Source organism: Glycine max, chromosome 15 (genome assembly GCF_000004515.6).
Source record: "Glycine max cultivar Williams 82 chromosome 15, Glycine_max_v4.0, whole genome shotgun sequence".
Taxonomy (NCBI): domain Eukaryota; kingdom Viridiplantae; phylum Streptophyta; class Magnoliopsida; order Fabales; family Fabaceae; genus Glycine; species Glycine max.
In genome coordinates, this window is record NC_038251.2 from 14,248,895 (window position 1) to 14,393,073 (window position 144,179).

General features: G+C 32.0%; 13 protein-coding genes across 22 annotated transcripts; 5 read left to right on the top strand and 8 right to left on the bottom strand.

The window, feature by feature from the left end:
* The first annotated feature begins 7,888 nt into the window (after positions 1–7,888).
* On the top strand, positions 7,889–9,232 carry LOC100781790 (aspartic proteinase CDR1). The gene has a single exon (XM_003547397.4). The coding sequence runs from the start codon at positions 7,889–7,891 to the stop codon at positions 9,230–9,232; it is 1,344 nt and encodes a 447-aa protein (XP_003547445.1).
* Positions 9,233–13,785: 4,553 nt separating this feature from the next.
* Positions 13,786–14,472, top strand: LOC100782871 (aspartic proteinase nepenthesin-1-like). Its single transcript, XM_041009570.1, has one exon. The coding sequence runs from the start codon at positions 13,786–13,788 to the stop codon at positions 14,470–14,472; it is 687 nt and encodes a 228-aa protein (XP_040865504.1).
* Positions 14,473–15,898: 1,426 nt separating this feature from the next.
* LOC100783405 (pentatricopeptide repeat-containing protein At5g57250, mitochondrial) lies at positions 15,899–22,749 on the bottom strand. 6 transcript variants are annotated; one of them, XM_041010069.1, is made up of 4 exons: positions 19,230–22,749; positions 18,172–18,485; positions 16,370–16,504; positions 15,899–16,131 (listed from the first exon to the last, which is right to left on the bottom strand). In XM_041010069.1, the coding sequence occupies exon 1, from the start codon at positions 22,520–22,522 to the stop codon at positions 19,328–19,330; it is 3,195 nt and encodes a 1,064-aa protein (XP_040866003.1). In that variant the 5' UTR covers positions 22,523–22,749; the 3' UTR covers positions 15,899–16,131; positions 16,370–16,504; positions 18,172–18,485; positions 19,230–19,327. The 6 variants fall into 6 exon arrangements, with proteins under 6 accessions (XP_040866003.1, XP_006597792.1, XP_006597791.1 ...); XM_006597729.4 differs by having other exon boundaries at positions 15,899–16,152; XM_006597728.4 differs by having other exon boundaries at positions 15,899–16,189.
* A 3,490-nt stretch (positions 22,750–26,239) lies between these two features.
* Positions 26,240–27,499, top strand: LOC100810460 (uncharacterized). Its single transcript, XM_003546376.5, has one exon. It carries the CDS (start codon positions 26,559–26,561, stop codon positions 27,093–27,095), a length of 537 nt encoding a protein of 178 aa, XP_003546424.1. The 5' UTR covers positions 26,240–26,558; the 3' UTR covers positions 27,096–27,499.
* Positions 27,375–31,081, bottom strand: LOC100783943 (oxysterol-binding protein-related protein 4C). The gene is made up of 6 exons (XM_014767450.2): positions 30,765–31,081; positions 29,759–30,004; positions 29,517–29,613; positions 28,739–29,030; positions 28,492–28,594; positions 27,375–27,986 (listed from the first exon to the last, which is right to left on the bottom strand). Exons 1-6 carry the CDS (start codon positions 31,029–31,031, stop codon positions 27,735–27,737), a joined length of 1,257 nt encoding a protein of 418 aa, XP_014622936.2. The 5' UTR covers positions 31,032–31,081; the 3' UTR covers positions 27,375–27,734.
* An 8,665-nt stretch (positions 31,082–39,746) lies between these two features.
* On the bottom strand, positions 39,747–46,660 carry LOC100810995 (oxysterol-binding protein-related protein 4C). Of its 2 annotated transcripts, none has more exons than XM_006597731.4 (7): positions 46,423–46,660; positions 44,091–44,249; positions 42,280–42,525; positions 41,868–41,964; positions 40,736–41,027; positions 40,279–40,381; positions 39,747–40,094 (listed from the first exon to the last, which is right to left on the bottom strand). In XM_006597731.4, the coding sequence occupies exons 1-7, from the start codon at positions 46,423–46,425 to the stop codon at positions 39,846–39,848; spliced, it is 1,149 nt and encodes a 382-aa protein (XP_006597794.1). In that variant the 5' UTR covers positions 46,426–46,660; the 3' UTR covers positions 39,747–39,845. The 2 variants fall into 2 exon arrangements, with proteins under 2 accessions (XP_006597794.1, XP_003546425.2); XM_003546377.5 differs by having other exon boundaries at positions 44,091–44,293.
* A 2,262-nt stretch (positions 46,661–48,922) lies between these two features.
* Positions 48,923–53,128, bottom strand: LOC100784470 (uncharacterized). Its single transcript, XM_006598324.2, has 3 exons — positions 52,255–53,128; positions 49,109–49,149; positions 48,923–48,937 (listed from the first exon to the last, which is right to left on the bottom strand). Exons 1-3 carry the CDS (start codon positions 53,126–53,128, stop codon positions 48,923–48,925), a joined length of 930 nt encoding a protein of 309 aa, XP_006598387.2.
* A 1,058-nt stretch (positions 53,129–54,186) lies between these two features.
* Positions 54,187–60,505, bottom strand: LOC100784999 (subtilisin-like protease SBT2.6). Of its 2 annotated transcripts, none has more exons than XM_006597732.4 (11): positions 60,149–60,505; positions 59,543–59,667; positions 58,846–58,990; positions 58,338–58,732; positions 58,040–58,135; positions 57,893–57,965; positions 57,263–57,548; positions 56,529–56,854; positions 56,059–56,326; positions 55,398–55,679; positions 54,187–54,804 (listed from the first exon to the last, which is right to left on the bottom strand). In XM_006597732.4, exons 1-11 carry the CDS (start codon positions 60,200–60,202, stop codon positions 54,395–54,397), a joined length of 2,460 nt encoding a protein of 819 aa, XP_006597795.1. In that variant the 5' UTR covers positions 60,203–60,505; the 3' UTR covers positions 54,187–54,394. The 2 variants fall into 2 exon arrangements, with proteins under 2 accessions (XP_006597795.1, XP_003547451.1); XM_003547403.5 differs by having other exon boundaries at positions 59,543–59,800; positions 60,149–60,504.
* Positions 60,506–77,478: 16,973 nt separating this feature from the next.
* On the top strand, positions 77,479–83,040 carry LOC100811536 (probable proteasome inhibitor). The gene is made up of 9 exons (XM_003546378.5): positions 77,479–77,735; positions 77,848–78,019; positions 78,392–78,532; positions 79,048–79,128; positions 80,850–80,927; positions 81,044–81,078; positions 81,174–81,237; positions 82,302–82,379; positions 82,676–83,040. The coding sequence occupies exons 1-9, from the start codon at positions 77,561–77,563 to the stop codon at positions 82,752–82,754; spliced, it is 903 nt and encodes a 300-aa protein (XP_003546426.1). The 5' UTR covers positions 77,479–77,560; the 3' UTR covers positions 82,755–83,040.
* Positions 83,041–85,688: 2,648 nt separating this feature from the next.
* Positions 85,689–89,613, bottom strand: LOC100812427 (DNA-directed RNA polymerase I subunit rpa49). The gene is made up of 5 exons (XM_003546380.5): positions 89,492–89,613; positions 88,905–89,322; positions 88,674–88,814; positions 87,050–87,364; positions 85,689–86,283 (listed from the first exon to the last, which is right to left on the bottom strand). The coding sequence occupies exons 2-5, from the start codon at positions 89,313–89,315 to the stop codon at positions 85,876–85,878; spliced, it is 1,275 nt and encodes a 424-aa protein (XP_003546428.1). The 5' UTR covers positions 89,316–89,322; positions 89,492–89,613; the 3' UTR covers positions 85,689–85,875.
* Positions 89,614–107,580: 17,967 nt separating this feature from the next.
* On the top strand, positions 107,581–113,160 carry LOC100812967 (uncharacterized). 2 transcript variants are annotated; one of them, XM_006597733.4, is made up of 6 exons: positions 107,581–107,973; positions 108,095–108,360; positions 108,917–109,020; positions 109,546–109,722; positions 110,710–112,742; positions 112,899–113,160. In XM_006597733.4, exons 2-6 carry the CDS (start codon positions 108,164–108,166, stop codon positions 112,998–113,000), a joined length of 2,613 nt encoding a protein of 870 aa, XP_006597796.1. In that variant the 5' UTR covers positions 107,581–107,973; positions 108,095–108,163; the 3' UTR covers positions 113,001–113,160. The 2 variants fall into 2 exon arrangements, with proteins under 2 accessions (XP_006597796.1, XP_003546429.1); XM_003546381.5 differs by having other exon boundaries at positions 107,582–107,973; positions 108,070–108,360.
* A 2,354-nt stretch (positions 113,161–115,514) lies between these two features.
* LOC102667681 (protein MAIN-LIKE 1-like) lies at positions 115,515–116,947 on the bottom strand. The gene is made up of 3 exons (XM_041009571.1): positions 116,564–116,947; positions 115,774–116,376; positions 115,515–115,691 (listed from the first exon to the last, which is right to left on the bottom strand). Exons 1-3 carry the CDS (start codon positions 116,945–116,947, stop codon positions 115,515–115,517), a joined length of 1,164 nt encoding a protein of 387 aa, XP_040865505.1.
* Positions 116,948–120,760: 3,813 nt separating this feature from the next.
* Positions 120,761–126,339, bottom strand: LOC100813503 (uncharacterized). Of its 2 annotated transcripts, none has more exons than NM_001255725.2 (5): positions 126,154–126,339; positions 125,434–125,654; positions 122,003–122,236; positions 121,556–121,704; positions 120,761–121,287 (listed from the first exon to the last, which is right to left on the bottom strand). In NM_001255725.2, exons 1-5 carry the CDS (start codon positions 126,259–126,261, stop codon positions 121,094–121,096), a joined length of 906 nt encoding a protein of 301 aa, NP_001242654.1. In that variant the 5' UTR covers positions 126,262–126,339; the 3' UTR covers positions 120,761–121,093. The 2 variants fall into 2 exon arrangements, with proteins under 2 accessions (NP_001242654.1, NP_001348535.1); NM_001361606.1 differs by having other exon boundaries at positions 122,003–122,239.
* Between the last annotated feature and the right edge of the window lie 17,840 nt (positions 126,340–144,179).

Below are 144,179 nucleotides of genomic sequence, written 5' to 3' on the forward strand. Positions count from 1 at the left end.
TATATATATATATATATATCCCACGTTCAATTTAATCAAAGTGAACTTATAATTAATTATTTAATCAATCATTTCATAATGTCAATTCATGACTTTGCTAACGTGTAGACATGCTAAAATATAACTAGCCATATTATCTCTGTAGTTTACACTCGTTTTACTTATAAGACATCTTTTCACAGTGCTTACAAATGGAACGGAAGATTACCCATTTACACGACAAATGAATTTTGTAAAATTAAGTTTTGTAAATAAAAAAATAAATTTTAAAAAATAAATTATCAATAAAATTTATAAATATTTTATATCAATAACTCGTGACATCTTACCTTAAAAGATATAAAACATATGTGATCTTAATTAATATTTACATGATATATATTGTTATTTAATAACATATGTAAACTTAAATATGTCTAATATTTAATAAACTATCTACTAAAATAAGTAAACATTTAATATTTAGCATGTTAAACACATCTAATATTTAATAAAATACTATTAACCAAAATAAGCAAACATTTATTATTAGCATGTTAGACACGACTAATATATTTGAAGTTAAACGCACTTTTGAATTAGTTTTGCTAAAGTGAATTACAAATGATAATTGCAAAATTAATAAAAATAAAATAAAATGCTTAGATTATTTGATTTAGTTGAGCAAAATTTGGTTTAGTCTAAGCCCATTAAACAGTAATTGGGCCATTACATGAACAATTATTCGATCACCCAAAAAAATGTAACTAATTAACCTTTTTATTTAGGCCATGATTTATTGGTTATTAATGATGATTGATGATTGTTTCATATATTATCAAACATTAGGAGTTAATTGGAGTGAAACTCTTTTCAGTTTACAGGAGGCTTTGATACGGAGAACATAGAAGCTTTTGAAGAACTAAGGAGCTGCATCCATGCTCCACCAGGTGAAGACAATAACCAGAAACATAGTTGATCAACAAAAGTTTTTATATATATATATATATATATATATATATATATATATATATATATTACCTTTTTTAGCTGTATATGTCATTCCTACTGGATCTCTATAGCATGGCATGGGTTTTTGTTGTTGCGGCACTTACATAGTCATTCATTGAACAGTCATAAGTAAGGTTTATGAATTGAATTGTTTTCAATTTAATATTGTTGATAACAAAACTTCTTACATATATATATATATATATTTATTTTTTCACACTTGTAAATGATGATGATACTTTTTGGTTGTCATCAATGTATGTCTTATTAAAAGTTACCAGAGACCAACAACAAAAAATCAATAAAAAAGGAAAAAAAATTGAATACATACTAAGACGGTTCTAGAATTAACAGGCATAGAAAGGCAACACATACTAAGACGGTTATAAAATAATCGTCGTAGAAATGTATTAGTGAAAAGACTTACTAAAACGGTTTCTGTAACAATCATCTTAGTACGTCCAATAAAATCATGCCTTTCTAAAACGATTATTCAATAACCGACTTAGATTTTAAGGACTTTCTAAGACGGTTGTTTTAATAACCGTCGTAAAATGTATAATATATAACGACGGTTGTTCGAACTGTCATTATTTTTTTTTTTGCTTTTTACAATGTTTGTTTTTACGACGGTTCAAAACCGTCATAAAATGTGTGATTTAACCGTCGTAAAAAATACTTTTTTTAGTAGTGATGTTATTTTTAACCTAAATTTTAAGAGCTTTTTTAAGGTTGTCTATAGATAAAGGAAGTAATTAACAAAGTTGATTATAAAAAAAAGTAAGGAGAAATTAGTTATTAAAGCTTAAGTGTAATTATAACTAATTTATCTAAAAAGACAAGTGTATTCTTAAACCAATGATCGCCCTAAAACCTAAAATAAATATTATTCCTTGGACTAGAGTCTTATACCATTGAGTCTACCTAATCAGTTACTTTTTCCAATTGTTTTTAATTATAAATTTCTTTACATTCAGATTTAGTTGCCTACTCCAACCCCTTTTTATTTTATTCTTGCTTTTAATTTTATTAAAATAAATCTTATTAGAGCCTATATAGATTCAACCTCTTTAAATTTTTTTCAAGAAAAAAATATGATTTAGAATTTTTTGATATGACGCCCATCAAGCCCAAATATGTTGTTGTTCTGGTCTAGGATTTCTCTAGGGTAGTTATCTAACTAGAGCATGAAAAGTGTCGTGTCACCTTCGGGGTTTTGGGGTGTTATTTATAGGCATCTCATGATTGGTCTATTGATAATATAATTCCTTAATTAGGAGATAAGTTAAGAGCTATGTTTACTATAACTAAGAGATAAGTTAAGAGCTATCTTTACTATAACTAACTTATACATAGCTTAGTTGAAAGTTTATAAGTTAAGTTATAAGTTAGGAGCTGAAAAGTTGAGAAATAATTTTAAATTTATAAACGAATTAATTTAATAGAAAGTGTTTGATAAGACTATTTGATAAATTAACTCATAAATATCAAATAATATATTTAACATTCCTAATATTATTTTAACATTATTTCTAATAACTTATTATCTTAAAAAGTAGGATAATAATTTTTTTTAATTTTGTATTATCAAAAAATGATAAAATTAAAATTTTCATTTATTTTGGAAAAGTAAAATTAAATTAAATAACTTTATTAGAATTATATTGTTTATAATCATTTTTTAACATTAAAATTATGCTCGAATAAAATTCAATATTCACAAAGGGGAATTTTCACTTTTACAAATTGAATCGATAAAATAAAAATTACGCAAGTAAATAAATTAGGTCATATAATTTTAGGGAAAACTTAAAATAATTCAGCAAATAGTTATAAAGTTGACATAATTCAAAGAATTTCTAGCCTTAAGGAACGGATGACAATTGACAAATTAACTGTTGTGTGTGTGTAAGAACGTAAAATTAAATATGAGGATTTATTTTTCCAGACAACGAAAACAAAGATAAGAGAGTTTTTCTATTGAATAAAAGGATAAAATAAAATTTCAAATAAAATAGTAAGAATAAAATTGAGAAGGAAAAAAAGAAGCTAGTAGCTAATAAACTAGGTTATTTTTCATAAGCTACTTCAAGTAGCTTATAAAAAAAGCTACTCCAAGTAGCTTATGAAAAAATAAGCTCATATACCAAACAAGTTTATTCTGGTCAAAGGAACTTATGAGCTAATCAAAGAAGCTTATAAGAGTCTTACCGAGCATAGCCAAAGATACACCTAGAGATAAATAAAGACATGTTTTTGTTTATCAACATGATATGATATGATATCGGCCAAATATAATGTCACTATGCTAGTTCCATAAGTCCAATAACTAATGTCACTAGGCTCGGTCGTTTATCGGCCAAGCTCATTCGAAGGTTCTAGACGGTTTGGTCAAGAACCAACCAAACAATAAAGTTGTCATCACCAATTTCTTGGTTCATTGAATTAGAATTTAGGAGTACAACAAGGTCGATAATTAAATACCAAAATAGTTCATTTTATAACGACCTTGGATGTCATTACATGAAACTCAAAAAAACCTTAATGCGAAAAGATTCATTTTAACTCCTTATAAAATTCTTGAATTAATTTAATTAACTAAAATACATATAAATTTTTCGTGAATATAAACATGTCAAATAAACCTCAACCAAAAAAGTCTTCAAGACATAAAACATGAAGATACGTGTGCCCCAAGGCATTGCATCATCAAAACATCACAAACAAATCCTCAACAAATCTCAAGGTCCTATTAAAGGAATAAATACAACATAAAACCAAAATCATATCTAAACCCTAGGTTGGTCTCACTAAGGCAAAGCATAAATAAATGTCTGAGAGTCGGCTTTCGTCCCTAAGTGCATGACCACGTCCACCTCAACCCTAAGTGATATGTTCCTCAGAAGCTACATCATAATCTGCTCCCATATCAAATGACACAATCATCACAATTCAACAGAAAATACAATGGTAAGCTCATTTTAAAAGAAAACATCATATAATTGAAAACAACATAAGATCACCATTTCACAATATACGTAGAAAATCCTTCGTACATTTCCAATATCAATGTAATTATACAACTCGTCAAGTAACACGTCATTCTTAAGTCACAAATATCAATGCACATGTATAACTATCATGTTATATCATGCTGACTATTTACTCCTGGAAGATTTCACCTTTGAGCAATTAACCTAAGTACATCTCTTGACATAGCCGTACTCTATGATCTGACCATTCGGAGAGACTCGAATTAATCCTATGAATAGTAGTTTTTATCGAAAATGGATGAGTGTAGGTAGTGGTTTACCTCGGTCAGGCTTGCCAAGACCTTAACCTATTTAGGGAATCACCCACTCATTTATTTTGTAGGCTCAATCGATGTTGGTCACCACAAAAGCCTCCAACACTAGATTAAGGCCCGCCAAGAACCCACAACTTACGTTCATACTCACATGCAATATCATTCATCAATGCATGTATGTTATGATCATTGAAATCAATATCATATGTCATCACAAATTCATTCATCAATCTCAACACCATAAGAGATTATAATATCATAGATTCACCATTTATATGTTCATGAACTCACATATAATTCAATAAGCATGACAAAACATTCCAATACCTTGAATTTTTGCAAACAGCTCACCAAAACTCATATGAATATGAATCTCATGATCTAACGTAAATTCAACTCTAATCTCAAAACAACATCATCTCAATCGCATCTCATATCATCATTAAGAAATCAACCAACACAACCCAAGGCGTTCATCAATCAACATAGTTATCTCATCATCAATATAATATTCTCAACCATAACATGATAAATTAGCAACAATAAAATCATAGACTAGACCATGAATCATGAATATGCAACACTCTACCATTATAACCACTTTATGTCTCATGTTTAAGGTTATCAAAACATCTCATAAGTTTTGGATTAATATCTCCTTCATTTTCTATTATGCACCTATGACTTCATAGCTTATAAACATGATAAATAAATATATACTAACTCAATCAAGTTGGTTATTGTCTCATTTGAAAGCTACGAGGATTATCTCCAACTTTTATGTTTTTCCAAATTAAAAGCCTAGTTTAGAAGCATAGTATGCCTAAAATTACAATCCATAAAAGACTTTTGCTTATTATCGACAACTTGACCATTGTTAACTAATTTAATCATTTCTAATGCTATTCACAACATATTTAAGTGAAACCAAAGCCATTAGTTAGCTAACATCCGGAGGTACAATGTTCATTGAGATTATTGTTCCAATTCTATAACCAGGTTTTGGTCATTGTAATAGATTACAATAGAGCTCAAGTAAACAAAACATGGGCTCGAATATCGATTACAAACCTATGTAATCAATTACAATCAACCTAGAATTCAAAATCAACCTTTTGAGCTAATTTCAATCAATTACTATCTCCTTAACTCTTACAACAGTTCTACATCATCCATATCATCCCAAACTCCAAAACCAACAGAAAACATATTAAAACCCTGCATGTGAACACTTTCATGGAGGTTTGAAGGGTGTTAAAGGGGAAAAACGAAAATGAACACAAAGAGAGGAAGAATAGGGTTTACCTCATCTAGGAACAACCAACAAACACTAAAAGGGGGGGGGGGGGGGGGAGGGAGGGGAGCTCCCTTTTGCATAGCACCAAAGTTTTAAGCTTCTCCAATGGTGGTTTTCTTGGAGTGGAAGTGAGTGAAATGAGAGGCTTTCTTTTGTGAGAAGTTTTTGAATATGAGGGTTTATGACAAATTTTTGATGACTCTCTAGTTTCTCTCTCTGCACCTTGACTTCTTCTACTAAGCACACCCACCTCTCTCATAAATAAAAAATTCATCCCTCTAGTCTGAAACACACCAAAACTCACTAATACACATAGAACATATGTTCAACATCACTAACTCATCAATTAATTAATTTATTCAAACACTTAACTTAAATTTAATTTCTCTTGTACTTTAATTAAATCATTTGAACAAACAATTACAAAAACACAACCTTACACATTTTCTCTTCTTAAATGCTTATGAGATATTTACCCAAAAAGTCATTTATTAACGATAAAAAAATGTTAGACATTATTATTGTTTCAACTCATAATTTTTATTTACATGATGACTAAGGTGAAAAAGTGTATCATGTGATTTATGATGGAGAAATAGATAATGACTAGTATTAGATTGATTGATTAAAACATTTATCCGTAAGAATTGATTACTTGTAAAGAATAAAGGGAAATGAGAAGGTAAATGGAGTGCTCAAAATATGAGGTATGTAAATATTATTGACTAAAATATATTTTTGTTCTCATAAAATTGAAAAATTAGAATTTTATTAGTAAAATATGATTCTTTTGTTAATTTTTACCAATCAATCTTGTTTTTGCACATTTCTCCGTGTCGTGAACCCCGTCTCCCTCGACAACAAATCCCTCTTCCCTCCATTCTTAATCCTTCCTCTTCCCATGCTATATGGTTGGTTTAGTTGAGGGGGAGATAAGAGTGCATGGTTTATATGGTGTACAAGGAATCAAATGGTGTTCGAACAGAAAAATCCTTACGTTCCCGGCTTCCAGCTACTATAGCTAGAACTAAATTAAAGCTCTTCTATGTATAAATAAAAAATAAAAAATTAAAGCTCTTCTAGTCTTCTTTGTTCAGTTAATGCAGCTTAATAGTCAGCAGCAGAATCCAACGTTTTTGCATGTGGGAAATTTATATTTGGCTTTTATGGCAATGTGGGAGAGTCAAATATATTGCATGCTGAACGAATGGCTTTTTTGCATGGGATCCTTTTGGGTTGGGAAGAAGGTTTTAAAAATATTGGGTGTTTCTTTGATAAAAAAAAGGTTGTCAAATTCATCATCACCATGCTAATGAGTTACAAATCATTTGTAACTTCATAGCCAAGGATTGATCTTTTATATTGTGTCATATCTACCGTGAAGCTAAATTTACTACGGATATATTAGCTAAGATGGGTGTCAATTATGAGTATCAGGTTTTAAATAATTGCGGTGAGTCAAAAAACCTTTACGTTGCCGATAATTGTGGTTGCGGACAGTAAAAAAACTTACATGGCGGCTGCAACTGCGGTTGCAGACCGCAATTTAAAACCATACTGTGAGGATATTTTGGTTTGGTGCTGATCAGTTCCTTGCTGCAATCAGATGTTATGAGAATTACCTTCCTGAGATTCTAATATTCTGCCTTTTGTTTTCTTCTCTCTTGAAAAATCTGAATTTATGATTTGCTTGTAGTGTCAGTTTTAGTTCCACCATAGATTTTTTTTTTCTTAACCGGTTGATCTCCACAGCAAAATGGCAAAAAAAAAAAATTAAACCTGTACAGGCACTAATTTTTACTAACCTCTCACCAATTCGAACATGGACAGACATGGATGATGAAAGAAATAGTTTAAAAGAAGTGTTTGTTTATAAGTAAAATTCATTACTCCTATCATACAAAAATAATCTCTCTGTTTATAAGAAAAGAGACGAAATTTTCATTAGTTTATTTGCTCAAAATAAAGATTATCAAACCATAATACAAGTTGTTCCTCGTTTCCTAGATTGATTCTTGGCAGAGATTGTAAAGATGGTCCTAGTAAATAAGATCATGCAATTTTTATGTGCTTGGTACCTTTTAAATGCCCTTTACTTTTTCATTCCCTGCCATCAATTCTCTTTTGTATATACAAATCACACCTTCCATCAGGCCAATCAATATATATCTTATAAAGCTTAATGATTTCCTTCTCACTATATATTACAATCATGAATGTCTTGGGAGCTATATATACCTACAACCTACCTAAACTAAAACAAAAAATTCAGCCACAAAGAAGATCAATACACAATGGCATTTGCACATGAACCATTGCATCTTCTTTTGCTATTATCCTTATCAAGATGTTGTTTCTCATCAACTAACACCATTTCATCTGGTAAGCCTCAGAGACTGGTTTCCAAACTCATTCACCCTGGCTCAGTTCACCATCCCCACTACAAGCCAAATGAAACGGCAAAAGACCGAATGGAACTTGATATTCAACACTCAGCTGCACGTTTAGCCAACATACAAGCAAGGATAGAAGGTTCTTTGGTCTCTAATAATGACTACAAAGCTAGAGTTTCTCCCTCCTTAACTGGTAGGACCATAATGGCCAATATCTCAATAGGCCAACCCCCCATCCCACAACTAGTAGTTATGGACACTGGCAGTGACATCTTGTGGGTCATGTGCACCCCTTGCACAAACTGTGACAACGATTTAGGTCTACTCTTTGACCCCTCAAAGTCTTCCACCTTTTCCCCACTATGCAAAACACCCTGTGACTTCGAGGGATGTAGATGTGACCCTATTCCATTTACTGTCACTTATGCAGACAACTCCACAGCTTCAGGAACATTTGGCCGCGACACGGTTGTCTTTGAGACAACTGATGAAGGTACCTCTCGGATATCGGATGTGCTATTCGGATGTGGCCACAACATTGGACACGATACGGATCCAGGGCACAATGGAATTCTAGGACTAAACAATGGACCCGACTCTTTGGTAACAAAACTTGGCCAAAAGTTCTCTTACTGCATTGGCAATCTTGCTGATCCATACTACAATTATCACCAATTGATATTAGGTGAAGGAGCAGATCTTGAAGGCTATTCCACACCTTTTGAAGTTTACAATGGATTTTATTATGTAACCATGGAAGGCATAAGTGTAGGGGAAAAGAGGCTTGACATAGCTCCCGAAACTTTTGAAATGAAAGAGAACAGAGCAGGTGGGGTCATCATTGACACAGGAAGCACTATCACCTTCCTAGTTGATAGTGTGCATAAATTACTATCCAAAGAAGTTAGAAATCTCCTTGGTTGGTCCTTTAGACAAGCTACAATTGAAAAATCCCCATGGATGCAGTGCTTTTATGGGAGTATAAGTAGAGATCTAGTTGGGTTTCCTGTGGTTACATTCCATTTTTCTGATGGAGCAGATTTGGCTTTGGATTCGGGAAGCTTTTTTAATCAACTCAATGATAACGTATTTTGCATGACTGTAGGTCCAGTCAGTAGCCTTAACATTAAAAGTAAGCCTTCCCTTATTGGGTTGTTAGCCCAGCAGAGTTACAACGTGGGATATGACCTAGTTAATCAATTTGTTTACTTCCAACGAATTGATTGTGAACTTCTTACTGGTTGATGATTGTGGATGCATTCACAAATCACAACTTTTGATCTCGAGATATTTGAGCAAGTCCTGTGACATAATTTGTACACTAACAAGATAAACAGCAAAGCGTTGCTCTCATAGCATATATTTGGCTATAATTATTTTAAATTTAACAAGAATATGTAATGCATTGTGTTCTTTATGAATAAATTTAGAAACAAAATTTAGGAATTGATAATAGTGTGGTATGCATTAAGTAAATGAGATTTGGAAAGAGAAGAAAGAAGTATCCACGTGAAAGAATGTGTTTGAATCAGTGTCAAAGACCCACGTTTTTATCCAAAAGTCACATCAATATTAGAAAATGACACAAATGTTTTTGGTTTGGGAAGGGCCTGTTAAATCCTGGAAGACTTGGGCTTCAAGTGGATAAATCCTTGAGAACAGTGTGTCTAACACATGTCTCAAATCATACCAAAGGCCATCGGTTCTTGCTTTCCAGCCTCGAAAAACATGAAAAGGTGAATGCATACATATAATGGCTCAGTGCTGAGTCCAACAGTTTCCTTGATAGCTACTTTATAGTTTAAAGTGCAGACAGGAGAGCATAGTTGAGCAATGACAGGCAGTAGTTATGTATTGGAGCCAAAAGGCAAACTAGCTGCTTATCATCCATATTATGTAACTTCCTTTTCATATATGATCCAGCATTTGAGATGATTCTGTTCCTACTTCTGTTTCTGTACCTTTGACCAATAACTTCAATGCTCCAGTTTGGATATCATAGTTCTCATCAGTCTCCAGATATAGCATGTACTTCTAAGACATGATTCAGTCCTGTGACTTGAAACCATGGCACAAATTATAGGAAACAAAATGGAAATGTCAAATGAATGAGCTATCATTGTCTCGAGCTGAAACAATTTTTTATGATAAGGTTAAAAATTTCAAATTATCATTATTTGTACAATATAATTTTGCAATACCATAAATTAATACCCCTATTTACTAATAAAATTAGACTCAGTACAAGCCCTAGCCTTTGGACAATAAGACTAATAACCCCAATCTAACAGTGGGGAGTGAGAACAGCAGAGCCACACCCAAATTAACCAAATAAATTTAGTGATGCAGAAGGCAATAAATCTGATAAGAAAATGGAAATTGTAAAGAACATGGATGCCATGCCAAAATTGTCTAACAAAGTAGTTGTTAATTTATATAATAAATAAAAGGTGACATCAATCTTTTAGGTAATATTTTAAGGCTCCGTTTTAATTTGACCAGTTTAATTTCATAAGTTTCATTACTAAAGGAATGATAAGCATTTTATACATGTATATACACCTTAGAAACTTAAATATAACGAAAAATTATGTACCTGCAGGTATCGCCGCTCATCCACATGCTCTCTTTACTTCAACACAAGGAGAGTAGTTTCTACAAAAAAAAATCTTCTTTTTTATCCCTCATGTTTAGTTCATAGACTCTGACAGCTCAGAAAGCAACTATGTTGCTGATTGATTTGCTTTCTCCAACTCCCCTTTGACACAAAGTGCAGCAATTCTAGAACAATAGAAGTCAAAGCCTTGCAGCTGGGACCTTGTCATATAACCACCATTATTTGTTGTAAGATTCCTAGCTTACATCTTTGTCATCACAAGGTCCAAATTTCAAACCACTTTTGCAAGAGGAATGTGGAACTCTTCTTGATCTTGAACCAAAACCTTTCATTCATAAATCTTCTGTTGTTTGTGGAATCCTTGATTATCAGTAGACAACCTTTGAACAGCAAAAATCATACATGCAATTCCAAAGAGAACTGAAACAGCTTCTTGAACCCTTCCTTGCTCACACAAAGTGGCAAGGAAATCACTTATTGATTCAGTATCAACCTCATTGTTGATAATGTTAATTAACTCTGCCGCATTCTTGTACTGGAGCATTTCTCTCAACAAACTCCCGGCTTCTTCCATCCTTCACTTGGTACATCGACCTCTTATCAAATATTTAATTAAAAAATTTGTGTTCAACTCTAAAGAGGTTCATGTGCCATATTCAAACTTCAGTTTCAGTTTCACCATAGTTTGTTTTCTTAACCGATTCATCTCAATACCAAAAGAAAAAGAAAATGAAACCTAACTTCTCACAAATTACAACATGGAAAGACATGGAAGACGAAAGAAATAGTTAGTAAAGGTGTTTACATGCAAAATTCATTACTCCTATCATAATGGAAAAAGATCTCCATTTCTTTCCCTTTCCATTTCTACTAATATTAGTGTGATGGTGACATCACGAGCAGTCGAGCACTAAGACAAGAAAGGAAATCTTCATTAGTCGATTTGCTCAAAATAAAGATTATCAAATCATAACACAAGTTGTTCCTCGTTTTCTAGATTGATTCTTGGCAGAGAATGTAAAGATTGTCCTAGTAAACAAGATTATGCAATTTTCATGTGCTTGGTGCCTTTTAAAGGCCCTTCAGTTTTTTATTCCCTATCATCAATTTTCTTTTGTATATATACAAATCATACCTTCCACCAGGTCAATCAATATGTGTTAAAGCATAAAGGTTTCTTTCTCACTATATATTTCAATCCTAAATGTCTTGGAAGAAATATATATCTACAACCTACCTAAACTCCAAACAGCAAACACGATAACAAAGAAGGCCAATACTCCATGGCATTTGCATATCAACCATTGGATCTTCTTTTGCTGTTATCCTTAACATGTTTCTCATCAACTAGCATTATTTCATCTGTTAAACCTCGGAGACTGGTCTCCAAACTCATTCACCCTGGCTCAGTTCGCCATTTCCACTACAAGCCAAATGAAACAGCCAAAGACTGAATGGAACTCGATATCCAACACTCGGCTGCACATTTCGCCTACAAACCAGCACGGATAGAAGTTTCTTTGGTCTCTAATAATGACTACACATCTAGTGTTTCTGTTGGGAATAAATTTGTATGCCCACGATCCAAGTCATCATGTAATCAATTCTAATTTTAATAATAAAGTATTATTTTATTTTCATTGTCATATTTCACTATTTGATTAAATGGTTCATTTGATAATGTCTTTGATTAAAATTAAAGACTTTTATTATAATAAAGATTATGATAATGAGAAACAAGTTTGTTCTAATTTTAATCTAAATCATTCTTGATCATAGGATTATTGTAAATAGGATGTCAATAATTCGGATAGATTAATATATATGTGATAGTATTTATTTGATAAATATTAATAGATCTCATTTATTAATTTTTGCATATATAGATGAGTTGCATGTTGATGTGATCATTGAACTAACTCAATTGAAATTTTCTAATGGTTAAAATTTATCATAAACTGTCAATAGAAAATTCTCAATAAGAGGTATAATAACTTTGTTTGACCTGAGATTATCATAGTAATTAACAGGTTATTTGTTGTATTTTGATTCCAGACACCTAATGTTTTAGAGCACTTGTTGAATGGATAATGGATATGATTAAATACTTGTAGAATTAATGATTAATCAAAAAGGAATCCATCAACTCCTGATAATGAGTTTGAGCTCTATGAATAAAATTATATCCTGGCCAGGAAAATTAAATGAAACAAGAAATGAGTTTCTTAAGTTATTATGAGTTAACTCAAAAGGGTTTGACAGTAATACCATACTCTAAGTTAACCCAAAGCTGTAAAGATGAAAGAAATTATTACAATACTCTTCTAATGGTTCTTAAAAGTAAAATGTTACTTCATGCTATCCGGACGTTAAGGAGTGTTGCTAGACGCCTACCTTGATTAGTACATTAATTTGATTAATATATTACTGGCTTAGTATTGAACCTACGAGGTCACACACAAACGAGTGTTCTAATCTCTGTTAAAGAAATTATTTTAATATTTAATGATTAATTAAATTAGAGAATTTAATATGATCAAATGATTAATTGATTTCAAAAAGGTGGAATAGTATTATATTTTTGCTAGCACTGAAAATATAAATAATATGAAAGATTTGGTAAAAGAAGAGAAACAAATATGTATGATTTTGTATTTGAAATTTGGATTGAAAAGGCGACTAGATACAAGTTTGACTTGGTCAATTATTATTTCAATTTGAATTGCTAAATGATTAGCAATAAAAGGTAACAAGAAATAATATAGCTTAAAAAATGATACTATCAATAATGATTTTGATTTGATCAGAAATTTGGTATTCTTAGCGTGTTATAAATAGAGTCTTAGGTTGCACGTTGAAACGATCCCCAATATCACTTTTCTATTCTTATTTTTCTACTTGTCAAAGTTATTGACGAATAGAGGTCAGTCTCGGTGTGGACACACGTAGAGTCTTCACACTATTGAAGAAGGATTTTTATGCTTCAAGAGCTCATCAACAAGTACACTTTTTAATATGTCATCTGTTTATAATATAATTTAAATATAAAATAGATTCTTTTATTCCACACAATATGTGTTTTTTGAACACTTTTTTTCTACAATTTCTCCCTCCTTAACCCGTAGAACCATACTGGTCAATCCTCTCAATAGGCCAACCCCCCATCCCACAACTAGTTATCATGGACACTAGCAGTGACATCTTGTGGATCATGTGCAACCATGTAGGTCTACTCTTTGACCCCTCAAAGTCTTCCACCTTTTCCCCACTGTGCAAAACACCCTGTGGCTTCAAGGGCTGTAAATGTGACCCTATTCCATTCAACATCTCTTATGTGGACAAGTCCTCCACTTCAGGAACATTTGGCAGCGACACGGTTGTCTTTGAGACAACAGATGAAGGTCACTCTCAGATATTTGATGTACTCGTTAGATGTGGCCACAACATTGGATTCAATACGGATCCCGGGTACAATGGAATACGAGGACTAAACAATGGACCTAACTCTTTGGCAACAAAAATTGGCCAAAAGTTTTCTTACTGCGTAGGCAACCTGGCTGACCCATATTACAATTACAACCAATTGATATTATGTGAAGGGGCAGATCTTGAAGGATATTCCACACCTTTTGAAGTGCATCATGGCTTTTATTATGTCACCCTGAAAGGCATAATTGTAGGGGAAAAAAGGCTTGACATAGCTCCAATAACTTTTGAGATCAAAGGGAACAACACTGGTGGAGTCATCCGTGACTCAGGGACCACTATCACCTACCTAGTTGACAGTGTGCATAAATTACTTTACAATGAAGTTAGAAATCTCCTTAGTTGGTCCTTTAGACAAGTTATATTTGAAAATACTCCATAGAAGCTGTGTCATTATGGGATTATAAGTAGAGATCTAGTTGGGTTTCCAGTGGTTACATTCCATTTTGCTGATGGAGCAGATTTGGCTTTGGACACGGGAAGCTTTTTTAATCAACTCAATAGCATACTCTGCATGACTGTAAGTCCAGCCAGCATCCTTAACACTACAATTAGTCCTTCAGTTATTGAATTGTTAGCCCAGCAGAGTTACAACGTAGGATATGACCTAGTTAACCAATTTTGTTTACTTCCAAAGAATTGATTGTGAACTACTTTAGCGGTTGATGATTATGGATGCAATCATAAATCACAAAATCTTGTTCTCCAAAATGCAATTTCCTTTTGTGCATTATTATTAGAGCAAGTGCGGAAGCATAATTTGCACACTAATAATAAGGAAAACAATAATGTATTTCTCTCTCATAGCATATATATGACTATAAGTATTTTAAATGTCTCTCATATTCAAAGTGACATTGTATCAAACATGTTCAAAACACTCACACACTGTAACACTTGTTTGACACTTGTCTAATAATTTTTATTAGGTGTCCAATTAAAAAATTATTTTTTATTGACTTGGATACTTAAGTCGACACTTTTGTACTCTTAAAAGGATGCTTCAATATGGTTAAACACATATATGATTAAAAAATTATTCTTTTTTTTTCTGAAGCTTAAAATATAATATAAAAAATAACAAAAATAATGTCTCTTCCAAGTCTTGTTATCATAAAAAAAATGATTTAGAAAAATAAATATACCATTAATTTAGATATTTTTTGTTGTTACTCATCTCATTTCGTTAACATCTCTCTTTGTATGTATATGTGGTATACCTATGTCCTATAATTTAAACATTAGTCGTGTTAGAGTGTCATATCCGATATCCATATCAAAGTCTCTCCGTGATTCATAGATCAAGAATATAAATGTATTGCATTCTTATGAATAAATTTAGACACAACATTAAGGGATTAACAATAGTTTGGTATGCATGAAGAGAATGAAATTCGGAAAGAGAAGAAGTGTGTCCCACGTTATAAGCGTGTTTGGATAAATGTCAAACACCAACGGTCAATCATGCTTTAACACCGGACAATCTCACCTTATGTGGTAAGCAACTTATGAAAAATTCAAGTTTGCTAAAGAAAACATTCAATCATAAAGTTATAGAAGAAAGAACCTATCTTTTGGTAGTTTCTGCTGTAACTTATACATATTGCTAATTGCATGGTTTAGTTCACTTTCTGATTATCAAAGTCTTCTATCCCGGTTACATTTTTAACACCATTATTACTGTCACCATCAACATTTAATCCACAACCACCAAATCATGGTCTCAACACATGAGAATTCTAAATAATACTGTAAAAAAGAACAAAGTGACTATGATATAAGCCGTTTAGGTGACTGGACCGAGAAGCAGAATTGAAGTATTTATCAATACATCAAACTTGTTCTTACATAAAATTTAATTTCAATCACCAACTAAAAACCTCTTTTCACCCCTTCCTTCCACTAATGTTTTATATTAATTTTTGGTGACACAAGGGCTGAGAGTAAATCATTTTTCCAGACAGGCATTTTTCAATGCCCAACTCCACTAGCTTTCTCCATAGTCCAACCATCTCTGTCACAAGTTCATGACACAGCCAATCTGCAATTTGCATGCAACTAGCTAGTAGAGAAATACTTCACTATGGTGAGTTCTCAACCTTGTGGGGAAAAAAAATCAAGATCTATGAAAGCCAGAGAGACTAAGGTAAAAATTTAATGCTTCAAAATCAACCATCCCTCTGCTTAAAAGAGGGAGGGGTAGAAAGAAGGAAATGCCAGAAGGAACAAAAAATCCAACTCAATCTACTTATTATAACTTGAATAAAAAAAATACTTACATTTAATCACCATAAACAGGGGAGCAACACTTTCGCCAATCAAAGTTTAAGCAGAAATCAGCATGCAATTCATCACCTTTCCTCTTGAAAGACTATGACAGCTCTTATATTCTGAGTATTGTGATAGCAGCCAACCTATATGTATACCATGGGCAGTAAATTAAAACAGCACAGATGCATAAATGTTACAAAATGTACGAAATAATGTTCAACACAATAGATGATTTACTACCAATCTTGTAACACCCTTACTCTACTCTAGGAAGTTACAAAAAGCCATTCTATTGCAAATGTGTTTGGCCTATATAGCGTTTAGTAAAAATATATGTTGCCACTTACTAGTATTAACTAATTTCCAGGGAAAAAATATAAAATCAGCCTTTGAGTCTAAATCATTTGTCAAAGGTTTGTAATCAGTAATCACAACAAGCACAGCCATTGTTCAAGTGTTGCTCCAAAATACTTTTTTTCTGAGAAAAATATAAGTTTGTTGCTCCATAAAAGTTTACGGGTCTGGCTAATAAAATTCATGTTTTAAAAAACATCAAGATAATACGTTAATGTGCTAACTTGCCAAATCAATTGAAGACAATCACAACGAAACCATATATAATCCAAGACCTACAAGTGTTCAAAATTCTCAGAATTGTGTTAAAACTCCCAAGCAAATCAAGTTTCTAAGGTAAACCGAGGCATGACTATTTATAATAATAATCTTGGCCAAATGTTTGGTTCCTCAAAGCCAAGAACCCTCCAGATTCAGGGTTCCTAAAACAATACATGAAATAACTAGAAATCACCAAGTATAGCAAGTATAACTAGAAATCACCAAGTATAGTCAAAAACAGAATCTTCAACTTAATGAAAAGTAGAATAAAACATAACAATTCAGTAGGCACTGGAAACAACATAGTGAGATTCGATGGAGAGAAATGACTATCCACTAAACCCTTAAACTTTAGTGTTGGTTTCAAAGATTTTCAGAAAATATTACAGTTCAAGGCAGCCAATTCCTTCATCAAAAGCAGACTAACCTTCTATCTATGAATTATTAAAAATTTATAAAGAACACATAGAGATGCAATTTTTTGAGTTTATGAAAAGAAAAAAGAAGTATGTATGCTGTGTACATAATGTGTCTTGTCTAATTTTCCCAGGCATTCAGGTTTCCTCACCTTAACTAATAAATTTTTATTTCTTTTTCATGTTTAATAAGCCTATTTTATGGGGATTTTATTGTATGGAAAAAAAGGTGTCTAATAAATAACAGTTGGACAGAAAATGCAATCATGACACTATCACAAAGGTCTTCTACTAAAAGAACTAGTTCACACAAATAGTTAAAGAAAATTATTTCATTCTCATTTAGAGCCTTAGAAAAATATTCTGTTTGTTTTTATTTTATGGCATAGAAGTATTATTTTAGCCGCACCACATATCAGCACTAGATGAAAACCACGATTAATAGAAAATAAAAACCAGAAAACAAATAGAGTATGAAATAAAATTCATCACCTATTGTAAGTGTATAAAGTTTATTTTTGGTACAGTAAGTATATATAGATTAAAAAACTGAAAATATATATATAAAATAAAAAAATTCAAAAAATAATTGTACAGTTTGCTGCAGGGGAAACCACACTAATATTTAAAAAGGAATAAATACAGAAAAATAAAGCTTCAATTGTATCTTCAAGATGTGCTTCACCAGAATTATTGCTGCAGCTAAAGTCCTTTATGGGCAACAATTATAATTTAAGCAACAAACCCAAATTAAAAAAGAGAGGTGTATGCACATTTACCATTTATATAATAGCAGATCATATAATGGCTCAGTATTGAGTCCAACAGGTTCCTTGATACTTTATAGGTGAAAGTGCAGACAGGAGAGCATACTTTAGCAAGTTATGTATTGAAGCAAAAAGGCAAACCAGCTGCTTATCAACCATATTATATAACTGCCTTTTCATACAGGATCCAGCATTTGAGATAATTCTGTTCCTAGTTCTGTTTCTGTACCTTTGACCAATAACTTGAATTCTCCACTAATGATATCATAGTTCCCAATCTCATCAGTCTTCTGATATAGCATTGACTTCAGAGCCATGATTCAGTCCTGTGACTCGAAACCACGGCACAACTTATCAGAAACAAAATGGGAATGTCAAATTTAAACAATACCCTTGAATGAGCTTTCACTGTCTCGTGCTTGAAACGAAATTTTATGATAAGGTTAAAAATCACAAATTATCATTATTTCTACAATATATTTTAGGCTAATTTTTTCCCCCATCATTTTAGACATTTGTCCTTATCAGATTGGTCATTAAAGCAACCAGACAGAGGGTTAGGAAATCATTGTTGCAATACCATAACAGAAACTAATAAACTAATACTCCTATTTACAAATAAATTTAGATCCAGTACTAGTACTGCTAGTACAAGCCCACCAAGCCTTTGGACAATAAGACTAATAACCCCAATATCTCCTAACAGCGGGGAGCGGGAACAGCAGAGCCACACCCAGATTAACCAAATAAAATTGAAAGGAAAAGAGTAAAAGCACACAAGCCAACAGATATTAGGACTTACACAATAAATTTTGTGGTGCAGAAGGCAATAGATTTGATAAAAAAAAATGGAAATTGAAATGGATCCCATGCCAAAATTGTCTGACAAAGAAGTCGTGAATTTATATAATATAAAGGGTGACATTAATCCTTCAGGTAATATATTAAAGCTCCATTTTAATTTGACCAGTTTCATTATATTAAGTTTGAGTACCATAGGAATGGTAAACCATTATACGTGTATATACACTTTAGAAGCATAATTATACATATATTGAACAATTATGTACCTGCAGGTGTCATCAGTCATCCATGTGCTCTATTTGCTGGCACTACTGAGAGATTAGTTCCTAAAATAAAAAGAATTCTTCATTTTTATCCCACATGTTCAGTTCATAGACTCTGTCAGGTCAGAAAGAAATTCTTTTACTGATTGATTTGCTTTCTGCAGTTCCCCTTTGGCACAAAGTGCAGCAATTCTAGAATAATAGAAGTCAAATCCATGCAGCTGGGATCTTGTCATATAACCACCATTATCTGTTGAAAGATTCCTTACATCTTTGTCATCACAGGATCCAAGATTCAAACCACTTTTGCAAGAGGAAGGTACAATGCTTGAAGATTTTGGTTCATCCTTCCATTCATAAATCTTCTGTTGTTTAAGGGATCCTTGATTATAAGTGGACAACCTTTGAACAGGAAAAAGTATACATACAATTTCATTGAGAACTGTAACAGCTTCTTGAACCCTTCCTTGCTCACACAAAGTGCCAAGGAAATCACTTATTGATTCAGTATCAACCTCCTTGTTGACTATGTTAATTAACTCTACCACATTCTTGGACTGGAGCATTTCTCTCAAGACACTCCTGGCTTCTTCCATCCTTCCCTTGGTACATAGACCTCTTATCAAATACAAGAACCCAAAAAAATCAGGTGACATATCCTTCCTCTTGAACTTATAATAAAATTCAAGAGCTCCATGCATGTCACCCTTTTGGCAATAACAATTAATTACAGCACTAATAGTCAGACTGTCAGGCTCGATATATTTTGTCTCCATATCATTTAGAAGCTCAAATGCCTTTTCTAGTTGACCAAACTTAGAAATTCCATCAAGTAATGAATTGTAAACTTGTACTTTTGGCTGAAAGCCCTTGAGGACCATTTTACTAAAAACATGCTCTGCATCTAGCAAAAATCCCTCCCTACATAGAGCATAAATAACTGTAGCATAAGTTATTTCAGAGGGTACCAAATTAAGTTTCTCTATTGAATCCAATAGCCGAAATGCTTCAATAAGACGTCCTTCATGGCACAATCCATTTATTATTGAATTATATATGACTATGTTCAAATTCATCCCCTTCTTTTCAACAAAGGCACAAAGATCCAATGCTTTATTGAGATATCCTCCCTTGCACAAGCCATCAATCACAATGGCATAATCAGCATACATGACTGGTAAATTATCTTGAGTCTCCGTGACAAGCCTATACGCATCTAAAGCTCTACCCTCCTTTATGAGAATCTTGAGAATAGAGGTAAGAAAAGTGACTGTTGAAGAATTATCCATTGTTTTTCCAAGAAATCGAATGGCACCATTGACATCTTTCAGACAGAGGTAGCATGCAAGTATCTTTTGTACCATTGGTTCAACTAGACCATAATCTTTCAGGAAGCTATTCAAAAGGGGATAAATTTGCTCCCTATTCCCATTATTAAGATGCCCTCTCAAAATAGAATAATAAGAATTGCATGTGACAGATAGGCCTTTCTTTTTCATCATCATCCACATATGATTTGCATCATCAAGTAATCCTCTTTGACATAATAAAAAGATGGAATCATTACATACTGAGCTATATATGTCTGGTCCCAAACCCTCCATTCTGTAAACTAAATCTAAAGCCTTTTTTGTATTGTTTTCTTCAAAAATTGTCTTCGTTAACATCCTAAATGTACCTATATCCAACTCAAGACCTTCATGATTGAGTTCAAGCAAAGCCTCAATGGCCATTTCTGTCATACCATTCTTGCAAAGGCCATTAATAATACTATTGTAGCAGGCAAGTGACGAGATCAAAGTCTTTCTAAATTCATCAAATACCTCAAGTGCCTCTTCAATTCTACCTACCTTGCAATACCCATCAATCATTGTGCAGTAAGTCACCGAATTCGGAATCAGATCCATTTCAGGCATTCCTTTGTAAAGTGCATAAACATCTTCAAAAGCCCCCATCATAAACAGGGCTCTGATCAGCACATTACACATCACAACATCCATAGAAATGCCAGATTCTTCCAGTCGCCTCTTCGTTTGCAAAATCCCCGGAATGTTCTCCTCTTCCATGTATCCATGTAGCAACGTGCTGTACGTAATCACATCTGCAGCAACATTTTTCAATAACTCATCCGCCTCAGACGTCCGCCCATGCTTGGACAAACCATTCATAACAGCATTGTATGCAACAACACTAGGACTAATCCCACTCCTCTCCATTTCATCAAACAGACAAAACACTTTATCGAAATCCCCTATCCTCCCAAACCCGTCAATCAAAATCACAAACACATATTCATCCAGATCAATTCCCAAATCTTTCATGCTCTCAAAAACACCAAATGCCTCCTCCACCTTGCCCTTCTTACAATAAGCAGACATGATTGCACTATATGTAACCTTATTAGGTCTATGTCCTTCTTTTATCATCTTCGCCAAGAAAGTAAACGACTTCTCCACATCACCAAGCTTGGAAAACCCATCCACAAGCACAGTATAGCTCACAAAATCATGGCCTATACCCTTCTCCACCATTTCCCTCATCCTCCCAAAAACCTCCCCCAAAACCCTCTCCTCAACATACCCACAAGCCCAAGCACTATACAAAACAACATCCAAACCCAACCCTTCCCTCTCCATCCACTGAACCAAACCACACACCTCCCCAACCCTCCCCATCTTACAAAGAGCCCCCACAAGAGCAGTGCAAGTCACCACATTTGGCCTCAACCCTCCACAATCCGTAACATTCTTGAAAAACCCCAACGCAAGTTCCGGTTTTCCAATCCTACAAAACCCGGAAATCACAGAACTACAAACAAAATCATCAAAAGGGTACCTAACTCCATCCCCAGCCATCAACTCCAGCACCTCAATGGCCCTACCCATCAACCCCTTTGAGCTCAATTTGTGAACTACCAAACAAAAAGTGGAAGAAGAAGGTAACACACCACGGTCTCTCACGCAGCGTTGCAGAACGGAGAGTGCTTTCTCGGGGTCGTGGAGGCCTTGGATGAGGGAGTCCCACATCGAGGAGTGGGTGATGTGGGTGTGGGAGTGCATGAATTGCTCTGCTTCTTCGAATTTGTGTGATTTGAGGAGTGACCATGTGAGGAGGGAGAGGGTTCTGCGGTTGGTAGGGGCGTTGTTGGATTTCAACTGAGAGAAGAAGTGGGTGATTAGGTTGAACTTGCGGTGGCGGAAGAGGAAGAGGAGGAAGCAATTAATGGGTTTTGGAGTGGGGGTGAAACCGCGCTTGAGTGAGGTTTGGAGGGACAAGGTTCTTGGGTAGAACAACATAGAAAGGGAAAAAAAAATGCTTGGATTTCTCACTAACGATGTTGTTACAAGACCAGATGGTTAATGACTTTATGTTAATGTTAGTTCTGTCACATTTTCTGTTGGTTTGAGTGATAGCACGGGAAGAAGGGGGAGTTGCTAGGTGCACCCAGCATTATTGCTGGGGCACCCAGCAACTTTAAAAAATTCCCAAAACGATGTTCAGTGTGTCGCATCACAGGTCATTCAAAGCAAAATTGTCTTCACCGTGTAAGCTCAAGCCAACAACGTTGAATGTATGTTATATTGTTTTTATTTGTAAAATTTTGATGTATTAATTCAAATTAAAATATTTTACTTCAATTAAATTTGTTTCTATATTTTTAATCTTCTTTTCATTGTTTGCTACATGCTTTTTTTCTTTTTATTATCATTTATATTTTTTCCACTTATTTTTAATAAGCTAAATGTTTTTATTAAATTAAAATTTGAAAATAAAATAAAATTAATTTTATCATTAACTTAGTTTTTTTCAAATTTAAAAAGTGTCTTTTAATTTTTTTTTCAATGTTACTCTCTTCTCAACAATTCAAAACATTCTATATGTATAAATATCATAAGTGATATCATTTCATAAGAAAAAATATTTGATGAACATTCATAATGTTATTATCAAACATCTACGGAGAGAGAAAAAATATAACTTTTTATATGATTTATGATATGATAACAAAACAAACATGTAAAAAAATATGTTAATAAGTAGGTAAAAAAATGTAACGATTGACCTTGGTTTATAATCGGTTATAGATTTTATTTTTAGCTTTGATTTAATTTATTTAAAAGTTTAACTTCATCTATTAATCAAGTTAAACACGTGTTTTATATTCAAATTTTTACACAAGTGTAGATAAATTATATTCTTTTAAATTATTATTATTATTATTATTATTATTATTATTATTATTATTATATATAAATTAGTAAACTAAAAAAATTTAAACAAAAAACACTCAATTTTTTAAAAAACATGTTGTAACAAAAAAATACAAAGAAATTAAAAAAAAACAAACACATGATTTTTTTTAAAAAAAACAAAGGTTAACAAAAAATTAGAAAACTATTTTTTAAAAAAAAAGGAAAACTGAAATAAATAACAATTTTAGAAAAAACAAAATAAAAAACTCAAATAAATTAATTAAAAAACACATTCTGACCTATGTTTAAAAAAAGGTCGATACGAAAAAAGATAATAGACGATAAGAAATCGATGTATGGGGAATTAATATTTTAATGTGAAAACAAAAAATTAAAAGAGAGGTAAAAAATAATTTGGGAGAACAAATTCATTACCTATGAGCATGTGGATGTAAATAATTGTTGGTTTGTATTATTTCATAAATTTTTCATTTCTATTATTATTTTGAGTTAAAAAATCTGATTTGGGTTGGATTTGTTAAAAAAGTTAAATAAATTTCATCCAACTTAGTAAATTTTGATCAAATTAAACAAAGAATCTAACCAAATCAGACTCAATCCAACTCATGAAAATCCTAAGCAAAATTGTAACAAATATCTTAATTGTCACCATTGATTTATGTGTGAGAAAAATTCAAAATATTTTGGAAAGAACAATGCTATTCATGATGAAGAAAAAATTGCACCAAAACCAACATTGACTAATCAATTTTTTTCTAAATAAATATTAGTTAAAAAAACATATTAATGAATTTTGAGAAAAATCACCTGTTCGTGCTTTGATACAAAAATCAATTTCATACTAAATAGTATTTTCCTTTTGTAAATGGGGGTGGGGGAGTTTGCGAAAAGAATCAGCGATCAAATTTGAGACCAGAGACAAAAATGAAATTAAACATAAATGTAAAATAAATCAAAAGATATATTTATATATTTATTTCTTTTGTAGACATAAATATATTTATTGGTTTTCAGTTAATTTAAAATTCTTATTATTTTAAAAATAAATCAATGTGTCATTAAAGTTAAAAATAAGTAATGTAATATTGATGGAGCATTTTTTATGAAAATAAATAATAATATTAAATAAATGGTAAATGATAATTTTATAATAATAAATTATAAGTTCAAACGTAACTTAAATACCATCTAAATAAAATTATAAACTAATGCAATAAATTCGTTTATTAAATACTTTTATTTTAATTAAACAATCTTATAAAGCAATCGACCAAATTTAAGTATATCGAACGCAAAAAGCAAAAGGACGACCGTACATCATGCCTCTATAAAAAAAAAAGTGAACTCAATTGTACCAATAAAAAAAGTGTAATTAACTACTGTATACAGACAGAAAAATATTTATATACTGTAATTCGATTACATATTATTTACAACATAGTTTTTTAATGTAATTGTTGCAAAAATATCACAAAAGGATGATCCTAAAATGATAATCTCGTAACTATTGACAACGAATCAAATTAAATAATCCTATTTTTTATTCTTAATATTTTGGATGTCAGTTCCATCCATAGAATAACTCATAAAGATTGAAAAAAAAATAGATCATTCACAGTGATGAAGGATTTCTCGGAATAGTTAAAAGATTAATAATATAATTTATAATTAGATAATGGTATAAAATTATTTTCAGTATTAATATTCATAGTCTTTTTTTCAAATAAAAGAAATCCAGATAATAGCATAATTACAAAATCTGTTGGCACTCACACTATTTATCATAGTCATAGCACATGCTGGCACTGTAGGCTGTGTAATAATAATAGTATAAAAAATAAAATCAGCACGCATAAGTTATCTGATGCTTAGCAATTTGCATACAAGGTGCAATTTCTTTTTCAGAGATGTTTGCGGGTACAATTGTGATAGGCAGTATAAAATAATGAACGCGTACATCTTACTCTAAGTACTTATGATAAATGCATTCAAAATAAGATTACCTACCACATACATCTATGCATGAACTTACCACAAAATAAAAGGTAACACGGCAACATCAAGCTAACCAGCATAAAACTAAAAGGGCCAGTGTCACTCCAAATAGAACTAATAAGTTATTTGGTTTGATTACTGAATTTTTTTTCTTTAAATAAGGTCGTAAAACTTATGAATTAAAAAAATATGATTGAAAGATGATTCCGTCAAAGATATCAATTAAATTCTTTAATGAAAATTAATTATTAATAAAATCCATGATATTTCGACCAATAAAATGACAATAAGAAGTATCACTGTGAGCAGAGATGTAGAAAGTTTGCGTTTCTTATACTTCGGTCAAGACCTTAAGTTCGAAGTCCACTTTGATTTATACTTCCATCACATTCAAAGGGGCCAACCATATACTTAATCTGAGCATTATGATTGGCAATATGCTTCTGACCCTAACCTCACGGCCAAGATATTTCCATTTCATCCAAAAATAAAATCAAAATTAAATGCTAATTATGCCATTATAGCCATGTAATTGTTGAGTTTACTTCTCCATGTATGATTATAAATAATAATTTGGCTCTAGTTTGAATGGTTCAACGGTTCAAGCTTGCATCATCTTAGCATAGAAAAAGGGCAGGTCCATTTGGTCAATTACCCATTTCATACGGTTGGGTTAGAAATTTTGGTGTTTGAAAATAATAGAATTGGTGCTTTCTGATTTTAGTAGAACTTGGTCATTACTCTACTGAAGAATTTCTCCCTTAAACTAAAATGTATAAATATGCCCTTATTGGCCACATGAGGCTTCAGCTTTGTGTTTCCAAGTAGAAGCACTTTTATTTAATAGCCACCCTTTTGTGTACTTGAAGTTGAATCCACAAGTAGATAAACTCAAGGAGCCAGTCAGAAAATTCACTGCTTAGGTAACCAAAACCATCCATTTCATTTCTATAACGCTGCTTATGCATAAAAAAAACTAGAAACTTATCCAACCACGCATCAATAATCAAACCCCAGTGGTCTATAGTATATAGTTAATTAACATAGTCACACATAAGTACAATACAACCTTAGTTGCAATACCCTTTCATTGTGCATCCTATTTACCAAGAAAGAAGCACACATGGGAGGTTGTTTTTCTTCTAAACCATCCTCCACAATCAACAACGTTCGTTTGGTTCATCTGAGTGGCTATGTGGAGGATTTTGAGAATCCAATTTCAGTGAGCCAAGTCACAGGCACCCCTTCAAAGCACTTTGTTTGTACCTCGGTTCAGCTTCTTTCGTCTTGCTCAAAACCATTGAATGGAGACACACAACTCCAACCTGGGAATGTGTACTTCATGCTACCTTATTCAATCCTTCAAACTGATGTTTCTCCTGTGGACTTGGCTTCCCTTGCAAAGAGGCTCACTGCAATAGCCAAAACTAGCAGGAGGCTTGATGGCAAAAAGTCTTCCCTCAAAGATGGTTCTTTTTCAAGCAATGTTTGGAGTTCACCTTCAAGGAGTCCTGGTAGGCTTGGTGTGGTGGAGCAAATTGGCATGCCGTATGGAGGGCGAAGCCCGTGTCGAGTGCGGCCGTGGAAGCCTATCTTGGACACAATCAGAGAGAAGTCTTTCAATCGAAGAAGTGAGTCAGATTTGCAAGAACATAATTGATGTTTGAAAGACCTAGGATTGAGGTAGCACTAGAAAGGAAGAAGGCATGTTAGGTGGTTTGATGTTTTACTAGGGAAAAAAAGTGAAATTTGAGACAATTGATCTTGAAAATTTCTTGTGTATAGTTCTTCTAGTTTGTATTTATAAATGTTCCTCAAGGCATGATCCAAATGATTAAGCACTTGGTATTTCAGTTTGCAGATGCCAGGAACAATCTTTGGTCCAAGCAATCTAATGGTTATTGCAAATGTGTGTCTTGTAATTAAAATTAATGAAGCAGTCAGATCAAGAGAAATTTTTGCTAGTAGATTGTAGATTAGGATATGCAACACAAACAATTTATAACATTTTAACAACTAATATGATAATTTGGTAGTCCAAGTGAAGGGAAAGCAAGGGATTAAATTCAATATTTTGTTTTGTCTGTTAGCCTAACTTGTATCATAGGCATAATTTCTTCATTCTAAGCACCAACCCAATAAGGGGTCTAATACCTGATAGACTTTCATTGTTCTTGTTTTCAGGAAGGTTGACCAAGCAAATCATGCCTTTGACAACAACTTCCACATGCTTAATTTTATAAAATAGTACTAATAATGTAGTAGTGGAACTAGTGGCAAATATAAACTATATACCAAATTACAAGGTGACAATAGGAGATGCTGGGACCCACTTTTGAATAGGTGAACAGTCCCAGACCCCTTCTTTGCTTTGAGACAGAATAAAATGTTTAGGAACCCAAGTTTCTCCTTTTGATTCTCTCTCTCTCAAGAGCTCCCTCTGCCTTTCCTCCACAGCTTTCTTTGCTTCTCTTGCTTTTTCCCAGTTTTTGCTTAGGATGGCTTGGCTCAACTCACTCCAAATAAGAGCTGATTCAGTTGGCCACACACTCTGATGAAATACACACAAGAAAATCCTAGATTAAACTTAGGAACACAAGAAAACTGATCCATAAATTACCTAAAAGTATGATTTGTCATTGAGCTAACATATGCATGAAACATCATGATTGCCATCATACTACTTTTCCTTTTCTTAAACATTTATACTTTGATTGGAACTGGAGCAAACAAAATCTGTGTGAAGGAAGGCAAAATTTGATTTGATTGATTAAAAGTAATAATTTTTTTCTGCTATAATGTGCTTGGATTTTGGTAGAACTAAAAGTGTGCCTATGAATGAAGAGCTAAATATTAGCAAAGATTTTACTTTCATTCATATCAAACACACACACAATTAGTACAAGAGTGGTGTGGTATATTACTCAAGACACTGAATGGTTTCTTCATAAAGGAAAATAAGAGCCCCTTCTGACACTCTCAACTTCTTGGAGGACAAAATAGGAGTAGATGTATTCATTAATTTTAATAATCTAACCATGAATATCATTTGTTACCTCTGCATCCTTCACAGTAGGAGCTTGAAGCCCATAAATGACTTCTTTTGCATCATATATGGCTCTTACTTCTCCACTGTTTGTTTCCTTGAGTGTTACAGTACTGCAGCATGTTATGAGATTAGGAACACATAGCATCATCAGAATATTACAAAGGACCAATTAATTACTGCTTCTCAAGTAAAATAAGATAAGGAAAAGTTTTTCACTTTTCAGGTAGGCAGTCAAAACTATTAGAGTGAGATACCTATCCCAATGACCATTAACTTCATGCAGAATCTTCAATGAAGATGAATCAATGATCTTCCCCTTTATCAATCTTCTACTCCCCCCAAATCCAAAGAAAGATTGACCAATGTAGCATAATTCAGCCACAAGGCCTGTTTCTATGCACTTGATATTGACATTGCCAACCCAATCAATTCCAGGCACTGGAAGAATTTTAATCAAGAGGTGAGGCGAATTCATTTCATATGTCTCTCCATGATTGATGAGCTTTAGCTGCCGTTTGCCATGCACCTGAGCTTCCACTGAAGTACCTGCATATTTGATTGTTTATACATGTGAGTATGTGACAGAACATTAGAATATACATGTTCCAACTCAATTAGGACTATAATAAGAGAAAAAATAGAAGAGCAGACACTACCCATATATTTGCATACAAATTTATCAAAAGGAGTAACGATAATTAACTTTAGAGCAAATTACATTAACACCCCTGAGGTTTTTTTGAATTCTCACAATATTCCTCTTTGCTTAATGTTCACAGCTACCTCCCTTATAGGGGGTGTTATTATAATACATAAGGAAGTGTTAATATAATGTTTCCAAACATTAAGTGGGATTGGTGTAATGTATAAGGGATGTCAGTGTAATGTTTTCAAACATTAAATGGGTAAGTGTAAAAATAGAAAAAAAAGAGTGATATTGTGTGTATCTCAAAAAAAGCTCGCAAGGTAAGAATGTAATTTGCTCTTAACTTTATTTAATTCCACAACAGATATCATGTCAAAGAATTTTACCATTGAACTTTGGAACAGGATACTGGCACCATATAATTTCTATGTTTTCTTTCTCATCAGTTGCATGGAGGGCAGATACGGGAGGGTGGTGTGACACCTGCAAACAAACAAATAAAGCTATCCATGATATGTCATATGATGGCACGTGAGAGGCTCAAAGATTATGACATCATAATGAAAATAATCAAATCTAATCATTTTGTGACCACATTGAGCATGTAACAGAATGTAAAAGCATGTGCCTGCTCTAATAAGACATTAAGGTTTCCTTTGGAAACATGATGGGTCTCTCCAAGAGTGGGGTTGTAGGGAGCAACTCCAAAAATTGCTGGTCGTGTGGTGGATATGCTCCATGCTACAACAAATATGAGTCTTTCGAGTGGATTCTGCCCCGTGTTGCACCTGCTTAACAAATCTGAAGTTTTGGAATATATAGATTCACCATAGCACTGAAGTTGTGACTTTGGGAAGTTGAATTGAGGAGGCAGCTGCATGTAGGAAGGAACAAAAGCATATTATTTATTTTTGGCTTAAACATACTTCTGGTACCTCAAAGTTGGAGTCTATCACTTTCTCAAATTAAAATTTGCTTTTTTTATTTCTCAAATTTGCAAAGTGCTTCTTGTTAGTCACTCTTGGCTAATTTTTGATGATTTGAATGCATACTTTGTGGAAAGGAACTAAAAAAGCAGTTTGCAAAATTGAGGATTAAAAAAAATGCAATCTTTAATTTGGGGACTATAAATGATAGATACTCAAATTTGAAGAAATAAAACTATATTTATTATTTTTTTTTGTACTAGAAAAAGAATATAGATCTATTTGAAAATATTTGATTTAAAATATTTTTTTTCTCATAAAATTAAAATAATTTATTTTTTGGTTCTTAGAAAAATTCACATATCTAAACCTAAGTGCATAAATTTTTTAAGCTATATGCATAACCGATATTAAAATGTTAAAAAAATCCTATTGTTAAAAAATGATTTTTTTTTCTTGTTTTCATAAATACTTCTAGAAAAAAAATAAACTTATTGTTAGCTCAGATTAACGTATCCATAAGTTAAAAACTAGTTTTGAAAAACCTAATAAAAAATCATTTTTAAAAATTATCAATAGCCTCTTAAAGAAGAAATATTAAATTAAACTTTTTATATGTTATGATATCAAAAAAATTAAAAATATTTATTTAAGCCAATATTTTATAAAAAAAATTCTTCTGTAAAATGGTTGTGAAATGAAACTTACCTGAAAGCGAGTGAGATCAGATCCTGGCCGCACATTCCTAAGTAGACTTAATATGCGCTGCAAAATATTTGGCGCACTATAAACCTCAGAATCTGATTCGTTCCCATTTCCTAAAGAGAATGGCTTCGTCAGCACAATACTAGTATTTGTCACATTCTCCTGCACCTCAAAACCCAAAACTGTGCTGTTACCTTTAATAAATTGGATTTGATAATAATAATAATAACTCAGTGGATTTAACAAGAGATTAGGTGCCACTAAATTCATGCAATCACTATATAAATCCCAACCCTACGTCAGATCATTTATCAGAACAACCCTCATGGTAAAAAAAAAAAAAAATCTTATAAATGTCACTTACTAGTTACTAGTACCCAAAAAAAAATATTAGAAATTTATTTCATAAATCAGTGAAAGTAGAGTAAATAATGTCATTTGTAGATAGAAAAAAAAGGTCAATATCCTATTATAATTATAATTTGACATATACGTGATATGGTGCAGTAAAAAAATATACATAGTATTTTTTTTTTGGTGCTGATATATATGATGTTGATTTTTTTTCATCAATAATTAATATTTGTTATTCTATCATATAAAGTTACTTAGTTTAGATAAATTTATCCTTAATGATATAATTAAATATTAAAATCATTTTTATTGATATAATCTTTATCTGACAGAAAATAAAATATTAATATAAATATTATGAACTAGGCTAACAATCTAACATACTATATTAGTAATATTTATTATTTAACATACTTGTAATATTGATATACATGAATTTTTTGCTAACAGAAAGCTTTATTAATATATATGTTATGCTATATATACTATATTTTATTTGTAAAAAAAAAATAGTTTATTTTTTATGAAATAAAAATTATATTACTTAAAACTGATCTAACGCATATGAGGATTTATTTTTAATCATACACCTAGAAAAAGAAAAGAAAAAACCTCAATGGCATAACAAGGACTTTAATATGCATAAAAAAAAAATAAAAAAAACAAGTACTCTAATTTATCGCGTTTCTGGTTACACTTGCCCCACGGTTTTTACCCGATTCATTTTATGCAACACGATTTTTACAAAGAACAAGAAATAGACGAACACAAAAGACAGTAAGACACGACACGTCGACACCATTTTTCAATGTTCTATATATGCGAGTTATTATTCTTAAAGGCGAAGAATAAATGGTACTAGTAATAAATAAATTGTCCTTAATTTCCCAGTAGTCAGCAGTTTTAATGATATGGGTATTGGGTAAAGTATTAGGTATTGAAATTACACTCTTTTTTTTTCTAATATGATTTCAGATCTTTTCTTTTTCTTTTTAGTGCAATTTCAAATCCTTTTCTATTATTGAACAACAGTAACACCACCTAATTATGTTGAAGAGAAGAATATACATTTGGATCGAAACAAAGATTTTTCATAATCAATTATTCCATCAAAAAATGATTATTTAATTATAAGACTCACCAATTATTATATGAAAAATTATCTTGGTGTATTTTGATTCTTATTTAATGATTCTTCCTTAATCTAAAAGTAAAACTCATAAAAAGTAACGATTTTAAATAAATTTCAGTCAATTATATAAAAAAAAGAGAGATAAAAAAGTGTTAGAAGAATTGTTGCTAACATTCTTCTTACTATATTTAATTAAAAAATGTACTTTTTTCTTCTGCATAATCATAAATGTATCATATTATATTTTTTTAAGATGTGTCGAATATAAAATTTACATGGTTACACATGAAACTAAACCTACTAAAGGCTGGCTTATTTCCAAAAGAAACCCTGAGGATTACTTCACATGGATTTCTCTCTCTACTGAGTGAACACCAGGAAAATTTCCGATGAGGTCGGTGGATAATAATCATTAAATATCAATTAAGCGTACAACTATTGTCATATTCTTCACTCAGCGTTAAATATACGAAAAGAGGAAAAGGAATTAACTAAAGTATGATATTCATATGCATATGTACATGTATACATAACATATAAATGCATTTTTTTAGGATCATGCATTATAATCAATATCAATATATATATATATATATATATATATATATATATATATATATATATATATATATATATATATATTAATGTTCATGGTAATAATGAAACAGTTCACTAATTACTATAAACCAAACATATATACACGTGCTCTGCGCTGAAACAAAAAAGATTGCTGCATAACACAGAAAGAGAATCAGAGAAGTTACGTACCATATATTATCCAAAAACTAATCAGGATGATGAGAAGATGAATGGATATGTAGGTCTTGCTTTGATCGGATTGTGAAAATAAATATATATGAGGAATTGAATAGAATTTGCCCCGTTTGCTGCGTATATGACACAGGATTTTGGACAGCAGATCACAGTTGATGCTGGCTTTTGATCATCATTCTTCAGATGCTACCCCTTCTTTCCTTTGTTTGTATTTATGCAAGGGAAAAGGGATCCAGGCTTCTTTTGAAATCAGTACTGTTGAATGTACTTATAATATATATATAGCAACACGTTTCTTCTTTTTTTTTTCACTTTTTTTTTGGTTTTTTTTTCTCACTTTATATTTTTTAAAAATCGTGCAAAGCAGAAATAACGATATTTTCTTATACGTATATTTTTGGATTCTAATAATATTGTGTATTTGATTATATAAATAAAATAAAGAAGACATGTATAATTCTCTTAAAAAACAGGTATTACGTGTATATATAAGAACAATTAATATGGAGAAAACTTAGCACAATAAGGATTGAAGATGAAAATATACATGGCAGTTAATCAAGAAAGAAGATAAAAAAAACTCAAAGGTTAAGGAAAGTTATTTAATAGAGGACAATGAAATTTATAGGATACGGATGATACTTAGTAACATATATGAAAAACAATATAAAATAGGTAAAATTGTAAATTTGATCTCCCATTTTATTTTTAATTTTGGATTTTGTTTTTCGATAAAATTATTCAAGAATTTTATCTTCATATTTAATCAAATCACGTAATATTTCCCAATCTACAATTCGACGTTGACTGTTAAAAAGTAAGTAATGTTGACTGTCACATGTCACGTTCTTATTGAATGATAATTGTCACGTGTTATGTTCTGATTGGTCAATGAAAACAACAATGTATTTTATCTTCCATGAAGTTGACATCTAATCAGAACATGACAGGTGACAATCATTATTTAATAAGAATGTGACACGTGACAGTCAACATTCCTATGTAACAGTCAACGTCCAATCGTGGACTGGAGGACCAACATTGCATGATTTGATTAAATACGAGGACAAAATTCGTGAATAATTTTACCAGGAGACAAAATCCGAAATTAGAAATGAAGTGGATGACCAAAAATGTAATTTTTCCTATAAAATAAACAGTAAGTTACGGGAAAAAAATTTAGTTTTCTCCATTATATATTTGGCAAAAAGGACAACACAGATAAAATAAGTAAAATTAATTATAAATTCCTTTTAATATGATTTAGTTGTGATAATGTAACATCTCATTTTTTCGTAAATAAATTAAAAAGGTTTTTTTTAGTTTAAAATAATAGTTTTAGAAAATGGTGAGGTTTTTATAGTTAAACAAATAAGAAAAAATAACTGTATTAAAATAATGGTTTGAAGCAAAATAAAAAAGATATTTTATTTATTTATTTGATAGGAAATAAAATAAATAATAGGTTGTAAGTACCTAGTTATAGCTATAAATAGAGACATGTTAAGTCAGATAGACTCTAGGCCTCCTCCTTCTCTAAATCTCGTTGTCTTCTTTCCCCTCCCAAACTCCTCTCTTTTTCCTTTTCCTCATACACTCAAATCTATCTTCGTAAAATAACAATTTCATGCTCGTTAACCATTGAATCGTTGTGATATTTCAGCATCAGATTCATAACTCATTTTTGAGCATTCTCATGGTTGGAAATTGCAAAAAAATGTTGAAGCTAAGAGAAATGTCCTTCACATTGTAGTTTTTTCTTTTCCCGTAGAGACTCAAAATCTGTCTAGTAAAATTATGATCTGGACTAGTTAATTATTGGATCGTCGTGAAATTTAGACATCTGTTTCACAATTCAATCCCGCACATCTTCACCGTTGGGATTTGAGAAATATTATTCATGGAGGGAGAAAAGTGAATCGCCCGAAGACTACAAAATGAAGGTTTTAATCTCTTATCCTTCTCTCTAACTCTTTGAAATCATACTAGAACAAATCAGAGGAAAAACTTGAGGAATCTCACAAAATCATTAAAGATACCATTATCCCTGTCAGAATACACACGTGAACCTGCTTAGAGGTAAAAGATGAGTTTATCACAATTGGGGGTTAGAATGAACATGTGTAGGAATCCTTAGAGGATTAAATTGGATTTATTTTGAGTTATTTATTGAATTATATTTTTTTCTTTATGATTATAAATACAATATTGTTGTGTTTGATTAACCAATTGATGTCCTGATGCGGATTGGTTGACAAATTGAGTGCTCTTGGTGTTTTCATGTTTTTTTCTTATGATTTTGATATGATTATGTGAAATTGTTTGAGGGGTTTTACTTTCCATGTATTTTTGTATAAATTATTTGTATTTTGGATAAGATTTACTAGGTGAACATGATAAATTGTAATGTTGAGATCATGAAGTTGTGATTAAAATTGTGTATAAATGATAAATTGAATATGTGATGAATTGTGAGATAACATGTTGTTTTGAAATTATAATGTTGTTATTGAGATTGAGTATAAGTGTAAAGTTGAACATGTGTTAATTTGTGAGATACACATAAACATGTGATGCTAGATTGTGACATTTTGAGATGTTAAAATTGTGGATATGAAATTTGATTGTGAATAAGTGAGTGGTTAACACTTGATGTGACAATACTTGTGTTGTGAGTTGTGAATTATACAATAACCTGACCAGTGTTTACCTTGAGAAAAGTATTTATGCGCGGTGTTAAAGGGAAGATGTAGGATTTCTATTTAGGAATCAATATTAAATTGTAACGTAATGTGTTAAACGTATTTGAAAATGAGTGTGAGGTCGTGGGTGTTGTATAATTTATGAGTAGTATCTATAAATTGAATATGTGATGAATTGTGAAATAACATGTTGCTTTGAGATTATAACATTGTTATTGAGATTGAGTATAAGTGCAAAGTTGAATGTGTTAATACGTTAGATACACGTAAACATGTGTTGGTGGATTGTAACATTATGAGATGTTAAATTGTGGACATGAAATTTGGTTGTGAATAAGTATGTGGTTAAGATTTAATGTGACAATACATGTGTTGTGAGTTGTGAATTATACAATAACCCGACCAGTGTTTACCTTGAGAAAAGTGTTTATGCACAGTGTTAAAGAGAAAGTGTAGAATTTCTAGTAAGGAACCAGTGTTAAATTGTAGCACAATATGTTAAACGTGTTTAAAACACGAGTGTGAGGTGATAGATATTGTATAATTCATAAGCAGTGTTTGCGTGCAAAAATTGTTTTAGGGGTTGGACCTGAATCAGGAAGGTGAGACCCTAACGGATTCTTCGGAGTCTAGGTCTTGGGGGTAAAGACACTCGGTTTGAGTGTTCCTTTAAGCCTATTTTAATCCCATATGGTTGGAGCATTCTCGCAAAATAAAGTGATCCTGACTGATCACCTTATGGTTTTACTTAGTGAGAGTGACCTGACGTGTGGTGTGTCTTGTTATATACTCCTAAGCGTCCCAAGGTAGTTTTTCACTGACATAGTACCACATTGCATATAGGCTTGAGTGTTAGTATAATTATTGCATAACTCTTGCTAATTGTTTATTATGAAATTGATGAGTGTTATTTCGTCTTGACCCGAGTGTATAATTCATGCGTAATGTGATTGGTGTTTGAGAAATGAATTTTAAATGATAAAATGGTGAAGTAACATGTATTGTATTAAGTTGAGTTATGTTATAATTAATTACTTTCATAATTTATTTTGATTACGCCTTTGTTTATTTGTTTTATTTTTTTAAAATGTGATAACTCACTCCCTATGTGTTATTTGTGTTTGGATCCTGTGATGATCTCGAACTTTGTGTTCGTGGAAGCAGATGACACGGTGGATGAATTTAAAGAACCTCGTGCTAGAGGACGTTGGGACACAATGCTCTGATAGGATGTGACATTGAGGATGAGTTTTTATTTTAATCGCATGATGTTACTTTATTTTATTTTACATCACTAATTTAACAAAATTTCTTTTGTAAACTTTGATGGCCTTATTATGAGCCGGATATGTTTTTAATAATTTCTATTTGGTAATAATGAAGTAAATTTTACGTGAATTTTTTTATTAGTATTTTTATATGTTTTATTTATTTATATGTATGTCGGCTAGGAGGTGTCACATATAATAATGATGATAGCAACAATAATGACAATTGTGATAGTGGTGATGACTATGACAATGGTGGTGACATTGACGATGAAAACTATAAAGGTGAAAGTGATTGTGGTGGTAGCTTTGGTGATGGAGGCACCAAGTTGTGGTAGTGACTGTAATAACAAACAGTGACAACCAACAATGATGGATATTGCAATGACAATGGTGGTACACAATAATGATGACATGACCAATGACAATGATTATGATAACAGTGTGATAATAATGGTGGTGGGAATGAAAATAACAGTGGTAATGGTGGTAGTGGCTATTGACAATGATGATCATGTGAGAGGAGAGACAAGAGATAAAAAAAATATAATTGTTAAATGAAAAATAAAATTGAATATTTTTCTTTGGGTATTTCGTACGGGAGACAAAAAATTATCACATAATTTGCTAAGTAACTAAATATTAAGTTTGTGCCTTTCCATCATCACTTGAGTTGTGTTGCCCCCAAAAGATCATTATTATTCAAGACTCCACATATTACAACTCATTATTTTTTTGCATATTGATAACAATTTTTTGTTTGTTTTAAGTTTTGGTAACTGGTCTCACACGCACAAGTCGATCTTAACAACAATAGTCTCACAGTTTAAAAGACGAACAAAGTTATTAAGTATATTAATAATTAGAAGTAATCAAATTTTATAACAATAATAATGTGTTTAATATAAAATGGTGTATATATATTAATTCTTGACACAGACCTTAATACAAACTATATTATTATTTTAAAATATATTTAATTTTTTCACGACATTTGACATTTTTTCATTGTGATGGATTGAGTTTATGGTATGAATCATCGCAATTTATGACTTATTCAATTAAATGACATCTAAAATTAGTTTTCAATTTAAAAGTAGACAAAAAAAATATCTACAAATATATTATTTTAAAGTATTAGTGATTTTTAGTGGAAAAAAAAAATATGAACTGAGTAGATATACCATATCACAAATGAAGATGGGTGAGTAATCCTTAACAAGGATCCTGAGGACAGGAGTGAGGATGGGGACCTAGAACAACATGCTCGACATACTCATCCCTACCCCCACCGAGTTGTCATGTCTATACCCAACAGTCTATACCCAACAGCTACTACATATACATCTTTTAGTGTCAAGTAATTACAAATTAAGATAAGGTTATAATATTTTTTTGTCTTTGGGTTATTTTGATTTTTGGTTTTAATTTTATTGAATGAAGGTGTGGACGGGGATATTCATTCTCACCTTGTACTATTGACATGCCTATTGATAATTATTTATATTTTTTTTGTTTTAAATAATTAAAGACTTGGGTAAAATTAAAATATGTTCTAGTATTTTAATTATTTTTTAGTTTTAATTTTGTTTTTATATTAAGAAAAATACTTTGATGATTAACATGTATTTATTATATCAATTTATCATATAATATTATATCATTATATACAACACAATTTATCTTTTTTTTTGTTGCTAATATACTAACTTCAAACTCTATCTATGTGTACTCTTGTTATCTTATTGTTCTTATTGACAAAAAAATAAAATATAATTTAAACTTTTGTAAACAATATACTCACCACAAAATATTCATTCCATTAAACATTGATTCTTTTAACTATAATTACATTGTTTACTTTCTATAAAATGTGTGAAAGAACCTAGTCACCCATGCAAGGCACTACTGGTATCGAGCTAGTTCCTATATACATTCAGCTTGGTTGGAACTTCTTAATACACATATGAAGTGGGAAGGTGGGGCCTGTTTGCATGTTAGTATTATAGTGAGTTTTTCTTTTTGGATTTGCATTAGAAAGTCCAAAATCACATTGACATACCAATTAAGTGTCTATTTGAGAGTGGATATGTTAGGCATGTCTTCCCTTAAAATCCCATCAAATGGACTCATTTACGTGAAACTAGAAATGGACTCATTTACGTCAAACTAGAATTTATTGATTCTGTAAAACGTGAAGAGAGACTATATACATGTGTTAGATAATCATAACCAAATACGCACTAACTTGATTTTAAATGTTTAGTATTACGTTAAAAAATTGATTCTAAATTTAGAATTAATTATGAATTGAAATAACTTTAGGTATTATTTATTGGATAGAAAAATTATACTTAATTTAACTGTTAACTTATTTTAGAATAAAACATCTAAACATAAATCATATTATTTAAGATCAATTTTAATGAAAAACAATTTCACATAAAGAATTTATTTAAAATCAATTTTGAAACACTACTCTAAACATGACTTAGAGTCTAATGTTATTAATTAATTAATTAAAATCACTTTGAATATAATTTTTAAATTTATTAATACCAAAATATATTTCTTTATAATATGTCAATCCATAATTTAATATAGTATAAAAAAAATTTATATTATTAAGTTTATTCCTGCTAAATTAAAAAATATATATTCTTAAATAAGAAGAGTGCACCTGAAAAAATATTAATAATAGTTGAAAATCAATTATTAAAATTGTAACTAATTTTAATTTTTATTATATACTTAATTCTTGACTTCTTGTCAAAATTTCAACCATTAAATTTCTTTATGAACATTCTCTTTTAAAATGTACTCTTCCTTGCTTTACACTACTGGACAATGACAATTATAGGGCTATGATGGGGGCAGCTGGTACACTCTTATGAATAGGTGAGCATTGCCACCCTTCTTTGTTGTTAGACACTACAAAATGCTTAGAAATCCATGTTTCTCCTTTTGATTCTCTTTCTCTCACAAGCTCCCTTTGTCTTTCCTCAACTTTTAGCTTTGCTTCTCTTGCTTTCTCCCAGTCTTTGCTCATAATAGCTTGGTTCAATTCACCCCAAACATGAGCTGATTCTGTTTGCCACACACTCTGATAATTAAACAAGAGAATCTCATGTCACATTCCGGAAAACATGACAACACAATTACTTGAACAAAAAATTTAATTGTTTAATGTGTACATATCTAAATGAGTTTTGTAAATTTATCCATCTAAATTCTAAATAATGCACATTGAGTATAGAATAGGGGGTAGAGAATAGAAATTTTAGTACCTCCGTGTCCTTGAATATAGGAGTTACGAGACCTGACATCACTTCCTTTGCATCATATATCACTCTTACTTTCCCATTATTTGTATCCTTCACTTTTACGGTCCTGCATAACAAAATGGATAAGAACGTCAACTATACTTAAAAAAGGTACTATTCTTGAAAATAACTTAGGCACGTAACTAGAGAATATCTTAATCAATTGTGCACCTCTAATATTATGCATTTCATATATTTTTCCTTTAATGGTCATATATCGACAGGATTAGTTTCGTTCAATCATAAATTACTATTGAATATTGGTATAACTTTTAAATTAGATATCATAAAATTAACAAATTTATCATACGTGTAATTGAATAAAGGTGTAAAACTGTTTTACGTTGTTATTGCATAACCTATTTTCTCAATTTTTTTAAATAACATGTGAAAGTACAGATGCTTAGAAGGAAGATAATACCTATCCCAATGACCATCAACTTCATATAGAACTTTCAATGATGAAGAGTCAAGGATCTTCCCTTTGATCACTCTATGATTCCCCCTAATTCCTAGAAAAAAACTTGATCTGTAGGATAATTCAGCTACTAGACCTGTCTCTGGGCACCGTATATTAACTGTGCCAGCCCAATCAGCCCCAGGAACTGGAAGAATTCTAAGTAAAAGGTGAGGACAATTCATTTCATATGTTTCACCATGATTTAGGAGCTTCAACTGGCGTATACCATGCACTTTAGCTTCAACTGATGTGCCTGTTGCAGACACAGACATATAAATCCACTTAAGTTTTTAAATGAAGGAGCTACATTTAGAACATGAAAGTTGAAACTAACATACTTACAGCTAATTTGGATAATTTTTTGAACAATTACTCATGGGAAAAGAAAATAATATGGATTTGAAAGGTAAAATAACCTAAATTTCTTCCATATGTTAAAATTAACTTATGCATCTCAAATTATTAAAAGGGTAAATGAGAGAGCTCCTAAAAATATCGAAGTGCACGAGTTAAAATTAACTTAGTGCTTATTGAGAAGTTTATTGAATGAGGACCTTATTCTAGATCATTTCTGAAGAGTGTAAAACGTCCAACACAAGCAGTCAAAACTGTGATCAAAACTTCATTATAAGCAATGTAATGCACTTTTCAGGATTCAAAAACAGAAAGAACTTTAAAGGGCTAGATAAAGTCTGACATTACGAGTTCCTAATAATTTTGTCAAAATGAAAGATCTTTTTATTTTTGGGGACATAAATTATCAAATGCAGCACATGATTGAAATGATTGATAATAAGTGTGTCTAAATAGAGCTGCTGCATAGATTTCCTTTTGTTGACACCTGATTGGTAACCAGGCAAATGCATTATATGAAAAATATGTTCTCTGTATTGATTCTTTGTTGACATTAGGTCACTGCTTTAATCAATTAATTAATCACATATATTTGCAGCGGTCACACAAAATTCAAAACTTTTTGATCTTTGGCATCTGAAAGTTTATTATTGAGATTGATAGTAGTCTATAAGTCATTTAGGTGTTGATGTTTTGAATTAATTATGATCTTAGAAAAAAGGTCAACATAGTGAGATACCATTAAACTTTGGATCAGGTCGCTGGCACCATAACATTTCAATGTTTTCCTTTTCATCTGTTGCATGGAGAGCTGTTACTGGAGGGTGATGTGAAATCTGCAGACAAGTAAACCAAGAAATCTCTAATTATCTTGGAAATGGATATCGAGAAAAATGCCAAAAATTATGTTTGAAGTTTAATCCAATTAATAAAGAGTGACTCAAAAGACCACCAATTGAATTTGTACAAATTCTTTTAGAAACATTTTTACAACAAACAAAAGTGTTGCAGAAATTGTTTTATGAATATAACATTATAAAATATCAGAATAAGATCATGTTTTATACTTTTGTGACCAAACTAAATATTTAGCCATAAGGTTAGGCACTTGGGCAAAAACGTGTAAAAATGTAGAAATGAGAAGCAAGTACCTGCTCCAATAACACATTAAGATTTCCCTTTGAAACATGATGTGTCTCACCAAGAATAGGATTATAAGGAGCAACACCAAAAGTCAGAGGGCGAGTGGTAGATATGCACCATGCTACCACAGATATGAACCTATCAAGTGGACTCTGACCATTGTTGCACATACTTAGCAAGTCTGAAGCTGTGCAATACACTGATTCACCATAGCACTGAAGTTGTGACTTTGGTAAGTTGAACAGAGGTGGCAGCTGCAAGTAAAGTAAAAGATTTTCGTCATTTTCTGTAATATGTTGACTCAAATAATAGTACTATCTGATGTAACACCAATTGATAAGCTAATGAAATACACCCTAACACTCCTTAATTACACACCCTACTATCAAATATAATAATATACCCTAATTCATAGTGCCAGCAGTTATATTCTATAAATAACTATCATCAAGACAGGTTCTAATTCTGATACAGAACAACTAATGCAGGGCAAGCCATTTTCTGTCACATATACCCTAATACATACTGCTGCTAACTTCTACACTGCCAATTATAATTTTACTTATATCTATCAATACATACATGACTACTTATGATAATTAATATTATGATTTGCATATTTTCTTTTCTTTAACTGCGTATTTTACTCTAACCAAGCATTACAAATTAATAATTTGAGGAGTATTAGGAACACACTCTATTCTCAAATTAATAATTTGAGTAGGATTATGAATACACTTTCTAACATACTCTTCTTAAATATGCAAATTCATGAGATAGAAACATTAAATATGATGTGGGGGAGCCCACAAAATTTTGTTGTTTCCAATAAATTTTGAACAATAAAGGAGATTATCTTTGAAGAAGTATGTTAGTGAGTGTATTCTTAATATTTCTCTCTAAAAATTTTACAATGAGTAATGCAAACGACATTCTTCTCTCTATGATTGTCTAAAATTTATTGAAAAACACTAATTTTGATGGGATACATTTCTAAATCAAGAGAGGGAGTCATCAAATGAGTAATAAGTCCAATCAAAATTAGTAATTTCAATAAATTTCAATAAATCATAAAAAAAGTGTTAGATAGAAGTATTGTTAGTATTTCTCTTTTTACTTCCTCTATCGAATTATAATTTTCATCCTATATTGTTTTATACAGGCAAAAAAATAATAATTAATAAATGAAAGAGAGTAGTAGTTTTACATAATAAACCTTATATCATAATTAATTCATTTATAAATTTTATTGTCCATCATTAATATTATAAGAAATATAAGTAAAAAAATATAATTAATATGACATTGAAAAGCTAAAATGATAATTATTTTGAAATAATTTTTTTCTCTTACACGACAATTATAATAGGACGGAGAAAGTATCATAAATATGACATTTTAAGTCAAATTTTTTTATTATGGAAATATTTTTCTTTTGTAAATAAAACGAACCATACTCACCAAAAAATTAACTCTATTGACAAATTAATTTGGATAGCATTTGATTAAAGAATAAAAAAAGAGTTTATTTATTTTAACAAAAATTACAAAAGAAGCCAAGCATAGACATTACATGTTTTTTATATACAAGATTTTCTAACAATTTTAAAATACCATACGTCATGATCACTATTGACCTATTGTGTAGTTGGGACATTATTAATTTGGTCCCGGAGGAGTGGCTCTGGCTCTCCTAAGCCAAAAATGTAGATAACAATATAATTGATGTGGGAATCCATAGCTAGAATTAGAATACCCCAAGTTTAAGCAAAAAGAAAAAGAAAAAGATAAACGTGAAAGGACTAAGAAGTGAAGGTACCTGGAAGCGTGTGAGATCAGACCCTGGGCGTACATTCTCGAATAAACTCAGTATTCGTTGCAAAAGATTAGGGGCTTTATAAGACGCGTCTGAATCAGAATCCCTTTGTATTGTTAATGGCCTTGTGAGCACAACTTTTGTTTCTTTCTTCTCTTCCATCTGCATCATTACGTTTCACATTCTTATTTTCTAAACCGCGTATCCTAAAATCCGAAAAGAGTTGCACGAATATTGGTGTAAAGATGGTAATTAAATGGTAATAATAACCATAGATTAGTACAATATTTGCAATAATTGCAATTCTTTTGGTATATTTTAACAAATTACTATAATTATTGTTATCATTATTATGATACATATCATAGAAACAATCATTGTAGTTTATGGGACTTTAATTTTCTTTCTTTTTTTTTCATTCAAAGTAAAGAGTCGGACCCTAATTTCAGGATATTTAAAATAAATACACTCACACTACTAGCTTAACCATCTGATCATAAAATTGATGTGATCATATAAATCATAACCCAAACACTAAGGTTAAGAGGTAAAGGCCATCAAAATATAAGCTGAAGTTTAGTCATATGATGCTAAGAAAATTCACTAGTTATCCATCAATGGACTTAATTAAATATATATATATATATATATATATATATATATATATATATAACTTAATAAAGTAAAAAAAAATGTATATTTATGTTTCCCAAATTTGTATTCCTCGTTAGTAGTATTCGTATTGGAGACACAAAGATAAAGAAATAGAGTAATGATTAAACAGTATATAAGTAGTATATACGAAAAGTAACACACGTGTAGACGACATTTCTTATAAATAAACTATGATTCTTGAATAATCTTAGTTTAGTTTTCTTTGTTGTAAAGTAAAAGCAACGACGACTTCAATGCACTCTTGGCCTGCAAATTGCAAATACAGTCCAACATCCAAGTGTACAAAATTTGACCATATAAACCTAAGCCGGAGAAGACCACCCGACACCAAGTAATAGCCAAATTAAGGTCTAACCGTGTCACATATACAACCAAAGCCATGGGCAAATTCTTCTCTTGTAGAAATCAAAATTCGATTTTTTTTCTATCATCGAAAACCAGAAAATTTATAATAGCCCACTTATCATATTCAATTAACTAAATTAAATTCTTTGGTAATTTGGATTTTGTTTAGTAAGATCTAATCAATGTTCTATAAATATAACGAACTCACATTTTTTTAGTAAAGGGGTTTTCATAAAAGCTCACAATGTGGGTTCAGTTTACAAAAGAGAAGAACAATAATTACGTAACTTATTGCATAGATAATGATTGATATATTTGCATAAAAATAATACTATTCAGCCAAGGATACTTGATACGACGTCGTTTTCCTAGTAGATGAGGGAGTTCAGAAAGCCAATCAAAACACATACAACTATAGGGTTGCCAACTCGAAATTGACATATTCCGAGGCGTTGTGCCCGTGAACTAAGGAACAATAAATTAAATACTAACATTAACTTCTTTTTTTTTCCTTTTTCGCATTCACATGCATGCCTTGAAGAGAGAATCAATATATATTATAGTAAAATATTCCGTCCACACAACGAACTGTTATATTATTTATATAATGATAAAGATGGATTAATTAATTAGCTTCCAAGTTCAGAAACTGGGAATGTGTGATTGGATATATATATATATATATATATATATATATATATATATATATATATATATATATATATATATATATATATAAGTGTATGCATGCGTCGGAAAACCACTCATTTGGCCGTTAGAAGACTAAAATTAAACCACCTTCTTATTAGGTGCCCAAAACCAGTCATCTATTCGGGAGAAAAGAAAAAACGTATGCATATAAGAGAACGCATGAAACAAAAGAATTTGTTTTTGTACAGAACACAGATATTCTCCGTATGAAACAATGATATTTGAGTCAAATAAAATTATCATAAACTATTAAACTTTTTAATTAAACTGGAACAATCTTAATAGTTGATTCACAGTTTCAATGATTTGAAACAGATTAAGGAACTAATTCATACAAGAATGTGTGTGTGTATATATATATATATATATATATATATATATAATCTAAGATAAACCTATGAAATAGAAAGAAATCAATATATAAGATGGGTTGAATTGTTAAGAAAAAAAGAAAAAAAAATCGTGAGTTGGATCTCTTCTATAAAAATCTCTTCTATTTACAAACTTAACATTTTAATACTAACCATTACCTATAAAAAAAAAATGAAACAGAGAGAAACATGTGCGTATATAAGAAAACAAAGCAAGAGATTAGAGCACATACCATCTCTATGTTGAAGAAGAAACAGCAGATTGAGAGAGAGAGAGAGAGAGAGAGAGAAATGTTGAAGGATGCGAGAAGTGAGATCAGTTTTTTGAAGAAGATGGAAAGTGCAGATTGAGAGAGAAATGGGATGTTAAAGAGAGGGAGTGTGTCCGGTGCTTTGGTTTTTGTGCTAAAAATAAGGAAATGGAAATGAAAAGGCGTTGAGGCTTATAGAGAGAGCCAATATAAGGCATGCAATGGGTGGGGGAGGTATATATATGTGTGTGTGGTTATCTTTCCCTATTTTTATATTAAATGTTTGCAATATTACCTATTCACACTTTCGCAGATGTTGATGTATATATTATTTGTCTTTACTTTTAATTCTTGAGCTTTTTAATAATTATGTATCTTTCAATGAATTTGTTTAATATATCCTCATAATTATTAATTGATCATTAAATATAATGTAAAGTATTGTTTACATTCATAAACCATTAAATACTTTAATTTGTTTATTTGATATATTTTGTCTTAAGTAATTAATTAATATTTGGAGAATTTGCTAATAGGATTTATCATCGTTTTTCTTAACAAAAACATAACCAAAGATAATTTTGAAAACACAAACGGTATGATGATTTGCGTCACGCTTCTTTTTTCATTGTCTTTTTCGTTTTTATATAGACTGTGAGTTGTGATTATGCATTTTCTATAGTCTATAAACTAAGTACTATCATATAAGATAAAAATTCTTAATTACAAGGCAAATGATTGATCCATCATACACGAAGGATAAAATAACAAAAAGTATAAGATGCATTTTGTGAGAAAAAAATATTCTGAAGTTTTTTTTTTTTCTGGATATTTATAACATCGTAAGTCAAAGGAATTTTACGCGCTATGATATTATCATCGCATGAACCTTCTAAGTTCTAACATATGACTTAATATTAAGGGGAAAGAAACACTTGGACCTAAACTCGTGATTATTGAATAACTGAAGTATCTTATGATTACTTTTTTTAATATAAAAAGTTAATAAAGAAAAGAGCAAAAAGAAAGTGTTGCTTGCGCACTTTTAATTGGCCTTCTCTTTTATAGTAATTATTAGTAAGACTAAATAAAGAGATGTGGATGCTTTGATGTTCCAACAAAGCGTCTAATTAGTGTTCCGTCCATTCATATAGCTCCAAAAAAATATATAATATTTATTTTAATTTACACGTTGAGAATGTCAATATTAAATATTAAAGGTATCACATAAATATTCTAACGCGTCAATGAAGAAGTCAAAACATTTTTGTACATATTAGATGATAAAAATGTTATTTCATTTGAAAAAATGTTGAACATTTTAGTAAAATTTTAGTTTATTATATATTTTTCGATTAAAAAAGTATTGATTTCTTAATATTATTTTATACAGACTTTCTTATTTTTATTATTATCATCTTTTGATATCTCCCTTAAATGAAATAAGAGAGAATATTACAGAAATTAGAGGCAATATACTTTAGTATGTTAATTTTCCAAAATTGATCATATTTAGTAACTTACTCCATACTCGTTAGTTATTATATAAAACTTACATGTTGCTACGAGTGAAGTACAATGGTTTAAATTTTTTAAGTAAGGTCTCAAATTTATATTTTTTAAATAAAAAAATGTAGTTAGAATAAGAAATTTTACTAAAAATAATTAGTCAAATTTTTCAACAAAAATTAATCATTGAGTTGATAATCCACACCAAAGTACGTTGACAAAAAAAAAATGTTTAACTGGCAAAAGCTTTATAGATACTAATGAATATTTCTCTTAGCCTACTTATTAAAAGTTTAAAAATAGAAATATTTAAATGAAAATTATTTTTTCTTAGTATATTAACTATTATAATTGCTTAATTAAACTATTATAATAATGTTTTATTTAAAAAGTGTGTTTAGAATACTTATTAGCATGATTAATTGACAAACATAATTTGTGTGCAAACAACCTGTCATCAACCAATCTTTCCCAGTTTATTGTATTCGTATTTGTCAGTGAGTACAAAAAAAAAACCATTATTCTTTGTTGGTATATATCATTAATCAATTTTATTATTAAAGAATTTTCTATTCAAAAGAAATAGAATGTAAAAAAAAGTTTAGTGATTTATACGCTTTACTAGCTCATTTTTTAATGGAAAAAACAAAACATATTTTTGATATTTATTTTTTAATGAATGGCCCAGTTTCTGTTCATATGCGATACTTTGAAAAATGTCCATCAGAATCGTAGTTTAGGACCACCCACCACCCATTTGTCCAACATCACTATTTCCCTCTGTCTTAGGACCAAGGGCTTTTTAACCACTGAATACGAGAAAATGTGCGTGAGATTGATTGGCTGGGTACTGATTCAAGAGTGCTGGCAACTACTTTACTATACCTGCTCATACGATCATGGATACGGGTGATCAAGACTTCTGTTTTCGTGTTTATTTTATTTTTATATGTTGGATTTGTATTAAAATATATCACAGTATTTTTAACTGGAAAACCATGCACATAATTATATCTAATACAAATAGACTGATAGTTATAGATCTAAATATTAATCTTATCACAAAAATGAGTGCAGATATAACAAAAATAAATACACTTTCTATGATTAGGTGCATGTGCATGCACCATGCACGTTGGCTTATCTTCATTCAACTCACCTTTTTCTTCTGCAAGTTAGACTTGGTTGTTTCATGTTTCCCTGATATGTATGTGAAGCAAAGACAATTTTACAGGGAAAGCAGCAAAGATTAGAAATTTTAAATATCGTCGAAATAAAGATTGTTTTGTATTATCAAGTAACATAAACATATTATACGAAATAATTGCTTAATATAATATGATTAATTCTTTTATAAGCAATCAATATGATTAAATATTAACAAATATACAACGTGTATGAAAATGAACACTTCAATAAAGAAAATGTATTCATAAATCTAGAAACCAAGTTATTGTCACGATAAAAATTATAATTTATATATATGTGTGTGTATGCGTGAATTAAATGATAAACGAGTAAAAGTATAACTATTTTACAAAAAATAAAGTATACTAAGATTTCAAAACCCAGTAGTTGTGAGCTTTATTTAAAAGTTGAGTTGAAGCACACAAACACAACATCAAAATTGACAGAATTCATGAAAAGCCAAAATGAAATGATAAATTAAGTATTGCACAAATTTTAACAAATAATGGTGGAGAAAAATATTGTTATTTAATTTTTTTTCTTCTTTCCTTTAAGTGTGTAAGAACACTGTTTTCTTCTAAGTGCATGGAATGCTTAAGAACTCAAATTCGTAGGAGAAAAAATGTTTGCCCATGAAAAGCTTAAGGACAGCGTATCTAATTTTATATAAGAAGCCTGTAATTGATTGTGTACGAACGATAGCCTGGGGTTAAATAAATTGTCGGCGGTCCAAGTCTTCAATGATTCAATGCATAAAGCAAAACATCACTTGTCTTTTTCTCGATGTTATTGTTAGTTAGTTGTTATTAGTTTACAAAAATAACTAACTTGTACCAAAAACTCTACAATCACTACATGTGCATGCTACTAATTCAACAAAATGTCACGTCATTAATTTTTCTTTTTGATTTATAATTTTTTCAAATATATATGCACTTTGGATATGAAAATATATAATCCTCCTTCGGGGTATTAAGGTTGTGCTAATTTCCGAACCCCTCCATGAATGGTTTTTGTTTTTCACTTGCATTTTTTGCATTTCTAGTTAATGTGGATTACATATAATTTTGGTCCCTCATTTTTTTAAGTAAATAAAATTTCTCTACTTTTAAATTGAGCAAATCAATAGTATGATTTATCAGCAAGAAACACTGTACTTAGATCTATAGTATGACTTAACCAAATCTTAAGCCTATGATCTTGATGAACCTTGAGGGAATTATCTTTTGTTTCCCAAGTGGCTAATTCTGTGGTAGGACTGAGTTGAGGATTACATGCCTCAAAGTGTTGAAATCAATTCAATGCCTTTAAGAACTAGAGTCATTGAATTGAATTCAAATTCATTTTAGAAATTTTTGTCCAGAAATGTTGATTATAAGAGCAACGTATATAACTCCATACAAGAAGGACATGATTCCATATCAAGGATGGCATGGGCACAAGATTGTGTGGGTGCAAAACATCATTGTCTAGCCTCCACTTGTTACTAGTTAAGTTAACGGCATGCAGATGATACTGATAGCCTATCCCTTAGGATATAGGGTCTGATAAAGATTAAAATTTGTGGGTGGGTTCATGCCCAAAAGCATGAAAGAGTGAGCTAGTGTGAAGTTATTAAGTGATTTGTTTGTCTAAAAATACCTGATTTTTTGAATTCATATTCCTCCTTACTTTATACTCTTTTAACTTATTTTTAACCCACTAATGTGGTGTTTGTTCTCTAACTTGGAATTATAAGATGATGTGGAGAAAAACTTTGAGGTGCACTATGTGATGTGGATAGTTGATGTTTAATGTCTTTTTTTTTTATCAAAAAATGTTAATTTGTTAGTTTTGTTAGAAATGTCAGTTGAGAGGATTTAAATTCACGATCTCTCTCCCCTCTCTTCTCCCTTCACCATTTCCCAACCATTAGGTTAACTTTATATCTCCTAATGTTTAATGCCTTATCTTTTGGGCAACAAAGCAGAGGATACTGTTCACAGTGGTGGTGGTGGTCTTTATGGCGTAGAGTTTATGAATGGGGGTGGCTAAACAATAACTTTGATGATGATTGTTGGTTTTGTGGAGGAAATTATAAAAAACAGAGGAGAAAAGAGAGACAATATGTATGTGGAGGAAATAGAATTATTTTATTCTAATTCAAATTGTTCTCAGTAGCGATACAATAAATAGCAAGAGATAAACTAATTAAATAACAAGATATTAGCAAAACAAAATATTAAAACTAACTTGCTCCTTAAAGATAGGAACCACTTATTGACTAGACTAATCCATTAAAACTGACTTACTCCTAAAATATAGAAAACCAACTTATTTACTAAATCCTATTTTAAAAATTAAAAAATAAAATATTATGCAGTTACAAAAGTATATCTTCAACACTCCTCCTTACTTTTGGAACTGCAAACTCCAATTCTTTGAGTTCAAGTTTGTTGATAGGTAGTGACTTTATAAACATGTCAGCCAGTTGATCTTTAGACTTACAATAAATTAAGTTCACTTCTCCACTTTGTTGCATCTTTATCAAATAATAAACCTTGATGTTGAAATGTTTAGTCTTCCCATGACACACGGGATTGTTTGCAATAACAATGACTACTTGATTGTCAACAAAAATTCCAGTTTTGTTCTTTTGAGAAAATAGAATGTTTGGCCTTGTTGTAGTGAGATACATTAGACATCCAATCAAGCTCCCATAATATCCTTCATCAATGTTATCAACACCTTCTTCCTTGCTGAACTTCTCCTTTTGATTCATTGGTGTGCTAACAGATTTGCAGTCCTCCATTTGAAACTTCTTCAAATTTTCTTTTGCATATTTCCTTTTTTTCGTGTTTAGCATTCTTTCAAGATGGCAATGACCAAGTCTCTTGTGCCAAAGTTTCGTGGGTGTGACTTGAGTGAAATAGGTTGTATGCTCCTCCTCTGCTGGATCAAATGAAAAGCTTTTACCTTTCATTTTAACCCTTAGAACTTCCCGGCCAAAATTGTCATAGATAAAGCAATGTTGATGTTCAAAGGACACTTTAAATCCCTTTTTAATCAATTGACCTACACTTAGCAAGTTTTGTTCAATGTTAGGTACGTAAAGAACATCTGATATTAATTTGATACTTGAACACGTTGAAATTGCAACAGTTCCTTTTCCTTTTACTGGAATATAGCCACCATTCCTAATTCTGACCTTTGAGACATTAGTTGGCTTCAAATCCTTGAATAGAATCTTATCATATGTCATGTGGTTCGTACAACCACTATCAATCAACCAACATTTAGAACTACTCCTCATCGAATAGCATGTTGCAGCAAAAATATAATCTCCCTCCTGCTCAACAACTTGGGCATCAACTTCTTGTTGCTGAAATTTGCTTTTACAAATTATAGATTCGTGTCCAAGCTGATTGCACTTGCTGCACTTTGTGTCTGGCCGTTTCCAACATTTGTATGGTGGGTGACCCAATTTTCCGCAATGCTGACAAGGTGGATAATTTTTCTTTTTATCCTTGTCTTTGTTTTGGTTGTTTGCACTATTTTCGCTGCTTGCTGGCTGATTCTTCTTGAAAAAATTCTTTTTGCTTTCATCAAATCCATGATGTTTGGCGGGCAAAACATCTTCAACAACACGATCTTGCCTCATTAACCTTCGCTGCTCTTGAGCTTGCAGGGCATGTAGCACTTCTGCCAATGTGATTTTCGACAGATCCTTTGTGTTCTCCAATGAAGCTATAGATGCTTCATACCTCTCTGGCACCGTTACCAAAATTTTCTCTACAATTCTCGAATCAGCAAAATCACTTCCCAACAACTTTATCTTATTGGCAATACCCAACAATTTGTTTGAGTATTCTTTGATTGTCTCTGACTCTTCCATCCTTTGAAGTTCAAATTCCCTCCTTAAATTCAGCACTTGCATGCTTCGTATTCTATCATCTCCAGTGTATTCCTCTTTTAGATAATCCCAAATTGCTTTGGGTGATTTAAGAGTCATGATTCTGATGAATATCATTTTTGAAACACCAGTGAACAAACATGACCTCGCCTTTGTCTTCTTCATCTTTCTTTCCTTGTGATTTTTAATTTGGGTCATGGTGGGATTTTCAGGCAGCGGATATATTTCATAATCCTCTTCCACACCATCCCACAAATCCAAAGACTCCATGTAGGATTGCATTTTCACTTCCCAAAGATCATAATTCTCTCCATCAAAGATTGGGAGAGTTATGTGGGAAAAACTTGTTTCACCTTCCATGCTACAAGTCCCGTAAGAATAAGGCTCTAATACCAATTGTTGGTTTTGTGGAGGAAATTATAAAGAACAGAGGAGAGAAGAGAGACAATACATATGTGGAGGAAATAGAATTATTTTATTCTAATTCAAATTGTTCTCAGTAGCAATACAATAAATAACAAAAGATAAACTAATTAAATAATAAGATATTAGCAAAACAGATTATTAAAACCAACTTACTCCTTAAAGATAGGAACCACTTATTGACTAGGCTAATCCATTAAAACTGACTTACTCCTAAAATATAGGAAACCAACTTATTTACTAAATCCTATTTTAAAAATTAAAAAATAAAATATTATACAGTTACAAAAGTATATCTTCAACAATGATTAACAGAGGCTATGGCAAGTTGAAGTGAGAATGTGAGATGGATCTAAAACAGATTGAAGTTTGTTGGTTCATTAAGAGGTTTGATGAAAACGGGTTGTTCAAATAGATTTAGATGTTTATGGTTTGTGATGTATTAAGAAATCGTGGAATTTTAAATGCTTCGAATAACTTTTAGTTCAATCACTTGTTTTGAAGCTTACTGAATTATAGCTTGCTTAGAGTTGCGGTCTCTAGGTTGAAGAAAATAGGGATCAAGTTTTTGGTTGGTATGTTGATAATGAACCACTCTCAAGTTAAATATTGTCTCTTTACAACTTATATGATGTGTCAAACTCTAAATATTATCTTGTATTGCAACCGGCTATAAGCAATTGACTGTGGGAGATGGGGTCAGATACATGCAAAAACTTATAGAAGAAGAAGCATTTCAATAAATAACAAGATGTTATTAGCAAAACTTTATATGTGGAATAAAATAAACCAGGAGTCTCCTCCTTACACCTGCTTACCTTTACATCTATTCAACACCATATATTATATTTTCATGAATAAATCTAACGCCGTACCTTCCTTATTTCCACAAATTACAAAGAATATTACAGGCATAACTTTTCTTTGCAGACCAAACTAAAGCTATCTTGAGTATCCATTGGCCAGAACAGGGATCCTCACCTTGTGCCCTCTGCTTCCCTTCATTAGCACCTCTCCAAAACTATAGGTTCCTGTCACTGAGCGAACAGTGAGTGTCACAGTAAACCTACGCGATGCACTGGCTTTGATGGTCATTGCTGGAGGGTTCACGTCAATGGCAACTGCTGGTTGCATCCTGGCTGTGATCACGTAGGTTTCTTCCTCATCAGCAACATTTGTCACAGTGCGTGTGACAATTTGACTTCTTACTAGATGGGAAATTGTAATGGAGGGAGTGTTTAGATTTGATGGGTGGCCCATGGTGTTGTTACATGGGGAGTTTGTGTAGTTCTTTATCTCATGAACATCAATGCCAGGTGTTGTGCACAAGAACCCTAGATAATCCTCGTATCCTGCAAAATGATTAGCAAATTAACTAAGCAGATTCTTTTTTGTTGGTTTTTCTTGTTTTGATGCTAGAATTGATTACAGGAAGACATTGCTTTTAGTACACTAAAAACACATGCATAATACAGGAAAGAGAACTTCCACACCTTTTGAAAGGCATATTTAAGAACTTATTTTAACAAGGGATGATTTCAAGAGAACTCTTGATACAAATAAAGGAACAACAATAACTTAGAGTAACTGTTTTAACCCTACGTAAGTGACTTTTCTTTTATGGTACCGTTTAATTACATCTCCTAATGCAGTCACAGCGATAATGGAAACCTCAAAAAGCTTGACTTTGTGGCCACAATGGTGGTTATGGGTCTTTTTTAAAACTTTGATCATGAATAATTTGGTCACATTCCAATTTTCTATTTTGTTTTAAAAAATTTTGTTGCGACTTGGACCCAATGCCAATTTCTTGTCACAGAAATTCCTGAATTTTACTTACCTTGATTCTCAGATACAACAAAATTCAAAATTTAATGGTCAACTCAGAACACAAACGTGCCAAGACAAACAAAATAGTTACATTAGAGAGAGGAGGTAAACAAACCTGCATCAAAGATGAGGCCAGGGTCCAAGGCAGCTCTGGGATTAACGTGTCCACTCCCATAATCAAAAGGAGTGGCTTTGACCAGCTTCATAGCTTCTGTTTCAGAATATAGCTGTGCTAGAATAGGATTTCCTGCTCTGTCTAGAGTGGTCGATGTTGTCATCAAGGCTGATTTAATGGCAGCAGGGCTCCAATGTGGATGTTTCTGCTTTATCAGAGCAGCAATTCCAGCTATATGTGGTGCAGCCATACTAGTCCCAGATATCATTGCAAACCCCTCTCCTGCTCAAGCAAAAACTGCTTAAATAAATCAAATTCTATAGTATTTTGATGATGATATCTTTTATCAAGTGTTTTTCTTCTATAAGTTCCGTGCTTATTCATGCAATAATTCTTCCAATAATACTAAGGAGCCCTGCCATGTGTAGGGTCCAACAGTCCTTCAAAGAAGTAGCTTCTATTAACAAAATTGAAGGGTTTTTTTTTTTCTTTTTTTGGATATTGTTAACTGAACCTAATACCTCTACTCTACCCAGAAACCTTCATTCCTTATTTACCTAAGCTAAGCACAGTAGTGAGGTAATTGTTTAGTACTTTAGTAGTAGGCAGAAATTTTCAAACATCAACAATTAAGAGGCAAATTAGTCAAACCATTACTTACCAACATAATTTGGCTCATCGGTTCCATTTAGAGACCAAGCAGCCCAAATCAATGAACCAGGAGCTAATATATCTGGTTTGAGAAGATCTGCCTCTTGGAAGCTAAAGTCCTTTATATTTGGTCCTCTAGCCGAAAACATTGCTACTTGTGGTGCAGATTTATGGAGAATAGGCATCAAACCGTCCTCAATTTTACCTGTACCTTCGAAAGTCTTCACCCTTCCAGTCCAGTCTCTTGGTGTGGAGATATTATAATAATCTATCAGTTCCTGCAAAAAAAGAATTTGCATGTTCCAAATAGTTATAAATAGAACATACTTTGTGATCATAAAAAAGTATTGATGAAACCATACAAAAAGGAGATTAAAACAGCAGCTGAATTAGGCTGTGTAGTAAATCATCGGCTACAAGAAAACAGATGGAAACAGTTAGCATTCATCATCGTTATCTACCTAGATGTGATTCAAGTACCTTTGATTTGCTGGCATCTGTGATAAGAATCCCAGGAATGCCAACAGGGACTGGATCAAATTTTGTTCCAGGAGAAACATTTTCAACACAAAGAACAAACCCAACTGCTCCAAGGGCCTTTGCTGTTTCTGAGACTTGCTTTATTGATGCAGAACCAATAACAAAATTGTAAGAATAGCCACAGAGAAGAATATTTCCCTTTATTAAGTTCTTATTTAAAAGTTCTGGTCTCTGGCAATCAGTGGGGCTGTACTTCGTAACTGAAGAATCTAGAAGCACATCAGTTGCAGCAACCAATGTGTATGTTTGGTTTAAACGTGTAGAAGCTGCAAAAACCCATTAGCAACAGACAAAGTATATAAGAAAACTAGAACATATCAAATGAATTGGGGACAACCATAAATATGCTTTGGCACATAAGCATAAAATTTGCAGAACACTAAAGAGACTTTATTTGTCTAGAAACAACTCATGAATTTGCTTTCCCACCTTCACGGCATTTATAGCTGAACCCATAAGAACAATGCTGAATTAATCATTTAATTAAAGCAGTAAAATGAAGACTAATTCTACCTGAACAACGTGTTTTTTTTTTTAAACTTTTTTTCTTTACCTTCACCAGCTACAAATAAGATAGATTTCCACCATAATCATCAGCATTTTATCTCCATGTCCCAGTGCATGATTAAGAACAACATATCCTAATAAACATAGTTGGAAGTTGGAAAACTCACGTGACAATCCAAGTCCGGCTAAGATTTTTCCATTTCCGAGGATCAGATGGTTTTTATATCTACGATCATCAATTGCTGCTGCTACAGTTGCTATCCATGGACTATATGAAACTAATGACTTAGGAAAAGGACCACCATTTCCCGCAGCCTGTGCAACAAACACACCAGCTTTCACTGCTCCAAGAAGTGTAGCATCAAAAGGATTCAAAAATGTAGTTTTGGTGTTTGATGGAGGACTATTTGGTCCAACTGAAAGGCTGAGTATATCCACCCCATCATGCACAGCCTGTTCGTTTTCAAATATAAATAATTAAGGCATCTTGAGATAAAATACTAACACTTAGAAAAATATAAGACTGTATAACTGATTGTTTATGTTGAACTAGAATGTTTAGTTATTAAGTTAGAGTTTTATTGCTCAAAAATAAAAAGACTGCTGAGTGCTGAAGAAGCATATCTTATATGCAATTCAGTGTATTGTCTCAAGATCAGTGACTTGGTATCAGAGAGATTTTCATCCAGAGTCAATGAGCCAAAAATAAATTTCGGACATCAATGTGTTGAAGGACAATGAAACATTGTGAGAAAAACACCAACATAAAGTCATAAACATACAGTAAAGTTGCATACCTGATCAATTGCAGCAACTACATCTGCAATAAATCCTCCAAAGAGTCTATAGAGTGCTTTGTACACTGCAATCCTGAAGACAAAAAACATCAAGTAGTTCCCGGTTTTAATCAAAAGTTGAACAATTAGGGGGGCATCATTCCTCACCTGGCACGGGGAGCCATTCCACTTGCTTTCCCAAATTCATGTCCATGCATCCTCACAGGAATTCCATTTCTTCCAGCTGCAATAGAGGCTGTATGACTGCCAGATGAAGATGCAAGAACAACGGGGAATTGTTAAAAGAACAATCGTTATCAAATTGGTACTACCCATTTCCTATGTTTATAAGACATAGAAATAGTTTTGTTTTATTTTTTGAGCACAGGCCCCCTTATAAAGAGAGCATCTGAAGAACTCCTACTTCCAAGTGAAGAAGTTAATAAAGAAGGAAAGAGGGCCTAACCTCCCATGCCCATCTCCATCAAGAGGTGAATCAAAATCAATTGAAGGGTTGAATGCCCCAGCAGCTATTGCAGCTTGAGCAAAATGTTGTGCTCCAATAATTTTCCCATTACAGAAACTTCTTTTAGTGTCAGGATCAACTTCACATTTTCCTCTATACCTCGAAACTGGACCATACGGTTCAGTATTATGAGTAGTAAAACTTGGATGGTGAGGGTAGATCCCAGAGTCCACAAATCCAATCACAATGTCTTCTCCAGCCCTCTCATAGCCACCTCCTGTTGGCCACACCCCAGTTGGAAGCCCCAAAAATTGTGGGGTGTGTGTTGTGAGCCTCTTCACTTTCCAGTCCCTCTCAACAGATTTCACCCCAGGAGCATGTCTAAGAGTTTCTGCCTACTAATATAAGAGGACAAAACATGCTTACATGAAGTTCAAAAACAACAAAACATACTATTATTAAACGAAATCACAGTAAAAACTAAAAAGATAACAATACGAGACATCACCTGTTCTGGGGAAAGATGAACTGCAAACCCATTTATAAGGTGTCTATAGCTATAGAGCTTGTTGTATGTCCCACGCTCAAACAGCATCCCCAGAAGCATGTCATGTCTCTTTTCAAGGTGCCGAGCATAAGAAACCACCACCTCACTGAAACATGATTAAAATAGCACAAAAATTGAACCAAAAAAATCACCATACAGTCCTCGATTCACAACGCACTTGCCATTAATTTATGTAAAGCGAAAAACTTTGTAAAAAACAGAGTCATGCGGTGAATAAAACAGGCACACACAAAAAAAAAAAGCCGAATTCACAATTCACCACCCTATAGGAATATCACCACTTTATTATATTTAGAAAGAGTTATATCATCCTTTAATTAAACAAAATTTTACAACACTTTGTTTTTTAATTTCTCAGCATTACATCATCATTTTATTTTACACCTCCCTCTCTTCTCTTCCCATATCTCTTTATTGTATAAAATTTTGTACATAAAAATTGTATAAATACAGTTTATTTATTTGACCAATAGTTGACAAATTTCTCACCTCAACATACTTCATTAAAAATTCAATTTAAAAACACAGGCAAATAACAAATTCAACAACTTGATTCCCATATCCAGTAAGAATAACACAACACAGAACAATTTAAAAAAGTTTAGAAGAATATTATCAAACAAAACACTATATATACCTTGTGGAATCAAGCTTCTCATCATCATCATCATCAGATTCCACCGCGGTGGCTTCAAAGCCATCGATTCCTCCCTTGTAGCTTATGATAGGCTCTCCCTCAACGGTGACTATGTAAACCTCGGCCTTCCCAAATTTTACAAGGCCAAACAGAAGAACTACTATAAATACACACCCAAACTCCAAAAACCACCACAACCTCATTTCTCACCAATAAATTATTATTATTATTATTATTATACTGTTACACGCTCGAGATCTGCTTCATCAACACACCAAATCCAATGCCAGTGAATTAGACAAGTAAAATCAACATAACATTAATTAACAAAAACAAGATCAGAGAATAAGGACAAAAACTTAGATGCAGCAGTTCCTTTTATACTTTTTTGGCACTATCATCCGATCAGAATTGGAGTTTCATCTCGGTAATCAGCGTAATAATAAACGTCACAGCACTATAGCAAATTCACGTATTATTATTGAAATGAAACTTCAATTCTGATGGGAGAATAGTACGGAAAGTACTAAGTACTTAAGGAACTGCATCTAAGTTTTGTATTGAAAATAAACAGAATAATAATGTAATAGAGTGTTATTAGAGTACCTCGGGAGAGAAGCGGAAATTGGTGAGGAGAATGAAAACAGAGGAAAGTGGCATTGAGGATGAGAGTGTGTGAGTTACTCTCCGATCCGAAGAAGAATAAAGGAGTGAAGGGAAAAAGGTGGAAGCGAAGAAAGAAAGAAAGAATCGTGTGAGTGAAGCAAAGGAGAGTGTCTAAGGAGGAGGAGGAGTAAATGTTGGGGAATTGGAGGGGAGATGTACATAAAGGAACTCCGCTCCATCTAAGGGACACGCTGCTCTTCTCTCCGAGTGATGAGCAATCACATAAAAAATTTATATTATATTTTAACTCAAAACATTAAGGAATAAGAAGAGTGTTTAAGAAGGAAGAGGAATAAATGTTGGGAAATCGGAGGGGAGATATACATAAGGAAACTCGACTCCATTTGTGAGACACATTTCATCTGTGAGTCATGAGCAATAGAATTTGACATCATACTTTAACCAAAAACATCAAGAGTCAAGTGGTACGGGTCTTCTCTTCACTTTTAACCAAAAACATCAAGAGTCAAGTGGTATGGGTCTTCTCTTCACTTATAAATGATGTTTTTAATTTTACCTTACATTTATTCTAACACTAAGGAGTCATGGGAGAATGAGATCCAACGGTCACCGTTGGTTGATATGCATAGTGAGTGGAATGAATGAGGTTGTTGTCTGATGAAGGAGCAGTAAGTAACTCCTCCATATATGGTGGTGTTGTTATTTTTGTTATTAAATAGAGAGGAGGATGATTAGGTGGTATATTTATGTTTTTAATCAAGTTTTTTCTTTATCGTAGAATTCATACAAAGTATATTAATTGTGGGAAGACGTGACTAATCCATAAAGAACAATAAATATACATTCAATATTTTTATCCGACATATTTCATACCCGAGTCTAAATTTAAACTTTTAATCATTTCATTTCACTGAGGAATACAGGCCTTGTCACCTGTGTGTCAACTAGTATTTATTTTTATTTTTTTAACAGTAATCTAATTTATGTTATTGGATAAATAAAATTTTAATTTTTATGTTGGTTGGTTTTACGGTCAAATGAAATCCTTCTCCATTTTCTGAAGTAGTCCCGGCGCAAATCTAATGGAATTGTTGATTATTTTTTTACCTAGGGTTTGTCAGAGAAATTCACAGACTTGTTGTAGACTCATAATTAATTAATCGATTATATTTGTATTTCTTTTATAAATTTATATTCTTCTTTCTTTATTTTTTATTACACCGTCGGTTTTACTTTTTTAAAATTTTATCCTCTTGTTTGTTTGTAAAAAAGGTTATATAGGGTGTATGATGGGTAAAATTAATTAATGAGTTAGCTGAAAACTTGTGAATTAGTTAAAAAAATTAAATTAAAAATTAGAAGTTGAGAAACTAAAAATTTATAAACTAGTTTATTGAATTGAAAATGTTTAACAAATTAAATAATAAATATAAAAAAAATTCTAAAATTAAAAAATAAAATAAATTAATAAGGATAAAAATAGAAGAAAAAAGTAGCTTATAAGTTAAATATAGTTAAAATAGTTTCTAAACATAAGTTAAAATTATTAAAATAAAGTTGTATAGACTTAAATTTTGTCCAATATCAACACTAACGATTAGTAATTTAAATTTATTTAAATTTTAGAAATTAAAAACAAATTAATAAAATATAACTTATAATTTTTAGAAAAATAACTTCAGTTTAGTTTTTTTATATCTTTATCATTAAATTCTTAAATGAAATAAAGACATGTGATTTTTTTCGAACATCAAATTGACTTTATTCAGGAATAAGTTCTAGAAATTTTAACATATAAATTTTATGTTAATCCTATTAAATAAAGAGTAAATGTATTTTTTTAATAAAAATTAAGTTGAAAAGAATGTGTCGTAAAATGTCTTAACCTATTAATTGTTGAGAACGATAACAAAGGTAAGGAGGCAACTTTTGATTATTCTATTGCAACTTGACCTAATTGAGAAATTATCCGTGATTAATTACTAGTATAATGATATAAAGCACCCTGGCATATGGAAACCTATTGGGTATTGCCACTATATATAAAGTAGTACATAAGCAATTTCCCATCTTGGGATTTTGTTGCCCTTTTAAGCTTTGACACTACTTTTTATCTTTTGAGGTATCATTTTGATTAGATAGTTAATATGGTGATATTTATAGATTAAGCAAACATTTATTTGTGCTTTCAAGACATCGAATTCCGTATTTAATATAGTGATATCTATAGATTAAGCTAAAATTTATTTGTTTTCTATAGATTTTGGCCTTGTTAGCGTAAGTTTTTGTGAATATTCATTTATTACTCTATTTAAAAATAATTATGATCATTTTAAACGTCTTTAGTTTATTTAAATTATTTATCATTTTCTCTTTCATAAATTTATCCATTATTTTAAAAAACTGGGAAATTATTAATCATTTTTATATTTATTCTTATTAATATTAATAAAATAAAAATGATATATTTAAATAATTTTATTTTTATTAGCATATATATTTTTTAATATTTTTGATTCATTATACATATTTCAAATGACAACTGCTTTGAATGGGGACTAGTTTTCATAGTCAAAGACACAATGTTGGCTAGGACAGTTTTTTTATTTTTCCAAGTGAACAAATAAGTTCCTTTTCGTAATGTTAGATGGCCAAAATTGATGATTGCTTGTTTGAAAGAAAAAGAAAAATACACATATATCCACGAAGTGATAATATTAAAAGTAAAAAAGTAACTATTACTTGTTTTTGTTTTGTAAATTAAAACTAATCGTTATTGATTGATGAGATATATTTACTGTACCAAGTTATAAAAAAGATGTGTTTATAAGATAACTTATAAAGTGTATATCTCACATATTATTTCAACCAGCTTTTAATTTTGTACCAAAAAAAATTCAGTGTACAAAAAAAAAAATCTTTTCATACGAGGATTTTGTGCCTTCCAAAAAAAAAAATACGAGGATTTTGTAAACACAGACTACTCCATTTGAGTCCTCGAGTTTGAAGATCTTTTTCCCACAAAAACGAAGATATGGGTACAAATTATCTACAAGTAGACTTTGAGACAAGGATGAGCATCATATTTCCTGATGATATGTAGGATTCTCATATATTAAAAACAATATACCTATCCATAATTTTGTGTGTATATAGGATCTATCATATATCATATGAGAATATATATATGTGAGAGAGAATGAATTAATCTTAATATTTAAATTAAAACAAAAGATATACATTAGAAATGTAAGAATTTATTAAAACCTCCCATGAGCATCAAATTTTTTTAAAAAATATCTATTAAAAATTAAATCTCTAAAAGAATACAATTATCACTTCTTAAAATATCTTAATTATTACATTATTTATTTGAAATTATCATTAAATCATAATCATTATTGTCATCATGATCACTATCACCACCACTCCATGATCATTGTTATTATTGTTGTCATGGTCACTACAATCATCATCACCATGACTCATTACCAATATCGTCATAAATACAACCTTCTAGTATCAAATATAAGCAAGATATTAAAATATAATTTTATCCTCATATTTTCCTAAATTTGTAATTTTAGTCCCTCCATGTTTTAATTGAAACATTTCATCTATCACTTTTTTAAAATTTGTGATTTTAGTCTTTCATTTTTTAATTAAGACATTTCGTCTCACACTTTTAAAAAATTCAAAATTTTAAACTTGTATCAAATTTTGATTAGATGCAAATAAATACTTCGTTTCAAAAGTAGTGTCTTATTTGCCAATAGACAATAGCATTGAACCAGCGTCTAATGAACAAGACGATAACAGATAGACGCTAAGATCTAATAAACATTTAAGATCAAGTTAAGCTTTGTGTTTTTTATTCTATTTGCAAAGAATGTTTGAACATCTTTCCTAGGATCTGCCGAAGTAAAGAAAGCAACAAAAAAATTAAGATTAAACTCTCTCTTAACCTAAAATGACATGTCAATTGTTGCCAACTGTTGTGCAGACATGCTCTAAACGTAAAGTTGATTTGACCATTCTAGCCACCTATAGAACCGTGGCTCAAGAAAGATAAGAAGAATGGTGTATCAACATGGAATGGATGTTCATTTAATGCTCCAAAGGACACCTTCTTCAAATGCACTTGAAGACCATTTAGAGATAACGATTACTTACTAAAGAAGTCTATACATACTAGAATATTTGAAGAGCTCAAGATACAAACCTGCGAATGTATGAATACATGATTTTGATGATGTCAAAGAATAATCAAACAAGGTTGCTTTCAAGATTACTTCAACAAACATTCAAAGGTTAAGCATTGCTTCAAGAATAATACAAGGTTGCTTCAACAAACAAGCATTGCTTCAAGATTAATTCAAGATCAAGCTTTTGTCTCAAAACAAAGTGTTTCCAAGATATCAAGGCTCTGGTAATCGATTACTAGAAGACAATTTTGAAAAATCAGCTTTTAGAAGGGTTTTGAAATTTGAATTTAAAAGTTGTAATTGATTACCATTGATGTGTAATCGATTACCAGCAACAGAACTCTTTGAAATTCAATTTGAAAAGTCATGACCCTTCAAAATATAATTGTGTAATCGATTATCAGAAACCTGTAATTGATTATCAGTGAAGAATTTCATAAAAAGCTTTTTTAAAAGACACATCTCTTCAAACCATTTTGAAAAGGCACGAAGGGCCTATACATATGTGTGTCTGACTTCAAAAAGCAAGAGAGAGATATTCTAAGAGAACTTCATTGCCAAATGTTCTCTTAACAACTCTTGGGCAAACACTTGCAAATCTATTAAGAGTTCATCCAGGAACTTCAAATTGTATTATCATCTCTAAAAGAGAGAAATTCCTCTAAGAACTTCAAAATTGTATTATCACTCTAAAGGAGAGAAATCTTTCTGTTTATCTCAGAAAGTCAGTTGTAATCAAGAGACTGGTTGTCTCTTGAATTCTAAGTTTCCTTAACACAAGGGAAAGGGATCCCTCAGGTGTTCAGAAGTTGTAAAAAGGATTTTTACAAAGTTAGTGAAAATCTCAAGTGAGTTGCTTGAGGACTGGACGTAGGCATGGGAAGTGGTCGAACCAGTATAAATCGAGTTTGCATTTCTCTCGTCCCTTATCTCATTTATGTTATTGCAATCAATTTTTTGTTGCATGTTTAAAGAACATTATTAAATTGATTGTTGCTTCTTCTTCTGCATTTTGAGCCTGCTATTTAGAAAGGGATTAAAAGTTTGTTAGTGGAAAATTTTGAAACTTAATTCACCCCCCTCTTAAGTTATTGAGACCACTTGTTCAACAAAACCTGGACTGCATATTCTTTCCTCTCTTCAAGCTCTCATTCCTGTATATTTCTATAAGTTGTATAACTCTCAAAATACCTTGTATATTCTGATAGTAGAAAGATCTGTGCTTAAGTTGTATATTTGTGTATAAGACATTATCAAATCAGTGTGCACCTAACATGATTTGTTTAGAGCCAAAAGCGGCTTGATAAAAAAACAATACTTAGGTTGGATAAAGCTTAGGGATAAGCTTTGTGTAAAAGCCAAAAGTGACAATAAAAAATACTTGTGTCTTTGTTAAAAGATAGTGAAAACTTGATCGGTTGCCAAGAACTGTGTTTTTATCTCCAATTCTCTCTTGTATATAACTGATTAAGGATTAGAATTTGATTTTGTTTTAAAACTTGTTTTAGAATATGTTAATGATCGTTTATCCTTCTTCGTTTGTGAAAACCTATTCTTTTTGCTCAAAACTTACAAACGATAGCTTTTTGTTTCAAAAGGTTTGTGAAAAAATTTTAAATCACAATTTTTGAAAAAAATTTCATTAGACTTACAAATTAGTTTTGCTAACATTTTTCAAAAGTAATCATTCACCTTTCCTTTCTTGAAAACACATTAACTCATTTTATTTCTACAAATATCTTGCCTTGTTTTCAACATAATTTCATCCATTCAAGATTTTGAAACATTCTCTTTTGTTACTAAACTTTTCTTGAACATTTTTGTCTCATCACCGAGATTACTTCTATCTTGGTCCAAAACCTTTTGATTCACCTACGATTACTTAATGACTTTTATATCTTCTTAGACATCCTGTACCAAATGGAGGTTAGGATTACCTTGTGATTTCCAAGTATCTCCTCTATTATTTTTTTGTTTATTCCCTTTGAAATGAACATCAAGAATCAATATTCTATGTTGTATAGTTAGACTCTTTCTTGAAATCACATTACAATCCTTATAAACTCTTTTGTCAATACTTCTTACAAAAAAGAAAGAAAAAAAAACTAATTTGTGACCTTAGACTTCCACTATTATAAGTGATTGGATGTTTTTTATTCTTTGTAAGACTAGTGTTCATAATCTTAAAATCATAAGCCATGGAGAAATCAAGAATAATCCATCCTTCCTCGTTTAGTTTTCTAAACCAAAATCAACATGACTACTTGTAAATTGTCTTGCCATACTATCAAAATGTTCATTTACATCCTTGCCTATGGATTTTTTCCCCTCTTTTAGAATGTCTAAAACCAACCTTTTCAAATTTTGAACCAAAATCATCATAACCACATGTAAATTGTTCTTTTTTTCTTTTAAAAGATTAATTTAGGAATAACTTTTTTCTAAAAAAATATGACAATGTTTTAAATTTCTTAAGATTATTTCAATGTCTAAAATTAAGGAAAAACAAACTAATGTAACACATCCAAAAAAAAACTAATGTAAGGAGACATGTTATGTTAGGGCATCTAGCATCGAGAAGGAGGTCAACTGATTTATAATGGACCATTTTTTTTCCATTATAGATTAATATAATCTCCACAATAACAAGATCGACCCTCTACACCAAATTATTTTTTTCTTCTTTTTGTCTCAACCATGTGGTGCTCCTCAATGTCTTCTTCGATAACTAATTCGACGACCTCCCTCCCATCATCATCGTTCAATTGGTTCCACCAAACAAGATCTCTAACCATTGGCATTCACGGATGACTAGAACACGAAGAAACCTTTCTCAAAGTCGTAGGAAGCTTCATCGATCTTCTTCATACCCTCGCCTTTGTCATCATCCATTATTATGGACATTGCTCCTCTGATCCGATGGCGGAAAGGTGAGTTGATCGATACCAACCACTCCTAAACCTTGGCCTTCACACACACCCCTTCCTCGTTGCACTCACCTCTGTCGAAAGCAATGTGCTTGCTTACTGCAATGTGAAATCTTTGTCTGTTCAACTTCAGGCTCTATCAGAAGAGGAATACACCAAGGTACACAGCTTCAAAAGTGCCAAACAAATGTAGGACACACTAGTTGTAACGTATGAAGGAACGTAATAGGTAAAGAGGAACAAACATAGTTTCCTCACTCGTAAGTATGAACTATTCTCTATGGAAGAAGGCGAAGACATACAAAGTATGTTCGGACATTTTCAAACCATTCTTAATGAACTAAGATCTCTAGGAAGAACTTAAGATAACTATGATCATATTGACAAAAATTTGAGAAGTAACAACACTAAGGGCTTTAAAGAATCTTGAATCCATGTCCCTTGAAGAACTTGTTGGTACCCTCAAGGTTCATGAACAAGAACTTCAGCAAAACGAAGGACCCAAGAGAGAGAAGTCTTTGGCTCTCAACAGCCAAAAGAATAAAAAGGTCTTATCGTCTAAAGAACACATCTCGAGAAACTCGTTCAAAGCCCTTAAATTTGATAATTCCTCTAATGAAGAATCTGAGGAAAACTCTGACAAAGATGAACTCCCCTTCATCTCATGGAAGATTCGCAAGATGTGGAAAAACAAAGGTGGCTCCAAATGGAAAAATTCCTGAAAAAGGGTGCTCAAGGAAAAGATAGAAAAAGACAAAAAGCTCTATAATATGCTATGACTGCAAGAATCCCCGACACTTCAAATTTGAGTGTACAGAACTAAAAAAGGCTCAAGACAAGAAGAAACACTACAAGACCAAAGAGAAGAAAGGTCGTATAAGCATCAGGAAGATCTGGATGACACGTCATCGGATGAAGAAGAAGAAAAAACCAATCTATGCCTAATGGTAGATACAACCTCTGAAGAATTTGAATCAGATAAAGAAGATGAGGTAACTCTCGATGATCCTGAATCTCTCAAATAGGCTTACCATGAACTACTTTCAAACTCATCCAATCTTTCAAAAGCTTGCGCAAATATTTCAAAAAAAACTATCCAAAGATCATTTGAAACTTGAGAAAATCCTTCAAGATTAAGTAAATGTTTCACTAGATGAGTCCACTCAAACATGTGGAGCTTGTGCAACTCTTAAGAAAAAAGAGTCCAAGCTATATCATGAGAATGAGACAATTGCCAAAGAAAAATCTATCTTCTTATGAACTTTCAGGAGTTGGAAAACAAATTGAAAGATCTTCAAAAGGATCTAAAGGAATTGAATGAACTTCATGATTAAAAAAAATATATATGATCTATGGAGAGAATGTGGACAAGCACACAAAGATTATGAAGACCTCAAAACGAGTACACATAATCTTTGGGTGGAATATGAAGAACACAAAAGATATGTGAAATTCTTGAATGATAAGCTTTTAAGGAATCAAGAAATTAAGGGTCAACCTCAAGATGTTGTCAAACATCATGAGGAAATTAGAACCTTAAAAACTACATAAGCCAATTTTGTTTGTGGGACAAATAATGTTAACAAACTATTAGGATACTACAAAAATCCCTCAAATAAGTTTGGAAATGGATATGACAGTGAGAATTATGTTCATGATGAAGACACCATTATTTGTTATTTTTATGGTAAGATTGGACACACGACATTCAAGTGTAGAGATCAACCTAAAATGCATGAAACCAATACATTTATGGCTAAGTCAAAAGGACCCAAAAAGATTTAGGTAGCTAAGAAAAAGATTATTTGTGTTGCAGATGTCCTTGATAGCAGAAAGCAAACGTCTATCATGGTACCTGGACAATGATTGCTCACGACACATGATAGGAAATCATGGTGTATGTTCTAATGTCCAACTCCCTATCATGGTGAAACAATCACTTTCAGAGGAAATAAAAAAGAAATAATAACAAGAGTGGGTAAGATAGATATTCATCCTTACCCATCTATTGATAATATTTTGTTTGTTGAAGGACTCAATTATAATTTGTTGAGCATAAGTCGATTATGTGACAGTGGATATAGTGCACCCTTTAACAAGGATGAGTGTGTTGTAAAATGTAAAGATGAGTCCTCATTATTCTCTACTAAGAGAAAAGAAAACCTCTACAAGATCAATTTGGAAGAACTTTTATCTTAAAAGGTATTATGCTTATTGTCAGTTAAAGAAAATCATTGGTTATGGAATAAAAAACTTGGTCGTGCAAGTTGGAAGTTAATCTCTAAATTGCAGGAAAAAAACAAACTTGTAAAAGGTCTACCAAGTATGTCATATAAATACGATTTACTTTGTGAGGGGGAAACATATTAAAAACTCCTTTTCTAGTAAAAACATTGTTCCCACTTCAAGACCCTTGTAGTTATTACAACTTCATTTGTTTGGTCTAACTAGAACTATGTCCACTAGTGGAAAAAGGTATGGACTTTTCATAATAGATGACTACTCTAAATGGACATGGGTCATGTTCCTAGACCACAAGGATCCGTCTTTTTATATCTTCTTTAAATTTTGAAAACATGTTCAAAATGAAAAGGAGTATGCCTTACTTCAATCAAAAGTGATCATATAGGAGAATTTGAAAACAATAAGTTTCAACTGTTCTGTGAAGAAAATGGTATTCTGTACAATTTTTCCACACCTAGAACACTTCAACAAAATAGGTTAGTTGAAAGAAAGAACAAATCTATACAATAGATAACCAGGACCATGCTTAGTCATAATTCAACCCCTAAGCACTTCTGGGCTGAAGCAGTGAATACTGCATGTTATCTTCAAAACAAAATTTATATAAAACCTACTCTTAAAAAGACTCATTATGAATTATGGAAGGGACAAAAACCCAACATATCATACTTTCATCCATTTGGATGTAGATGTTTCATTCTCAACACAAAGGATAACCTGAGAAATTTTGACTCGAGAAGGGATAATGGAGCATTTCTTGGATACTCTTAAACATCTAAAACATTTAGAGTTTATAACTCAAGAACCTTAGTAGTTGAAAAAGCTATTTATGTCAAGTTTAACAAAAATAAGCTTGATAAAGATTTATCAGAGCTAGATGAGTCTTTTGTAGACCTTAGACTGAACGACAACATAAAAGAAAAAGGTACATCTAGTCAAGGTTTAGACACTAAAGTGTCCAAAACATGAACCTCCAAAAGAGGCAAAGGAACCCATTGGATGAATCATGAGATGAAATCATCCAGAAATTCAAATCATTGGTGATCCAAAAGATCGTGTTCATACAAGATCATTACTTAGCTCACAAGGACATACCACATTGATTTCAAAAGTAGAACATAAACATATTGATGATTCAATGCAAGATGATAACTGGGTAAAACCTACGCAAGAGGAACTTGATCAATTCCAAAAGAATGATGTTTGGAAGTTAGTAGAACTACCAAAAGGAAATAAAGTTGTTGTAGCAAAATGGATCTTTCGTAACAAACAGGACAAAAATTGTAAAGTTGTCAGAAACAAGGCAAGGTTAGTTGCCAAAAGGTACTCACAACAAAAAGGCATAGATTACAAAGAAACCTATGAACATGTGGCTCATTTAGAGGCAATACAAATTTTACTTTCATTTGGAGCACGTAGTAATATAAAGTTATGTCAAATGGATGTGAAAAGTGCATTCCTCAACGGATTAATCCAAGAGGAAGTTTATGTTGAACAATATCTAGGATTTGAGAGTGACACTCTTCCTTATCATGTTTTAAAACTTAACAAAGCACTATATGGACTCAAGCAAGCTCCTATAGCTTGGTATGAAAAACTAAGTTAATTTCTTCTAAAAAATGACTTTGAACAATGAAAAGTGGACATAACTCTCTTCTGTAAAAATTATGAATCGCAGTTTATATTAGTACAAGTATATGTGGATGACATCATTTTCAGTGCTACTAATGAAATATTTTGTAAAGATTTTTTTAAGCTAATGGAAACAGAATTTGAAATGAGCGTGATGGGAGAGTTGAAATTCTTTCTCAGACTACAAATAATGCAAACACCTAATGGTATCTACATCCGCCAAACCAAGTATGTGAAAGATCTGTTAAAGAAATTCAACATGAATGATGCAAAAGAAATGAAGACAACCATGCATCCTACAACATACCTTGGACTAGACGAAGAATCAATAAAAGTGAACGAGACTCAATGCAGAGAAATGATTGAGTCACTGTTTTATCTCCCAGCTTCCAAACCTGATATCATGTTCAGTGTTTGTCTATGTTCAAGATTTCAACAAGAACAAAGGGAAGTCCATTTAATTTTAGTTAAACACATTTTTAGATATCTAATTGAAACCCCTAATCTTGGTATACTATTAAAAAGAAGAGAAAATTTCAAACTCAGAAGTTTGTGTGATGCTGACTATGCTAGTGACAAAGTTGAAAAGAAAAACACAAGAGAAAGTTGTCACTTTATTGGTGGTAACTTAGTTGCATGGATATGCAAGAAGCAAGGATTAACTACATTTTTCACTGCTAAAGCTAAATATATGTCAGTATCAAGTTATTGTGCTCAATTTCTTTGGATAAAGAACCAGCTTGAAGACTACAACATCTATGAGAGTAAAATTCCCATCTATTGCGATAATAAAGTTGTTATTAGTCTTTCTAAAAATCCAATAATATGTTACAACATTCTTATATAGAAACATTTTCACAAAATCCTTAAATGAGGAAAGGTTGATTTTGCTAAGAAATCACCTTGGAGTGGTGTTCATTAATGAATTAATTCATTTCTATATGTCGTCCATTGTTACATCAGAGGACCAATCGTCCAATGAGTATAAGCACACACCCACAACATTCAACATATGGATGTTCACTCATGCATTTATATTTATTATGTAAAACACAATGTTTCTATATAAGAATGTTGTACTGTTTTATGCTGAGTCAGCTCTTGGATGGTGGGCTTAATGATTGTTTTTCAAAGCCCATAATAAATCCTTAAAACAATGACACTTTTGGTATCACTCTCACTCTAGCTGTAAAAACACTTCATCTTCCTCACTGAGACAAAAACCCTATCTCTAAACATACTTCAGCTATTTGCAATGGCTACTTCTAACTCATTTGGTGTCGAGATCATTCAAATCATAGTGATAACCATCATACATACTGACAATGAGCCCTCAATTTATATTGAGCATTTTTTCGATATTCAAAAACTTGAGAGGATTGGTCTCAAAATCAACGAGACACTTCTCTTTTGTGGAGCGAGACACTTCTTCAACGAGCCTCAAACCATCTATCCAAAACTTATCAAAACATATTGGAGGAATGTTGAGTTTTCAAATCGCAAGGTTATTGTGTCCAAGGTTTTGGGAACCAAGGTGGTGCTTTCAAGTGACTCGATTGTCAAGGCCACTGGGTGCCTTCATGAAGGAAGGACCCATTAAGAAGGATAGGAGAAAAACTATAACTCATGTTGCAAGGGCTCTGTACAAGGAGAATATTGACAAAGTCGGTGACCAATAAACTATAGTCTATATTCTGATGCGTGAGAGGGCCAAGATTTAGGCCAACATGCTTAATAAAAGTGTTCTCCACAAAACAAGATCAAAGACATCTCTATCAGATCTTCACAAGTTTGTGCTCTTTCACTTGATGGAGAATATTCCATTTCACATGCTTAACACTATCTACATCAACATTATGAGGAATTTGAAAGGCTTAGGTAGTCGAGACAACATCTGCTACGCTGCCTTAATCAACAAGATGCTCTGGGATCAAGGCGTTTCACATCTTTGACAAGATGGACAATGACTCTAAGCACATCATTATTGCCAATGGTTGAGTTGTTTCTAAACAACAAAAATTCAGCAAAACTAACTTGAAAGCTACGAAAGTTGCTTTAGAACAGAACCTCAAGCAAGCTCCTCAGGTGGACCTGGACGCAATAAACAAGAGGAAGCAGAAGAGGCTTGTTAAGGCTATCACTAATGAAGATAAAGGTTTCAGCAACTTTGGCATTGCCAAGAAGATTCAAAAAATTATAACTGAATAATAAAAAAAGAAAAAAGGCAAGGAAACAATCACAAATGGAAGAAGAGGAGGAGGAACTAATTGTAAGGGAGCACAAGACAAAGAAAAGACATGAATAGTCCAGTGCGTCCTTACTTGAGTGTCCAACCGAAGAAAAGATAATACCACAAAGGTTGAAAAGACCTAAGTGAAACTGATGAAGAGGATGAGGGATTTGTGCAGATAGCTCTTCAAAAGCAAAAGATTGCCACCCAAGTTGTCCCTACCCAAAAAGAGCAAAAAATAGTCCAACCAACTCCTGAAGTTAAAGAATTTTTCATTCCATCCACCATCCTAAGATGAATCAAGGCACGGGCTACAAAAGCTAATCCCAAGTTTGGTGAGAAGGAATGGACAATCTCCTTCACTGGCAACAAGGAGAATCCAACTTCATCTTCTTCAGATAATGAGTCAACTGATGAAACTCTTGTCTCCCCTCTCTGAAAGCGTCCAACTCCCACACCAAAACAACATCCACCTTCATCCCTCATTCACCTCCCTAATAAACAGTAGGAATCATTGACAAATGCTAAGAGGTTTCCTCTAGTATGTATTGAAAGTAATCAATTATCTGCATCTTCCTTCTCTAAGATCATCATGTTGAACCCACTCCTAGGAAAATCATCACAATACAAGCACCAACATAGACGAGACATGACTATGTGAACACACTATTTGAGGCCTTCACGACTCTTCCATCATATGTCATAGTTCATCTACAACCTCCCCAATGGACATGTCTAGTGTAATCACAAGTTATAAAGATGCAACCACACTGACTTGCTCCTGGAACTCAACAAAGAGTCTATCCATCAACTGAGGTTACACCTGTAGTCACTTAGAGAAACCTTCAGAAATGCAAAAATAAGAAGAACACCCAGAATAATATCCCTAGGGATTAGTTTGAAAAACATATGAGGGACCCTTCACAAGAAGTGAAACCACCTAAGAGCGAGTTTCAGAAGAAGGTTAATTTGTGGATGCCTTTTACAAAGCTCTTAACTATACATCTAGCAGATCTTGACCTGTCTCCATAAGATTACTACTTTCTTGGCAACCTTTATGCACAAATGTATATGAGAGATCAAGCCACTGCCTACCCTCCAGGTTTGCACATCTCAAAGGCCACCAATATCAAGATAATTATTGATAAGGTGTGTCCTCGTTAAGAAGTGCTTTAAGCTATATTACATTGAAGAAATTCCCTTAAGGTAGATGAAGGTTGAAGTTGTCAACTATCCAAGGAACTGGAGTTCCTTGTTTAGTGGAAAGAAGTTCATTTGTGCTCCAAATGAATATGATGTAAGAACCTTCTGGAATCAGATCATGTGGGCTGATACTTTGAAGGTCTCCACCTCTAGTTATGATGGAAGCGATAAAGTTGTTCACCATGACATTATTCAAGTGTTACATTCAGTCAGGAAGTATCACTTTGATGATGCCTGTGTCTGTTTCACCAAGGATGCTAACAGTTACTCATTCATTTAGCGCCTTTTATGTTTTCCTACTATTCAATGTGAAGGAACTTATAATCTCTTTAAAATGAGTGAAAAAATATGGTAGATCATGTGATTCAAATCCATGATGCTCTAAAAGAGAAGAAGGCTCGAGAAGAAGAAACCTTGGTTGTTGCTGCCATGAAGGAAAATGTTGCCTCCACCTAAGTTGAAACTTCTACTAAAGTTGTGGATGATACCATTGTATGTGGGATCATTACTGATCTTACTAACACCGGTATCATGGATGAAACTCCAAAGGCGTACAATGCAGCTATAGCTGATAAGGTTGTCCATCAAGACAAGGAACCTACGTCCAAGCAGTCCACAACCTTAAATGAAGCTACATCAAGAGAGAAGGGTGAACTTGATATTGTCATTATCTACTTCACCACCTCAGGACTTGCTCCTTTCAACTATGCACACCACATTATTGTAACTAGAGATCAAGTGCAAGACATGATTAGTCAAGCCATGGAATCATTTGCAGAACGACAAAGGCAAGAAAACAAGTAATTCAAGCTCTCCATGCAAAATGTGATCACTACCCCATTTTCCAACCTTGGCATTGTTCTTCTTTAGAACCTTCAATAGGCTAAAATATTTATGCTAAGAGTTGTTGTTGCACTTGCACCCATGCCTATACCTATATCCCCAACACTTAAACCAACACCACCATCCATTGAACCAATACCATTGTCCATTGAACCAACACCTTCACCTCCACCATCTTTACCTCCACCGCCACCACTAGTTCAAGACTGACTATGATGTCCATCATTATTTCTCTCTACAAACTCATTGTCTTTTTATTTATGACAAAAGGGGGAGAAGAAGGAATTTTGATTGTAAGCATTGATAAATAAATACAAAAAGTGGTTTTGGAGTATTTTGTTTTGTTTTCCGTTGCCATACAAATATATGCTAGCATGTTTTAGCACTATGTTTTAAATGCATTACACATCTCATAATCATATTACACTTTTATCTCTATGTTTTTATGTTAGTCAAAATGTATATTGTTTGTCATCATTAAAAAGGAAGAAATTGTTAGGTCTAGACAACCATTCACACCCACCTTAGATTTTGATTATTAACAAAGAGTATAAATTGTTGATATATTAATGAGTTTATGACAAATAAACATGACCAACTTTACTAAAGTTAATGTGATCTACATATCTCGTACATACTTAAAGAGGAATATGTTTTGTTAATTATTAATCAGCGTCTAATGCGCTACAAGACCAAGAGAGTCCACTCCTTTATATTAACCATTGTTACACACTAAGTATGTTTAACACTCGTGTCCAATTGGTATAAGTCTCATACATACTTTGCATCCAACAAAGTTAAAAAAAGTTATATCAATCAAAAAGGGAAGTACACATATTCTCTCTTATGAAATACCAGTTTGTCTCTCTTCATTTGAATGGTTAACATTTGAATTTAAGAAAGTGACAGAAGAGAAGAGAATAGAATATCTACACAGAATATTCCTCAAGGGTCGCTTTCGTTGAGTACAAGGAACACATGTGGCTTCTATACTTTTGTTCTTTTCATCTCGAATCAGAGTATGTTACGTAACCTTATCTCCTAGTGTGAGACAATGGTTATTTCAAGGACTTAACACTAATCCCGTAACAAATCATTCACTAAAGTCTATAAAAGGAAGAATCTACAGGAAAAAAACGACGAAATTATAACAAGAAAATGAGAATAACTCTGAAGCAAAACTCTGTAGAAATCAGTGAATGATTCATTTAAGCTTTCATTGTTTATCCTTTCTAAGCAAAGTTATCTTGAACTTGATATTTATTGTTTATCCACTCATTGAGTGTTATTAAATACTTGTATTTATTCAAAATACTATTAAACAATACTTAGGTTTTCTTAAATTTAGGGAGAGTCTAAAATAGTGTCAAAAGTGACTAGAAGAATACTTGTATAACCAGAAGTAACGGGACATAATATTTGTTTTGTAATCAAGTTTTCATTAGTGTAACCCTTTATTGTTGTAAAAGAAAGTTGGACGAAGTTTTATTTGAGTGAACCAGTATAAATGTTTGTACGTCTTTTCTTAACTATTTTACTAAACATTCTCTTAGTGTTTTTTGTCATTATTTTTATACCAAGTGTTTGCTTGAAAAACTGTTTTAAAACTTTTTATTTACATAGCTACTATACGATTAAACTTGACTTTATCAAAACTCCTTTTTTTTTAGTAGATGACTCTATATATATATATATAATATTTGTTTGAATTAATGATAAACGTTTTAAAAGTTATTATCTTTTATTAATATATTATTCAACTTTTCTTCTAATGTGATTATTGTTATTTCAGTTTTGATAGAAGGAGGTTGCATGTCTGATTTATTTGTTGACGATGGTGATAGTGTTGCGAAGGATGTAAATCTTAGTAAACAATAATTCCGTTGTTTAGTATAGTGATTATGAAATTTGCATAAGAAAATGACAATAAATAATTGAATGCATTCTAAAAAAATAATTTACAATTTTAAAATTTAAAGTCAACCATGTATTAACGTTTTACTAACGGAAAGAAGTGGTATTTAACCTATATAAAATTGCTAGACTGCAATTTTACTGATACTAAGTGTCTTCATGACCGAGAATTATCCAAAATCCTAACCCGACGATGGCGAGTCAAAAGTTGGTGCTGGCATTGATCAGGGCCGCGAGGCCAACCTTCCGAAACCAAAACGACAAAATCGCCTTTGCCGTTCACTCCTCCTTCCTCGCCTCTGGTTATGTCCTTACAGCTACGGGTCCCCAGGCCCTCTCCGACGATGCGTTTTCTGACCCATCCAATGGTAATAAGAAAACCCTTCCTCCCCTCTCTACTTTTTTTTTTTCTTTCAATTAATCAATTTTTTAATTGCTGATTTTTTCGATGTTTGTTGGTGCACTGCGTTTTGTGTGCAGACGAGGTGTCCGTTGATCACTGGAACGAGCTGAACGACGAGTACGCGTTCGTTTACGCGAATCCAGAAAAGGGTTCGGAGAAAGTGCTTGTCAAGTGCCTCGTGATGAACGACAAATTGCTCGTTCATGCTTTGACTCAAGGGTCGTCGGAGCCTTTGAGCCTTGAGATTGAGTAATTGATTCTTTTCCCTTTTTTTTTGTTTTGGTTGAAAATTTAATTGTTTCCATCTGGTTGAGAAGTTAGGGTTTTTGAGTGGGTTTTCTTTATCGTGCTTGAATTGTACTTATTTGGACATTGGGAATATTGGTTTTTTTTTTAAGTTGAAATTTTTACTCTTTTTTTTTTTTATTTCAAGTTTTGGATTTTGGAAACTAGTTTTCTTTGTTGGGTTGAATTGTGTTTTATTTATTTATTTGGGGTTTGGATGCTTTTTTTAGTAAGTGATATGCACAAAATTTTAGAGTCTTGCAGATTGGGTTTTTCGTTGTGTTGAATTGTGTGCTCACTTTGAAATGGGGTTTGAATGTGGTGTTTGATATGCAGTGTTGGGGATTATGCTGAAGAGGATGGAGGCAGCAATTATTCTCAGCAGTTCAAGAATTTGGATAAGCTTGTGAAGAGAATAGATGGGGATATTTTGTCCAAATTAGATGGTTCTGCTAAAGCCAGCTCATCAAGTAGAAGGTGAATTTGGGTTTTGGGAACTTTGTGTTTGTGCCCTTTTTTTAATGTTAATCGGGAATGCAAATCTTATATAACTCTTTGACAGTGAATGCTTCAAGTTTTATGAATTGGGCCAGGAGTTTAAGCTTTTACATTGATAATGGATAAAAATGATCAGCTTAAAGTTTTTGACACCACCATGCTATTATATCAAAATGCATGATTAATGATGGTAGTGTATAACTCATAGTGGATGAAAATTAAATCTCACGCGATTCTGTTTTGTAGACAACTAGTCCTTATATGAGTATTGATAGATGAACTAGTTTTAGTGTGATTAAAGATTTTGGAGGATTTGTGTGCAGCTTCCTGTTTTTCATATTGTAAGAATTTCATGTGAGAAAATGTTTCCCTTCCATTTGTTTTAATTTTGGGTTGTTATATCGGACAACTGTGGCATTGCCCTTATATGAAGGTTTTATGCTATAATGTTTTATGAACTGGGGATCCTCTTTGAAAACTTGTCTTCTATACAGCTCGGAAACAAGTGACAGAACTAGACAAGAGATACCTGACCCTGTTGCTGGATTTGGTGAACCTGCTGATCCTCCAACTCAGTAAGGGTTTCATATTGCTATGTTGCTTTCACCATTTCATTGATTTTTGACACTGTTCAATGGATTGATTATCTATTCTGTGATTTTACACACTCTTACTGTTGGCTACTTTAAGCATTAATGTTCACAAGTCTAAATATCACAGTGTCATGTAGTTGATGGTCCATGCTTAAAAATTATGAAAGCAGTCTGTGTTATGTGCTTATTGCAAGGTTGTAGGAGGGTTGGTGTTGGTGGAAGAGACAGTTTACGTATGTGACTTTATGTGTGTCTTCAATTATGATGTTCTATCAAGTTGAAGGATACCCTGATATGTTCCTGATGGTCTTGTGGTTCGTATCTGACTCTGAGAAAGGAGATTGTATTACAGAACAAAATTAGATCAATAGGCTTAAATGAAATAGCCATGTTCCCACCCAAAGAAGAATTCCCTTTAGCTCCAACATAAGCTAAAATAGGAACTACACATGATTCCCGCCGCCACCAAAAAGCAACAACTAAGGATGTTTGGATCTCTATTTAGACAAATTCATTGATTTGTTTTTTTCTCTCCTCTAATTAACTACCCCCTTATTTCTTCATACAAGCCATTCCCGCCCAAGTCATTAAAGACCTACAAGAATAAACTTGTAGTTGAATCCAGGTTCCTATCAATAGCAACATACTGAGAACTTGTGAGTTTACATGATTTTGTCCAAACCTAGCCGAGTTCACCCGAGTCTAATCAGGATTGAGTTTTCTTACGCATTGGTATGTTTTGGGTACCTGACTCAAACTCTGACAATTATGAGTTATTTCATGAATGTGATAACTGTGGTTAGGTTGGGAAACCAAGATCATGTGCATGCAAGCAGTGGGTGGCAACTGTAGTTTATTGGCCACTGCACATGGGCTGAGATTTGAAATGGACCTTTTTAATGGTCTGAGATCTTGGGATTGATTCATCTTGGTCTGTAAAAACAGATTCTACAGCAATCATACTAGCATCTATGGTGTCTAATTGTTGAGATGTTATTGTAGTTTGCATAAACTATGAACATTGTCCCCAAAACATTCCATAAATGCCCCAATTTAATAGGATTCTTCTAGTCCTATATAGAAGAGTAGATTGCATTACTGAACTAAAAATTAGATCAATAGACTGAATTGAAAGAGCAATGCTCCCAGGCCTGTAGAAAAAATTTCCTTTAGCCCCAAGCTATGACCCAAAATAGGAAATTACACATGACCCTCTCTCCACCACACACAGTTGAATTTCTATGTCTAGACATGCTTAGATGCTTATTGTGCTAAATATTCTCTTAAAAAACTTATTGACTATGATATCATAATCTTTTGTGTTCAATGATGAATTTCTTCATTGTGAATTGAGTAATGAACATACATTTTTTGGCATAATCTTTTGTGTTCAATGATGAATTTCTTCATTGTGAATTGAGTAATGAACATACATTTTGTGGCTAATGTGATCTATGGAAAATGGTGAATTCCATTATTTTTTCCCACCTCATAGAAGGGAATACTTTACTGTTGCTTAATCTCTGAGCTTACTTTTTTGCTGTTTTTCCTTCTAACTGCTATACTTATTAGCTTTAATGGAACCATCAGTTGCCTGTATGTCATGATGTCTTTATGATCATTCTTTTTAATTTTCCCTGCATATAAGTTCTACTTCTTTTGTACTAATTGTTTTCTTAATATTTTGTTTTGCTTTTGTACAGAATTATTTTCCCTTCAGTTCCCATTGGCTCTGGTAGTGATCTTGTTCCAGGGCCTGCTGCTGGAGTGTTTCCTTCAAGGTATTCTTACCTGCATTACTTTTTTAATCTCTTAACAGAATTGTTAATCCCCCCCCCCCCCCCTTTTTCTCTAATTCTTATATGTTTTATTCTTTGAAACTTTCCCTTGATTTCAGGGGTGGTCATGGCATTGGTGGAAGCATGCTCGTAGGTAAGTTTAAAATATTCCAATCTAGTTATATGAAATTGTGTATTATTTTTGCATAACCAGAATTGTTGATGCTTAAGTTCAACACTTGGAAGCAGGGCCTAATGACCCCCGTTGGTTTGGTGGTATTGGTGGAGATCCTGCTTTTCCTGGAGGATTGCCGTAAGTTGTTTACATCTCCTTTTTATTATTTCCGAGTGATCAGTGTAGTTAAAGGCAGTGCAACCTACAAAGCATGCCTTAGGTGCTAAGGCGGGGGAAGGGAAGGTTCCAAGTTCTTGCTCTGAGGCAATGTATCTTCAATGAGGTGTACATCACATCACTTGTACCTTGACTATTAGTTTTCTGTGAGAGAGCCTGACTAAAATGTGCTTAATAGATCCCAGCCCATGAAAAGCGTCAGCTTTCATGTATGATACAACTAATGAAGTTATGCAATAAATGTGAGAAACGTCACCAACTGCCTAACCAAATTCAACCACCATCAAAGCAAACAGTTACCTCTTTTTTTCCCATTCAACTATTTACATTTGGCACTTTCTATGACCATTTAAAACTTTTATTTATTGATTTTATTAGTATATTTTTGCCACCAACAAGCTTCTGCTGTTTAAGTTTCTCCCCTGATATCCAAGCACCTTTTCTTGCTTTGCTCTTCAATTTGTTTTCTATTTTCAGTTTCATGCACCATGTAGGTGAATTGGTCTGTTTTATTTTCTGTGGAGTTGTTTTCTGTTTACTTGGTGGATGTTTTTTCATTTATGTCACAACCTGCATTGATTTAAAAATGCCATGTCACCCAAAACATTTTAAAGAGCCTTATTTTTTATTCTATCTTTTATATTATTTGGTTTCATGTCACAACTGGCATGTGCTTCAAACATCTTTTTTATTTAAAAGTTAATTTGACTAAATTTTATAATTTAGACCAAAAAAAATTAAGTTTATAAAAATTCCATAGTACTTTTACTTTCACTGTACTAGTGGAAAAAATGAGTAGTGTTGAAAAGAATGGAGACAAAAATGTGGATGGGGTAGGATGAATTTTTTCTTCTGTTTCTTTATTATTAGAGTGTATTTCAGTGGGGTTTGGTGCCTCTCGCCTCGGGTTTAAGTGCCCCTAGTGCCTAAAGAAGTTAAGAGTGCCATTTGCCTTTTACTACCCTGTATCTTATACCTGTGGCTAATTTTTAAGCTTATCTGTGTGTTTAAATCTATGTAAATAGGGGTGTTCCTCCCGGTGCACGATTTGATCCCTATGGACCTCCTGGTGTTCCTGGTTTTGAACCCAACAAATTTGCAAGGTATGGTTCAAGGACATCATGTGTTCCATACAAGTATATTGCACTAATGACGTCATTTACATGTTTAACCCTTGTACATCTTTTATGTATTGTTCTCTCGGAAACACTACTTTAAACTGTTGGCTGTGGCTTTAGGGCAAATGTTTAGCTGGTAAAAAATTTATGGTTTAAAGCCTGATTTGAGGTTTTCTTCTGAATGCTTGAAACGGATTCCATTTTTCATGTCTAAGTATCAAGATATTTCTAAGTAGGTAACAAGAAATATATATACTCCTTTTCTAACTCTAGTTTTGCAGGAATCCTAGGAGGCCAGGATACGACGCTCATCCAGATTTGCAACATTTCCGAAGAGATGCTGATTCAGACTACATATAGGATCTGTTTGGATACAAGCACTTTGAGAGCTTTCTTACTGAAAATATAGTTTTTTCCCGTAACTTATAGCTTGTATCCAAACAACCTCATAGTATAGTTGTCGTAATATGTGGACAAGTTGTGTCAAGTCAATTTACTAAAAACAACTTGAGCAAATACTAGTTCTATTGACAAGTTCTGCATGCGTATTTTCTTTCAGGGCTATTAGTTTTATGCGAGGACAGGGAAATATGTCAAAATTTAATTACATATTTATAGTTTAAATAAGATCTAAGTCCTTATAGTATATATTCATAAGATTTAATTACATATTTATTTAATTACATGCTGATCCCTATCACGAAGTGTTTAGTATCAATATTTTTTCATATTTAAATATCTGTCTTGAATATGAATTTCAGTCTCTTATGATGCCTATAGTTATTGATTGCAAATCTTAGGTAAATTATACTTCCTTAAATAATGCTTTATTTTTTAATTGATGTCTAATTAGTAATAGAAAAGAGTAGCAACCTTCAAAATAAAATTGTTTCGTATAAAAAAAAAGAATCAGATATTTCTCGCAGGTATTAGTGTGGACCATGTCACAAAAAAATTGTTGATATCTAATCTAACGTGCTTTAATTTATATAGCATCAACCTCAACGTTCAACCATATTTAACCGAAAGTACTAATCAGTTAATCCATTTGTAACCAAAAATCATATTTTTCTTTTTCTATGGGAACAAATTTAATGGATGATCATCAGATTGATCTTCAATACTGTGTCGGTGACAATTATTCCTGTAATGTCCAAAAAGAATCTTTCTCATTTCAACATTAGTCTTTACAAAACCTGTCTAGTAAAGAAAACCATTTTGGATAATTAAAATTCTAAATACTATTGTTAATAAATATAAATGCAAAACTGCAATGCGCAATCACTTTTGTTGATTGATACGTTTGTTGACATTTCCCTCACTTTCTAGTCTCTGCCCATGTGTGATAGGGCAACTTATCCTTGATGAAGTTGTTGAATGTGACATGCACTAATTCATTTGTTATGAATGAGGACAATGGTATTGTCATATGTGAAAAAGGCACTAGAGCTTTTTCGTGTCAGTACATGGTAGATAATACCACTATCTAATCCTGCCCTATATACTCTTTTGCTACCATTTTCTTGAATATTTGAGACATGGTTTCGGTCACCATTAAATGAGCTATAGAATTAGCTGAATTCTTCTGAGCTGACGGTGTTATTTATCAATCAAATAATGTACTCCCTAATACAAATATGACCTTTCTTCATTTTGAATTTCATTATTCTATCGAAAGAATTAGAGAAAAGTAAAAACAAAACATTAACGAATTTATTGCTTATTAGGTTCCATCATTTGGCGTCATTCTCCACTACTAAATGTGTCGAGTACCGAACAAAATCACAATCAAATGTGTCGCACCAAAAATATCCATATCAAAATTAACAACCCCGATTATAACATGGAGCCTAACAACTTCTATACTATTACTATATGAAGCGTGAAATTTGAGTTGCAAAAAGTTGTAAAATATTTTGTTCTACACAAACGATAATTATGTGAAGCCAATTACTTTCCTGTTAAGCAAATGAGAAAGATAGTACACGCCTAAAATTTAAAAAAGGGAAAATGTTATGTCAAATAAGTTTTTAATCTCCGTAAATATTTTGAAATTTGATTTTCATATCTATAAGATTTTTGTATTAGGTTGGAGTCATACCTATTTTTTAAAAAAAATTAATGATTTTAATTCTCATCATTGAGTGTTAAATTGACTAATGATTTTATTCTAACAGGGATATCTTAATCATTAGGGAAAAAGAAGCTGAATGTTGGGGCAAAAGAAAAGGAAAGACTGAAAGAGGAAGAAGATGAAGGAGAAGAGGAAATGCCACAAGTCCATGTAGAAGAGGAAGAAGATGAAGTAGAAGGATCACCTTTATAATCAACCTAACTACCCAAATTGAAAGTGGAATAATCACACTTGGTCTATGATTCATGGTCTTACAGGTTTAGAAGGTTTCGGTTTCAAACCCAAATTAAAAGCCAATATAGGCGTGAGAATAGGTGTATACACTCACTCTTGTTGCGTCAATAAACTGAAATTCCAAATTTATCCTACCATAAAATTCATTGTGAGCACAGTACAGAAGAGTGCTAAGAACATATTAGAGTGTCTTCTTAGCATTTCTCTTCTGTAAGATCAAAGAAATGATAGTAGCCAGCTAGATGGAATATCGTGGCGGTGCTTTCTCAGTAAAAGACACTTGTGTGACCAGGAACGGTGTTTCTCCCATGCCCAGTATTAAGAGGTGTAGAGGAAACTAAGATATCCATTATTGGCTAGTACTTTGATAATACTAATATTAGTTAAAATTAAAATTCATATGCTGCCACACAAGATTTCATCGAGTGCTTCCTAAGTGCTGAAAACTAAAAACTAAAGACTGAAAATGAATCTGCATTTTATACCAAGTGCTGCCACACAAGAAGATTATGGTTTTCAATGTTTAGGAAACAGAATTGAGCATCTAAACTCACAAATTTGTAAACTCTGGGAATCTAAGGTAAGAGGAGTTGGTTATTGGCATACAGTTTTACAATTTATACAAAAGGAAAAAGGAAGATACACAATTTTCTAACCATGCTCTTTGAGATTGTATTGTGGGAAGCACGAATTCAGGTTTAGCTTGTTGGATGGTTACCGTCTAATTGTTGAGGCTATAACATCTTTGAGACTTCATTTTTGCTAGTAAAAAAAGCATGTTTCTGATATTCGTAGCTGCATTAAGGATCCAAACAGCTTTTTGTGTGTTATATAAATCTACACTCTTTTTTCACCAAAGAGTCTTCTAAACAGTTCGTTCAACAGCAATAAGGAAATCTTCTATCAAAATAAATTGAGTGTGCTAATTTCAAAATCGCTTCTTAAAATACTAAAACAGCAAACAATGTTCAAATGTATGCAGATAGAAAATAATAACAAACAACCTATAGGAAGTGTTGGATAGTAATTTTTGATATCACTGCACCAACGAGACTGGAAGACAAGATTTAGAACAGTCGATGACCCCAAAGAAGGACTCACATAGTGATCTATCTACCTTTTCCGCTTCCTCTGCCTCAACTCAGGAAATTTAAGAGGGACAGGAAGTGTGGCATAAAATATGTTTTTCTGGCGGGAAATTTTGCAACCCAAATGCTCATAGAGTTGTCTCACGGGCAGTATGTTCATGCTCAGATCCTTTGCAATATCTGTGTAGTCAGTTCGGAACTCATCAGAGAAAAGCGTAAGCACCAACACATAACAAATGAGAAGACTAATCTTTTCAGGGGGCAGCCTTTTTGATTCAGAAACAGCAAACATATTTGAAAACTTATGACGCAGAATGTTGGGGATTTTATGGCCCTTTGCCGACAAAACATCAAAGGAATGCTGATCTTTGAACTTTATAAGATGATTGATGTATGAGAATATGCAGGAAAGCTGCTTCTTTTCTGACTCATCCTGTAAACATAAACAATAGATCATGGATATATTAGTTGGATAAAACAAAAATAAGAACTTGTAAAGTATTTAAAAAAAATAAAAAAGGATTTAGTCCTGAAATAACAAACTTCTCAACAAGCATTTATAAAAGAAGAAAATAAAGAGGTAAATTAAATCAAACTCCCCTCATAAGTTAAAATCAACTTATGTACCTTTACTATTTTAGAAGCTTTCTTATCTTTACTTCTCCAAAAGTTGAAGTGCATAACTTGATTTTAATTTATGGAAGAAGTTTGATTCATTTTACCTCCCTATTTCTTCGCCTTAAGTCCAAACTAGTCTTAGTATAAATACATTCAGGTCCCCTATCTACCACATTAAAATTGGGGTAATCATATTAGAGAAAAAGATTGCAACAGCTAACTAACTCTAAAGAAGCTATTACAAGTTTACAACTAACTAACTTTGAACAACAGCTACAAAGGGTTTCAACAGAAGCAAGGAGCTTCTTTAACTGAACCACGACTAGCTTACTCCGCTACACTTAACTAATTGCTTACAAAATCCCCTAGAGAGAATTCTAGAATGTTGATGAAAATAAATTCTTCAATTATTGATAGAGCAAAAGTTTAAGCATTTCTTATTCTTCCATGATATAGGCAACCGTAGAGTATAACTAGTACAGCAGGAAAAAAAAATCCAACTCAGACAATTCCAAATGACCAATAACTAAGGACTCCGAAGTTCTTGCTTTTAAGGAAAAAGGCTATATTTGTATCAATACCTTAATTTTCCTCAATCTTTCTATCCTGTTGCGAACAAAAGTTGGATAAGCACTGAAGTCTGCTTCTTCTCCCCGTTGCAAATTATTATAAATGTCTTCAAGATAATCCCATTCTCCCTTAAGGATGATTTTGTCCAATATATATGCCTCCTGAGGTGTAGTTGCAGAAGCATCATACGGTGGTATATTGCGAGAAACATGAGATTCTGTACTTTCAAGAGCCTTTTTGTTTACTGTAACACTTTTCATTTTCACATCCAGATTCCTTTGAGAATCAGGATCTTCATCTTGTCTGAGAGCTAGCTTCTTTTTAGCCTGCAAAATGATACAGATTCCAAGATTAGTTTAAAACCATTGTAATAAAGTGAGCTGAACTTATTGAGTGATACCTAATGGAAGACACATGCTTTTTGCGGATGATATAGTTATGATTGAGGAATCAAGAGAATAGGTTAACTCTAAACTTGAGCTTTGGAGATATAACCATAACTAAATAAATTTTATTATAAGGCGAGGCATAACTCAAAGGATTAATTAAAATTATGTACAATAATGAAAAAAATATAAAATAGGTATATTAGCACCTCTATTCAAGCATTCTTGTGAGGCTAAATATAGGAACTAGCAAGTATAGAAATGCATCTTAAATTATTTAACAAAAAAGTGGCCTGGGTAGGAACTATAAAATAACAAAAGAAAAAACTAATGAATTGGGATTTGCATAGAACTAGATTGCTAAGAACTAGCCTCTTAGCAAAACCTGAAGGAAAAGCACAAACATATGCCATGATAAGCAGCACACTGCATGCTCCACAAACAGCTGCAGAATACCATCACAGGTAGGAGGGCATCAAGACTATTATTTACCCAACTAAAGAAAGGAACTCAGGATAAAGGCTTTAATCTTAAATCCCTCGCTAAAGCACAACTCATACATTCACCAGCTAAATTACAAGGAAGAGGATAGGGTAAAATTGTGAACAACTTGGAGGCTCATCAATGCTCAATACCATTCTTGGGGTAGGAACTACAAAAGATAATCCATGATTTTAAATTTCTGTTCAGTTCCTTCGACCTGAAAAACTTGGCTGTCATGTTCTACAAAATTCTTGTTTTTCTCAGTTTCATATCAACATGATTCCTGTATTTTTCAACCCTAATATTTCCTTTAGCATAAACTAGCACGTGTTCAGTTTTGGTGTTTTTTCCTACCACAATCAGCACCTATGTCAGTATAGTGATAATTATCATCTAAATACACTGCATGTCTTAGTCTTGTTAAAAAGCTAAGAGATTGTATAATTTTGAGTTGAAATTTAATAATTTATGCTTATCTAGTCTGATACCAGTTTATTTTAAAATAGGTTGGATTCTGCTAAGTAAAGTGGAATAAACTGCTAAAATGTTTATACGAAGAGTAACAAAGAATGGACTAGAATTCTAGAAATTGTTCCACGAGATGAACTGTACTAATGGTTCTTCTAACTTCACTCCTAAAAAAATGGAAGTTTTATACCAGTCATTACATTTACTAATCTGTAATTTCTGTACACATCCACACATTAATATCAGTAGTTGTTGTTAGCACAACTAGCAAAAGGGTTAAATATGAGTCAGAAAATACCTTCTCTATATCCTTCTTTGTTCCCCATATAGAAGTAGTCTCCGCAAACTTCTGCTGCTGAGTCATCTCTTCCAACGTTGAATTTGCAGGCTCATTTTCAAAAGCTCCCACGCCTTTAACCTTCGGCTCCAATCTGAATATCTGATCAGCACCCACTAATTAGCACAATACACGCTTACTTATTCAAACAGCAAGGCAAATGAAATATTTCTTCCTCTTTACAGTTTTTACCTTATTACCAGCAATGGGCACAACCTTCAGGGTCCCGGCTTCCTTGTCAAGAACCCCAAGTGCGTACTTGGCACGGTGTCTGGCCGCAGCCTCGCCAGCATAACTGGTTCCAACAAATTCCACTGAAGACCGGGGAGGGCGAACCACAAGCTCCAGCCTCTTGGGCATGCTCCTGTGCCGGTAAACTTGAAAATTGGAGGGACCGCCGCCATGATTCTTGACCGGATCAAATCCGGAAGGGAAATAACCAACAACAGGAGGTGTTTTATTGGGGTGCTCACGGACAACCTCGACCTCAACCTCAATCTGTTCAGATTGAGGTTGGACAACCTCAACCTCTTTCTTCTTGTTCTTCTTTTTCTTCTCCTTCTTGGGATGCTTGGGTTTTGTTTCTTCAGTGTCCGAATCCATTATTATACTGTATCACATTGAAGAGTTTGAGAAAATTAATAGGCACAGTGTAATCATTTACGAGTTCTGAGATGAAAAATCGTATCAATTGTTATGCAAAAACATGAATTAAAAAACACAAAATAATTGAAGGAAAAAAGGCACAAGTATACAAAACAGAGAGAAAATAACGCAACCTCAACGATGAGATGAGCTCACGCCGTGACAGTGATAACACCGATGTGATGAGAGAACCCTAAACCCCAACTGAACCCTAGGGGCTGAACTGTGTTTTTTAAGTCGCAGTGTATGCAGACGGTACGAAAGTTAAATTTAAATAGGTCCTGCACGTGGGAAGCAAAAGTGTTTGTCAACCGTTAAATCAGATGTATTTAAAATCAATGGTTTATATTCTTTGAATAAATATCTATTTTGGTCATCAAAGTATGAGATAATGATAAATTAGATTTTGAGAACTGAAAAATTTAAATTTAGTCATTGAAATATTTTTTACATATTCGAAGATTAACTTTGAATTTTCATATTTAAGAAATTAATTTGTCATGTCTCACATTTTTTGAGATAAAAATGAATATTTATTATATTCTTTTTCTTATATTTTATCTCCGATTTTTTGAATATGTCTCTAGTCATTTATTTGAAGTTTAAAATGAAATTTTTTTATTAATACCCTTGATAAAATTCTCTAATTTATTATGAATCAAAAACATATTTAAGTCTTAAATATTACATATTTAATTTAATTTAGAGTAAATTACAGTGACACCCCATGTGATTTGATCTAATTACATATACACCACGTCTATGGCACCCCTTTTGTGACAATGTTAAGTGAATGTTAACTTTCAATGTTCAATTACCAAAATCTCCTTAACAAGAATATGACATATGCACCACCTGTGCTTTTATACCTATTACATGTATACCCCATGTCTTTTATACATATTACACACACTCATATGTTTCATAAACATTAACCATGACACCCTTGGGACATTTCATTTATGCATTATGATTTTTTTTCAAATTTAAATCTTTAAACCAAATGCCTCACAAATTTTCAAAATCATGGCATCAAATACTAAACAAAAGATCATCAAAACAATTTTCTTTTAAGAAAACATGAACAAAATTGTTGAACATCATCATAACGAAAAAAATTTACAATAACACCATAGCATAACAAATGTAACCAAAAAGATTCATCACACCTAAAATAGTGTGTAGTTGTAGAATAAGCTCCTAGAAAAGGAATTTTGTTGTACCTTGTCCACCAACAAACACCTCTAACTTTCATTGACTTCACCAATAGGGGTTTCAGTTAAATGAGGACATAGTTAACATAGAAGAAGGGGGCATTTTTCAGGATATATTTTTTAAAAAAAATCACGTGTCAATCTCATGGCATACATTTCAACTAGAGGTAACACCGTTTGACAAAGAAGGTGTGCAACTATAATGAGAACGAAAAAGTTAGGGGTGGTTTTTCGTAGGGTGAAAAAAAGAAAAGGGTGCATGTATAATTTGAGTAAAACTTAGAGGATGTCAACTGTAATTGCTCTTTAATTTAATATACTTTAGTGGCAATTATATTTTATTATATGTGTGTGTGTGTGTGCATGCATGTATGTGTGCAACTATAACAAGAATGAAATTACAGATAGTTTTATGTAGGGTGAAAAAAAAAGATGATGCATATGTAATTTGAGTAAAACTTAGGGGGTATCAACTGTAATTGCTCTTTAATTTAATATACCTTAATGACAACTATATTTTGTTGTGTGTGTACATATATTAAATAATATATTAAATACACATTTATTTTATAACAATTATATTTATTTAGATTTTGTTATAATAAATTCATAACATTTCAGACTTTGTTCTTTTTTCCTCATATTCTCCTCTTTTCTTGTCTTTTTTTGCTGCCATGGAATATAAGCAAAAGACCATCACCACTAGGCTTGTGAAATCTGAGCCCTTTCCTAAAGTTATTCACATTTCATATGTGGATCCAAATGCCACAGACTCATCTAATGAAGAAGTCAAAGACACGCTTCTTCAACACCCCAGAGTCAAGAAAATGGTTCATGAGATAAGATTTGTGTATGTTGAAAACAAAAAAAGGACAAGATAATGACACTAGTGGTTGCTCTATAGTCGAAGACAATGAAAGTTCAAAATAAGAAGATAAAAAGACACAAGTCTCATTGGACGACAACGACCTTAGGGTAGATGGGCCACAATGATTACAATTGATCACTCTATGACTTACCCTATTGGTGACCGAGTCTCAAGAATACAATCAAGTAGAGGAAGACATGGCCTTATCGTCTACATTTTTAAGTGATTTGTCTTTCAACACGGTTAATAGTCACCAAATAAGTAGAAATTTATTATATCATAATTTCATATGATATCATAATTATTTTTATTCACTTTTTTTTTTTACATTTGGTATTAAAGTCAACATTATATGACTTAGGATCTAATTTTTATGATCATTTTCTTCTCCTTTTGATTTTTTTTGTTCTAATTTTTTATCTAGTTATTATATACGGTTTTTAAAGTAAATATTTTTTTAAAAAAAAGTAGGACACCAAACCATAGGACTTTTGTAGAGGAAGATTGTATAAATTTTTAGAAACCAACTTTGTATATTTTCATGAAGTACAAAAGGAGAATTCTAGAAAATATACTATATGTGAAGTATGTATGAATTGCAAATTTTTTTTAGATCAAAATCCAACATTTTTATTAAATAAAAATTAAGGCTTTTGTGTGGATGAATTAGAAATCTTGTCTAGATTAAAACTCATTCCTTCATCACAACAAAATTACACAAAATCAACACTAAAATGCATGGCCTACATATGATCTAATTCTAATTGTGGGTTGACTTGGGTATTTCAAATTGTGGGTTGACTTGGGTGGAGATAGGATATGAAGTATCCAACTATGCACAAAACCCTTTGTTGGTCCTAAGAGAGTGACGGGTCTTGAGGAGTCTATAGAAGAATGTTTTTTATACCCTTTATTACATTGTGTTTCCTTTCTTTGTGTTTATTTTTAGTATACTTTGTGTAATTTTTGTACTATATTTTTTTATTGAAAATATATTATATTGCTTGTTTAATCATTTTTTGAGTGAAATAAAATTGAAAATCATTTTAAAGAAATTATTTATGATTTTTTTTTGTGTATTTCACTCTCCCTAGGTAATGTCATGTGATTGTGTTTTTAATGTGATTTTAACATGCCATTTTATTGTCGAAGCACTAACGTTTTTATTGGAAATAAAAGAAATGAACAAAATGAAAATTTTAAAATTTAATGTACCAAGTGAAAAAAAACATTAAAACATAATGGACCAAAAGTGATATTTAACCAAAAATAAAATACAGAAGGTTAAACTTACCTTAGCTATTAAGCCACAGGTTGAAGAAGTAAATGTTAAAGAAAAACTTTGTATTTTCATAAGGGTAAGAAGTAGATATCAACTTTTATGAAAAGGTAAAAATAATTTTATTGCAAAATATACAATAGTAAGGAAAGATATCATAAATATAAGAAACAATAAGTATTTTTTTTGTTACATTAGATAAAAGGGGGAAAAAAGAAAAATAGAAATTACATCCTTAGACAAACAACACCCCTTGCATCAACTTGCAAATGAGAGATCAAACATGGAGGATGGGCATACGCAATCTCCATCTGATTGGCTGGAGGAAGAAGATTTTATCTTTGCCAAGACATTCGCGCATTGGTTCCCCTCCTAGAGAGTATGATGCAAGGAACAAGACCAATCTCTACCCATCATTTGTTTAATAATCAAAAGTTCATTGTTGTATTTGTGATGACACAAAAACTATTTCGAAACTAACTAAATTAGTGGGAGCGAGTTTGAGTAACAAACAATTGTATAACTGATATCCCAACAAAAAACAAGTCTACATAATAGTGTTATAGTCCCAACATAAAGAATATCATTACCCCCAAACATGATCATAAAAAACCATGATAAAGGTGCCATTGTGAATTTTACAAAGGTCACTAAAGCCTACGTGATGCTAAAAATAATGGTCACAAGGACAAGTATACCTTATGTAATTTCAATGTGAGTTGTTCACCAGCTATTATTTTCAAGCTTGAACTTAACTCATTTAAATAATTGAGTTTAATGTTAAGATTGAGTTTGTTTATTTAATTAAACAAATAATCTTGTTCAAGCATTTAACAAGTCATGTTCAAGTAATTAAAATAAATTATAGATAGGCAACTTTGCAATCACCTCCACCTTGGCGGGATTTACCTCAATTCTAGCTTTAGACAACTTGTGTCTCAGCACAATGCAACTGAGAAATGTTTTTTAAGTCCTTCTTCCTAGAAGTACCAAACAAGAAATATTAAATTCACAATTTGTGATATCTTTCAATAGCCAAATTTTGATTATGGTGGTCAAAAGCTGCCACAAATTGTGGATTCAATATTTCCTATTTGACACACACTAATAACATATATGAAGGGAGACAACAAAAATATTTTATGAACTTGAAAGACTGAAAAAAAAACTTTTAATTTGAAAGATTACAATAAGAAGATTCTTATATTGGACTAAAAATATATTTAAGTCTTTTTAATTTTAAGCTTGTGTTTTCTTGAGGATAAACTGTTAATTCTACAATTTTTTTAAAAAAATAAAAAATAAAAATAACGGTGACATCTCACATCAATTGTGGAACTATATTTGTAATTTTGTATATGTCATATACGAATTTTCATTATTGTGAGATTCTTTTTGGGTACACTTGTTTTTTCTTGAAAATAAATAGTTATTTCTACAAATATTTTTTAAAAATAAATTATAGATAAAAAAAGAAATTATTTTTTATACTAAAACTCACAATGATATCTCCCATCAATTGTGAGATTATATTTGTAATTTCATATATGCTACAGCTAATTTTTTTTATTTTGATTTAAATATATTTTTGTCTTTAATAGATTTTGTTTTTACTCTCTTATGTTTTTTTAAATTTTTATCCCTAATTAATAAATGTTTTATTTTGTTATTGGTTCAAAAATCATTATATAAATCACTTTATTTCATTTTTCAAAATACTATTTAAATAAATTATAGACCAAAAATAGAATAAAAAAATTATTAGGAACCAAATTTTTTTTAATAAGTTATTAGAAATCAAAGATAAAATTTAAAATGTTATCTAGGATAAAAAATATATTTAATCTTTTATTTTTGTGAAATTTTGTTGGATGATTTAAGATATTTTTCAACTAAATATACTAAAATCTATTTAAGCATTGATTTCTCTAAATAAATATTTTCCATATGCCAATTATATTATATCATGGAGATATTATTATTTTTTACATGAATGTAATTTTACTATAAAAATATCCACCAAATTAATGGAAAAATAAAATAAACTGGAGAAAAAGTAATTAATAAAAGTTTACGAGAGTTTCAAGAAAAAAAAAGTTAACTTCTCTTTTATAATATATATGACAAAAGAGAAGTTCACTTTCTTTCTACAACTCTCGCAAACTTCTTAGTTATTTTCTTCGTCTACAAGCTATTCACCGCAATTACTTTACTCATTAAATTGATTTCAAAGATAATGCACTTTTGGCATGGCTTCGTGCTTTAGATAATATTTTGTGAAAATCTTTGTTATATAGGATGGTGATTGATTGATTTGAACCATTGATATCATTAACTGCTTCACTTTTAGTTTTTACAATAGACAAGTTGAAGCTCTGGCTTGCAACCAAACCAACATCCCTCAGAAAATATTAATACCACTGTCTCCAAAACTAGGATACTTCTCCATTCAGAGATGTGCACTAGTGACCCACCACTCACTTTGGTGATGGATTTAGCTTGTGAAAATGACATAATTATTAGTGGTGCTGCATTTTACTAATAGATACGTACAAAAAAAATAGTAATTTCTTCCTTTTTTTTTTAATTTGTACGTTTATATAATAATTTATAGTCAATATTTATATGCCATAAATTACGAAGTCTAAGTATTCTCATTTTCATTTCTCTTCATGCAAATATTTTTTTTTTGCAAAATAAAATGATAATTTGATCACATAATCAACTCCCTATCTTTCTCTTCGTCCCATGTTCATGTTAAATGGAAGGTTAAGAGTTAAAATTGGTAAGAACATTTGCTTTCCAGGTTTTTGCAAGAGTAAAATGGTTTAATTTTGTAGATTCTTTTGAGAGAAAAAAAGCACAGAGTCTACATCAATATTTTTTGGAAATTGGATAGTAATCGAACCAATAAAAATATTGATTCACAGCTTATTGATTTAATTATGGTTAAATTAAATTTTAATTAAAAAATTTATTTTTTAGTATTATATAATATTTTCAGTAATAAAATTATATAAAATTCTAAATGAAAATAAATAAATAAATTATATATTTTATAAGATATAAAAATAATAATTGATAAATAATTTATATCCATATTCACTACTAAATAAAAAGTTTTTTATGACGCGTGAATAAGGATTCTACCAAAGCCGTCGTTAACAAATAATCGTTTACATTTTTATAAATAAGTGTACGCCCTAACGACGGTTTTGGGTAAAACCGTCTTAAAATCATTCATCTTCATTTTCATCAAAATTGTCGTAGTAGACTGGACAAGTTTAAAGTGAGATGGAGGTGGAGCCCGTGAGCCATTGTCACTGAAGAAGCTAAGCTTCAAGTCTGTGAAGCGCTCTCTCGATCTCTTCTCTCCCATTCACGGACACCTCACTCCTCCTGATGCTGAAAGGTTTCACTTCTTTTCCCTTTTCCTCACTCTCTTTGTAATCTCTCTCACACACCAACCAACACTGATTGATGCTTCTGATTTTCTCTCACTAGCCACAAGGTTAGTTATTGAATCTCAAATTCCTAATCTATATAATGCTTGTGAGTTTTGTTTAGTTTTGAATTAGTAGCACACTTGTTGCCGTTGGATTTTTCTCCTATTTGGCATCCTCGACGATTTCCGCGATGGGGTTTCCAAATACCCTAATTTTTTCAATAGTGGTTGAAAACAACGAGAGGAGGGTGCTGGAGATGGTTAACTGGGATCCACTTTTGACAGTGAGTGCCTTAGAGAAAGAGTTCGTTGTTGACGAGGATTCCGCGAAGAGGAAATTTAGGTTTTCGGTGAAGTATGAGAAGGATTTGGATTTGGAATTGGATGATAGTAGGAAGCTTAATTTGCTCAACACGCTTCCTTTGGTGTTTTTGTATTCAAATGTTGCGGAAGTAGCTACGAGCATCTTACTTGGGCAGAACCGAGATGTGTTAGGGTTTGTTCTTGAAGGATGTGTATGATGGAAATGAGGTTTTGATTGAGAAGGACCCACAATTATTATTTGATGAGAAGCTTTATAAGTATGCTTAGGTGGACCAAATGGAACCCAGGTTCTGAGGAGGTTTATTTGAGAATTTCAAGGTTTCATCACACATTACTTTCTCACTTTCATTGAATTTCTGTATATATTTTGTTGTAAACTGCACTGCATGTGTAAGTTAATAATTCATAGTAACTTAGCCTGCTTACTTCGTTTCATTGTTTGATTTATGTCACCTTCACAATATCATTGCATATCAATGATGGTTCTTTGATTCACTTTTGTTCACCAAATCGCATGTTACACTTTCTCATAGCCAAGGGGAGCCAATGTGATATAGTCATTGCTACTAAGAATGGTGAATATGAGAACAAATATTTTTGTGAATAACTAATCTCTATAAAGAAATATAACTAGTCATTTATTAATAAAGTTTTTTTCTTTCAACCACATTTTTCATCACAAAATTTGAACTCAAGACTTTAATTACTTAAAGAAGTCAAGTCTAATATCATTTTTATCCGATGATTTTATTATTAAGAAGTACTTTAATAATTCACACCCAGTAATTTTATTATTAAGAAGTAGCTTAATAATTCACACCCAATATCATATTAAATATTTGATTCAATCATACTACAAAAATTAACTTCCGTTTCGTATATTTATCTTGTTTGCTTGTGAATAAATAATCGTAGGTGGTATAAATGTCATTATCATATGGTGGGTGATGACAATATTAAAACAATCTTAGGATTAAAAATACTTGTGCATTATGGAAGAAGGCATATACAGATGGAGAACTGAATCATTTACACATAATATATGCATGTAGCACCTATCATTTGGAAAACAGCAAATGAAACCATAACATATTGCTTTTGGATGTACAAGGAAGCACCGACTTTTTAAATGCAGCAGGCAAATTTAACATTATCTAAGCACAACCCAACAACTCCAATCCTTTACTTCCCTTTAAATTTCAATAATTAACTTGTCCATTAGCATGCTTATATATATAGTGATCTTTGGCACTGGAATTACTAAACACTTTGCTTTGTTTTTTGGTGGAAAAACACTAGAATTATGTCAAAATGATAACGAAGCTTTCCGACAAAAAATATGATCAGTGACGATGAAAGAGTGGTTTGGCAACAAATGAACTCATCTCAATTATGTTTCTTAATACGATTTTAATAATTTAAATTATAAAGATTAATTCTTTATTCTTTACGAGCTTAGAGAACCACATATTTATTTGCGCTGACTGCTGATTGTTGTAACTAGGATAAGAACAGAGTCTGAGATCTTGTCTCTCACCAATCAAGACTCAAAATCAAACGAATGTTGCTTATAATAAATAAAAAAGTAAACGAATGTTGCAAATACTAAAGTAAAAAAAAATCCATAAATTGAAAACTTCATTAAATTTTTATTATATATATGCATACATTTAATTACAATCTTATCTATTAATTTTTAGTTTAAATATATTTTTATCCCTTAAATTTGGCTCACTCTTAGTTTTGATTTCACAAATTTAAATTTATTTATTTTCATTTATTTCAATAATTACTATGTTTATTTCCTCCCTATGGACATAGTTAATTGTCTGGCTTGTGTGATAGACAATCTAATTTTTAACCGTTGCCGTGGCTTTTGACCGCTAGAACTTAGTTTTGTAATTTAAATTATACCTTAATTTCTAAGGTCATTTTGTTTAACTTTATTTTTTTTTAAAAAAAGTGTTTTTATAATACATTAATTAAGCATATTTCTATTGTTCTGATGTGTTTGTTTAAATTATTTTTAATAAGCATTTGTCTGTTTTCTTTTATAAGCAAAATCTATCTACTAAACTTTTTAAAAAGAACTTATTTTTAAAGTTTAAATAAACTCACTATTAGTCAAAAAACAAAGCACCAAAAAAAATTAAATAAATAATCAAATACTAAATATATGCGGACATCAAAATGCTCCAAATCAATGCCTCGCATATCACTCCTTTCAAGAATTTCTTCCACAATTTAACCACAGGTACACTCCTTTATGAATTTCATCGATTTGATAACTCCCACTCTCGGCTTTGCTTTCGACATCACTATCTTCTTCTCATGCTAAAAATTCACAAGTGAAGATTCTTCTTCTCCGACATCAACAAGTGGATCATCTTCGCAAGTTCGACTTCATTTAATCACTTTGTGCTATTGGGTGCCCTTCGATATCGTTCAAGTGGAGTGACATGAGTGAGAGGCTAGTGAGGGAGGAGAGACGCTACTACATGATTTTGTGGTGGAGTGGTGAGAAAATAAGACTAGAGGGAACAAAACACAACATTTTGTCACTCTTGAAGGTGTCACAATTGTGTTTGCATCCTTATTGTTGTTCATGTTTAGGTTATTATTACACGAGATTGATGTGAGTACTAAGAGCATCCCAAGCATCGTCATCATCTTTGTTGGGAAAAAGGATTCCTGGTGGTAAGCAACTTAAAGAGTATTGGTGACCATGGTGGGGCCATAGTAGGAGATGAGGTTGGTGATGTATAAAATATATAATGTTGGCACAAAGACAAGTGTATCTTAACGCAATAATAACAGTAGACTCCAAAGTTTGGATATCAAATTCAAAGTATCAATTGTATTTCTAATTAGTCAAATTTATTAAATTAACCGTTGGGGTGATTAAAAAAAGAATTTAAATATTTTTATGGTTTTGATTTGTAGAAGAAAACAAACAAATAAATACAAAGAGTGATTTTGAGTGATGATAAGAATGACTAGGAGTTATGACTCACTAATACCAATTTTTTTTCAATCTCAATCCTAATGAAATTTTTTTCTCAATTAATTACTAATTCCCAAAATCAACAAGTCTATGATCAAGATTAGAAGATGTTCTTTAATTGCCTTAAATCAATACCTCAATGATCATGGATCATCAATTTAAGTCAAAGGATAAAATCAAGTCTAGGGATGATTAATTAAAGATTAACTAATCTATCGGAGATAACCTAAACACTTTGATCATGCAATTTGGTGCAAAACATTCTCTACCTAGATTTACTATTTATATGCAGATGATCACTATTATGCAATCGATTGAGTATTTAAAATGACCAGTTCCAAATAAACATTAAAATAAAGAAGATAATTAATTATAATAAAACAACGAGGAATTCCATTAAGAACAAAAGATGAGTATATTTGGACAGTTACATCATAACCCCCATACTAGGTGGACTAACCACTCATGATTAGAGAAAAAATAGCAATCCTATAAAAGTAAACATAAACATACCAATAGGCAGGAACAATGATCACAATTCGTCCTAGCGGTGTTGTCCACGTTCTTCAGCTCTCAAGAGCCCTCAAGATTCTATCAAATTCGTAAAAGATGAGAACAAAACTCAAGAATAAAATCCTTTCTAAAAAGAGAGGTTTTATTCCTTATTTATAATATTTTGTAAAGGTTTTCCTTCTATCTTTCTTTAATTAAATAATACTATCAATTAGGATTCAAATGTGGTAGGTGATCCTTGCAATCTTTAAGTGACAGGTGACGCAGGTAAACCACGGACATACAAAATTCTATAGTTGTATAAAATTATTGCACATGTACAAAATTATCGTGATCATACAAAATTACCATGATCGTGATCTTCTTATTAGCTCCAAAAATTTATGATATTTAGTTCTTTTTCACATAAAACCTCTTAAGCAACGGTCTTTCACAAACTTACACTCAATAGTGAGTTTTGTCAAATAAAATTTATCAAAATACATGAATATAACATGAAAACTCATATCCAAATATAGTCAAAATCAGGTTTATTTGTTGGCCTGAGTGTTCTTTCATGGAGGACTCAAGGTCAAGGTAGAGGTCCTAGCAATTGCAAGGGTGGAAGAAGGGCAATGGGGTTGGGAACGAGGGTGGCAACATCTTCTACGTTGCTAAAGATGAGGTAGGTTAAACGTGATGAGAATGTGGAGGAGTGAGGGACCATGGACATAACATTAGTTTTAATTTTCTTTGCTTATATGTTGGTAAAAACTTGTTTGCTTAGCCTATATATATAGTAATTGTTGGATAAATTGATTCATTACCTCAATTTTGAGAACAACAATAACCTATTAATCGACTTTACTACTTGTTTGATCAATGCACTTGCTAAAAAGAAGTAAATTATTTCAATATTTTAAAGCACCACTAAGGTTCAACATCATCCCATCCTTCTCCATTGTAGCTTTGGGTTCAGAGTGAAACTTGCATATTGAACAATCTAAGGCTCTAGAATCTTTTTGGTTCATTCCAATTTTGAAGGTGAATTAACCTAAGATATTCTATGTTCCTTTCCAATAAACAAAGATGTATCTAATTAAATTAAACCTTATTTATGTGATAATTATGTTCAATAAAATTCATAGACTTTTTGTTGATTCATTTGATCCTTGAAGAATTAAACATAGTTTAATTCATGATTTAAAGGACAAGTTATTTTCTTATGTGTGCAACATTTAGGTTCACCTTTTAGTCTTTTCCTAAAATGCAGGTTAAGCAAAGAGGTAATCAAGCCTTTCACATAAATAAGCTCAATAAGAAAAGAATCAAAAGACAAGGAAACAAACTTTACATATAGAAATAAAAATCACATATCCATTAAAAACAACAAAGGCTACACCCAATCCAAGAAACAATGCTTAATCCCAGTCATGGAGAAAACCCAAGAAAACACAAGAACAAACCCATAATCAACATAGGGAGAAAAAAGTTGAAAAGAATATCCTTCCAATCTCAGCCTTTCTGTCGTTGCACCTCATGAGATTTTCACCTTGTATAAAAATCCCTAAAAGATGTGTTCAAAACCTAGGGGATAAAAGTGCTTAAGCCCATTATAATTTGGAAAGTAAAAATGCATAAAATTGAGCCTATAGCACCCTCAATGTCATGGTGCTCCAACGGCCAAGCCATGAATAAACATGTTGTATATATATATATATAAACTATATTTATATCATATCCAATAAATATATATATATATATATATATATATATATATATAATTAAACATGTTGTAGTAAAAGTATTATTACAGTTATTACTAAAATATATAATAAATATATTGTTTTACATTTTTTACGATGTAATAATTATTATGAGTATATTTAAATTATTAATAAGTATAATTATACCATTCTATATATTTAATAATAAGTATAATATTTAATATTATAAATTTATATGTAATTTTAATTCTGCTTTAAGTTATATATAAGTTTCATATATATTATAAATAGTGAAGTTGACCTAGTGGTTTCATGAAGAGTGGTAGAGTGTAGGGGGATTTGAATCCCTCCTCTACCGATTTGAAAATTTCTCTATTATTTTTAGAAAATTCAATTGTCTCAATTAAAATTTAAAAGGCTAAATTTATATATATCATTCAATATATACCTAGAAAATCAAAAGGTGTGTTTTTGTAATTTTTAAGATTTTTTTATAAAGAACAATTAATTGTTTCCTAGCTAAAAACTCAATGTAAAACACTGCATGAACTTAATTGATGGAGGAGCTGAAGGAGGTGGGGTGTTTTTTTTTTTTTTTTTCATTCCTGGCCTCGTATGAACTACCCTAGTGGGGTAGTAGCATTATAATTGCAAGCTTTTCAAATCCAACCACATTTGAAGAGACATATGGCTCGTGTACTTTCATAATTATGGTCCACCTTTTTAACTTCTTTTTTTTGTGTTATATCTTATAGCTGATTATTAAAATGTTAGCCGGAATGAATACATACAAAAAGAGAAATAAATGAAGCATGGTTTTGCATTAGATGATGAGAAGCACATAGAGGACCACCGTGTCCTTATCTACATGGTGGGGGAACTCTGATGGGGCACCACCATTTCCAGATCTCCCTTCTGCGAAAGAGTCCTTAATTTTTCTCTTCTTTTTCATGTATAATATTTTTTTTCCAATTTTATTAGATTTTCTTTTTGAATTTATGAAAAAGTAGAATTTGCTCTCCACATGCATACTAATATATATAGCCAATGCATGACGTATAAAATTACAAAAATTATAGCAAGCCACCCATCCTGTAGTGTTTGATCATGACATGCATATAATTATCATTATTTTCGATCATATTTAGTCTAACTTATTTGGAAAACAGTTTTTTTATATTATTTTTTAGAAAAAAGTATTTTCAAGTTTTAATTATTTTCAATCAAAAACTTAATGGAAACATCTTTCTACTGTAGATAAAATTTAAATTTAGTACTCAATTAGTATAAAATCTTTACAATATTAATCAATTAAAATTCTCTTTAAAAATGCCTTTTAAATCAATTATTAAAAATCAATAATTTATAATATACTATCATATATGATAATTTCTTATCAAATGATAACATAAAGAAATTATTATTAATTTATTTTCATTAAATTTAAAAAAATATGCAAGGAAATGTTTTTTTTTTATAACGTAATAGAATGTGGAAACATTCTCTTACTATAGGGCATGGTGTTAATAACATATTAGAGTTACCAATAGAGATTCAAAATTATTGCACATGTCCAAACTACAAGTAATTCTATCTGGATACAACTATTTAACTTTAACTAGTTTTTAAGCATGAGAAAATCTTCTTAAAAAGAAAAGTGACATAAGTGGATTTAAATTAATTGACATCATAAAAAAGGATAAAAGTTCATACTAGATTGTTAATTATTTATATCATTTTGGTATAAAAAAAATCTATTAAGGGATAATATACATAACTTAAGTATTAATTAAACTTTATATCTTATATCAATTTGAGGCTTATCTTGTTGGATTTCCCCGATAAATATACAACTAAGCAAGTTAAAGTTAAGTAAGTCACTATAATAACCCTTCCATGGCATCGTTGGTAGATTAAGATCAGCTTTGGGAATGAACGGCTGAGATTGTACTTTGGTGACATGTAACTCTCTTGTACGAAATCATTATCAAAACGTAACTGAGTCATGCATATGCCAATTGCTTATTTGCTTCGTGAGAGGTGCTGTTTGTTTTTACCAAATCAAAATTTGCAAAACAAAATGATCGTGAAGAGAAGGACACGTACGCACCACGTCAACCAAACTAATCATTGTGCCAAGGATATCATCATGCAATCCAAACTTGCATATATATATATATATATATATATATATATATATATGACTTTCTACTAATGTCTTTTACTTTATTGCCATTCAAATTGTATTCACTTACGTCTTCTCCAAAATAACGTATGAAAAACGTTTTACTGATAAATTTAAAACTAACTAACTTGTTAAAACTTTCAAATCACGATTTAATTGAGTAGTAGGTTAAGATTGTTTTAAAGAAATTAGTTATATATTATTTTATTTTATTTTTAAAAATGTATAAAATAAACAATCATTTTCAATATTAAAAATTATATATATATCCGACATAAATTCTTAATATTATCAAATAAAACTATCAATCACTTGAATAATATTTATATAAATAATTTATGATAATTTAAGGATATGATCCATACTAATTAGTAACGGTTTTTTTTTATAACTAATTAGTAACGGATTTGAGTCTAGTATTGAAAATCATCAATCATTCTACATGTGAACACCTTGAACTTAATTTATTTTCTGTTTCATTTTTCTACTAAAAGAAGTTCCCGTGAAACTTACCTTCAGAAATCCCATGTGGAAAGTGCATAATGACCAAAAAGCATAATAATCAAGGGGAAAGCACCAAAAAGAATATGCTCCCACCACACTCATTCAGTTTCTTCTATGTTACGAGAAATTCATACATCCTCGTGTTTTAAGAATTTTTTTAAGTAACGAAAATCTTCCATTTTTAATTTTATATGTCTTCTAAAATTTTATATTCAACCATCTAAAATCAGTTATTAAATTTTGGGATTAATAAATTTCTAAAAGAGGATTCTAGAATTTCTCATTCTCTACTTGTGCATTCATTATATTGAATAGAACGTCATTTTTATATAATATATAGACATTTTATCATTTTTTCTTACAGCACGTGACTCACTCAAAGGTTGTTTGACAGTTTATTTTTTTTTCAGGTCACTGCTCTGAGTGCTCTTGATCAGTATTAATTAGTTTTTTTTTACTCCTTTTTGTTTTCTCATAAAAGTTGATTTTTAATATAATACTCATTCTCTCTAAATAGTGGATTACTGGATTTTATTAATTTTTTTCTATGAATTTATATTTAACATCTTGCAAATTGTATTTAACTATATAATATTTTTTAATATAATATATAGTTCATTTTTTTATGTAGTGATTAAGAATCGCATTAAAAATGAAAGAGAAGATTGATTTTTATTTCTAATGTAGAGAATATTGAATTATGACCAAAGGAAAGAGAAACTAGAGAATTGCCTTTTGATGCGAATAAATAATATTTGAATTGATTTTTTCAGTCGCTCAATCATATGTACAAATGTTCCTTATATACATGAAAAATATAACAAACTCATTAATTAATATAAGAAAACTAAACCACCTATTTGTGTAAAAAAAAAAAAAACTAAACCTCCTATATTATAATTTACACATATAAACTAATTAACCAATTATTTCAACTGCATTAATAGATTAATAATTTAGGATTGAATATTTGTGATATTCCTTCCCAAATGTGAATGTCAAGCTTGCCTAACTTAGGAGTGAAGGTCATTAAAGGGACTAAGAGCTAAATGTTGATTTAGCTAGGGCATATTCAATACTAGATGTTGCTAGATGTTTAAGAGGTTCTTAACTCTTAAGAATTCAACTGGGGTGTTGTTCATAGTTGGAGTTTGTCACCGTAGATGTTAAATGTTAACTATCGCTCCTTATATACAGTATTATCAAACTCGATTGGTTGACTTGAGAATTAGCAAGGATTATTAATGCCATATAAAAATGAAATAGAAGATGGAGACAAAAAACAAGAGAAACTTAGAAAATTATCTTTTGGTATAAATATGATTAAATAGTTCTCTCACTTACTTCATTGTATGCACACATATTCTTTATATACACGACAAATTAATTACAGCTAACATAACTATTGAAATAAAACAGAATTATCTATATTGATTTTTTTTTTCTAAAAGCATAGTGTCCTCACAATCGAAAACCATGACACTAACTTACAATCCGGAGTTATGTTGAGAATACCAGTATACTTAAAGAATTCAATCATCTATCATTTGTGTTGAATTTTATTGATTATTTATTTATTTATATTAAAATTTAAATATATGATATAACAAATTAACTAATTATTCAACTGCATTAAATGATTGTAGTAATTTGGAACTATATATTTGTAACAAATTGACACATGAAGATTATATTCCACATGGTAACATTTTGTTATTAAATATAAGGATTAAGTTAATTTTTTTATGGGAGTTGTTTCAGCTTAATTAAAAATTTCGAGTTCGAGTCTTAAATATATGTTGCGATAAATATTAAAAAAAAAAAATTATCCATAAGAACAAAAATATCTTTAATAAATTATATATTTGGTCTACTAATAGAAGTTATCCAATAATATTTGCATATAAAAGCAAAGATGATGTATGTTTCTTATAACAAATAAAAATAATCAATTTGCATGTAAAAGAAAAAAGAGCTCTCTTGAGTCTCGAACCCAAACATATTGCACGGGTCCATGAATAATTATTACACAGGAAGTAAAATTAATATGCAAAACATCATAAAATAGGGATTATCTGATATCAATATAATCCGTGTATCCAACTTGATGTAAACCAAATAATTTGGGTTGACTTTTTAAGAATTTGGACCAAATGGGTTAGATAATTGATTGTGGATTTTCTACATATGATCCAACCCAATTCGATCCTATAATAATAATATACAACAAAATCAAAATGAGTTTAATTTTTTAACATATTATATGTAATTATATTGTAAATTTAAAAACTTTGTTCTAAAAATATGTTTTTGAATTTTAAATATACTAAATAAAAATAATATTTAAATGTTATGACCCAACCTATTTATAATTGAATTGGTTTGGAATTGAAATTATCAATAAAATTATTCAAAATCAACCCAATTTAAGATTTTTTTATTAAGTTAGGTGACGAGTTGAGTTAAATTCTACGCATGTAGAACATTATCACTAATTCAACTATCAAACATGTATCCATTCTAAAAATATTTAATATATATATATATATATAACATTAAATTTGTGTTTTTTTTAAATTACTGCATTAAATTTGCCTTTTAAAAATATCAACGGTTGAGTAAAACACATTTAATTATATTTCTCTTTTAAAATAGTTATTGTTTTAAATATCACACAAAAATAATAAAAAAATTACTTAAAATAATTTTACAATACTATTCAATCACAAATCATCACCAAATAAATTTGTTATTTTAATAAGAATTTAATTTTACACAATTAATCAATAAAGAAACCAATAATACAACTTTTCAAGTAATTAAGGTAAATGTGAACAAATTTACCAATAAAATCACATCAAATATAATTTTTAATTACATGATTTTTACCCTAACAATACATATGATTAAACTCGAATAAATTTTAGTTGAATAATATAAAGAAATTAATTTCTATTAAAATATAATATTTAAAGTAATAAAAATCTTTATACCTACACTACATTCAATGAAACTGAAACTCTTAAAATAAAGAAAAAGATGGCGGTGAGTTTATAATATAATAATAATAATAATAGTAGTATATTTTTTGTTGAGAGAGAGAGAGAGAAGTTGCGGATAATAGGCATGGAGGCCAGCCAGCCATGCATCCTTGATCATAAGGTGTGACTAGATATTGGCAATTTTCACCAGCCACAACACGATAAGCCATATGATATAGTTTATATTATATTCTCTCAATTTTATTTATCAGACAAGAAAAAAAGAGAGAAAGACCACAAAAATGATGTAGAAATTTTGCTGAATAAGACAACTCACCATACCTTCCGTTCCGTCCCAGCAAGCAGGTCAAGCACAATCACACCCAACTCTGCCTTTTCTCTCTTCTCTCACAACCCCTTTTTCTCTACACAGACAAACTTATTATTCTCTCTCTTTCTTAACCAACCAATACATAAACACACAGAAACATGCTACTGTGCAAATCATTGGGTTTCTCTGCACAGAACCACCCTGCCCCAATTCATTTCACTTCTTAAATTCTCCTCTTTTTTCACTCTCCACACTCAATTTGGTGAGCTTCTGTCCATAACTTAACTAGGGTTTTCTTTCTTCTTCTTTTTTTTTTTTTTTTCATTTCTTTGACTTTGTGATTTTCTTTTGACTTCAGAATTTGAGGTAAGTTTTTTTTCTAGGAAGTTCTAGTCTTTCTGGATTTTTGCTGCGTTTTACCATCGGGGGTTGCCGGGAATTGCCGCACGATCATGCCGCCGGCGCTGTCGGATCCGCTGTCGGTGACTCCGGCGAGCTCCGACGCTGTTTTGCAGCGATCGGCGCCGGAGAATCGGCGATTCGGTGATCTTAGAGGGCTGCAGTGGCGGATAAATCTTGGGGTGTTGCCGTCTTCGTCTTCGACTTCAATTGATGATCTTCGTCGAGTCACCGCTAATTGTAGAAGAAGGTAAAATCATCACCTCCATAATCTTGTTTTTAATAATGATGTGAGTTTTCCTTAAATCTTATTCCTTTTGGTAAATTATATGTTTATATAATATTTACCTTGGATTTATTTACCCTATGCATGTTGATGTGACCATAACCACGTAGTATTCTATGCTGATTTTGTTTTAGTCTTGGTTATCAGCAGCAAGCAAACTGCTGGTGAAATTTGTATGTGTGTTTATGATGGAGATAAAGTTGTGCAGAAATAAAGAGAATTTTTATTATTTTCATTCAAGAAAAAGCTGACATTTGAAATTGGGATGTATTCATTAGTTTAAAGGCAATACTATTTTATGTTCTTCTGTGTCAATATCTGCCTATGAGTGTAGATTACATCTACAATTTCATTGGTAGAAAATAAAAATGATTAAGCTTTTTCTTCGCCTGGTACCGAGGATTGCTTGTGTAGTTTATGGATTCAGAGTTTGCCTGTCATTGTGACAATGTGTTTTTTTTTTTTTTTGTATCAGTCCTTAATTGATGGACATTAAAAATGACTGCTTTTATATTGTCAGGTATGCTAGCTTGAGAAGGCGCCTACTGGTTGAACCACATGTTCCAAAGGATGGAACTAATTCACCCAATCTTGTCATTGACAATCCACTTTCACAGAATCCAGGTAATTCTAAATTTTTCTCACTCTATTTCAGCATAGGTGGAGTTAAATCATTAACCTAATTATGGATCCCTGATTCAGCCAATGTAGTTTCTAGTATGTTTGATATCTGTGCTGCTAATTTACACTATATTCAACCTTCTCTTAGTTGGCTTATCTAGAGCTTCATCGTGTGGCAGTGGTATCCGTTTAGTTGTTGCCACCGGATTATATACCTATTGCTTTTTTCTAAGGATACGTAAATGAAAGTTTATTTTGTTATGGAGGAATATAACGGCATGCCCTGCTTATTTTATAGAAATTCAATTTGTGTGAAGGTTAAGATAAGAATAATTGCCTAGTGGCACTCACCCATTGGTTATGGTAATGGTAATAATGAATTTAAAAGAAGAAAATTGTCATATATTATGTTGCCATTTTGTTGGAATTCTGTCATGTGAATTTCTAACGGTTAGCAATCTTTGTCACTTTACGGTACGGACAACTTAACTTTATCCGTGTTAAATATAATTTGGCCTTTATATGCAGATAGTACGTGGGGTCGCTTTTTCCGCAATGCCGAGCTGGAGAGAATGGTTGATCAGGATTTATCACGTTTATACCCAGAACATGGCAGTTATTTTCAGACTCCAGGATGCCAAAGCATGTTGAGACGAATTTTATTACTGTGGTGTCTTAGGCACCCAGAATGTGGTTATAGACAAGGTAAATTTCTCAGCCAAGCAATGGTGTCGAACAATACATCAACTTTAATTAAATTTACCGTCATTTTAAATATGCTTTCTCATTTTGTGATGTATGTCAAATTTTTCCTTCCAATTTCCAATCTTGCATAATTAATTGTAGAGCATCCAACTGAGTTAGACAACACTAATCAGAAGAATGTCATGATATGTTTTAACGGTTATCTATATCATGTTTAAATACTAAAATAATACATAAGTACCACTTGGCTATTAGCAGTGGGGTTTACTTTATAACATTTGTATCATAAATTCATTACTGTCAACTGCTCCAAAATCTGTTAGGTCATGTCTGAATTTTACACCAATAACTACCTGTTTTATTGTTATGATATGCCTTTTAATACATTACCTGCCTAGTTAAGTAACAGAGAGAAGTAATCTAGCATCAACTTGCTAGACGACAGTGATGGTTTCTTCATTTTTATTGCAGTGTTTTTTAATATTGTATTATATTCTTTTTGGTAATTTTATCTTCAAAAGTGATTTTATGTTACTCTATCCAAACAAAAACACTTCTCTTAAGCTCACTTTTAAAACAGGACAAAATTTAGATCAAGTTCCTTGTATTCTCGCCAATCTTGACAAATGGATGTTCTTTACATAATGTATTGCAAAATTTTAAATGAATATCCGTGTGCCATTATTTAATTGGAGAACTTTATAGCAATATAAAGAGTTTTGTCTAAGTTTTTTCCCTTAACGTATTGCATAATTCAATTCTATCAAAACCTATTCTTTAAAAATCATTTTTTTTCTCTTCAAATCAAGTCTATTCTTATCTGAATCAAACAAGCTCTTAATTGTTGAGAAACCTAATACTTGATAAGATGCAAATTCCATCAATTTGGTTTCCTGGCTTTCTGATAGCTACTTTTACTTTAATATTATATGCTATGAAAATATTGACTGTACATTAATGGATTTCTTTCATTCACTTATTTTATAGGAATGCATGAATTACTTGCTCCTCTGCTTTATGTTCTCCAAGTTGATTTGGAGCATCTTTTGGAAGTTCGGAAGCTTTACGAAGATCACTTTACTGACAGATTCGATGGCCTTTTATGTCAAGAGAATGATCTTTCTTACAGCTTTGATTTTAAAAAATCTCCAGAATTGATGGAGGATGAATTTGGTTCTCATGGAAATTCTGTGAAAGGCAACAGTCTTGAGGAACTTGATCCTGAGATACAGACCATTGTATTACTAAGTGACGCTTATGGAGCTGAAGGTGAACTGGGCATTGTTTTATCTGAGAAATTCGTGGAGCATGATGCTTACTGTATGTTTGATGCTTTGATGAGTGGGGCCCATGGTTCAGTTGCAATGGCTGATTTCTTCTCTTCGTCCCCTGTATCTGGGTCCCATAGTGGCCTGCCTCCTGTTATTGAGGCTTCTACTGCATTGTATTATTTGTTGTCTCTTGTAGATTCATCTCTCCATACCCATCTTTTTGAACTTGGGGTTGAGCCCCAGTACTTTTCTCTTCGATGGTTGCGAGTTTTATTTGGACGAGAATTTTCACTTGCCAACCTCTTGATCATATGGGATGAGATCTTTGCATCGGAGAATAGCAGCATGGGAAAAGGTGCTGATGACTGTGAGTTCAGGATCTTAAACTCACCTCGTGGAGCATTTATCTCAGCTATGGCAGTAGCTATGTTACTTCATTTAAGATCTTCACTACTTGCAACTGAAAACCCTACAAGGTGTCTTCAGAGATTATTAAACTTCCCTGAAGACATTAATATTGAAAAACTACTAGAGAAGGCTAAATCCTTGCAGGCTTTTGCACTGAGTGTGGATATTTCATCCTCATCACTTTTGTTTCTTGGGTCTCATTACCAAAGTAAATCTATGTATACTACATCTGTGACCCTTCCATCTGAATCTGTGTCTCCGAAAACTCCTCTGAATTTGTTACCTGATAGCTATTGGGAAGAAAAGTGGAGGGTTGCCCACAAGGCTGAAGAACTCAGGCAAGATAGTCTAGAAAAACAGGTTCCCACTCGGAAAAAGGGATGGACAGAAAAGGTAAAATTCAGTTTGAGAAGAGCAAAATCTGACCCTCCTTTGTCAAGGATTCAGAGTGGCAGAAATTTTAGGCGCAGTTTGTTGGAAGATCTTCGCAAGGCACTTGGCTCAGAGGAAGATGCTGAGAAAATGCAGCCCGATGAAACACTACGCCAGCATGATAATCCTTCTGAAGCAGTTGAAGTAAAAGAAGATAATGGCTGTAGTGGTGACAACAATTACTTGTCTGATGATAGATCTCCAAGTGGAAATTCTGGCAGTGAGGAAGACTTGTCTATATATTCTGAGCCAACTAGTCCCCCTAATGAGGCCAATGATCATGAAATTACCTCAGTGAAAAGTAGTGTTGCATCTAATTCACCCCTAGACGAATGCAATGAAACTTCAGGTACCAGTTCCTCATTTCCAATCTCCAATCTTCCAGAGAACATTTCTCAGACATCACAGTGCAATACAGAAAATTCTGAATGCAACGAAACTTTGCATACCAGTCCCAATGATCCACCCCTTCCAATCTCCGATCCTCCTGAGAACATTTCTCAGACATCACGGTGCAATACAGAAAATTCTGAATGCAATGAAACATCAGATACCCGTCCCAGTGATCTGCCCCTTCCAATCTCCGATCCTCCGAAGAACATACCTCCAACATCAGGGAGCAAGAACGATGAAGCAGGAAATACAGCCACTCTTCCTAAAGACAAAAAACAGAATAAGTTGCAGTGGTTTTGGCCGTTTGGACGGAATAATGCTGAGGCAATCTCTGAGAAAGCAGGAGGTGCTGCAGAAGCTGCCAACCGCGATAGCACTCAAAACAATACTCCACAACCAGCCTCATCTGTAGCTAATGAGCCTTGTAGTTCTGTTAGTTGCAGTGGGGAATCTGTTGACAAGAATGTGATGGGCACTTTGAAGAATATTGGGCAGTCTATGCTAGACCATATTCAGGTAAGGTTCTTTCACTCTTCAATGACAACTTTTGCACAATTTCAGTCCTTTATTTTTCCCTTCATTTTCTCAATTATGAAACTGGTTAAAGAAAATTGTTCTCAATCTGATGTTCCTTCCCTGGTTGTGCATATACTTGTTTTCCCTGTGGTGCAGGTAATTGAATCTGTTTTCCAACAAGACCGCAAAGGGCAAGTTACTGCCATGACAGCTCTCAAAGAGCTTAGGAAAATTAGCAATATTCTGTCTGAGATGTGAGGTGAATCATGTGTATATATATAAATATTGTAATTACAATTCATAGTGCCAACAAAATTAGGTTCTTCTGCTGCTCTTTCTGAACCCCACCAAAATTTTGCAGAGAGATGAATGTGTAAATATATTTATCCGGGTTACATAATAAACAAACTTGTACTTATGCCTATGTTTTTCTCTGCATTCTAGAACGGTGTAAGATGGTTGCAAACCAAATACCGGATTGAGTTAAAGTTTAGGTGCATATTTGGTTTGCAGTTGATGACAGGCATTTCAATGTAGCTCCAGCGAATAAATACAAAATGAGAACAAAAGTCATTTTGCACTGGATTTTTAAACATGCACTAGATGGGTTGGTTAAGTGCATGTTTGGGTAGCTGTTCAAATTACTATAATGTGCGTTTCAAAGCACTTCCAACACAACTGTTGAGTTTATGCAAACATAATTCTAAGGCAGCCGATAGTTACCCAAACATAGCTTAATTTTGGGGGTTGGTTTGGTTCAGTTTTATTTTTCCATTACTTTTTTAAAAGTGATTATTTTTTGGTGTAGCCGTGATCAGTGAATTATTGACAACTGAACTATGTTCGATGGGTGGGTTGGTTAAAGATTCCTTACATTAAAATATTTTTTATTTTTATCATAAATTGTTTGATAAATATTATTTTGCTAAAATAAATAATCCATCTCAGTTGTTGCACCTGAAATCACCATCCGAAGCTGTGGCTGGAGGCTGTCATCAGATAGCTTCATGAAATTGTTAGGTGATGAGTTGAAGATCAGGAATGAAAGCTTAATGAATTAAAAATGTCCGTGATCCTAAGCCAAGTTTTTATTTTATTGTGGTCTGTATTTTGATCACCGACACATGTTCATAGTTTTTTTAATTTGTCATGTGTTACATAAGGTTTTATTTTGCGTATTGCCCGTGACAAAGAATTCACATAATTTTCAGAAGTAATTTAATTTTGGTGGACCATGAGAAGGCGAAATCGTTTTGGTTCGAAAATGTGGACAATCCATGATTATTTGTGTCAAGTTCATTAGTTTTGGTTGGCATAATCTTTCAAGATTTTGTTTAGCTGGGTGTACTTAAGATAGATGGAAACAGGAGAAGGAAATGAAAAGGATGGAAATGGAATAATCTTTCATGTTTTGGATGACTAAACATTAAAAACAGAAATATAATTGTGGGACTCATTATAGAAATAATTTTTCCGTCATGAGCAAAGTGAAATTGGAGGGTGGAGAAATCAGTAATGTCTTTTTTTATTTTAAATATTTCAAACATATATATTTTTATAACAACAATTACTTATCCAACAGGTGAAGTGGACTACAATAATATAATAAAAAATAATATTTAAGTTAAATTTAATTTTTCAATTAATGTAAAAAGTTTTTATATTGTTTATTTTTCCCGCTCTTTCCACCTGTCCAAAGATGAAAAAAAAAAACCCTACTTTTCTTAATTCTTTTGTCTGAACATTTTATTCTATTTCTCATGTCTTTTCCTCCCTATTTAATCATCATCCATAAAGGAGCTTGCAATATTATAGTTCTTTCGAAACATTAAGGAACTATACGAGTATATCAAGTTGAGTTGTAATGTAGTTTTTTTTTTCTCTTTTCACTTGAGTCATGTTCAAGGCCAACCCAATGTTGGGTTTCCTATCGGTCCAACCAAATTGCTATTGGTCCCTACCAATATTTTCAACAGTGTTGCTAGGTGCACCCAGCATTATTGCTGGTGCATCCAGCATTCTATAAAAATGGTGAAATTGCCCTTGCTTAGTTTTCCTCTTACGGATCAAGTTGATCCGTAACTTGATCCGAAAGTTATGGATCAACTTGATCTGGAAGTCTCTTACGGATCAACTTGATCCGTAAGAAGAAAAATAATAATTTATTAACTACATATTTAAAGATAATGTTTAAGGTTATTTTATACATATTAATAAAAATCAATAAATTCATAAAAGATAATAATAATTTTATAAAATTAATATTATCATCATTAATTTATTTTTTATTTTTATAATTAATCATATCATTATTAATATTATAAAGAATATAAAAAAATAATTAGTATTATATTAAAAATTAAAATACTAACTACTTTATAATACATTTTTTTACATGATCATTAGTATAAGTGGGAAAATAGTAATTATAAGAGAATTTAAAAATATTAGTACGTTATATAAAATAAGGATCTTAGATAATGAATGATGTCCATTTTTTGTTTAATTTTTTTTTACACCCTTTTCAACTTCTTTATTCCAATTATATTTAAAGTTATATTTTAAATTATTTTTTATTAGTTGGTAAACTAAGTTAACTAGACCATTTTAATAACACGCGTGTATATAGACACAAATGGAATACACAATCAATGAAAATAAATAAAACTAACATTAGTAATGAAAATAAATAAAACCAACAATACTCATGAAATGAGTTCATGTGCAATATCTGTATATACAAGGAATATCAATATAAAATATGTACATAAACTACGCCTGATCAGTGCGCCGCCTGCGTCTACACCTAATGTATATTAGATGGTCCTGTGTCACACTCCTGGCCAATCTGAGGCATTCTTCGATCACCTCATGTGTCGATGAGTCAGGCGTGACCACCCCTAGACTCAGATGGCGCTCCAACCTCTCAACAATGTCATCACAAACTTCCTGTTACATACAAAACAAACTGATTACACAAATTATTATGCAAATATTGAGGTAAATGACGTAAATTATTAGTATTACTTACCACTGCATGTCTAGGCTCCTCCGCAGATGTGGACGATGCTCCTGGCTCCGGCACGTGAGGGATATCCGTCTGCGGGGCCTGAGGAACGACTCGGGGCTGCGGGGCGGGACCATGAGGCAGAGGATCTAATGCGTGACCTGGTGTCATGAAGATGCGGAAGAACCAGTCCATGTAGTCACTGAAACACGCCCCTAGCACAACGCACACCTCACCTGCTGGTACGATATAATCCTCATAGTGCATCCACCTGTCGTGTATATCATCATATGAGACCCATGAATCGACAGGAGGAGTAGGAATGGTCTGTGTGTAGCCAAACTGCCGCACGACCCTCTCCGATCGGTAATAAACAGCAACAGGCCCCCAGTGCAAGAGAACGGAATAGCATGATCTGACATGGAAGTCTCGGACCTCCCGATGCTCCCCATAAGGGATCCAACAGACATCCGGAATCCGGAGTCGGTCTAGGCGCTCCTTGTACGACGGCGTGCGAATGCTCTTCACAGTCTTCTTCGTCGCAATCCACCTGCACGCACGCGGAGAAGCCTCGTCGTAGTCCTGATCAGCAGTGGACTCCGCGACCGAGGGAAAGTGCTCATAAATCTAGCGCTACAGATGTAACATTAAAATTATAAACATTAATAATGAAAGTGCAATAAAATTTAAAGTTGAACATTGTTTAGCCTGAATGAATGAAAAACATATTTGTTACCTGCAGCAGTGTGATGTAACCGCCAAGCTATCGACTGTGGCTCATAGATGCATCGTTCGGCTGGTCGTACATATGAACCAGAGTAGCCACTCCCCAGGCGTACCTCTCTGTCATACTGAGGTCACGAAGGGCCTCCAAGTAGACAACATGCACATTGGTTGCACTCTTATTAGCAAACAGAGTGCAACCCAGAAAATAGAGAAGATATGCGCGAGCCGCAGTTTTCCAATGACATGTCTGACATCGGCGCTCATATATATCACGTACCCATTGCAGGCGTACGTACGGTCCACGACATTGGGCTGTCTCTGCCCTGGCAGACTCTGTAGAGACCATCAACAAGTCGACCAGCATTTGAACCGCATCGTCCACGTGCAAGGGCTGAAAGGCGTGTAAATCTCCAATCACGGGCAGATGGAGAAGCGAGGAGACGTCATCCAGCGTGATGGTGAGCTCTCCCATGGAGAGATGGAAACTAGACGTCTCCCGGTGTCACCGCTTCACAAACGCGGACAAAAGTCCCCGATCACCGGTGTCTACCGAACACGCGATCAGAGGACTTAGTCCTGTACCAGCAATAAGTCCCTCAATGGCAGGGACATGCCTGCCTAAACTGTGGACCTTCCTCCCATGAGAGGATAGCTTCAATTCAGGACGCTCCTGAATTGAAGTATAAAGGAACGCAAAATTCGTTAAAATCATTATTTAAAGGAAAACTAATTTCAATCATAAAGTATAATTTACAAGTAACTAAAAATAAATCGTATAAATACCTCTCCCGTCCATACGCTACAAGCAATGTGATCCGCATACAGGGTCAACACGGATGGGTCGCTCGGACCACCCGGAAATCCCTGATGCTCATCCTCAGCAACCTCTGCGCCTGTGTTCGCAGGAATGTCCGCAGGAATGTCCTCTACAGCAGCTGGTGCCTCCATCGGGTCATCCTGAACATCTGGCGTAGGGATGATTGGCTCATCGACGTGATCCGCAGTCACAGCGACTCGCTGCCTCCGTGCGGATGCAGTAGGCCGTCGACGCTGTAGAGCATCATCAGAATCATCAGAATCATCACGATCTCCTCTGCCCAGACCCCTGCCAGTGACCTAACCTAAGACACGACCTAATCCTCTAGTCCTAACCATGATCTGCAAATGAGTATCGCAAAATCCATCACTGATTTCATTTTCTCAAATTTCAAGCATTTGGTTAACTCAATCCAATTACTCTAATGGCCACTTGTTGTTTTATCATATGTTTTACTTATTAGAGAGAAACTTGCTGAGCTTTATGAATCTGACAAACAATGGTCAACAACATCTCAAATGCTTAGTGGTATTGACCTTGATTCAGGAAGGTGTTGTTTTATGGTCAACAGCATCTTAAATTTGTGTGGATAAACAAACTAAGCATAAACAATGGTCAACAACATCTCAAATGCTTAGTGGTATTGACCTTGATTCAGGAAGGTGTTGTTTTATGGTCAACAACATCTCAAATTTGTATGGATAAACAAACTAAGCATAAACAATGGTCAACAACATCTCAAATGCTTAGTGGTATTGACCTTGATTCAGGAAGGTGTTGTTTTGTGGTCAACAATATCTCAAATGTGTGTGGATAAACAAACTAAGCATAAATAATGGTCAACAGCATCTCAAATGCTTAGAGAGAAACTTGTTGAGCTTTATGAATCTGAGAAACAATGATTCATGAAGGAATGATGTGTGTGGATAAATGAAATAGAATCAAACCAGGATTGATGTGTTTGATGAGTGTGGATAAATGAAAATTAGGAATTAATGCTAAGATAGTGTTTGATGTGTGTGGATAAACGAAATAGAATCAAAATATACCATTTCTCAACACTATTGTGTTTTGTTCTATTTTTATAATTGACCAAAGCTAGAATAGAACCCAGTAGAGGATTGAGTGAAGGAATAAAATAGCTAACTTGAACAAGTGCAGAAGAAGACTTAAATTCTTACTAAAATGTACAAATTTGGATGGCTCTAATAGAAGTAACCCACTACTTTAAACTAATTCAATTGCCATAACATGTTCACTTCATTATGATATCAATGTCAATTCCCTCCCTTGTTGGCTACCACAACTAGGACCATTCCTTGTTATACTGCTTGTGACAATTCCATCTAAGAACAATATATATTAATATATAGAACAATATTGATGTTCAGTCTGAAATAGAAATAAGAACAGCTAGTAAAAGTTGCAATCATTATAGGATTTGGATTAATTGTTCTCCTAACCCTCATAAAACTTTCTCTCTAAATGTTTTCTATATACACTAATTGATTGTCCTTATAGCATTCTATCTAGAAATAATCCACATTGACCAATATGTTTTTGTTGACCAGTTCTATAAAAAGCTAATAATGCTAGTCCTAAATATGTTGTGAACGTTGAAATTGAAGTTAGTAGTGTGACCACCGGATAATGAATGTTTTCTCCTTTTAAGACATGAATAAAATTCATTGTCTTTGTTCAAAGCAAAAGAGGTTGGGCTGCTTTTTGAAGAATGAAATGATTGCAGGCCTTTGAGCTTTAGAGGGAGCAAAAGAAATTCATAGACATTAGGCAGGTGAGTTAGGTGAAGCAATGATTTCCCATTTTCCTTTTTCTCTCAAGGATCAACATTTAATCAAGTTTTAGGGATTTGTCCTAATCATGTTACTTTTGAACTTAATTTGCTGAGGTTGTCTAGGCGTTTGAATAAGTTTTCTGATACCACATTCAGTTCTAAGTGGCAATTACATCAAAGGCAATTACATATTCGCATTAAATCAAATTGAAACAGTAGATATTCTCCAAAATGACAATATTTATCAAATATTTAGCATACATTCAGAGGTGATCCTAATAACCAAAATTCCTAATTTCAAAAAAGCTCACAATGTATCAAATAATTGGCAATTTTTCAAATAAAATGAAGTTGTGAGTAGTTTACGAATCACTTGATTCGTAAACTACTTAATATGCTTTACGGATCACTTGATCCGTAAGCATTTTCCAGATCAAGTTGAAGCAAAAACGTGAAGAAGAAGCACAAACGTGAAGACCCACACCTTCCTCCTAAACACGACAACAATGGCGACGATGGCGGCGAAGAAGAAGACTGGTGGCGAAGAAGAAGAAGAATGAAGAAGCTGCGCGGGAGGAAGAAGAGCATGCGTGGGAGAGAGAGAGGCGAGAGAGTTATTTTTATAAAAAAAACACTTAGGGGCTTAAAGGACTTTTCACAATAATTGCTGGGTGCACCAGCAAAACTGTTGAGTGCACCTAGCAACACTCTATTTTCAAATTCCAAAGATACAGTTTCCCGCAAATTACAATGAAATCATGATTCCAGTGTATTGGAAGGGTGCGAAGAATTCTAGGAGTGCAATTTTTTCGCACTCCATAGTATAGCAGAATCATGATTCCGTCAAGTATTTTTTCATGAAAAATTAATTGTAAAAATAAATTACTTTTTTTACTTGGATTAATTGATACAAATTATATTAATGATGACACACATTATCTTTTTTAACAGTAATCAAATTAATTTTTATATAAATTATATTTTTTATTTCAATTTAAATCAATGATAACATAAATTATTCTTTTTATCTGTAATCAAAATAATATCATAAATTGATTTGGTTACTATTAATGAAGTAATTCTTATGGTAATTAATTTGATTACCTTTTAAGTCTTAAAAAATACATTTTAAAGTAATCAAATTAATTGAGATATAATTTATCATTTTTAATATTACTCAACATTTTTTTAATTAAAATAGAATTATATTTTCAATTGTATATTTATTTTTTGGAGGGGCCAATATTGGAGGAAAGAAGAAAAAAGATATTTTGGTATTTACACATTAATAGTAGGAGCCAAAAACAATTTCGAAGAGACCAATATCAATTCCCTCAGATGTAAGGTGGCTTGGATTGAATTAAACTACGTTAGAAAGTGAAAAATTGAAAGGTGGATTGGATTGAATTAAAGGTACGTTAGAAAGTGAAAAAATGTAAGGTGGATTGGATTGAATTAAACGTATTTACCAAGTGAGAAATGGGAGGGTTAATTGGGAAAAACAAACATGCACTTAGGGGTTGAGCTAAAGCTAAGGCTCGTGCTGGATACAAATCTAGTTAGTTAGACTAGTCAATTGCTCTCCACAACGTTGAACCAACGACTGAGATTGGAAAAAGACCATTAGGCGCTTTGAAAGATCATACAAAGTTTGAAAAGAAACAAAGTCATCAGGCGCTTGCAATGCAATAATAATTAAAAAAAAACAGTAATGGGGAAAAAATAAATAATCTAAAGCCCCTGCTATGTAGAAACCTGGGCTCTGGAATCCAAAAAAAAAGTGTTTTATCAACAATCCAAGTAATGATACAAAACCGGCACCCTATAGTTGCACCATATCTTCCGCTGGATTATAGTTGCACCTAACTATGTATGTATTAGTTATGACGCTTGGAACTTCTGATGCTATACATTTTTATTTCAGAACACCCCGTCCCATGTCTCAGGCATGGTCCCATATAGACCATATATCAGATCCACAAACCTTGTAAGCTACAAAATATAGTTCAATCCATATGGTTGTGGAACCCGGGGAGAAGGGAAGTGATAAATCCAAAGACAATCATCTGGATCTCCTTCACAATGCCCCACCACTGATTACCACCATTGACATTGCCATGTTCTGCAACATTTTCATTCTCGACTGCCTGGTCTGCATCATTAGCGGGCTGGTTCCCATTCTCGGCTTCAGGTTGACCCTCTTCCAAAAGATAAGAAGCAAAGGTAAGCATTTGTCATTGTGTCAATACACGATCAAAAAACTCCAATTGATACTTTTTCATACAAAATTAGGAACATAAAATTTAACCGAAAGAAAATTAATGAATAAAGTATAATAATATAAAATGAACCTCGTAAGCTTCCAAGTGAAGACTTCCCAAATTACATCATAAATCACATCAGCTCTATCACTAGTGTTTCCCAAAAGAGACGTGTATAATCACATGCATAAAATGTCCAAATCATACCTGCTGGAGCAGCATTGTCACCCTCCGGCCTGGGAGCAGGAACATTTTCAGCCCTGGCTGCAGGTCTTGGTGGATGAGGAGGTGCTGCTGCTCTCTGCATACCTCGTGAAAGCCATCTTATAATCGGTGTCAAAGCTCCAGTTTGGTACCTGTCACACATCTCAATTAGTAAATACTACATCTCCCATTCACAAACTATACAGTAAGGAGTTAGGTAATATTAACATTATTGCATGGCCTTGATATTGACACACGTGCACACAGCACACCAATACAAAATCCAAATAAAAAGACCCTGGGTATATAAAGAATTGGACAAAGAAAAAATAAGATGAGAGATGGGAGATTTATATCAAGCATTTCCTGGGATTGAGTCCAAGAACCAACAGAATTGGCGAGCAATAAACATATTTTTAAAAAAAACAAAAAAAAAGGATAAATACTTACAAATATACAAGAGCAGCAAAGAACACAAGGACAATAAGCCTCTGCCTTGATCCATCTTGGTTAAACAAAAAGATCACAGCTGCCAGCTTCAACATAAGCAACAAATCAATTTGAAATGCAATTTGAAATCTCCTAACAACAACTTGTCTTTGAGGTGCAGGCTGCTGCTGTTGAGGTTGCTGTCCTGCTTGTCCCTGATTTTCACTGGCAACAGTAGCTTCAGAACTTGGCCTGCTGCTGAAGGTGATCATGCAGTTACAGAAACAACTAGTTAACATTAATGAACATATTTGTTCACAAAAAAAAATAAAACTAAAATAGAATTTTCACCAATAAAACAATTACTAATATCTTTGTTTAAACTTAAACAAGCACTAAATGAAACTGGTGTGAAAGAAAAATATAACATCAACCACTTAACCTACTGATAACTTTGAAAGCATACAGAACATCCAAATTGACGCAGGAACAGAAAAGAAAGTCCAACAAGTGTTGTTCATGCGGCCAGTAAATCAGAATCAGGTCCAATTTTCCTTGAATGTTTGGATGCCAAATTCAAGTGCAAATGTGACCTATAGGTTCTTTAAAAGTTGTCTAATTTCAGATGAATCATGTATAAAAATAATTTCATTTCAGTCTTTCTATAGGTAGTTATGATATTATGAATTATCATTACAGTCTGTAAAGATAGTTTTTTTTATTAATAGTCATTATTTAGTAACCTAATAATTTATGGCAAAACTTGGCTACAAGTTTTTCTAAGCTGGAAGGATGCTCCAACTTCCAAGATTATATATGTATTTATCTCTTGGGAGTAGAAGGCAAATAAATCAAAGAAGTTGAAGAACCTTTAGTGCCTTCTTCCTTAGTTCTGCACTTTGGTAGATTACACTAAAGGATGGACTTGACTTTGCATTTCTGCATCTCAGCAAGAAGCCCCAGATTTATAGCGCAAACAAGTGTTGTGCATGTTGTCAAATGCAAAGAATGCAAAATCAGGAGCAATTTTCCTTGAACATTTGGAGGCCCAATCCATGTCCAAAGATGACCTATGAGTGCTTGCTAGAACTTTGAAGCTGTGTATTGGAGTATAATATTATAAAATGTGAGAATTCACATTCTGTTATAGGTAGTTAGATAATAGCTAACTGTTTACAATTAGTGACAGCTGTTAACTTCTGTTAACAGCTTCTATAAATACCTAAATTGTACTCATTCTTCATTTGAGTTAATGAAAATGCAAAACTCCATTCTCTCTGAAATTCTGTCCCTATCTCAGTTTCTCTAAGATGGTATCAGAGCAACAGATTCTTGTGGAGAACCCTATAAGTCTTCTTCACAAAACTAAAATGGCTGAAGCTCAACACATCTCCTCACCTATGACCTCTACATGCAAACTTTCAAAGAGATGTAATGATCTGTTTCAGGATCCTACTTTATATAGGTCTGTGGTTGGAGCTTTGCAATATGCCACATTAACTAGGCCTAAAATAAGTTTTGCTGTGAACAAGGTTTGCCAATTCATGGCTAAGCCTTTGGACTCTCACTGGGTGGTAAAAAGGATCCTAAGGTACCTTAAAGGTACTCTATTTCATGGTCTTCATATGAGACCTGCTGCTGCTGGAAAATCATTGACACTAACAGCTATGTGTGATGATGATTGGGCCTCTGATATTGATGGTAGAAGGGTCCAAATCAGGCTCTGCCATTTATTTAGAGCCAAATCTGATCTCTTGGTGGTCAAGGAAACAGCTAGATCTAGTACTGAAGCTGAGTATCGCAGCTTAGCTCAGACTTCAGCAGAGTTGACTTGGGTTCAGGCTTTGTTACAGGAACTTCAGGTTTCCTTCTCTACACTTGCACTGCTCTGTGATAATCAGAGTGCCGAAGCCATTGCTCACAATCCAGTCTTCCATAGTCACACCAAACACATGGAGATTGAGGTCTTTTTTTGTGTGGGAGAAACTACTTCCTAAGCAGCTTCTGATATACCACATTCCAGCTCTGGATCAATGGGCGGATGTGCTGACCAAGCCTCTCTCTCCAGCCAGATTAGAGTTTCTTAGAGGCAAACTCAATGTGAAGGGTTTTTCTTCTGAAAAACCTTCCCCTTAAGTTTGAGGGGGGTATTAGAGTATAATATTGTAAAATATGAGAATTCACATTCTGTTATGGGTAGTTAGATAATAGCTAACTGTTTACAGCTAGTGACAGTTGTTAACTTCTGTTAACAGCTTCTATAAATACCTAAATTGTACTCATTCTTCATCTGAGTTAATGAAAAAGCAAAACTCCATTCTCTCTGAAATTCTCTCCCTATCTCAGTTTCTCTAAGACTGTGCATGTCAAGTGTCTAGTTTTCAGACGAACCCAGCAGCACATAATTGTTTAGATGAACTTCTCAACAAGAACTTATGCAAAAAGAAAATAGGAAGATAAGACTTAAGAGGAATAAAATTCCTCCCAAAATTTAAAATGAACTTATGCACATCAGTTTTTTAGATGTTCTCTCATCTAACTCCTCTAAAAGTTGAGGAGAATAAATTGATTTTAACTTATGGGAGAAATTTTATACCTTTTACCTCCTATTTTCTTTTCTTATGAGTGCTTATTGAGAAGTTTTTAAGCTTTTGGGATAGTTGGTTTAGGTTCAGGACATGGTATCAAAGCCTACATATCAAGTTTGAAATCCTATAGGATGTCTACTTATAAAGTCAATGCTTCCTTTCAGCTCATTGATCAGATTTTGAGATTTCAGAAAATTGTTAATTACTAGGAAGGCTGACATAAACACTAGGTGTGAAGAGGCTTTCTTCTTGTTATCGGCTACAATTCTGTTTTCCTTAATTTTCTTCATTCCCTATGCCTAATTTTCTTGGCAGAGTAGCAGACTGTCTTCAAAATCCACCCCAAGAAAATTCCTAATTGTTTCTTGCTTGAGTTTTCCGTAAACCCATCAACCCCAAATCCTTATTTCCTTAGTTACTGATAACATACATAAGTGGCCACCTATCCTTAACCTAATTTTACTTCCAACTTCCAAAATCCCCATGCCTTTACACACTAACAATAACCCTTCAATCAAGTAAAAAATACTTATAAAAAAGTTACAACTTTCTCCTTGCTTGAAATAATGTCATTTCAACATTTTGTTGCTTTGTATTTTAGCAATTCAAGAAATTATTGTTCTTCTATGCATCAATCGTGACCAAGTTCAGATTGCAAATCAATAGAAACATTATACCTCACCTAAAGGACCTATGGGAAACAAAGTATGAAAAGGTGTAAAACATAATCTATTCATTTCCAATATATCAATGTTGAGAAATATGCTTCAATATCAGAATAAGTTAAAAATTCCTATAAACTGTGCAATAACTAAGCTTCACATACAACACAACATCATCATAACAAAATAACCAGCCACTTACGTGGGTGTGCGGTAAGTCAGCGGAATCAGTGTGTTGTATGGAAGTCCAGTAACTTGTCTGTCATACGGGTTAACGGGAACAGCATATATGCCAGCTCCGCGGTTCCCATGCTCCTCATGTTGCGGCAAAGTCAACCCTGGAACTAGCGCAGGGTACATACCAGGAATCATTTGATAATAATATCCACTCGGAAAGGGCATAAAATTCGACAATGCAGGGACCTGAGACAACAACATTCACACAAAACCATGACCCCGATTCAGATACATGCGTTTAAAAATAACAATTCAGGGCACAATTTCATTCACACGTCAGCAAACTCAAAACACATGTACAAATTAAAGCATAGAATTGAGCTAAATTAGGTTGTTAACACATAAAATGCCGATCGAATCCCATCTTATGAATATCGATTTCACTCAAAATTCTGTCTCGTGAGCAACTAATTGTTAAAAAAAAAAGAACAGGAACAAAAAAGTAACAAGGATTTGATGCCCGGAGACCACCATGTATCGATTAGATTGTACCGAGAATGATCCTGGACTATCAGCTACCAAATCAGACAATTACGGACTTGAAATGAAAAATAAAATGAACAATAATGATAATAACCCTAGTTGGAGTTCCAATTATAGGGAAAAAAGGGTTTTTTTTGCAAGATGGAGGAATGAGAGACACAAAATACAAAAAGGGAAGTGGAATTGAAGCGGATTATGGAACCTGCGGCGAATCTTGGGGCGATTTCTGAGAAGAAGAAGAAGAAGAAGAAGGAGGAGGAGGAGGAGGTTGGGAACTGGACAACACCGTTTCGGAAGGGTTTTCCGCCATTGTTGATCTTGATCACGCTAAGTGTGTTAGGGTCTCTCTAAACCTGAAAATGAATGAAAATAAAAACTCACGCTAGTTGTGCCAATTTTAGTGTTTTTTTAAGGACATATTGCGTAGTAGAAACCAATCACCGTATGACACGTACCATTCATTACGGTGTTCTTCCATATGTTTCTTTATGCTTCATTAAGAGGGGGAGAAGCGGAGAAGATAATAGAAGGAAAAAAAAAAACTAAAATTCTATTTAGATGATGAAGAGAAAGAAAAGAATACAAATCACTTTTATGATCAAATGTTAGGGTTTAAATTAGTTTTTATATTTAAAAACTAAATTAGTTTTTATATTTAAAAACTATTTTTTCAGTTCTTAGATTTTCTTAATATTTTTATGTTTATCATAAGAGTGGGTGCTCATGGTTTGGATATTTAAATAATCATAACCAATAAATAATTATGTTATAAGTGGTAGTATTATTATAACCACAAGTAATTTTGGATAACAAATTATAATTTGATAGAATCGGTTATTACTTTAAAAATTCGACTATATAATTGTTTATGAATATAACTAGTAAGTTACATATAAAATTAGTTATATAATCAATTCTGAATAAATAAAAATAAATTATTTCAAATAACTGTCAATAAAAGTGGTTATAGTTTTATAACTATCACCATTTCTACAAGATTGGTTATAGTTTAACTACTTTTATATAACTGATTATTATATATCTAGTTATTATTAGTTATGGTTATTTAAAAAAAAAAATCTAAATTTTTTAGCATCCCCAAGCAAGGGCAGACCTACATGATGACATTTAACACAATTGTGACAGCTAAGTTTAAAATTTTGCTTAACCTAATATACATGTGTAACTATAAGTTCTTCCCATAATTTAAAATGCATTTTAAAAAGTTAGGATTTATTTTGGTCAAAATAGGATAAGATAACTATCATATTATATTCTAATTCATTGTTTATTGTGTCAAGGATAGATAATGTTTTTTTTAAGAAAGAGGATAGATAATGCTATGTATCTCTTATCTAAGATTGAAACTAATGAGAATAATAATAATGATAGAGTAAGTAAGAGGCCTAGGATAACTACTTCTAAAGTTTGGGTTAATTTTATTAGAATTGGTGTAAAAGACGCTAAAGAAAATGTTACATGTAATCACCATGGACAAGAATATGTTGGTGGTGGTGGTACAAAAGTATGGACTTTAACAATGTCGTGTCATTTGCCAAAGTGTGATGTGCTAAAAAGATTAAAAAATGGAGATGTGACAAAGATGATAATTGATTATGTAGGGAAATTGAGATCTAAGAAAATAGACAAAAAACATGTAGAGGATTTGCTTTTAAGAGCAATCATTCATCATGGGTTGTCATTTAATTTTCTTAAGTATAAGTGAATAGGGACTTGCTTTTATATCTATATCCTGATTTAAAAATTCCAAGAAGGAATATAAATGTGTCTAACCTTGGAAAAATTTATCTTGAACAAAAAGAAAAGGTGAAACTTGCAATGCATGAATCTCATAGTAAAATTTGTTTAACGTCTATTGTTGGACTTCCATAACTCAAAAAGGGTATATTTGTGTGATGGCACATTTGGATGATATTAATTGGAAAATGAATAGAAGAATTATTGTCTTTTGTCACATAGTGGTCATAAAAAGGCAAAAAGAATTTTTTGTATATTGCTTTATTGAGGAATAGATAGGAAGATCTTTTCTATCACTTCAGAAAATTCTAGTGCCATTGAGTCGCCGATAAAGATTTTGAAAAAGCAATTTAATTTGCAAAATAGTTTCATTTGTAATGGTGTTTTCTTTCATGTGAGATTTAGTGTCCATGTATTGAATCTTATTGTTTGAAAGGGATTAAGGGTGGCTGGTAGTGCTTTGAAAATGATTAGAGAAAGTATAAAATATGAGAGAACATTGAAGACAAGAAAGATTTTATTTGAAGAATGTGTTCTTCAAGTTAGAATGGGTGATCACTAGATGAAATTCCAACTAAGTTATGCTTGAAAGTGTAATTAAACATTGGATGCATTTGGTTGTTTGGCTATCCATGATAGAAATTATGTCCATCAAATGATGAACGAAAAACAACTAGAAAAATGCGCAAGTTCTTGAAGCCATTTTATGCCATGACTAGTTTAATTTTGGGCACATCTTATCCAACTTCTAATCGTTACTTCATGCAAGTTTGGAAAATTGAATGTTTGTTGTGTGAATATGCTAAGAGTGATGTTCATATGATTAAAAAGATGACTTTGAAAATGATGGATTAGTTTACCAAGTATTGCCATGAGTATTGTGAGATTGTTGCTATTGGGATTATTCTTGACCCACAGATGAAGTTTAAAGCAATTCAATTTCATTATTCTAAGATTGATCATTCTACTTATGGAGAGAAGATTAATGATTTAAGGAGAAAGATGTACAAGTTATTTGAATAATATGTGAAAGTAAATTCAAATGAGTCAAATGTTTCAACGTCACAAATTTTCCCTTAACACAACAAGTTTCTCATATGGATGCATTTGATGCAAGTTAATTAATGTATTTAAATTATTTTATATTTTCATTTAATTTCAATATTATTCAATAGTTTGCATTGAGTATTTTATTTCATTTCTCTTCTAATGTCTTAAGAATATGTTGATTGTTTTGTTGAACATGTGGCCTCAATAACTTAAGAAGGGGTGAATTAATTTCCCACTAACAAACTTTTAACCCCCCTTTTAAATGATAGGCTCAAAATGCATAAGAAGAAGCAACAGTCAATTTAATAATGTTCTTTAAACATGCAAGACAAAATTGATTGCAATAAAATAAATAAGACAAGGAAAGAGAGAAATGCAAACTCGATTTATACTGGTCGGCCACTTCCCGTGCCTACGTCCAATCCTCAAGCAATCCACTTGAGATTTTTCACTATCTTTGTAAAACTCATTTTACAAAGTCTGAACCACACAGGGACAACCCTTCCCTTATGTTCAAGAATCCTTACAACTTAAGAGACCATCGGCCCCTTAATCAATCTCTTTGAATAATAAGAAGAAGAAGAATTCTCTCTTTAAGAGAAGGATATTATAATTGAAGTTCTTGGATGAACTCTTAATAGATTTGCAAGTGTTTGCCTAAGAGTTGTTGAGAGAGCATTTGACAATGAAGTTCTCTTGGAATATCTCTCCCTTGCTTTTTGAAGTCAGACACGCACACACATATATATATAGGCCCTTCGTTCCTCTTCAAAATGGTTTGAAGAGATATGTCTTTTCAAAAAGTTTTTTATGAATTTCTTCATTAGTAACCAATTACAGGTTTCTGGTAATCGATTACACAATTATATTTTGAAGGGTCATGACTTTTGAATTTGAATTTCAAGAGTTTCATTGTTGGTAATCGATTATAGGTTCAAATTTCAAATTCAAAACCTTTTTAAACAACTATTTTTCAAACTTGTCTTCTGGTAATCGATTACATTGCCAGGTAATCGATTACCAGAGCCGTGCATGTTCTTGGAAACACTTTATTTTGAGGCAAGACTTGATCTTTAGTGAATCTTGAAACAAGACTTTGTTTGTTGAAGCAATCTTGTATTAATCTTGAAGCATTGTTTATCCTTTGAAATAACCTTGTTTGATTCTTCTTTGGCATCATCAAAATTATGTATACATACATTCACATGTTTGACCCAACATGTTAATGACAATGGAAAGTCCGAATTGGATCTATATATTGGATGAAAGGAATCTTGATCCAAAGTTTTTCTGATAAGTTAGATGTGTTGGATTATTGGAGGGATCATCGAAACCGTTATCCAAATCTCTCTAAGATGGCTTCTGATGTGTTAAGCATTCCAATCATTACAGTTGTTAATGACTTCACTTTTAGCCTTGGTTCTTATGTGCTAACCTAGTATTGTTCTTCCATTTTTTTTTCTAACAATGTTGAATTATTCACTTTAACACAAAATTGGTTGCATGATTTTGTTGAACCGAGTATTTTTTATAACTTGTGATTACTATTTTTTACAACTTAAACATTTATTGTAAAATACTTAAATAACAAACACTATTTTATTGTAGATTAACATAAATAAATGATAAATGAGATGAAATTATCACATATTTATCCATTCAAGATCTAAAATTGTTTAAAGACAAGGATAACTATTTAATATCTAGCTAAATTTAGTCTAAGTATTAAATAGTTTTTTTATATTTCATTTTTTGAACATGCTAAGGACAATGTCAATAGTGTTGTTGTATTTGTTTGTGCAGCCTATAAAAAAAGAAACTAAAACAACACAATAAGTACAAATGTGTAATTTTCTTTGTGAGCCAATATTGTTGCTTTATTTGTATTGTGCACCCTATAGTATGCTAGCAATCAATGTTGGTTTCTTTGGTGCTTGTTTATTGTATGTTGTTTCTTATACCACTTGCATGTGTCTTAAATTCTACATTACAAGAAATTTGGCTGATTTTTTTTAATAAAAATAATTTTATGCTAGAATTTTTTAAAATATATATATATATATATATATATATATATATATTATTTTATTTTAAGTGAGACAATTTGTTTAACCTACCAATCTATCGTTGATTGGTGGGTTGGCGCGACTTAGCAGTGTTTGGACTCACCAAGAAGTGATTCAATTTGGATTGATCCACCTATTAAGCAAGCCAATATGGGTTTAGCTAAATGGGTTGAGTTGACCCGTATTGACAACTTTAACTCTTAGGATCAAGAATCAATTAAAACACATTTTATAAATTTTCATGAATTTGTATTTAATTTTGATGCAAAGAGTTCAAATGACTTTTCATATGATTTAGCTTATAATTAGGGAAAACTTTGTAACTTTGAAACAAGTTGAAGTTGAGTGAAAACAAGTATTTTGAAAATTTAAATTAGTGAGAGTTGTCTCTTTGGTTCTTTTAGAAAGTTTTCTGACATATCAAGGCTTGATCACCCTAGTGACATCTCCAACACTTAAGGTTCTTGTTTCTTGTTCTTAATGGTTCAAGTAGATCACCAAACCTGATTATTATCTTTAGTGGGTCAGGTATAATTCAAGTGACTTGTGGGTTTAAAGATTGTAAACCTTCTTAAGCTCACATCATGATGAGCTTTCCTATTGTAAAATATTGAGATAATGTTTTAGCTTTTATAAAAAAAAATGATATTTTTAAGTCACCAAGTTATTTTCATCATTATGGCATATGATTATACATGTTGCATTTCACCAATTGACCTTGACCCATGATGAAGCGTAGAAGTTTGCAATGAATCTTAACACTCTTTTAAATCACTATGGGTTTGACAATGAAGAGAAAATACAAATATTGGGGTATTTTACTTAACATCAATGCTTTGTTGTATTTTGGGGTTATATTTTACCCTTAGGACAAGTTATGCTATTTGGAGTGTTCATTTATAAAAATGTATGGAAATATGGATCAATTGAGTATTCTAAAAAATAATATATTTAGAGTGTATAATTGATATAAATCTACAAATGAGAAACAAAACAAATTGACATAATCATTTCATGATCTATTTATTTTAGTTGTAGAAACATCTAATCTTGTTGAAACTTAATTGCATTTAATAAGGACAAATTCTTTTTAGCAACGCTTGAAAGAAAAAAAATACATTGATAGGAAAAATGAACTTGAAAAATATTTGAGTGAATCTAATGTAAATGATGTGATAAATTTGATACTATTGTTTGGTGGAAACAAAATTTTTCTTGATTTCTCATTTTAACAACCATGGTCATAGATGTGTTGGTTACACTAGTTTCAACTATTGCTTTGAAAAATACATTTAATAGTAGGATAAGGTTGTAAGTACTTTTAGAAGTTTTTTACACCAAAAAATGATAGAGGAATCAATTTCTTCTTAAAACTAGTTTAAGTAATCTTTATACCAATTAAAAAATTTGAATGTAGTGAAAATCTGGAGATATCTAAAAAGTTTTAATATGTAGTAATTTATTAATTTTTTTACCTTTGATTTTCTTTAGTTTTTCTACCATTTTTAAGTCTTTTTTTATTTGAATGTTCCAAAAATTTCAAATACGATCAACAATTTAGGAGGTGTTAATAAAACAACAACCATAGCTAAAATTACAGTTGCATGTGATCCATCACCTGAATCCTAAGCCCCAGTTGTTGGTTGTGATTGAGAATATGATCGATGTTTGTCCATTCTCTTTATTGACTTGCTTGTTGAATTTTTTTTTTTTGGTTTTAAATTTTTATTCTTTATACTAGTGGACATTTTTAGGCTTGTACCTGAGCTTTCAAAGAATTATTTCAAAAGTTTTTCTTGTAAGGCTCTATTTGGTGAAATCTCCTTCTTAGTGAATTTTTTTATTGCACAAACAATCTCTCTCTCGCTCTCTCATGGATGGAACTCTAGGAGTCAATGTTGTTACTGTTTCAGTGTTATGTGTTCTTCTCACAAAATATGTGACCAAGTTTTACTATAACAAACCAAAAGTTACTTTCCCAATTGCTCTTCTGAACAACTTTAAAATGAGTTTTGTTGGTTGTTGGTTGTTTTCGATATTCAAGTAAAAAGAATAATATACTTTGTTTTACATTCAAAGTGAGTGGAAACAATTATCTGAGAGTTTATTACTAAATTTCGTGCTTTTTTCAACCTTAATTTAGACTCATTATCAATATTAACGTTGTGAATGTGATCTTTTGTGAATTTTATGGTTCTCACGTTTATTTCCACCTTCATGAACTCAATGATGGGTAGAGTTCTATATAAAGGCATTTTTCTCTTTGGTTTGGATAACTACACTTGTTGCTCATTTAGAAATGAAAACACCATTGCATTGAGTCAATGAGGGTTTAGAAAAATGAAACCAAACATGTGCGTATGTGCATCCCTTAGCAATCATTGGAGGATAGTTTATATTTAATATCGCTTCCGATTATACATGATTTGAATGCGTTTGTTAATTGATAACATATTTTGATCACCTTTAAGTCTTACATTTGGTATCAGAGCTTGGTTTATGCCTCTACTTTGTTTGTTCTTATTATCATTTGTAAAGTTTGAATTTTCAATTTTTGGGTATTGTGAATTTGACCTTTTAATTCAAACTAATATTATAAGTTAAATGGAAATCATGTTTATAATCTTTTTGGACTTCAAAATGATGAATTTGGTGCTAAAATCCTTGAGAAAATATCAAGTTTTGTATTTGGATTTGCGGGTCGCAACCAGGTTAGAATGACCTAGCTTAAGGTTGAAGATGACTTAAATGCAGGCTACTTGATCATTTTGTGTGTTTAAATTAAGAAGCACACATAAAAGTTATATACATTTTGTGTTTAAATGAAGAAACACATAAATGCAGGCTACTTGTGCATTTCCTTAAAGTCCTTGTAATTGAGTTTGAACCTAACTATCTACTTTTTGTCAACCTTTTAACCTTTTTAAGGTGTTTTTCTTTAAAAAAATGTACTCAAATTTTGTCCAAGGGTGATTTGAACCTGGTAATTATATATGCTTAACGAAAGGAATAACCACCAAGTTGTACCAACTCTTCTATAATACTTACATTTTTTAATTATTTATTTGGACATTCTATTTATTTAATTTTCACATGCATAAGAGTGTATATAATCTATTTAGCATAAAATTGTATGTTTAATTTTATCAAATATTTTGTATACATTTGTGTGAATGATTTGCATATAGCTTAATTTGTTAAATAATTTATGCATATGTCATTGTTTATTTAACATTTGTATGTATGAATGTTTGGTTGTTATTGTACATGCAAAATTAAATTTATGCACTATTTTTTTTTTTGCATTATTAAGGATATTAATGCAAATATTTTGGTCTATAGAGATTTAATGTTAACTAGTGGATATAATTTTAGCAATTAAAGAGTAACCACAACATCTTTAATTGATTAGAATTATGTTTAAATTTCATAACCATATTAGAAACATTAATTGTAATTAATCATATGTAGTGTGATGAAATATACCCAAGGGAATTTTATTATGCTTGTATGATTAATTAGGATAAAATATCATATTATATTTCTTAATCTACCCACAAGAATTAAGAAAAGGAACATAATTTGATAGTTTTGTTACAAGGTTATTAAATGAGTCTAATTGAGTGGGACTTTATCCCACAGACAGGTTTTATGTGGCTAGATTCATGAATTAGGACGTGTTTGCATTGACGAAACATGATATTTATTTAGTCACAAATAGTGATGATAAATATATGTTTTTGAACTTTGCAGTTTCTCCATTTGTGAATTTTTCTGATATCAAATGTCACATTCTCGACTTAAGGGGGCCATTATAAGGTTTGGAAGAAGATAGTTCTTCTTCATTTGGACCAGATGTACATTGATTATACTATCAATAAGAAATAACCATCGACTATTACTCAGATTAGCACTTCGAATGTGATTGATCTTTATGAAAAGCGGGAGAAGTCTAATCGTCCTTTTGTGACTTTCATAAAGACTAACATTTCTATTGGTATCCGAGACTTTATTAACCAGCTTAATAAAGTCAAAGATTTATTAAATACTATAGATGAGCAATTTGTTAGATCTAATAAATCCCTTGCCAATAACCTTATAATGCACTTCTCATCCATGAAGCTCACATGGATAAGAGGAGTGTGTGATCACATAATGTGCATAAAGGATATAGGGGCTCAACTGAAAGACTTGGAGGTTACCATGCCATATTCTTTCTTGGTGCATTACATTTTGTGGACTCTGCCTTATTAGTATGCCCCATTTAAGATCTCTTACAACATACATAAGGATAAGTGGTCTATTAATGAGTTGTTGAGCATGTGTGTTCAAGAGGAGGAAAAAATACTAATGGAAGAGGACAAAAGGGTGAACTTGACTACTTTTGAAAAGAACAAGAGGAATCAAGTTAATCAAAAGGAAATATTCCTACTCATAAAGACAGGTTGTCCAAAGTTTAAGAATTGGCTCGAAAAGAAAGGTACTTCATTTGCTTTTATCTATTATGAATCTAATATTGTTAATGTTAATCATACCATATGGTGGATTGATTCTAGTTCTATGATCCATGTTTCTAATATCTTGCAGGGTATGGAAAACCTAAGGAGGCCAATGAAAAATAAGTAGTACATTTATTTAGGGAGCAAGATGAGCTCACTTGTAGGGGTAGTTGACAGATGCAATTTAATTTTAAGTAGTGGTTTTATTCTACGTTTAGAAAAGACTTTTTATATTCCTAGTTTTTGTAAGAACATGATTTCTATTTCGAGACTTGCACCTTTGGGATTTTATTTGATTTTTTTGGATTTTGTTTTTACTTTGACAAATAAATTTGAAATTATTGGTTTTGGTGAACTACATGATGGTATTTACTCTATTAAGTTACAAAACGTCACTTCTTATAATTCTATGCATGTTTCTACTAGGTTAAAATGATGTGTTCTAAATAAGGATTCCTCTATGTTGTGGCATCGAAGATTGGGACACATCTCCATTGAGAGAATTAAGCGATTAGTAATTGATGAGGTACTTGGTACTTTAGATTAAGGGTAAGCAAACTAACATGGAAAGTGGACAAACACCTGGCTCATTTGCAAAATTTCTTAAAGAATATAGGAATGTTGTCTAGTACACTATGCATGGTTCTCCATATCAGAATGATGTGACAAAAAGAAGAAATCAAACTTTAATAGACATGGTGAAAAACATGAGGAGTAATGTAAAACTCCTTAGTTCTTGTGGATTGAAGTATTTAAGATAGTTCTTTATATATTAAATAGATTTTCAACAAAGGTATTCTCAAAGACACCTTTTGAGTTATTCAAAAGGTTGAAAACCTAGTTTGTGACATATACAGGTTTGGGAATGCCCCTTTGAAGTGAGAATTTATAACCCATAAGAGAAGAAACTAGACTTCAGGACTATTAGTGGGTATTTCATTGGATATGCTGAAAAATCTAAGGGTTATAGGTTTTATTGTCTATTTCACAATACTAGAATTGTGGAATCAAGAAATGAAAAATTTATTGAAAATGACTTGATCAGTGGAATTCATTGATTTCTAGACATTGCTTTTGAAAAGGATCACTATGAAGCTTAACCCTATAGATCAAGTGATAGATTGGTAGTCATTCATGCTCCTCAAGTTCAAGTGGGTGTTAGACAACCAATAGTTGAAGTTCCACAAGTCATTGAAGATAATCATGTAGATCAAGTTGTTAACGAGGAACAAGTCAATGTTGAATAACCTATTAAACAACCAATTGAACAACAAGTTCCTCAACAAGATAATGAAGTAGCATTAAGAAGATCTACTAGAGTCAAAAGGTCAACAATTCCTATTGATTATCAAGTGCATTTGCAAGAATCAGACTATAACATTGGAGTCAAAAATGATCCTGAAAAATTTTCACAAGTCATAAGTTCTAAGGAATTGGATTTATGATATAATGCTATGAAAGATGAGATGGGTTTTATGGCATCTAATCGAGTTTGAGATCTCGTTGAGTATCCTAATGGTGTAAAAGCTAGGCAATATAGATAGATCTTTAAAACAAAGAAAGACTCACAAGACAACATTGGGAGACATAAGGCAAGACTTGTTGCCAAAGGATTCACTCAAAGAGAAGGAATCAATTACAAGGATACCTTCTCTCATGTATCTAAGTAAAATTCTTTTCGAGTAATTATGGCATTAGTAACTCATTTTGACCTTGAGTTACATCAAATGGATGTGAAAACAACATTCCTCAATGATGATCTAGATGAAGAGGTTTACATGAAACAACTTGAAGGATTCTTCTCTAGTGATTATGAGCACTTAGTCTGCAAACTTAATAAATCCATATATGGATTGAAACAAGCTTCTCACCAGTGGTATTTAAAATTTCATGAGGTTATATCTTTATTCGGTTTTGAAGAGAACGCCATGAATCAGTGTATATACCAGAAGGTTAGTGAGAGTAAGATTTATTTTCTTATTTTATACGTGGATGATATCTTGCTTGTGACTAATGATAAGTTTATGCTATATGAGGTGAAACAATTTCTCTCGAAGAACTTTGATATGAAGGATATGGGTAAGACATCTTATGTCATAGGCATTAAGATCCATAGAGAAAGATCTCAAGGAATTTTGGTTTTGTCTCAAGAGACCTATATCAACAAAGTTTTAAAGAGGTTTAACATGAAATATTGTTCACTGAGTGTGGCTCCTATTGTGAGGGGTGATCGACTTAAAGTGAGTCAGTGCCTGAAAAGTAACCTTCAACAGGAACACATGAAAGATATTTTATATGCTTCAGATGTTGAAAGCGTTATGTATGCTTAGGTTTTCACTAGACCTAACATTGCATTCGTTGTAGGAGGTTTTAGAAGATATCAGTGATCCAGGTGTTAACCATTAGAAATCTGCAAAAAAGGTAATGAGATATCTTTAAGGAACAAAGGACTACTTGCTCATGTATAGACAAATTGATGATTTGAAGGTGATTGACTACTGTGATTCAGACTATGTTGGCTACATTGATACCAGGAAATCTACTTCTGGTTATGTTTTTATGCTAGCTGGTGGAGTTGCATCTTGGAGAAGTGCAAAACAATCCTTGACTATTACTTCCACTATGGAGGCTGAGTTCGTTTTTTCTTTTAAGGCAACCTCACATGGCGTATGGTTTAAGAGTATTATATCTAGGCTTAAAGTTGTAGACTTTATTTCTAGGACGTTAAAGTTGTATTGTGACAACTTTGTTGTGGTATTTATTGCTAGGAACAAGAGTGCAAGTCAGAGTAAGCACATCGGCATTAAATATTTAGCCATAAAAGAATGTATTAAAGAAAATAAAGTGGTTATTGAACACGTTAGCATTGAGATGATGACAATTGATCCTTTGACTAAAGGTATGTCACTAAAGAATTTTAAGGACCATGTAGTACGAATGAGACTTGGTTCCATGATGTGATATTTATTATACGTACATTTATTATTTTGATAAAACTCTTATTCAATTTGATGTTTTCTTATTTAATTTATGAATATATTTATTCATCTTGAGAAGTATCATTTAGTTTTCACCTACAATAAAAATGTGGTTTATTCATTAAGTTAAGAGCTAGTGTTGAGAGACTTGATATATCGTAATACATGGGAGATAATACTTACTATTAGAGGACATATCACTATGATTGATAATGGGATAAATGAACCAAGTGGGAGAATGTTGGTTGTTGGTTGTTTTCGATATTTAAAGAACAAAATATATGCTTTGTTTTACATTCAAAGTGAGTGAAAACAACTATCTAAGAGTTTGTTGTTGAATGTGATCCATTTTTTAACCTTAATTTGGACCCGTTATCAATATTAACATTGTGGATGTGATCTTGTCTGGATTTTATATTTCTGATGTTTATCTCCACATTCATGAACTGCATGATGGGTAAGTTCTATATAAAGACATTTTGCTCTCTGTTTTGGGTAACTAAGTATGTTGCTCATTCAGAAATGAAACACCATCACGTTGGGTCGTTGAGTGTTTAGAAAAATGAAACAAAATATATGTGTACATGCGTCGCTTGGTAATGGTTGGAGGTTAGTTTAAATATTCATGCTTGTAAATGTTAGAATTGCCCCTAGAATTACCCATGTATTCTTTGTATATCAATCATAATTCCTATAATAACAATAATTCTTTTTCCCTTATATTTATTTTATTTCCTTTGTAATTTGTTTGATTATTCTAGTCTTTTCACTATTTTTGTATTTTTTAGTCTCTAAAAAAATTATGTATTTATATTTGTGCCATAACAATAGAAGTTATGAGCCTCTGGACATATTTTGATTACATTTTTCTTAATTTGTGAACCTCGATGATAAATGGCTTAGATAGCAAAGATAGCTAATGATTTCTCATACAATGGATAAAATCTGGATTTATTATGTATTAGTTTTTTTTGTGATTTTTGTTCTAGGGTATTGTCGATCGAGAGTTACATGATAATCTTTCAATATAATTTTTAGTTGACACTTTATGTTATCTCCTTACCAATTTATTAAAAAGCTATTTGTTTGACTCTATTATGTTGCACAAACAGTTGCAGACTAGTAGTTATTGAAGTATTTTAACCATTTCAAAAAACCAAAATGTTCAATACAATTAAATAAACCTAGATAGTTAAGATGTTTGATCATCAAACCATCAACCTCACAAACTATATGGTAAAAAATAATCTCTATTTGATTTTATGGACATGATATTTTTCGCTTAGTTGATATAATCTTTAAGAATGTTTCATGACAATATTAAACCTCTAGATATTTAGTCATGATCAATGTCTTGTGATGAATATTCTTAACATGATTTAGGGTCCCAAAAAATTGAATTTGACTAGTGATGCAATTCTCCCAAAGAGGAGACCCATCACCAGAGTCATGACTATGAGACTCCAAGAAGATTGAGCCAAAGATGTAAGAGAAGGCCCTAGGGTTCTGATGAGCCTTAGGGTAGATTTTGGACCCATGGGTTAAGTATGAGCCCACTTATCTTTGTACATATTAGATTAGGGTTTCATTAGTTTTGGGCCTTGTATTTAGGGCTCTATAGTGTAGGGAGGGTACCCCAGTAATGTAGGATTTTTCAACCCTTGTATTTTAGGACACTTAAACTAGTTTTTGTATTAGGGGCAGTTTTGTAATTTCACATGCATTAAGTGCACTATTTGATGTGTGTGTGTTGGGAGAGAAATTTAATTGAATTGGGAGAAGTCCAATCCAATTAAATTTTGGACCATCGTAAAGGGGAGGTAAACATTTGCTTGCTACACCTCATTGTCACATCATATAGTCACACATTGTGCATATTCTTCATGTTTTACATGTTTCATGATACCTAAGCACACTTAGTGGAGAATCTTGGACTTGATCTTGGATTAGTGGGCTGAACCATAGCTAAAACTCACTAATCATAATTAGTAAAAATTTTGGCTCCAAATTTGGTTCCACAAATTCAAATTCAAGTGAAATTTGAATAGAAATTCAAATTTCCCTCCAATTTTCTGTGACACTTAGGCTACAAATAGAGGCCTTGTGTGTGCATTTTTTCAACTTTGATCATTTGAGAATTACACTTCAAAGTTCAGACCTCATTTGAGACATAAAATTTCATGCTCCTTCCCTCCTTCTCCCTCCACTCATCTTCTCCTACCTTTAAGCTCTTATCCATGGCTTCCTATGGTGGTGAGCTTGTTCTTGACTCTTCTTCTCCTTGAAGTGGCGTCTCTATCATCTTTCTTCCTTCTCTATTTCGCTGCCATTGATCTTCAAGAAGCACAGGACTTCATTGATGAAGAAGATTCAAGGCCTACAAACTCCACATGGAGCTACATCAACTAGTTTGCTTGCTTTTGGGAAAGGTTGAGTGTGATGACTAAATAATTTAGTAGAATATATATTTGCACATCTTATATAATTGATATCATCTTTGTTTAATAATCATATTTCTCCAACTTCCTTCAATAAAACATAAAACATTAGAGATGTAAATCTATAAAAATAGATAAAGGAGATACCTCATTTGAAAATTGATTTTGGTCTTCACTTTTACATAAACATCTTTGCCCCTTAATTATTTTGAAATTCCTTATTATTATCTTTGAAGTTCAATTGTAATAAAAGGATATAAATTAAAAAAAAAGAAAAAGAAAATACAAAAAAAATAAACTTCACGTTTTATTTAACCACTCATAACTACCCACAGTCTTTGATTTTGAAGTACCCTCAATTTTACAACCGCATAATACGTGATCTTTCAATTAACTATCTCCATAATTGTTGTTACTCTCTCATGTTCTCATTCCTGTGCTATTTTTAGCTTATGTTATTTTCATCTCACTCCATAAACTACTTATGTAATTGTACAATCACCATTTTTGAACCAATCATCCTCATATCATATCCGAATTTGAACATTCAACCCCTGATTTTGCAATTCTCTCTAAAATTTGCTTTGAATTTGCTTTTCGAATTGATAATTATAGTTCCTTAGACATTTCAATTATTAAAAAAAGGTTTTTATCCTTGAACTTTTTTCTTTTTAATTTCACAATGTGTTGATTGGATAATTAATTATATTGATTAATAATGATTGTAAGTATGATTGATTATTCATCATGGTTTATGAATTTTTGAACTTGCCTTTCTTTTATTTGTTTTGCCTTAGAGTTCAATTATTGTTGGGATTTGAGAGCATTTGTCTGATTTGCTAGATACATCGATTAGATGATATGTAGTAGTTATATAAGGTCTTTAGTTGTACAAGCTAAAACCTTCACCAACAGAGTGAGAATCAACAGATTTGGGAGGAGTTTGCAAGTGATTCAGAATTATTCTTATTGGTCAATTCGTGAATACAAGACATTCGCATGGATGATGGTTGTGTAAGGTCTTATGCTCTCACAATGGTAAACTTCTTCTCTTCCATCCTCATTTCTTATAGTTCTTTTTCCTTTACTACATTCTTTGCTTTCATAACATTCAATATCTTTTTCATTTGAATAAAAACAAAAGGTTCTTTACACTAAAGGCATTTTATTTTTAACCCCTACTATATTTGAATTATAGAAGCAGAAGAAGAGAAGTGATTATGAGGACAAAGTGGATTTGTGCTAGACTATATATGAATTTTCTCTTCAAGTATGCTTGATTAGATAGTATTATTTTTCTCTTTGAAATTGGTTCATGTTATATGTAGTGTTTTTTAAGTAGGTTTAGCCCATTTTTAATGTGTGAAATTTTCTTTTTCCTCTTTTGAATTCTTGCCTAAATCATCTTCGTACCATATAGTATTAACTATGCCTGAGAAATGACTTTGTTCTATTTCAATGTGCTTATGTAAAATGTCCATAATGAGTTACATGGGTAGAAACCAATGAACTACTTAAGATCTACCGTGACAAATCCAAATTATGGTATGTTTCTCCCATTTCACAATATTTTCCATTTCTAAAAATGACGACCATTGGTCATTTATTTATATATTGTTATAGATTAGTTTTAATTTTTCCAATGGCTTCAACATTGATCGGGAACTACATGTACCGTACGTCCACTCAAACACGCTACCCAATTTTTGCTTTTGCAGGTTTGAACTACTTCACTTTCCAATTTTTGGAATGCTAAGATGAAGTGTTTTATTTTTGGAATTGTTGGTCAAAAGATATTGCAAATTTTTTGTTTGCTAATAGTTCTCATAGGACATGAACTTAACTACCTTTTAATTATTACACAGTCTTATAAACATTTCAAAGTTCTAATCATGTTCACCTGGTGATGTGGTAGTGTCTTATTAGCATGATAACAACACAAGGCTAATGTAGTGAATTGAAGTTTTTGTTTGATGGATCTTAAAATAGGCGATTGCTATAGTTTTTTTTTACCAATCAGTTTGTCATCCTTTGTTATTATTAATCTTAAAATGTCTTTTATTACACAACAAGCAATGATAATCTTATACCACTTGTGCATATTTGGTGATCAAGAGTACATTTACATTATTAAAAATGCTAAATTTTAATTTTATTTATTATTTTCATTCACTGAAATTAAAAAAATAAATGTTCGTACAATTTTAAAAATCTTATTTGTTAGTTAAAATGATATTTAAATTTTATACACCTACCATTTTGCTAATTAAATCTGTTCATTTTTAAAATTATAAAAATAATTCTTTTTTTAAAAGGTAGCGCTTCATTTACTAGAATTAAAAATTAATTGTCCATTACTAATTTTTAAAATCTACTTATTTGTTAGTTAAATAAAACACATATTTAAATTTTAAAAATCTACCATTTTGTAAATTAAATCTATTCATTTTTAAAAATTTATCAATTTGTTAATTAAAACTGGCTTTTTTAAATTATTTAAAATATGCCAAATTTTTATTTAAATTTGATCCTTTTTACATTTTAAAAAATCAACCATTTTTTTTAACTAAAAATACAAACTTTTATTTTTAAAAACCTACAAATTTGTATACTACATTTCCCATTTATTTATTCTTTTTATTTTAAAAAATAGTTGGATTCCCTCACAATTAATACAAATTTATGGTTTCTGAATATGTAATACTTAATTAGTTTAATATTATGAAGTTTAAAAGATAATTTTGAGTTACTATTTGTGGCTTTTTAAAGTTTGAATGGTGGGATGAAAGCACAAAATAGAAGATAAAAGGGAAAAAAAGTGTTGGAAAATAAACTATGAAAATAAGAATCAAACTTCTTTATACTATTATTGAATAAAAGAAATTTTTTATATAATTAGAATATGATTCTAAGCAATGCATAAAAATATATTAAATTATTGTATTACCATAAATAGTCATAAGTTTAGAAAAAATAGTAAACTAAAACTAATATACACATTAATGCATAGTAAAATAAATTAATAATATATTGAATTTATTGTAATAGAAATACGGATATACAAATACTACTAATTATTGAAGTATAGTACATAAATAGTATTTTTACTTTGACTTTAATATTTATAATACTTGTAACACTTTTTTTCTATGTATATAATTAAAGTTATCTATATTAATATTATACACATCAATGCATAATAAGATAAATTAAAAAAATATTAATTTTAACACAAAAAATATGATAGTGAAATAGAAGTGGAGACACACAGACGTGTCACGTTTGTGTTTCCGATAGTTACAATAATGTTAGATTGTCCTTATCCAAGTCAAATTTATTATATAGATATAAAATTGAAAATATTCTCTTGGATAAAAATATATCTCCTTGACTTAAAATTTGTACTTTATTACTCTAAGGTTAATAGCATTCACCTAAA

What these genes read in the sequence shown, in the direction of transcription:
- LOC100781790 (XM_003547397.4), top strand. Translation starts at nt 7,889, where the DNA reads ATGGCATTTGCACATGAACCATTGCATCTTCTTTTGCTATTATCCTTA.
- LOC100784999 (XM_003547403.5), bottom strand. Translation starts at nt 59,745, where the DNA reads ATGAGGTTGTGGTGGTTTTTGGAGTTTGGGTGTGTATTTATAGTAGTT. An exon ending in GGAATGGCTCCCCGTGCCAG is followed by an intron (nt 57,966 to 58,039) that starts GTGAGGAATGAT and finishes TTTTGTCTTCAG; the next exon opens with GATTGCAGTGTACAAAGCAC. An exon ending in AGCCGGACTTGGATTGTCAC is followed by an intron (nt 56,855 to 57,262) that starts GTGAGTTTTCCA and finishes GGGTTTTTGCAG; the next exon opens with CTTCTACACGTTTAAACCAA.
- LOC100810460 (XM_003546376.5), top strand. Translation starts at nt 26,559, where the DNA reads ATGGGAGGTTGTTTTTCTTCTAAACCATCCTCCACAATCAACAACGTT.
- LOC100783943 (XM_014767450.2), bottom strand. Translation starts at nt 31,031, where the DNA reads ATGAATTTAGTGGCACCTAATCTCTTGTTAAATCCACTGAGTTATTAT. An exon ending in CTGATCTCACTCGCTTTCAG is followed by an intron (nt 30,005 to 30,764) that starts GTAAGTTTCATT and finishes TCCTACATGCAG; the next exon opens with CTGCCTCCTCAATTCAACTT. An exon ending in GTTAATGGTCATTGGGATAG is followed by an intron (nt 28,595 to 28,738) that starts GTATCTCACTCT and finishes AACATGCTGCAG; the next exon opens with TACTGTAACACTCAAGGAAA.
- LOC102667681 (XM_041009571.1), bottom strand. Translation starts at nt 116,947, where the DNA reads ATGGGAGAGCTCACCATCACGCTGGATGACGTCTCCTCGCTTCTCCAT. An exon ending in CCTGGGGAGTGGCTACTCTG is followed by an intron (nt 116,377 to 116,563) that starts GTTCATATGTAC and finishes CTGTAGCGCTAG; the next exon opens with ATTTATGAGCACTTTCCCTC. An exon ending in AGGAGCCTAGACATGCAGTG is followed by an intron (nt 115,692 to 115,773) that starts GTAAGTAATACT and finishes TGTATGTAACAG; the next exon opens with GAAGTTTGTGATGACATTGT.
- LOC100813503 (NM_001361606.1), bottom strand. Translation starts at nt 126,261, where the DNA reads ATGGCGGAAAACCCTTCCGAAACGGTGTTGTCCAGTTCCCAACCTCCT. An exon ending in TTTGCTGCTCTTGTATATTT is followed by an intron (nt 121,705 to 122,002) that starts GTAAGTATTTAT and finishes GATGTGTGACAG; the next exon opens with GTACCAAACTGGAGCTTTGA. An exon ending in TGACAATGCTGCTCCAGCAG is followed by an intron (nt 121,288 to 121,555) that starts GTATGATTTGGA and finishes ATCTTTTGGAAG; the next exon opens with AGGGTCAACCTGAAGCCGAG.
- LOC100812427 (XM_003546380.5), bottom strand. Translation starts at nt 89,315, where the DNA reads ATGGATTCGGACACTGAAGAAACAAAACCCAAGCATCCCAAGAAGGAG. An exon ending in TGCCCATTGCTGGTAATAAG is followed by an intron (nt 88,815 to 88,904) that starts GTAAAAACTGTA and finishes GGTGCTGATCAG; the next exon opens with ATATTCAGATTGGAGCCGAA. An exon ending in CAAAGAAGGATATAGAGAAG is followed by an intron (nt 87,365 to 88,673) that starts GTATTTTCTGAC and finishes ATCATTTTGCAG; the next exon opens with GCTAAAAAGAAGCTAGCTCT.
- LOC100811536 (XM_003546378.5), top strand. Translation starts at nt 77,561, where the DNA reads ATGGCGAGTCAAAAGTTGGTGCTGGCATTGATCAGGGCCGCGAGGCCA. An exon ending in GCCAGCTCATCAAGTAGAAG is followed by an intron (nt 78,533 to 79,047) that starts GTGAATTTGGGT and finishes TCTTCTATACAG; the next exon opens with CTCGGAAACAAGTGACAGAA. An exon ending in GCTGGAGTGTTTCCTTCAAG is followed by an intron (nt 80,928 to 81,043) that starts GTATTCTTACCT and finishes CCTTGATTTCAG; the next exon opens with GGGTGGTCATGGCATTGGTG.
- LOC100783405 (XM_003547400.5), bottom strand. Translation starts at nt 22,522, where the DNA reads ATGTTGTTCTACCCAAGAACCTTGTCCCTCCAAACCTCACTCAAGCGC.
- LOC100784470 (XM_006598324.2), bottom strand. Translation starts at nt 53,128, where the DNA reads ATGACTCTTAAATCACCCAAAGCAATTTGGGATTATCTAAAAGAGGAA. An exon ending in TGCAATTTCAACGTGTTCAA is followed by an intron (nt 49,150 to 52,254) that starts GTATCAAATTAA and finishes CATACATATCAG; the next exon opens with GGAAACATGAAACAACCAAG.
- LOC100810995 (XM_003546377.5), bottom strand. Translation starts at nt 44,258, where the DNA reads ATGATGCAGATGGAAGAGAAGAAAGAAACAAAAGTTGTGCTCACAAGG. An exon ending in ACCTGATCCAAAGTTTAATG is followed by an intron (nt 41,028 to 41,867) that starts GTATCTCACTAT and finishes TGTCTGCAACAG; the next exon opens with GCACATCAGTTGAAGCTAAA. An exon ending in CTATATTCAAGGACACGGAG is followed by an intron (nt 40,095 to 40,278) that starts GTACTAAAATTT and finishes TTTAATTATCAG; the next exon opens with AGTGTGTGGCAAACAGAATC.
- LOC100782871 (XM_041009570.1), top strand. Translation starts at nt 13,786, where the DNA reads ATGGACACTAGCAGTGACATCTTGTGGATCATGTGCAACCATGTAGGT.
- LOC100812967 (XM_006597733.4), top strand. Translation starts at nt 108,164, where the DNA reads ATGCCGCCGGCGCTGTCGGATCCGCTGTCGGTGACTCCGGCGAGCTCC. An exon ending in ACCGCTAATTGTAGAAGAAG is followed by an intron (nt 108,361 to 108,916) that starts GTAAAATCATCA and finishes TTATATTGTCAG; the next exon opens with GTATGCTAGCTTGAGAAGGC. An exon ending in TCCACTTTCACAGAATCCAG is followed by an intron (nt 109,021 to 109,545) that starts GTAATTCTAAAT and finishes CTTTATATGCAG; the next exon opens with ATAGTACGTGGGGTCGCTTT.